This window comes from Delphinus delphis, chromosome 2, assembly GCF_949987515.2.
Source record: "Delphinus delphis chromosome 2, mDelDel1.2, whole genome shotgun sequence".
NCBI classification, from domain to species: Eukaryota; Metazoa; Chordata; class Mammalia; order Artiodactyla; family Delphinidae; genus Delphinus; species Delphinus delphis.
In genome coordinates, this window is record NC_082684.1 from 14,093,163 (window position 1) to 14,215,058 (window position 121,896).

At 42.6% G+C, this 121,896-nt stretch overlaps 3 protein-coding genes and 1 non-coding gene across 9 annotated transcripts in view; 2 read left to right on the plus strand and 2 right to left on the minus strand.

The window, feature by feature from the left end:
* The window catches only part of CALM1 (calmodulin 1), an 11,277-nt gene extending 10,776 nt beyond the window's left edge, over nucleotides 1-501 (minus strand). The window contains exon 1 of the mRNA XM_060004052.1: nucleotides 268-501. Within this exon, the coding sequence (XP_059860035.1) occupies nucleotides 268-270 (3 nt within the window). The 5' untranslated portion in view covers nucleotides 271-501. The remainder of the gene's footprint in view (nucleotides 1-267) is intronic.
* A 39,869-nt stretch (nucleotides 502-40,370) lies between these two features.
* Nucleotides 40,371-40,443, plus strand: TRNAV-CAC (transfer RNA valine (anticodon CAC)). Its single transcript has one exon. It is a non-coding gene; the product is annotated as a tRNA-Val (tRNA).
* A 19,526-nt stretch (nucleotides 40,444-59,969) lies between these two features.
* Nucleotides 59,970-107,621, plus strand: NRDE2 (NRDE-2, necessary for RNA interference, domain containing). Of its 6 annotated transcripts, none has more exons than XR_009518303.1 (15): nucleotides 59,970-60,086; nucleotides 74,426-74,534; nucleotides 75,542-75,775; nucleotides 79,114-79,263; nucleotides 85,216-85,666; nucleotides 86,435-86,840; nucleotides 88,199-88,332; nucleotides 91,115-91,235; nucleotides 95,604-95,779; nucleotides 98,059-98,445; nucleotides 99,212-100,140; nucleotides 101,642-101,780; nucleotides 104,982-105,053; nucleotides 105,572-105,773; nucleotides 107,454-107,621. XR_009518303.1 is itself a non-coding variant. In XM_060004053.1 (14 exons), the coding sequence occupies exons 1-14, from the start codon at nucleotides 60,023-60,025 to the stop codon at nucleotides 105,695-105,697; spliced, it is 3,498 nt and encodes a 1,165-aa protein (XP_059860036.1). In that variant the 5' UTR covers nucleotides 59,970-60,022; the 3' UTR covers nucleotides 105,698-107,621. The 6 variants fall into 6 exon arrangements, 3 of the variants coding, with proteins under 3 accessions (XP_059860036.1, XP_059860038.1, XP_059860039.1); XR_009518304.1 differs by having other exon boundaries at nucleotides 105,572-105,767; XR_009518305.1 differs by having other exon boundaries at nucleotides 105,572-105,756.
* PSMC1 (proteasome 26S subunit, ATPase 1) lies at nucleotides 107,618-120,706 on the minus strand. The gene is made up of 11 exons (XM_060004057.1): nucleotides 120,658-120,706; nucleotides 117,438-117,491; nucleotides 116,747-116,843; nucleotides 114,967-115,091; nucleotides 114,168-114,353; nucleotides 113,851-113,979; nucleotides 112,662-112,758; nucleotides 110,299-110,488; nucleotides 109,672-109,823; nucleotides 108,942-109,096; nucleotides 107,618-107,970 (listed from the first exon to the last, which is right to left on the minus strand). Exons 1-11 carry the CDS (start codon nucleotides 120,658-120,660, stop codon nucleotides 107,836-107,838), a joined length of 1,323 nt encoding a protein of 440 aa, XP_059860040.1. The 5' UTR covers nucleotides 120,661-120,706; the 3' UTR covers nucleotides 107,618-107,835.
* Between the last annotated feature and the right edge of the window lie 1,190 nt (nucleotides 120,707-121,896).

Below are 121,896 nucleotides of genomic sequence, written 5' to 3' on the forward strand. Positions count from 1 at the left end.
CTGGGGCCAGAGCCCCTGCCCGCGGACAGCCCACGGCCAATCCCAGCTCCAAGACGCACCAAAATTTAAATGAGGATCCCTGGCCGAGGAAACCGAGATGCAAATCCGGAATGCATCCTAAACCGCACCTGCTTCGTAACACCCAGAAAAGAAAAAAAACCCAACAAAGAAAAGAAAAAGAGGAGTAAAAAATAGTCTGAACTAAAAATTGGGGAAGAAATCATGGGCCGGCAGCTGCTACGCCGGCGTTTGCCACTCCCGACCTACCATGGTGCGAGCGAACGGAGGAAGAGCAGAGAGAACAAGGGTGGCTGCACCTGCGCCGGGGCTGTGACCGCAGGGGTGCCTCTGCTACTACTGCTGCTGCTGCTGCTGCTGCTAAGGCGCTGTGAGCGCTGAGCGCTATGCCACCGCCACCGCCGCCACCGCCACCGCCGCCGCCGCCGCCCAACTGCGAGTAACGGCTCCGCGTCCGCGAGACTCCCAGCACCACTGTCGAAGTGCGAGCCTGCGCTCCGCGATATATATACGGCGCTCGGTATCCCTCCGCCTCAGCCGCGGCCGCCTCGTTCTGAGCTGCGCTGCGAGGGCCGGGCCTTGGCCACTCGGCCCCGCCCCCAGGCGCGCCCGGCCTCCCGCCGGCCCCTGCGCGCAAGCCGCGGCGGGCCGGGGCTGGAGACCCATACGCGAAGGGTGAGGGGAGAGGCGCAGGGTCGCGGGACAGGTGCGGCGAAGAGTCCCCGGAGATGCTCACCGGGGCCGGGGCGAGGACGGAACGTCAGCATAGCCCCGACTTGGGGCGGCCCTGGGCTTCAGAAGCCCAAGGCCCCTCACCCCAGCCCCACCCCCACCTGTGGGCCCCCCTCCTACCCCCACCTCACATCTCCTACCGCTCCGCTGGGGCACCCGGGTGCCCCTGTTCCCTGGCCTCGTCGTCCCCAGCTGGCCGCCTCCGTTGGGAAGCTGCGGGCGGTCCTAGGGTAGGGGGCGGCCGCGGGGAGCTGGGGACAGGAATTGACCGCTCTCCTTCTGCTGCCGGGGAGAGGGGTCTGGAAGGGGAAGGGCAGTGTGCCTTGTGCAAGAAATTGGTCAGACGTTTGCTTTTGAAAATTTGAAGTAATATCAGAGACAAATTAATATATGCTCAGTTGCTAAATCTGTGTCGTGTTCATATGCTTAGCCAGTCTTATTTTAATGTTTTTACGTTTCCACTGAATTTTTTTTTTTTTTATGCCTGAATAATCTCCCTCTCCTACTGTTTGGTTCTCTTTTTCCTGTGGAAAATACTATTCATCCTGACCCCAGTCTTACTGAAATTAATGTATCTGTGCATCTTCTATAGACTTTAAAACACATGCTTTAATTTTTTTGTTTGTTTGGTTTTGGGTTTTTTGTTAATTACCTGGTCCTGAGAGAGATCAGATCTTTACTCATACGCCCGTACAAACAAAGAAGGAGAAAAATAGATACATAGAATCCCCTAGATTAGAGCTAGAACACACAGCTGACTGACTCTACTATGGAGCTAGACCATTCTTTAATGTACAATCTTAATTATATGCTTTTTCAAGTAGTATTTTAATCTTTAAATTTACTAATGTTTTCAATTTTCTGTATACTAGAGAAACGACAGTACCAGTTGTAAATTTGAAGCCCAGAACTTTGTAAAAATCTTGACAAAATGCTGCAGTTTCTTTTTTGGCCAAGGCAGAGCACAGAATTTGATCTTTTGTTTACAGGGCCTGAGCAACAGTTGCAAGTTATCATTTGCTTACTGTTTCAGAGAATGTGGCAAAGTGTGCGATTGACAAGCTCTGCTTGAAAGGGCTTTGCTTGGTTGTGTTTGTTTCTGGCTTTGACAAAGTCTGCAGAAAGATGTAAAACAATGGAAAATGTTCAGGCACATTGTAGATGCCCCAGGACTTCTGTGATAACCTCAGACAAGCATCTGTGGAACTGTTCTTACTGATATTCCTTCTGGAATGCTGCAGAAAGGGTGAACCTGCTGTACGATTTAAAGAGAAGCTGTAGCAGCAAGCCAGGGAATGGTACTGCCTTCCCTCTGCAGATGAGAAAGACATCATCCAGTTAACACATCTACCAATCACTGTCATTGTCATCGCCATCGTCATCATCATCATCTTGTGCTCACAGGGGTAACCTGAGTGGAAATAAAATATATGTATATATATTTTTTAAATGTATATATTAATAGGAGAGTTGGAAATAGGGGGAAGGGACTAATATAAAGTCAGTTAAAAGAATATTCAGTAATACAGTGAGTTACAGTCTAAATGGCTAAACACACTAAGGGAATTTGTATTCTTTTGCCAGGTTTTCATACAGTAGTTAGTTAAATACATTTTAAAACTTGGCATACGTTGTGTAGGTAGGGGGAAATAGTGGCCTAGAAATAAAATGTGTTTGTTAAGGGTTTATTACCTTCTAATAGTCTTCCACGCCTTATAATTAAGTTGCTACAATCTATGGTTTTGAAAACCAGGCATTTTCTAAAATAATATTTCTTCCTCTATCATTTAACCTATTTCACCCAAATAAAACACTGTGAACCTTTTTCATGATTTTACTTGCTAAAAACTGTATTTCAGAATCATTTTACTTATTATAGTAAAATTCATTATTGTGATTCTTCATATTTTACCAGCTAGAGTTCCCTTTTGGTAATTCTTTAATGTATCAAATCACATCTTAGCTTTCAAGTCTAATTGGATTTATAATGAGGTCATGCTTTACTCAGTTTTACGGCCAGTTTGACACATTGAAATATAAGAAGGTCAAGTGACTTGCCCAAGATCTTGCTCAGGGGCTCTAATATTAGATTATATATTAGTGAAATTAATACCTGAAATTTTTAAAGGTACCGTGTGAAGATTTACCTGTTTCCTGAAGCAGGTTCTTCCGACCACCTAGATGATCACTGGGTGTTCATTAAAGATTTCTTTAAGTGAATAAACTTCCTAATTTATGAAAAGATCAAGAATCAAGAAAATAAGTCACATTATTATGAACTCATAATTTACTGAGAACCAAAAAACTATGGAATATTTCATAATATTGATAGAAAATGGTTATTATTATTTATATAAAGTAATATTAAATTGAAGAAAAATAGAAAGAATGCAACCCCAAGTCAGGAATCTCAAGTTCGAATATCATTTCTGTCACTAACCTGATTACTCTACCTATCTGAGTCTAACAGAAAGAATAAAAATGTAATAATTTTACATACTCAGGGGTAAAACAAGAGGTTTGGATTTAATCTAAAAATTCCTTCCAGCTGTAAAACGGTGTGCCTGAGATTATAATATATGTTATTATAAAATATACATGTATAATATATATTATACATTATTTCATATATGCGTGTATACACACAATTATACATATACTGAAGATGAAGAGGGCAAATGGAGAAATGGGAATGGCTTAAAAATTAACATTTGCTGAGCATTGGCTATGGCCAGGCTCTGTGCTAACTGTATTATTTCATCTTCCTGCCCATCCTGTGAGGCCAGTGTCATTATTATCCTTATGTAGAAATCAAGGCACTGAGAGATTCAGTGATTTGCCTAATTTAAGTGGTGGAACCCAAAAATCTATTTCAGAGGACCAAACATGTAAGCATTACACTATATCTCTTGTAATTTAATAGAATTTTTAATAGAATTTATTTTTAATTTTTTGGAAGGAGCACAAAGAATAAGGTTCAAATTTGGTTGTTAAAGAGATACTTCTTACCCAAGGATTTAAAACTAAAATAAGATCATAGGAATGTAGTAATAGCTGTATCTCCCACACAAGGAGTAGAATGCATAAGAAAAAGAAAAACTTTTACTTTGTGTTGCTTCCTAGTTGGAGGACATTTCTCATTTTGCAGAGGAGACCTAAAGAGGTGAGGAGACTTGCTCACTGTCAAACATTTAGTTGACTATATGCTTTCATTGAAAGAGATAGCCAAGGACTCCCTAATCCCAGTCCTATTCCATGCTGTATCTTTGGGAGCTGGTATTTTATTTAATTTTATTTATTAAAATTTTTTTTTTGCGATATGCGGGCCTCTCGCTGTTGTGGCCTCTCCCGTTGCAGAGCACAGGCTCCGGATGCACAGGCTCAGCGGCCATGGCTCACGGGCCTAGGCGCTCCGCGGCATGTGGGATCTTCCCGGACCGTGGGGCAAGAACCCACGTCCCCTGCGTTGGCAGGCAGACTCTCAACCACTGCGCCACCAGGGAAGCCCTGGGATTTGGTATTTTAAATTAAACACAGAGAGAGATGGATGATTGGAATGATGGATAGATAGGTAGATAGGTAGATAGGTAGATAGATAGATAGATCTCCTAGCCTTCATGGAGCTTACAGTCTTTTGAGAAAATGACTATGTGTGTGTGTGTGTGTGTGTGTGTGTGTGTGTGTGAGAGAGAGAGAGAGAGAGAGAGAGAGAGAAAGAGAGGTGAATGGTTGGTTTGATGGTTTTTACAAAGTAACCAGTCTAAATTCATTCACTGAATATAACCATAGTCTGTTGTGTCTTCGTGGATGGATTATCTAGTTAGAGGATTTTCCTTAAGGAATTTGTAAGCTGTCTCACAGGAAAGAAATCTTGTCTTCTACCTCTCCACCATCCCCAGCTCCCTCCTTCTCTGCCCCATAGTCCAATATAATTTGATGATGATCCACCATTTGGGATTGTCTTCCTCATTAATCATCTCCAATAGCCAGAACAGGTTCCTGCTGTTTGTGTGTGGATTTACATTTCATTAAGTGTTATACAGGATTATTACACAAGCTTTACTATCCCTATCAATGACAAAATACCTCATTATTTTTCCATATAAAATTTTGCTATTATCTTTTTTTTTGCTATTATATTTTATGAATGACTCTTAGATAGGTAAAGAATACAGGGAAAATTCTAACATTACATTCAAATTTGAAATGTGTTACCATTGTAACAAAATAAGCAAGTGTTAGGCCATGACTTATTACCATGAGAAAAACATTATCAATTTTAGCATATGTCTATTTAGTGTCCCAGAATTTTAAGTGAATCATAACCAGACCACTACATGTCCTACTGTGTGTTCCAGCTTGCAGGGTTCATCAGTATATTTAGTTAATGATCTAAAGTGAAATATTTCCAAATAGCACCATTCACCTTGCATATGTGCCCAATTCTTGTTTGTTTTTTAAACACTTTCTTTTGTATAGTAGAGGACACATCTTGCCCTCCATTCACAGGGCTTGTGCTTCTTTTGCTAGTAGCTGTGGTCATGGATTTGCACTATTCCCTCTCTGGCTTGGTCCACCCTTGTGACCAAGGTCATGAATATGCAACACAGCAAGTGTGAGAACAGAGCAAAATAATTGACCATTAATGAGACTGGACCCATGACTTGGGCCTCGTTAGGTCTGTGCTTTAATGGACTGAATTTTAAGTCACAGGCAGCCAACAGTTATAGACTTAAGGACCAAGTATGTGAATTCAGATTCTAAAACGCCCAATGGGATAAGATCATAGTTTTTGTGCTTTAGGTGTTTACACTAAATTTAAACTTTTTTTTAAAACAATGCAGCTGACCTACTGAGCAATGTATTCTCTAAGCCATATTATTCTGGAAATTCCTGAGTCACCATTTTCCCCATTAATCCAAAAGTCAAGTGCAAAAGTAGCTTTAATCAACATCCAAACAGTAACCAGCAACTTCTCATTTCTACCACATGTGCTACAGTGGGGGTCATACCAGAGAGCAGGTCCAAGACGTCCATGCAACAATAGGCATTTAGCAGCTTATAGATGATTTAACAACTAGTCATCTGAGGGCTGTGTAGCCACAGTGGTAAGCTGGAATGGCAGGTTTTGGGGTGACTCAGTTTGCCTGAAGGGCAGAGCCAGTGATCCGCACAAACTGGTACTTTCACTGAGGTCTTGATATGCAGAAAACTGGGCCATAATGATAAATCAGAGAAACTGATGCTGAATGTGGATTATACCAAAGAATGGGCCTCACCAATTCCAACAGAATTAAGATTTATTTTGGTAACTGTGTGGTTTGGTTTTGAATCATAATGAATAGCCTTTATCCTGCCTTCTGGAGCCATGATGTTCAGTAGAGTAGCCACTAGCTGCGTGTGGCTATTTAACTCAAAATAATTAAAATTTTAAAATGTAGTTCCTTCGTTTCACTAGCCACAGTCAAGTACTCAGTAGGCCCCCATAGCTAGTGGTTACCGTGTTGGACAGCACAGAACATTTCCATCATCACAAAAGTTTTATTGAAAAAAAAAAAAAGTTTTATTGGACAGCACCATTCTAGAGATTTAAAAAAAGGAAGGAGCATCATGTTTGCCTGGATCAAGAATCCTGAGGGTTCCAAATTTTTAGTACCACATCCATTATTCTTTGTTCATCCCAATGAGTTTGTTCCCTTCTGATACATGCAGCACACAGTCAGTCACCCAAATTAGCTTCATCCTGTCACTTCTCTGCTCAGAAACTTTCAGAGGCTCCCCAATGCCTGCAGGAGATAAAATGCAAAGTCCTTGTGCCTAGCATTCAAAGCCCTTCAACAGTCTGTTGATCTACTTTTTCAGCATTACTTTTGTTATTCTACAAATATGAATTCTCTGCCTCAGACAAATTGGTTTACTCTCTGACCCCTGAATACTCATTCTGCCCTCCCAACTCACTGCCTTTTCCATGCCATTCTCAGTGTCCAGATCCTCGCCACCAATCTAAATCCTACCAGTCCTTCATGTCCTCTTTAAATCACACATCTTTCAAACTTTCCCAATTATCATAGCTCTGAATGATACTTCCTCTCTTCTGAATGCCTACACCTCTTACCCATTTCTACTTGGTATTATCTTTTCATGTATTTCATCTCCTCAACCAGGTAGTAGCAGAAGCTACCATCTTATACTCTGAGCTCAGCACAGTACCTGATAATAAATATCAATAGATTATTTAATTGATTAGTGGTGAGCTCAATTCACTACTGGGCTAGAGAGGATATGAGAAGTGAATTTTCCAAAGCAGAGACAAAAGGAAAAGGAAGTCTTTTGCTTTGATACTACCACTGGAACTACCACCAGAAATGAGTCTCCCTAGATTTGGTGGCGGATCATACTTCCTCAGGAATAGGCCAGACTGTTCCTGCTTTGATCCTGACCTGTACCCTTCTACAGCCCTGAGCACGTATGGACCTGGGCTGATCCTTCCTCCTTCTGCAATTCTTTCCCCACTTTCACATGACTGGATCCATTCCCTGCTTCCTATATGGAGAAAATACGGCCAAAGGCAAGTTGTAGTTGAACAGAAAAACTGGAACTATCTCTGTCTAAGTCCAGTGAAGATGCTTCTTGAGTCTTATTCATCCTAAGTAGAGACTCCGAGTCGTTGGCTAATAAACCAACTCTAGGCATCACAACAAGATGACTGGATCATTTGGTCCCTGAAAAGGTTTGCCTTCAGGAGAGTTTTTAAGCTGTACAACTGAGTAGTGGTGTGCCCCCTTTCTTCTCACACCCTCCTCTATAAACCAAAACGAAAGAAATTTTGTCTTATTTCAGCAAAAGGCTTGGTTATTTTTATTGTTTTGACAAAGAAAACAGTTATTTCCCAAGAAGAGGATAATATTGTGGCATATTATTTGCCAGGTTAAATGACTATTTCCTTGGCCAGTTAACCACACAGACTCAGCCATCTCATCTGTAAAATGGGTGTAATAACAAAACCTCAAGGGCTTGTGTGAGGGTTACATGCGTGAAAAGAATGTCGAATTAGTTTGTAAACAATAAATACCTAGCGAGACAAATACAAGTTGTGGTTGTTTGTAATATCTAAAACATCAATCAGCTGAACATGGCAAAGGTCAGATAGAAGGCAATTCAGAACAGTCAGGGAATCTGAAGCAGTCTAACAGTTCAGCAGTGGGAAGATCCAAGGTCTCCCATCTTTCCACGCCCCCAACAGGCTGGTGCCCAGGGCAACAAGCCCTCGCAGACTCATTCCCTCCACCATGCCAGTGGAATGCTGCTGAGTCATCACTGTCTTCTAGAGCAGCCGAAGAGATTTGTGACTCAGAGAACTGATTTATAGTTTCACGTTTCACTGCTCTAGCTCTTCTCTGCCACACAAAGTTTCCTAGTTGCACCTGTTTCACACAACGTTTGAAACCTAGGAAATGACCTCAAAACCGAATAGCAGCAAAATATAGAAGCCATGTTTTAAATGGCCTATTGACGTAGTGATTCTAATAGAGGTATTTCTGACTTTCAAATCCTAAAGAAAGGTTGAGAACGGAACAGAGCCGTTCAGGACTTTGTATACACCTGTGGGAACTTTGTATTTTGGGGTACTTTGAGACTAGAGCATGCATTTCAACCTGTGCTTTGTATGGTGATACCACAGGCTGCCACCAAGCCATTTTTACTTTCTAAACGCTGCTGCTTGTAACATTTGCTAGGTAGCCAGCTGGGTTGGGGGTTAGGTGCTGCAAAAGTCATGGAACAAGTTTTTCTTTCTGTGAAAGAGCACCATACTCTGAACAAGTCCATTCATACCTGTTTTAATCAGCTGAAGAAAAGAACCAAATTTTTAGGAACCAGCCTAAAAGTTGGACAGTGAGAAATGAAGATATATCCATGATTATTCTTTATTAGCATGTTGCAATACCCTAAAAAATACTTTGGAATGATATGAAAAAATTATAATTGTATAACTACTTACCCTTTCATTTGTTTGTTACTCATCTCAAAAAATTAGCTTCTTTGGGATTTCCCTGGTGGTCCAGCTGTTAAGATTCCACACTCCCAATGCAGGGGGCCCGGGTTCAATCCCTGGTCAGGGAACTAGATCCCGCACGCCGCAACTAAGAGCCTGCATGCTGCAAGTAAAAGATCCTGCATGCCACAATGAAGATCCTGCACGCGGCAGTGACCTGGCGCGGCCAAATACATAAATTTTTTTTTTAATTAGCTTCTTTGCACTACATTGTAAATAAACTACACTTCAGTTAAAAAAATTCGTTTTAAAAATTAGCTTCTCTGAGCTCTTTTGGGAATAAGAAAGGGAACCACTGCTAGCCTGAAGAAGACGTAAGTAAAGAAACTATGATAAGGCTTAACAACAGGAAAGTGTCAGCAATTTAAACGGAGGTCAAAGATTTTAAACAAGCTGTATAGATAAGGCCTAGCACAGGGAACAATTCAGGACAGCCAATCCCTAAATGGAATCACAAAGTCCAAAGCAAAGTCATCTAGAGATTTTCCACAGTCACTCGGAGGCCTTGTAAATGATAACATTCCTCTGATCCCCTTAATATGATTAATCTTTCATTAAAATGTTTTCAAAGGTCAAAGGAAAGATCAGTCTAGTAAGACCCTAAAGGCGGCTCTGTCCTGAACTTGTACTTCTTGGAACTTAGTTTTCTTATCTGAAAAATGGGAAAAGGGACCCAGATGGACTTTCTCTGGTGCCTCCCTGATTTAGAATTTTATGATTCTAAATATTTTGCTTGTGAAATTTGTGAGGAACTTGTGCAGAATTCCCTAGTAACTAGGAGACCCCTGGAGATGTGAATGTAAATAGAGCTAAGGTCATAGGGGACTTGACTCTAGAGTTACATCTTTTTATAAATGGTAAAAATTCAGATCATTATAGAGTTCCTACTTTGTTGAATGATACTCAGTTAAAATACTTAGAACAGACTAGGCCATGCCTACTCCCACTGACAGATCAATCCTGGACATTTATTTCCAAAAAGAGCCAAAAATGATCAAAAGCTGGGAAGAGGACATGATCTCTTTAAAAAGACCAGAAAAGCAACAATAAAAGGGGAAAGTGAGCAATTTTGAGTGTCAAATTTTTTAAAAAAACATTTTCTTCTAAATATTTATATTCTTCAAAGAACATGATAGAATACATATAAAGGAAAGCTTGGAGATAAGCCCTGCTATTTCAAAAGATTAATGTCCCATAATGACGATATTTCCTTAATTTAAAAATAAAAAGTGAAGACAATTCAAATGGACAAAAAAATTGTGGTGTTGAAAAAAGAAACTATACCTTCTACACGGTAGACTCTCCGTAAGTATTGGTTGATTGATTTTCTTGAAACTCAAAAGACCCCTTCACATCCAGGTTCTTCTTTCTACCTCCGTCCTAATTATTGTTCATTCATTCCTTCAATAAACTTTTATTGAGCTCATGGAAATGAAATTCACTAAACACTGTGAATATGAAGATAAATTTGATAGGCCCCGTCCTTGAGGAGCTCACAATTTAGTGAACTACTTTTCTGACCACCAAAAGTAGCAGGTTTGGTATGTACTAGGACTGAAGTAAACTCAGAGGAATATTTTGTGGCACACTGATTCACATTAAGATAAACCTGGGATACACTTTACAGTAAACCTAACTTCTTGGTAAATGGGGACTCTCCCTCCAGCATGAAAATAAATGTAAGAGTGACTTTAAAAGCTTAAAGCAGGGCTTCCCTGGTGGCGCAGTGGTTGAGAGTCCGCCTGCCGATGCAGGGCACGCGGGTTCGTGCCCCGGTCCGGGAAGATCCCACGTGCCGCGGAGCGGCTGGTCCGGTGAGCCATGGCCGCTGAGCCTGCGCGTCCGGAGCCTGTGCTCCGCAACGGGAGAGGCCACAACAGTGAGAGGCCTGCGTACCGCAAAAAAAAAAAAAAGCTTAAAGCACTACATGCAGAAGCAGGTAAGCCTAAATATAACGACAGAGCTATGTTATGGTCTAACTTCTTTGCAGCAGAATCAAATATTAGAGCTGAAAGGAAGTCTGGAAATCATCTAATTCAATCCTCTCATTCGACAGAATAGAAAACTGAGGTCCAGGGAACAGAGGGGCTTAGCCAAGAATTTCCAATTTGTTAGTGGCACAGCCAGAGCTCTTATCTCACATTATGATCTGACTTGACACCAAGAAGTCATGGTACATATTTCCTATACCATACACATTGCAAAAGAAATATGATGTACTGTTTCTTTGAGTAGGTATTTTTATAATGAGTTGCTCATTTGGAAGTTCAGATATTTGCTCATTTGGTAAACACCTTTAGAGATGACTACTAGCCGCCTACAGAAAGAAAACCACAGGGCTTCCCTGGTGGCGCAGTGGTTGAGAATCTGCCTGCTAATGCAGGGGACACGGGTTCGAGCCCTGGTCTGGGAGGATCCCACATGCCGTGGAGCAACTAGGCCCATGAGCCACAACTACTGAGCCTGCGTGTCTCCTGTGCTCCGCAACAAGAGAGGCCACGGTAGTGAGTGGCCCCCGCTTGCCACGACTAGAGAAAGCCCTCGCACAGAAACGAAGACCCAACACAGCAAAAATAAATTAATAAATTAATAAACTCCTACCCCCAACATCTTCAAAAAAAAAGAAAACCACAGCTTTTCTCCTTTTTGATCAAGGCTTTGAGTAAAAGCCTAAGAAGCAGCAATAAACAGCAGCTGGCAACTATAGCCTTAGATCAGAGAACAACTTTTACACGGGTACAGAGCAGACACACAAGTTGTAAAACCTCAGGAAAGACCATTAATAGCATAATCTTGGAAACAGGAATATACAGTAGTTCAATCACAAAAATCATTAGATCATCCAAGTCATATTGTGTCAAAATCAGAGAGGATAAAATCACATTTAAATGAAATGGCAGTTCTAAGAAATCCAGAGGATTTCATTTTCTTAGCTAGATTCTTACAGGAGTGAGAATAACCAAGTAACATTTCTTCTCTGCTAACTTTCTCTGTAGGACACTAATGGAAAACTATGTTCAGAGACAACTTAGTTCCCTTAATTCCTATACCTTCCTTCAATTATACAATAAAGCTCCCCAAATGCTTGAGCCATCTCACACTACAGCCATCAGCTCCAGAAGATGAGGTGTTACTATAGCAGAAAAACACGGGCTTGGGAGACAGACAACCTAGATTCTGTTCTGTGCTCTGCTCCTCAGTTGCTGTGTGACTGCAGGAGGGTCCATTGACCCTCCTGGATCTCAGACTGTTTGGCTGTACAGTGAGGGATTAGAGAAACCCAGACAGACTACACACTAGGCACACTATGGTACCAGATCTGGCACGTTTGACAGGTTATTTCACTAAGCCTTCTCCTCCATCTAGGAGAGTCTTTCCTCAGGACACAAGAAGCTCCCCGTCGGTCTACCCAGGAGCTAACCATTGGCTCTCAGCTCACTGCCTGTTAAGTTACCCTCGTCTGTCCCGTAGCCCCCAGGCCGGCTCCTGGCGCGTCCCCCTCAGGCCCCTCCTGCTCGGCCGCGGCGGAAAACCCGAGCCCGCGGGACCACAGGAGGGAAATGGAAAAGGGCCCTTCTGAAACAAAAGTGCCCACAAGGATGCTTGTCGGGCGGCTGGGCCTCCGCTCGTAAACAGGAAGGGTCGTCTCAGAGGCGGATCGAGTCAGGTTTTGGAGATAAGGGGAGGTTTTTCTTATTTCACCAGTGGCAACTGTTTCTCACAACGTGCCGGATGAACCGTAACGAGCGCGGCCTCAACAAGCCAGGAGGCAGGGCGAGAGTGGTTTGAGATCGCCCCCCGGAGTGCCACGTGCTACGGCAAAGGAACTCAGCATTGTTCTTAAAACAACTCCTAGCTTCCCGTCCCTCCGAGGGGAAGAGAATAGGCGAGCCTCAAGCCTAAGCTTTTCAAGCGCGCGCGGGCAGGCGGGGCGGGGCGCGGGCCGAGGGCACTATATCTCCCCGCGGAGGAGCACACAGCAGCTCTAGCTTTCCACGCCCCAAAACGCGCTACTCTGGGGCCGGTTGTTTAGTTGGCGCTGCCGAGGCTGCTTTGCTCGTTCAGTTTGACAAGGATGCTCTGATTGGCCAGCGCGACCCTGCAGTAGTTGGCCGGAAAGAGTCGAGGCGCCTGATTGGCCGCGCCGCACCTGCAATGCGTCAAGCCGCAGTGGGCGTGAATGCCCATGGCTGGAGGGGCAGCCGGCCGCCTTCGGGAGGGAGCGGCTCCGCCTATGGCCGCCATCTTTACTAGTGGCAGCCGGGACGTCCCAGACGCAAAGGGGTTTTTCACGGCGCTCTTGGGCCAGTAGAAAAACGCTTTGCGACAGAAGTTTTGTGGAGGGGGGTTCTTTTCCTTTTTTCCATTGCGGTGGGTTGTTTCGGTTTTGCTCAGGTGCCAGGGAGGTGGAGGGGGTAGAATTCGCGGGCTCCCGGCTCAGGGCCGAGTGGCCATCCAGGAAGGAGGGGGTCTGACAGGACGTTTAGCCGCCGCTTCCCGAAAACCGCTGGGTCTGCGTTCTCTCGGCGAGCGCGGGGAGTGTGATTTGATTCCTCTCCATTTCTAGAAGCAAAAGGGAGATTTGCTTCCTGGGCATCTTGCTCGGGCTGGAAAGCAGTTCTGGAAAGCTCTCCCGAATACGTCATGGTTCTTGCTCATGCTGTGCGCCTGCAGGGAATGCGTTTTTTGTGTTTTAGAGCTGTAAGTCCAGTAGCCGTCTTGGAAACTATTTACCGGCTGCAGGGACAGTGGCCTGCAGGAGCAAAACGGAACTTGCCTGACAGACATGCTACGAGATGTTGGCTGAAAATTATTTTGATCTTATCAGTTTAGTTGCCTTTTTAGGCAACTATTCTGTGTGTGTGTGTGTGTGTGTGTGTGTGTGTGTGCTCGCGCGCGCGCGCATCCGGCTTTCATTCGTCTCTGATATCCACACCCGCAAAAAAGAGAAAAACCCTCTTCTTATCTTTTACTGCAGCAGAAGTGGTCGTTGTCCAGGACTCTCTTCAGTGGATATGGGTGAAAAGAAAGACTATGTTCCCTGGGTGAATTAGAGCTGGAGAAACGAGAAAGGCCATGGTTGTCTTGGTTTAGCGGGAGGGATGTCTCTGTTGGTTTTATTTGAGCTGCGTAGGTGCAAATTCGGTGCAGTGTGGGTATCCAAAGGTGAATTCTGGAGCTGCCTTGGTGTGGGTGTTGCCATGGCTACAGGGAGAGGTAGTTGGTGAGTTACGGGGGCCAATAAACCCAGCAAGGCCAGGCCTCTCCCTTGAATGAAGCCTTAGTATTAACTATCCAAGTTTATGTATCCTAGCTTTCACCATTCCCATCCCGGTCCAAGGTTCCTGGACTGATCATTACAGGCACACGAGGGTCTTGTATTGATTCCTATATTGACTAATACAGGCGCAGTCACTGCCTTGTATGGGTTTTGTAATTAGAGGCTGCATACGGGAGCATAGTTTTGGAACCATTGGCCATACAATTTGATGTGTAAGTTACTGCTTCTCTTACCTCATCATACCGAGTTCGAACATTTAATCATTGGCTTTTTATGCCTTTTCCCATAGGCAAACCATCACTTTACCTTAGGGTGCTTTCTGCCTAAAACTTACACTCCATTTTACTGTGTATCAATATAATACCAGACCACTGAGTTCATGGACATTGCAAAAGAAAGACAGTTGCAGCTTTGCATAATCGCCATATAGCAACAACCACTCGTGCCTTTGTGGAACACGCAGTAATTCAGTGTTCTTTGTCAGCTGCAGTGCTGGGAGTCCGCCACTTGGCTTGCTGTGTGAGGTAGAGCAAAGGACTACATCTTCCAGAGTCTTGGTTTCTTCTGTAGTATGAAGAGAATCAAGTCTGTTTCCCAGTCCTTGTGACGATTGCATGAGATGGGAATGTGCCAGCACTATGTAAATTGTAGAACTATTGACATAATGATATTCAGTTACTAAAGCATTTATTGAGTGCCAATAACTGTCTGACACTGTGAGAGGAAGATTTTCCTTCAGTATTTTCTGCTTTGTGGGGTGAACAGATTGACAAACTCAGATCTAAAATAAACCTTAAATAGCATAGTTTTTTTCTTAATTGAAGGCATAGTATTATTGTAGCCTTATTTGCATGCAGGCCAGATTTGAGGGCCCTTAGGGTGACTAGCACATCAGTTTGCCTTGGTCTTTCCTGGTTTTAGCATCAAAGGCCCATGTCCTAGAAAGCGCCTCTGTCCCAGGCAAACCAGGACATTTGGTCACCCTTGGACTGTTTTCATTCCCACAAGATGGGAGGATGAACAGAATAGGAAATGAAGATTCCTACTATATAGAGGCGATTAGGTTTCCCTGCAGCTGGAGGCTACTGGGCTCAAGAAAAGGGATGTCCTTGTGTAAGGTAAGTGTGGGGTGACGCCTGAAACTCAGCATGTCCAAATTCAAACATAATTTTATCCATCTTTATTGTCCTTCCTTCTCTCAGTCCCCACACAGGGCCTGCCTGCGTGCCTTCCTTCCTTCCTTCCTCTCTTCCTCTGTTTTCTTTCTTTTCAATCTTTCTGTTTCGGAATTTTCTTATTCAGTTCTAATCTTTATCTGTGGTAAAGGCTCTCCTAAAGATTTCGTCACTTTGGAGCACAGAAATTCTTTTTTATGCCATGGACCCCTTTGTCAATCTGATGAAGCCTAATGCTGCTATGGTTCATTGCTGTATTCATAATTGAAGGCATGCTACATTTCACTTAGAGGTTAGTGAAAAGAGATGTTCTACTTTTCCATCCAAGTTTATGGACCTGAATTGTCTCCATGTAGGCCAGGTTCAGAACCCCACTCCTTCTCCATTGCTCCATTGTAGTTCTCTTTCCACCCTGTCCTCTTTTATTCTCTTTTACCTTTACATTCTTTTTTTTTTTAATAAATAAATTTATTTATTTTTGGTTTTGTTGGGTCTTTGTTGCTGCGTGCAGGCTTTCTCTAGTTGCGGCGAGCGGGGGCTACACTTCGTCGTGGTGTGCGGGCTTCTCATTGCAGTGGCTTCTCTTTGCTGCAGAGCACGGGCTCTAGGCACACGGGCTTCAGTAGCTGTGGTGTGTGGGCTCTATAGCGCAAGCTCAGTAGTTGTGGCACATGGGTTTAGTTGCTCCACGGCACATGGGATCTTCCTGGACCAGGGCTCGAACCTGTGTCCCCTGAAATGGCAGGCGGATTCTTAACCACTGCACCAGCAGGGAAGTCCCACCTTTACATTCTTGCCATTATATGTCACCACCATAGTTCAAGACACTGTGGCTGTTTTCCTAACTATTGCAAAAATTGTTCTCCCACCCCTAGTTCTATCTTACGCCCAGCTGATGGAGTAGTTTTTCTAAAGCACATGTATAACTATATAATTTCCCTCCTCAACCTCCCATGGCTTCCTATGGCCTCTAGCCTTAAGTGCAGTTTCCTCAGGAATTCCTTCAGGGCCCTCCATAATCTGATCTTTCAGTCCTAATAATCTACTACCCTTTGCAACTCCTAAATTTTGGCCGTACGAACTGTTCTTTAATCTTTGTGCTTTTTCCCCTCCATCTTACATTCACGTTGCTCTCTGGGCCTCGATTTCTGATTTCCATCATCTCTGCCTAGCAGAGTTCTAACATCCTTAAAGACTTCAAATGCAAAGTTAGCTAAGATAACCTCTTCCTCCGCTGGACTCCCTCAGTGCTTTATTTTACCCTCTTCTGTTCTTACTGTCTACTTTATGATGAGTATTTGATTACTCATTCCATAAATGTTTTTCAGGTATCTGTTGTGAGTGTGGCCCTGTACTAGGGGCCATGCGGATATAAAATAAAACTGATTCAAACCTTGGTTTTTAAAGGACTTGTATTTTGGGTTGGGAGGTAATGTGAACCTAAATAACATTTTTTTCAAGGTAAAAGAAAACAAGTATTTCAGGCATCCAGAGGGAGAACTCACTTTGCTAGAGGGATGAGAGAAAGCTTTGTGGAGAAGGTGGCATCCAAGCTAGCTTGGAGGATCAGCGACTTATATGGATGTACATGGGGAAGGCGTTCAACACAGAGGGAATACCAGGAACAAAGCTACCAAGCTGAAAAGAGAAGGGTATGTTAGGGAAGGGGAAGAAGTTTCATCTGTTATTAAGGGGCCTCTTGGGAGACAGGCTGGTGGCAGGTTGGTTCAGGCTAGATAGAGAATGGCCACACATTCCCGGCCAGAAGATAAGATGATGCCGTTGCATGGAATCCATTGAAGAGTTTTGACAAGAGACGGACAGAATCAGAGGTGAGTTCAGAATAATTATGTGGCAGCAAAGTGGGAGGTGAATTTTACAGTGATACTGTACACAGGGAGACTAATGAAAGCGATAAGAATAATGGCATATATTTATTGAGCCCTTACAAAATGCCGTGCAATATCCTTCCTTGCAATATCTCATTTATAGCTCACGAAAACCTTATTATTCACTCCTTTTCACAAATAAGGAAATTTAGGTTAGAGAGGAATAGCTAGCCTCTAAGTTACAAGAGGTTAGTTATAATAACTAAGTTATAAGAATAACTTATCCAACTTCACCCATGGTGACAGAGTTGGAAGTTGAACCCATTTACTGTATGCAGTAGTTGGTCCATGAATTACCCTTAATCTGAAAGTGTTAGCAGTGGAATTAGAGGAGAAGATCCAAGAAATGATATATATATTTTTAATTGTCTTTATTATGTTTTGGCTGCATCAGGTCTTAGCTGTGGCATGCGGGATCTTTTGTTGCGGTGTGGGTTTTCTCTCTCTAGTTGTGGCGTGCAGGCTCCAGGGCACGTGGGCTCTGTACTTTGCGGCACGCGGGCTCTCTTGTTGAGGTGTGCGAGCTCAGTAGTTGTGGTGTGCGGGCTTAGTTGCCCTGCAGCATGTGGGATCTTAGTTCCCCGACCAGGGATCGAACCCGTGTCCCCTGAACTGGAAGGTGGATTCTTCACCACTGGACCACCAGGGAAGTCCCCGATACTTCTTAAATTATAGTATTTTATGTACTTTAAGTTTGAAGTGAAGAATGAAAAAGCAACAAATACCACTGTGGTTGGGCTGAACTCCTGGACTGTCTTCTCCAACGTTGGTTTCGTCATGTATCTCCTACATATTTTTCTATATGAAGGAAATAAGACCAGTCAGCAAAATATGTTGCTACAGTTCTGCCTCACTTTACGAAAGCTCATGATATCAAAATGGGGAAAGGATATAGATGCTAGTTGGGCTTGGCCTTCTACTCGGACTCCTCAGAAACCTCATAGAGGAAAAGTGCCAACAGCAGCGGCCTGGAGGTGTACCAAGTTATGCTTCCAAATATTCCTGTTGATTGGGCATGTTTCTGAATGTGAACTAGAATTTTTCAGTGCATTTGCCTTCGGGTGGAAGACCTTGGGTAGTACCTGCTTAAAGATATTTAATGGTTTCAGAGCACTGGAGGAGTGATTTTCCTATGCTCTGGTCAAGTCAGCATCCCCATGGCCCCCCACCGTGCCCCTCCAAAAAATACACTAGCAATAAGGAGGAAGAGCGTCAAGAACAATTGCCCTTCAAGAACCACTGGATTATTTTGTGTTTCCCTTGGTACTGTCTTCCCAATCACCAAAGACCGTAAAAAGAGTATTTATTCCAACCCCTTCTATTCCACCTCTCGCTACCCTTTATACTTCTGGTCTTTTCCTGATTATAGATGGCAAAATTAAACGCTATATATGTCAAAGATCCTTCAAACCTAGGAAAGGCTTTTCATCGTCAGTAGTTCTAGTATACATTTTATAATACACTGACTACCTTTTTCCCTTTTGCTAATGTTCTTACATCATTTTGTGTGTTTTTATCATTCTAATTAGATCATAAGTTCCTTAAAAACAGAAATTACCTTAAAAAAAAATTCCCACCACCTGCACCGTTGTCCTGCATATAGTAATCACTCAGTCTTGATTTGTCATTTTTCTCCCCTTTTTTTCTGATTTTTCTAGTCAACACTTATCTCTGATGACAGCACTGAAAAGTTTAATGATACTCTAGAAAAAGGATATTCATTCAAGATTCATTCAACAATGTTTATTAAATTCATTCTGTATGTCAGATACCCTTGAATGTGAGTGCTTATTACCCTGTCCTGGGGTCATGGTTATTAGTGGTTTGGGGGTCATCAGCACCTTTGGGTGTCTAATAAAAGCCATAGAAACCTCCCAGAAAAACATACACAAAATAATTCTGCAACTCTTGTCATAGAGTCTAGACTTTCAGACTCAATCAAAACCAAGACATTTAAAATCTAAAAATCCTCTTCAGTGGGATGTGTTTAGGCCTTACCACTGTATGATCACATATGATCTATCTATGTAGATAACTACATATGTAGGCATTCATACGTAGTTTAGTTGATCAACTGTATACGTAGCACTAAGGGAACTATTTCAATACTCGAACTGATTGTTGTTTTTAATCATAAGACTTTAAAGCAAAAAAGGGCCATCTTTTTGCTACTGGAATTTGGGAGGCAAAATACATTATAGCATTGTTTTTTTCATTAAGATAAGAGTTGTAATTCGTCACTTATGCAAGCATTTTTCAAATTATAATATGCCATATTGGTAAATCTAGCCTTTGAAGTTTTTAAGTTCTGGTCTCTCATTTGTTTTAAAGTCTGTACAACCTGAAATATATACAATTAAAGAAATATATACAATTAAATATATACAATTACATACCTGGAGTACGTAAATAAGATTTTTCACAGAACATTCTCCTGTGAGATTTAGTACAATTGATGTTTTGATCAAAGTTTGTTTATTATCTTGAAAAAGTATTTTCATTGAAGAGAATGAGTGGTGATTGCCTGAGTTATTTTCAGAACAGTTTACCAGTGGGTTTTTTGGTATTACTTCCCTTGTGCTGCTCTTCCTAATTAACATCAGGTTTGCTAAATTTTATTGCAGAAAGACTGATAAAGAGAAACCCTGTCATCTGGAACCTGAGATTTATGAATTTGTGTAAAACTTGTATGTTTAAAAGGTGCAGAGAGGGAACACAAGCTGTCATTTGAGAGTTCTTCTCTGTGTGAATAATTAATGATGGTATAACTGGATACCAAACAAAATTTACAAGTGTCTACAACTCTTTACCTCTACCTGGAAACTTGTTGCGATGATTATTATTTCAGGAAGACAAGGTTGCTGAGATTTCCCAAAAGGATGTAATTCCAAGTAGCCTTTAGGAATCCAGTATGACAGATTTCTTTGTTGCTGGATGAAGTCTATTTTAAATGGTAAAATGATCTGATTACAACATAAAGAATCTTCTACCCATAAAAAAGATCTATAGGTGGTGCAAGCATCATCAATATCATCAGTGAACATTATTGAGGTTCTTACCTGGGCAAGGTACTCTGGGAGTACCGAGCTTGCAAAGAATTACACATAGCTCTGCCCTTTACATTCTCACAACTAAACTATAACCCACATGCAGGCAGGGACCATAGTTTTATTTAGTTAGTTATTTAGTTAGTTACACTTACGTTTGCTTATACCCTCAATACTTACAACCAAGTCTGGCATATAATAGTTGCTAACTAAGTGTATGTTGAACATCTGAATCAATAACTATTAAAATAGTTGGAGAGGAAGAAAGAGAGTTAAATGAAAGAAGAAAAGCTTCTATTTTGTAATGTAGCTTTTAAAAGGGAAAATACTACATATGTTCTTTTAAAACACCTTTATTATGTGATATTTGATACATATAAAATAATATATATAGTAAATGTAAATTATTAAGCATATTAAAATAAGCCCCAGTGAATTCACCACCTATTCAAATAATTAGAAAATTACCAATACTGTGGAAAATAACTTGTATACTTCCCAATGTCATCTTCCTGCCTCTCCCTCAGCCCAAACTGCATTCTCAATTCAGGGGTATTTTAACTTTGAGATGGATAAATCAGAAACAAGGATTTACAGAAGACAAATCTATGTGATTCTTTATTAAGAATTAATACAGGGCTTCCCTGGTGGCGCAGTGGTTGAGAGTCCGCCTGCTGATGCAGGGGACACGGGTTCGTGCCGCGGTCCGGGAAGATCCCACATGCCGCAGAGTGGCTAGGTCCGTGAGCCATGGCCGCTAAGCCTGCGCGTCCAGAGCCTGTGCTCCGCAACGGGAGAGGCCACAACAGTGAGAGGCCCGCGTACCGCAAAAAAAAAAAAAAAAAAAAAAAAAAAAAAGAATTAATACATTTAGTAAGTGATTGAAAAATACATTTGTTAATAATCATATGGAAGATAATTTATTACAGGCTCTTTGAATACCATAAAAAAGTAGTAAGGGTTACTTCTGTGTGCTAAATCCTGGGGACATCAGAACAGCTTACCTATGCACTCAGAGAGGGCATATATTAGAGCTCACTTTTTTGTTTTGTTTGTTTTGCCTTTCCTTCCCTCTTATGGTGTAAAGTAAATTTTGAAATATCATTTTTTGGGGGAAATTTACTTTAAATTGCTTTTCTATTTGTCATGTATGTTTTCTATTGCATAGTCTCAAAACTGTCTTTAATCACTTGGGGTATGTTTTTACATCGATTCTTAGCGAAACTCTTCCTGTGAGTTGTCTGTGAAGAGATTTTAAGTTGTAACACTGGTAAAGATTTACTAAAGCAGAACATAAAAGTAAAGAAGCAAGCCACAAACAGAATGGCATTAGAGAAACATTTATCTTATCAAATAAGAGTCCTTACACCAATGTTTACTAGGAGCATCCTTTTCTACAATACATAGTATAGTGTGTTATGTCTAGTATCATAAACTCAAACTCCAGAGAAATATAGTATTGTAGATGAATAGGATTTCTTTCCAGAACAATTTTCCTTTCTCATTAATCTTTCTACATCTGGTTTCCATTGTAGTTCTATATGCAGCCATCAAACAAGTTGTCTTTCTGATTTCTTTCTTTTAATTTTTTAAAATTAATTAATTAATTAATTAATTTTTGGCTGAGTTGGGTCTTCGTTGCTGTCTGCAGGCTTTCTCTATTTGCGGCGAGCGGGGGCTACTCTTTGTTACAGTGCGAGGGCTTCTCATTGCAGTGGCTTCTCTTGTGGAGCACAGGCTCTAGGCGCACAGGCTTCAGTAGTTGCAGCTCACAGGCTCAGTCGTTGTGGTGCACGGGCTTCGTTGCTCCGCGGCATGTGGGATCTTCCCGGACCAGGGCTTGAACCCGTGTTCCCTGCATTGCAGGCGGATTCTTAACCACTGTGCCACCAGGGAAGTCCCTCTTTTAATTTTTTACTTGACATAATTTCAGACTTACAGAAAAGTTCCAAGAATTGTACAAAGAATCCCCATGTACCCTTTATTTCCCAAATGGTAACATTTATCACATTGGCACATTCATACATGTTCTCTTGTGGCAGGCATGATAGCCCTTTGTCCCTAAACATTTCAGTGTATAATTCTAGAAATAAGGTCATTCTATTACATGTTACATAACTATAGTACAATTATCAAAATCAGGAAAAGGACATAATAACATTGTCCAATATTGTCCAATCTACAGTCTTCATTCAAAATGTGCAAATTGTCCCACTGCTGTTCTTTATAGAAAAGTAAAATCCCAGATCATGCATTGCGTTCAAGTGTCATGTCTCTAGTGTCACGTAATCTGGAATCCTTCCTCAGTCCGTCTGTGTTTTTCACAACATGGACTAGTTTACAGATTTCTAACCCATGAATATGCTGAGAATTTTTAAGGAAGTAAGTATATTTCAAGTAACTGAATTAATCACTGTCAGGATATATAGAAAAAAGGTTTAGGCACTGATTATTTTATGTTACATTCATTAAAAAATTATGCCAAAGAGATGGTAGAGCAAAAGATGAGAAAAAGCAATTTAAAATTCTAGACTTTTTCCCCCCTTCCTAATCCAATTCACTCTTTTTTACAGATGAGAAAATAGAAAGCAGACCAAGACAGATTAGGTAATTGGTCAGAAGTCCTCTAGCTCACCTTCTTGGATCTCCGTACTTTTCTCTATAGCATATAATGCTTAATGGAAAAAACTCAGTATAAAACTCTAAAAGTAGTACATTGGTTTATTTTTATTAATTCCGTCTACTGTGTTTGGTTTGCCCATAAGAATTCTGCCAACCAGTTGTCTCTGTTACATATGTATCCCATATGATAGTTGTATAATAGTTGATATTTGATTTCCATTATAATGTTTATAATATAATGTTTTGTCACATAGAAGTTAAATTTATCTTAGGACCATTTACACAGTATTTAGGCGGTAGTGTGATAGTTTGTCTAGGACACAAGTGTAACATGACCTTAGGTACTTCACAGAAGACAGGGTGGGCTCCAGGCTATGCTCTGAAGGAAAGGAACCTTTTAACCAGGTTCAGTCACCCTTGGTATGTGAGGGGGTTTGTTTCCAGGATCCCTGAGGATGCCGAAATCTGCAGATGCTCAAGTCCCTTATACAAAATGGCGTGATCTTTGCATATAACCTATGCATATCCTCCAATATACTTAAAATCATCTTTAGATTACTTATAGGACCTAATACAATGTAAATGCTGTGTAACTAGTTGCTAGTGCACAGCAAATTCAAGTTTTGCTTTTTCTGAACTTTCTGGAATTTTTTTTTCCCGAATATTTTCAATCTACAGTTGGTTGAATCCACCGATAACAGAACCTGAGGGCCGACTGTACAGCTGTAAGCTTTTCACCAGAGTATCCCTGACAGGATAGGGAACAGAAGAGATTTATTGCTGCCGGCCTGAGCTAGTCTACCCAATGCTACACATTTTTTTGAAACTTCATGTATTTCATGTTTAAAATTTATACATATTTTATTTCTTTCAATTAAGAAGATGTTGCACCTCCAAAAACCTGTCTAAGAGATAGGACTTAACTACTCCTGTAGCTTCAAATACCACTCCATATCACCACACCCCAGTTTGAGAAACACACGAACAAATTCATGAAGAGAGTTGTGGAATTCCATGCTTGGGGTCCAGGCAGAACAGAGTGCTAACTCATGAGAGACACTTTGACAAGTAAAAGGCAGTCTGTGGAGAAGTGCAGAAGTGGGGTTTGAGAGCAGTGAGATAGGGCAGAGCAGTTATGTGGCCTTTGATGCCACCATGAGGAGCTGAAGAAATACAGTGAACGTTAGGATTAATGCCAACTGGGGTGAAGAAAACCAGGATTCTGGGTCTCTCTCTGCTATTCCCTATGCCCTGTGACATTGGGCAATCTGGATTCTGGTTTCCTTATATGGAGAAAGGCAAGACTAAAATAGGTGATCGTGAGTTTTCTTCTGGCTGTAGTATTTTGTGATTCATTATGAGCTAATAGAATGCATTAGCTTGTTAATAGTTTCCATGCTTCATAATTTCCAAATTTAATCTGATAGATGCCCTTAATATTATTACTAGCCACACACTGCTGATAATATTCAATATTTATTTCAAGGCAACCAGTATACTTACACTTTTAAGAATATCACTGTGAAATCTAGGCCTGCCATCTTATGGATCGTAAATGGTACTACCAAAATACAGGGTAGTATATCTGTTAGTGTCAGATGATTTTTGAACAGATCAAGAGAACACCTACTTATTTATATGTAGCTTACTTCCAAAGGAGTTTATACAGTATTTTGAAATTTATTTTCTTTGATAATTCTTAATTTAACTTCCTAAGAAAGAATCCAAGTAAATCTAAGTATCCCCTACCTCCAATTTTAATTGTTTATGGATCCCAATAATTATTTTCTAGACAGCATTTCATTTTCTAAATGGCTATAGGTGGTTCCTTTGCTTTTGAAATTGTTTGGAACAAGAGAATGGTTCTTTGAATTGATTGTGGGGAAGTGCTTGCATGCGTATTGTATGAAAGCTGTGATCAGCTACTCCTCGTGGTTGTGAAGTGTAGCAGTCTCCCTTTTTTCTTTTTATATAGCTATAAATTATTAGAGTTGCTGGTTTCACATTGCAGCTAGGCTGAGTGTTTGTGGAATTTACTCCTTCCATCTCCTGCATTTATCTTCTGTCGTGTGAAGGATCCAAAACACAGAACTTTTATCCACAGAGAACATGGGAGAGTTAGTAGGAAACATTTTTCAGCTCTTTCAAAACTGTAACTTTAAAATATTGTAAATAAAAAAACCAAGGAAAAAGGACTCTGCTTCCTAAGTGAATTATGGAATTTGTCTCTAATTAAACTTTCTTTTGTCCCAAACAGATCCAAATAAAATTGTTATGCCTCTCTTCCCACTAACATATTTTGAGACACTGAAAATAGTCTAAGGATTGCTTTTGAAGTCCGTTCTGAAATTTTATCTGGGGCACAAGTCGTAATTCTTCTGTTTAAGTTGCTGATGAAGCTTTTTAAACCACACTCTATTTCCCACTGGTTTTCAATTTATTTTCAGTATGCTTCAGTATTTGTGGAGGTTTTCATCCCTTTCAAGTTGAAACGTGATTATTACAGTATAGAAGGCAGCATTTGAACATGGCTGACAGTACAAGCAATTGCTATAACTAATTTTCATCGGTATGAGTCCTTACAACTGAGTCAAACAGCAGCAGCCCCTATCAGTTATAGCGAACAGTAGGGGAGATCTAGCTAAGTCATTTCAGTTTCTCGGGGCTCTCTTTTTTGCTGAATAGAGATGTTGGCTGAGATTACCTTCTTCCTGCTGCCTCTTGGAAGGTAAATGCTTTTGCTAATCATCTCATGATTTAATTATCAGATCTCCTTTCTTTAGAATTTTCTCTCTTGTTTTGACTAAGTCCTATTAATGACTTTCAGGAAACAGTGTAGATTGTTATTTCCACATTGAGCCCAATCAGAAGCCTGTGACCTCTGTATTTTTCTGCTTATTTTGGTTATATATTTTGAGATTTTTATGAACATTTAAAATGTTTTAAAATTCTGCTCAAAGTTAAAAGTTTTCTTTTTAGTCTGACTCTAATGGTTTATTTAAAACATATTTGAGAAAGCTTTTGGTTTTTACTTCCAGTTGCTCAATTTATGTTTCAGAATTTCTAAATCATCTATATTTGCTTTTACTCTTAAAATATACTGTCATTATAAAATTAAATGACTATACCACGTGCCAACAATATATTTTATAGAAATGAAATTGTTCACAAAAATGAGTCACTGTAGGAAAGATACCTCACAAATGACTGTTTTGTGAAGTTCAAGTTTCACTAAAAAAGGTAAAGATTGAAAACACTCTAATGCTTAAAGCTGTTTTTGGGGAAGGACTGCAAATGTGTAATGTACATGTTGAAACTTGTGTTAGATTTCAAAATTTAGCTTAATTTTACACCTGCCACAGGAATATTCCAGAGGTCATAAGTGCAAAAATAAAATCATTGCCAATTTTGTGCCTTTCACTTAAATATTCAATTAAGTAATTTTTTAGGCAATTACTTTTGGAAGAATAAGGTACCAGCGTAAAATTTAAATGGAGCCAACTGGTTTTATAGAGTTCCATGTAATAAGATATATTAAAAAAAGCTTAAGTACCAATAAAGATGTTAAAAAAAAAAAAAAAGCTTAAGTAGAATTGCTTAGTAATGGAATAATTTGGCTAGAAAAGAAGTAAAATAGATCGTTGTTCCCATGAAAACTCAAGCATAAGTTGAGGTCACTGTTGGAAATTTTGTAGAATATATTTTTTCACTGGAGGGAGGTTGGATCAGATATACTCAAAGATCCCTTTTAACTCTAAAAGTCTAAGATTTCAGTAAACTTTAGACTAATCCTTTATAAACTAACGTTAACAATTTCAGAGAGTATGAATGGGAGGCATTTTGAGGGGTGTTTAATCATTATTCTGGAAATATATCCTGGGCAATGAAGAAAAATCTGTTTCCCTTTTTGCTGCCATTGAAGGCATGTTGACAGTAGAGAATTAAAAAAAAATGAACTCCTGTAGCTCTAAAAACGTTTTATAAAAGCAACTATCGGGGCTTCCCTGGTGGCGCAGTGGTTGAGAATCCACCTGCCGACGCAGGGGACGCGGGTTCAGTGCCCCGGTCCGCGAAGATCCCACATGCCGCGGAGCGGCTGGGTCCGTGAACCATGGTCGCTGAGCCTGTGCTCCGCAACGGGAGAGGCCACAACAGTGAGAGGCCCGCGTACCACAAAAAAAAACACAACAACTTTCTCTTCTATTTCTGCTGATCTTCAGCAAATCCTTTTTAATAAAATGTGAGGATCATTTCCTGTCATTATTGGGTTCTAAAGTTTGATCTCCCCGAAAAGCTGACTGTCCTTTGTGAACCGGCTGTGTGTGGTGGCCTGTACCTTGTGGGATCTGGATGTTGATCAATGGTGAAGATTTTTCCATTTTAATTCCAGCAGAAGAACCTTGTGATCAGAACTCAAGGGCATGGTGGGTTGGGTGGGTCCCGGATACCCGTCCTCTCACTGTCCCCCAGCATCATCTAGTTGAAGAGGAAGTGGTTCCCTGGCTGCCAAGTGTCAGTGAAGCGCTGTGTTAAAGTTCTCTGGGAAGGGGTCTCGTCGACGCTTGGTAAGTAGTAATCTGGCAGTTTGCTTCTGGCCAATGGTAAGCTGACCCTTAACAAAACTGTGACGTAAGAAAGGTTATTTTTTTACACCATTCACCCTGGTTCCCATCATCAAGTCACAGCCTCCATCTTCAGACATTCAGAGTCTTGATTTAGTGTTCTCCATGACACACCTTCTCCTCGAGCTTACTTTCTGGGAAGGATGTTATTAATATGCTAATGAAAATTTAGGTTAATGTCTTATCTCTCTCAGGGATATGTGCATTTCAAACCTTTCTTCTATGGAATGATAGCACCAGCTGACAGCAGAGGTATTTCGAGGCCCTTCTGGAAATTATTATCATGTTAAACTGTCTCCCAGCCTGTCTTCTTTTAAGGTCTTAGCCTCTAGTTCCATCTCCAGCATGCCCCTCTTATCTCTTTCTCTCATTCATTTATTCAACAAATATTTATAGAGCTTCAGTATGTGTGATGTACTAGGCTAGGCACAGGGAGTAGCACAATAAACTAAAGAAAGGCACAGTCCCTACTGCAGTGGACTTTATAGTCTAATGAGAGATTCTGTCAAATAATCATATAAATACATGTCAAGTTGTAACTGTGGTAAGTGCTATGAAGGGGAGAACAGAGTGCTGTGTATATCTAATAGGGGCCCTAGCCAGGAGGTCCAGGACATACTCCCTGAGAAAGTCTGATTGAACTGAATGGGAGTTAATGAGACAGAAGGATTGATAGGATGTATTGGCCTCCTAGGATTGCCATAATAAAGTACCAAAAATTGGGTTGCTTAAAGCATCGGAAATGTATTATTTCGTGGTCCTGGAGGCTAGAAGTCCGCAATCAAGGTGTCAGCAGGGCCGTGCTCTCTCTGATGGTTCTAGGAGAGACTCCTTCCTTGTCTTATCTAGCTTCTGGTGTGTGCTGGCAACTCCAGGTGTTCTTTGGCTTGTAGATGTACCTCCCAAGGCATATGACTGCCTTCTCCCTTTGTGTCTTTATATTTCCTTCCCTCTGTACATGTTGGTCTCTGTGCCCAGATGTCCCCTTTGTAGTAAGAACATCAGTCGTATTAGATTAGGACCCACCCTGATGACCTCATTTTGTTTAACTTGATTACTTCTGTAAAGACCCTGTCTTCAAATAAGATCACCTTCTGAGGTACTAGGGGTTGGAGCTTCAACATATCTTTTTGGGGGCCACAATTCAACCCATAACAGGACAAGAAGAAGAGGAGTAGAAGAGTGTTCTATGCAGGGGAAACAGTACATGACATGGTCCTTTGGCGGGAGGAAACATGGCCTCTGTGGAGTAGAAAGTGAGGGGTTGTGTGGTGTGAGAGGAAGCTGGAACGGAAGTAAAGATGCGTGGTTAGGCCTGCATTAGGGACTTTGGTCATAATGTAAGAGCAATGAAACTTTATTGGAAGATTTCAGCAGGAATAAGATGTGATCAGATTTGCACTTTGAAAAAAATCACATGGGTTGGTGACAGCAAGAATAGATGCAGGTATACCATTTAGGAAGCTACTGCAATAGAGCAGGTGAGAGAGGAAGGGGCATAAAGGGAATTGGTCACAGAAAGCAAAATAAGTGAGCCTTGATGATAAATTGGATGTAAGATGGAGGCGGGAATGGTCAAGAATGATTCATTCCTAGATTTCGGACTCATTTGTCTAAATGCATGAATGAACCATGTTATGGGCAAACTTGTGAGTTTACTTTGGACATGCTGGTCCTGGGGTGCTCCTCTTAGAATCGTCAGATCAGCATTTGTAGATCTGGGGCCTAGAGGGAAGGTCCCAGCTGAAGATGAAAATTAGAATCACTGGCATGTAAGTGATAATTGAAGGTGTGCACCCCGGCTGAGAGAGTGTCTACAGGGAGAAGAGAAGAGGGCCTAGGGCAATAGCAGAAAATAGGCCCACAAAAGAGATTAAGGCAGAGCAGCCAGAGACAGAAGAGGAAAACTAGGAGAGTGTGGCTTCATAGAAGCCAGGGGAAGAGGGAGTGGTCAAATACACCTGAGAGAGGCAAAAACTGTCCACTGGATGTAGCAATATGGAAGTGATTGGTAACTTAACAGAAAGATTCTTTGGGCTAGCGAAATGGAGGAAGCAAGACTGGAGGGGTGTGATGAGTGGGAGAAGGGCAATGAAGACAGGCTTTATAAACACTGACACTTTCCAGAAATTTGGCTGTGAAATGGTGGAAGAAGTAGTTCCTGGAAGCAGAGTGTAGGACCGTCTTAGCTCGGGCTGCTGTAACGAAGTGCCATAGACTGGGTGGCTTCAACAACAGACTTTTATTTTCTCACAGTTGTGAAGGCTGAAAGTCTAAGATCAAGGCGCCAGCATGGCTGCTTTCTGGAGAGAACTCTCTTCCTGGCTTGCAGTGGTTGCCTCGTTGCTGTGTCCTCACATGGTGGGAAGTGAAAGTGAGAGAGAATGAGAGAGAGCATGCAAGCTCTCTGGTTCCTCTGAGTATAAGGGCAGTAATCCCATCATGAGGGCCCCAACCTCATGACCTCATCTAAATGTAATCACTTCCCAAAGGCTCTGTCTCCAAATGCCATCACATTGGGGGCTTAGGGCTTCAACAAATGGATTTGGGGAGAACAAAATTTAGTCCATAACAAGAGAATGTGGTTATTTTTCTTTAAATGGGAAGGCCTTCCGCATGCTGAAAAGTTGCAGTTGAGGGGTAAAGATTAAATAATTGAGCAAGAGAAGGGTAATTGAAAGCACGCAGCAAGAGAGGACGGAATAGAAAAAGTGGCCTTAGATAAAAGAGACTGTCTCACTTAACAGTACTCTGGGATTTCGTCCTTTGGGGGATACCAGCAGGGGTGTGGAATTGCACAGAACCACTTAACCTGTGAGTGTTCTCAGCTGTCAGGATCTCTCTCCTTAGGTTCATCACTGCCCCACGCTGCTGCATGGAAGAGGAGCAGACTGTCAGTGTCTGCAGGTTTTAATACATTTCAAGTATCAAAGCAAATCATTTTTCCCCTCTTCTCACCCCTTCTCACCCCTGGGCAAGGGTAGGGTGGGAATTGGGAAATAAGGTGACATTTTCTGGGACCAGACCTATAAAAGAAGGTGGTGGTGGCAGTGGTGTTTTCCTCATAATCCACTACGTCTATGCTCCCCTCCCTTCTCCTGAGTACTTCCTTCATTAATAGAAATCAGCGTCTGAGGAGCAGGGTCCCTTGGAGTGCTCTCCTTAGGACACCTGACAGGTAGGGGAGCCCACCGTCTTCCCTCCCTGAGGCTTCCCCATGCCCCTGCTCTCTCAGATGGCCCTCGGACTGGGCTGATGCTGCAGGCTGGGGCAGGTGCTTTTTATTCCAGTTTAATGGAATCTAATCTGGCACCTGCTATAAACATAGGACGACCCAAAGGTCAAGCCTTTAGTAAATCAGTTTGGTAAGATACACCAGGTGGCAAAAGAGAGAATCATTTCCACTTTAAAAAATAAAACTTTGTGATTTTCGGTCACTTCAAGACACACCTTCTGTATTTTTCTTCTGAGACAGTAAAAAAAAAATTATTTCATTTTTTTCATCCCAGATTAAGCTTCGAGTCATGGGTAGGAATTTGTGGGCTGGCCTTCAGCTGCACCTGCTGATAAAGACTGAACCCCACTGTCGGGCAAGTCGGGAACATGCTGGTTCATGCTGGCATAAATGGGCTTAGGGTTTCCATGAAAGTCTTCCTTTCTTATATGTTTATTTTTGTCTTTTGAAAATATTGAATAAGCATTTCCTGCATTTCTCATTGTAAAAGATTTTTAAAAAATACAGAAGTACTTAGAGCAAAATGTAAAACAGCGTCTCTGCCATCTCTCTTTTCCAGCACTCCCCCTGTCAATTCCTTTTGTGATTTCTTTAGTGGAATTTGCATCTTTTCAAAACATTTTCTCGTTACATATACCTAAATACTCTAAATATATACTATATATTATATATGTATATATATGTTTATTTATTTTATATATTTTTATATATGTATAAATACATATTTTGTATATATTACATTTTATATATCATATATACATTATACACATTTATGAGGGTTCGTTTTACATTAACAAGATCAAATCATACATATTATTCTATGACTTGGTTTTTCATTTAATATGTTTTTGCAGTCGTTCTCTTTCCCTTCTCTCCCTCCCCCCCTTATTCTTTTTAATCACTGCAAAGTATTCCATAATACAGATTTATCATTATGTAACCAACTTCCTATTGATGTTTTTGCTGATAACTGATAATGCTGCAGTGGTCAGTGCTTCCTTTGCATTTTTGTCCATGTGTGAAAGTATTTCTTTAGGTTAGATTCAAAGAGGTGGTATCCTGGGCATATGCATTCAGACTTTTGGAAAATGTCTGTGACACCCTTTCTGCCTCCACTTGTTCCCTCAGCTGGTGCCGCCCTGGAACTCCCTGTTCTGGTTTGACTAGTCCTCCTGTCTTCCCAGAGAAGGAGACAATGTCGGGGCTGGGGTCTGAGTGGGCAACATGGCCACCGCTGCTGGTATATTCCCTTCAGTCAGAGAACCAAGAAAGTTTAGAACTGTGGCAAAAGCAGAGGATCTCAGGAAGTGCCGCCAACACAGGTGCAATCTTGGTTTGCTTAAGTGGAAATTAACTTCTTCTAAGGCTTTACCCAATGATATAAGTTGAGATAACTGGCTAACTTGTATTCAGGAAAAAAATAAAGTTTGATTTCTCCCCTACACCATACATCATATGAAATTTCAGATAAATCAAAAAATTTAGTAACTATCTGCTTTGGGAGGAATTATGACCGATTTTTGTTTTATTATTTTTGATTGTCTCTAGTTTCCAAATAGTTTACATATTTTTTTAACATCTTTATTGGGGTATAATGCTTTACAATGGTGTGTTAGTTTCTGCTTTATAACAAAGTGAATCAGTTATACATATACATATGTTCCCATATCTCTTCCCTCTTGCATCTTCCTCCGTCCCACCCTCCCTATCCCACCCCTCCAGGCAGTCACAAAGCAGCGAGCTGATATCCCTGTGCTATGCGGCTGCTTCCCACTAGCTATCTACCTTACGTTTGGTAGTGTATATATGTCCATGCCTCTCTCTCACTTTGTCACACACATATTATTAAAAATTATTTTAAAAGAATTTCTTGTTGGGACTTCCCTGGTGGCCCAGTAGTTAAGACTTCACCTTCCAAGGCAGGGGGTGCAGGTTCAATCCCTGCTCAGGGAGATAAGATCCCACATGCCTCATGGCCAAAAAAACAAAACATAAAACAGAAGCAATATTGTAACAGATTCAATAAAGACTTTAAAAATGGTCCACATCAAAAAAATTTTTTTAATTAAAATATAAAAAAAGAATTCATTATTTTCCAAGTACTATTTCTAATTCATTAATCTCTCTTTATCTCTTTATATCTACATATTAGAACATTACCCTCTTTTGTAGAGTCTCCTATTTGAGGGTCATTTTTTGGAAATCTTTAGTGAGTAGAGGTGCCAAGTCTTGCCTTAAAAATATGAAAGAGCAGACCTAGAGATAAGAAACCTTTTGTAACAAAATTGTATTATGATTTAAGACATGAGACCCATTGTATAGTATGTAAATGGCTCACAAACATGCTCCTAGAAATACATTCTGAGTATATTTCTGGCTCACTTTTTACTACGTGTGGATAAATACTGTTGTAGATGTTCAGGAATATAACAAATATTAACACTACTATTTTAACTCCCCCAAATATTTATGGATTCTATTGTGAATTAAGAAAAATGATATCACTTTCAGTTGTTAGCCCTCCTTGAACTGGGAATTAGTTCACTCATGCAATTTATTTTTAATTCACTTGGTTTTACTCAGAATTGTTTTGCTGCAATTTAAAATGCTGCTCTGCTTGCAAAACAATATTACTCAGACACCCTGAACATGCTGACTCGCTCCACCTCTTTTTCTCATCTTTGATCATAGCTGCAGGACAGGATAACTAAGCAGAGGAAGATGGTTGGATATCCTCTTCTCAACAAATTTTGTATAGCACCCACCGGGTGCCAGGCACCATGCAGCTCCCCACCCTCACTGGTCTCTCCCTTCATACCTACTATGTGCTGAGTGTGGTGTCAGACCATGAGGATCCCATCCTGAGAGAGGCAAACTTGCTGTCTGTCCTCAGGGTGCTTGCAGTGTAGCAGATACAGGTGAGTTCAAATTATAGCTGTGTGAGAGAAGTATGCTGGGGAACAGTGAAGGGGAAAAGAGTAAGCTCAGAGAAGGCTGAGGAGAGGAGTCTTGCTGGGAAGAAACGAGGAAATGCTTATCGTGAAGGGGAGTTCATCACCCTGGCAGCAATTTGGGAGAAAGAGGAGAGAGGAGCTGGACCAGGGCAGGTGATGATGGGACCCTGGACTAAGGGAACGGCAGTGGAGGAAGAGAGATGGGAACAGACGCACTATGCGGTGAAGAGACAGAAACACAGTCTTGATGCCTGGCTTTGAGGGGTTAAAAAAAGGGAAAAGCCAAGGAAGACTCCCAAGTCACGAAGCCTTGGAAGCTGCCCGAGAGGGTGGGTGTTGGTACTGTCCCAGGACACGACACAGGGACAGGTTTGGTAGAGATGAACAAACAGTTTGAGATTTGTGACACCCTGGCTGAGTATATATCAGTCTGAAGGCAGTGGAGAGTCTGGACCAGAAATAGATTTCAGAGGCATCTGTACCTAAGAGCTACACTTAACATAACAGCTAGAAAAGAGCCTAATGTTTTAGACTCTTAGATTCCCAGTTTAATTATTATGTTGACAGAGCCACTCTCTCATTTCCATTATTTCAAATTATTTATCCCAAAAAGGAACATTGCCAGCAGTAGATAATCACAGCCCTGTGATGGCTAACTTTGAATTGTATCATCTGGGGAGTTTGAAAATGTAGATTCCTAGATCCTAACCCCAGAGAATGATTCAGTGAGTGAGGCAGAGAGAGACATTTCAGATATCCACCCTCCTCACCATTTTTCTCAGCTCCTGGAAGTAAACGGGATCACGTGACAGGTTCTGGCCAACAGACTGTGAGTAGATGTGCCAGGAGTCACTTTGGTGGTCTTCTTCACCTGCCACGTCAACAGCAAGAGGCTTTATCTCCACAGTGGAGCCACCAGAGAGAAACAGCCTGCGTCCCCGAGCCCCTGCTGAAAATGAGATGCCCTGGAGGACGCTCAGAGCCACAGCGGACTTTGCGTGAGTGAGAAATAAACCTTTCAAGGTGAAATCGCCAAGCTTCTAGGGTGTGTCTCTTACTGCAGCATAGCCTGGCCAATCCTGACCAATGCAGCCTGCCTTCTAGGGGGCCCAGAAACCAGTTTTATAAACAGGCACTATTGGTGATTCTGGGGCAGTGGCCCACTGACCACACTTTGTGATAAGTGACCACACTGACCTTTTGTGATAGTATGGGTCTCATGGGTACCTTAGAATCTTCCTCAACACCCAGAATGTTAGATCTTCCGTAAAGGAGGTTTGGCTAGCAAAGGGTACGCCCTTTGAAATGTTATTGGTGTATGTCTTTTAAAGGAAGCATTATTCATCAGCATAATTAATGTATTGATCACTGTTTGTTGAGCATTTACTATGTGCCAGGCACAGCACTAAGTGCTTCACATACATTATCTCATCACCCCCATTGCAAGGCAGACAGGATTGTAGGAAGACACGGGTAGGAAGTGGTAGAGTGGGATTTTTGAGCCCAGTTCTGTCTGATTCCAAACTTTTGCTCTGACTCATATGCTCTCAATTTGCAGACTCTACCCTCCTGATGTTTTAGAGCTGGGGTCCTGCAGTTGAGGGTGACTTTAGTGCCCCCATCAGAATGACTTGCAAAGGTTGTGGTAATACTAAATGTTGTGTAGTACTAAACAGTAAACAGTTTCTTAAACCTACTTAATGATTTTCAGCTAAGCATTTTTCAGGCTTTTGAGGACAGCTATCTAGCATACTTTCAACTTTCCTAACAATGAATGAAGGTTTTTTGATTTCTAAGGGCTGCAAAGGAAGTTTGCTGTGGGGTTACAGTTCCTTCTCTGGGGATCCCAGACTCTAATGAATTTGCATATCAATAAAGCAGACTGATAACACCAATTGCTTGAAATAAATTCCCTTAACAGGTCTCTATGCATTGACCATATGTCAAAAAGTCTGAAAAATAGTCTCCACAGAGAAAGACAAATACTATATGATCTCACTTATATGTGGAATCTAGAAAACCCAAAGCCATGGAAATAGAGAGTAGATTGGTGGCTGCCAGGAACTGGGGTGTTGGGTGGTGATGAGATATTGGTCAAAGGGTAGAAACTTCTAGTCATAACATGAATGAGTTCTAGGGATCTGTTGTGCAGCATGGTGATTATAGTTTACAATACTGTATTGTATATTTGAAGGTTACTAAGCGGGTAAGTCTTAAATGTTCTCACCATACACAGTCTCCAGATCAATAGTCTATATAGTCCATCCTCTCTTGATTCTCAACAACTCAGTGTTCTCAATCTGCTTAAAAGCAGACCTGTCTCTTCTTATGATACTAGAGTTAAGGTAGGCCCAGTCTTCTCCCAAGTCATACAGTTTTGTGTTTGCTCCTTCCCCTGGACAGGTAACAGGACAAGCCAACTCATGGGCACAAAGAGAACAGTCATGGCCCAGCCCACTCAAAACCAGAGCTCAGCTAATTAGTGGATGGCAAAGCAGGAGGCGGGAATGTTTAGTACTCATAACAACAACAACAACAGCAAAAAATACCTCAAAGACTTCTCAGTAAAAGGAACTGTTGTCCCAACAGACCATGGATGTGCTTTTTAAAATCTGTTAAATGTCAAATCAGCTGATAGGGTCCAATGTTGACAAGCATTCAAAAGGGCTTTTTCTTATCAAATAGAGAATCTAGTTGCAAAATCATTATCTACAGTCTACAGTAGTTGGTAATCTTGTTAGGAACCTTGACTAAAAGGCCCTCTGGATTTATTTTTCCCTTAACTTCTCTTCAGAAATGGGTAGCATGGAGGGAGAAGTTACCATGGGATACCATGACTGGGAAAGTGATTTACCCTGCTATTGCTAGAAAGGTTGGTTAGTTGGTTGATACAATTTAATGCCAACTCCCAGAGTAATTAAAAATTAGAAGAGTGATTTGGTGCAAGCTCATGAAATATCTCCAAGCACGATTTGCTCAAGTCCCATTTTCAAACGAAGGGTCCTGGAAGAAAAATGCCCCTACAGTTCCAAAGTGCCCCATCGAAGAACCCACATCTTGCCTGCAGTGCGGAGCCACAGAGGCAGGGATTTGTCCTGGGTGGAAAGTTCACTGAACATGCTGTGCTGACTTGTTGAAAATTACTTGTTCCAAAAGCCGTTCAGAAACCAGTAATTCTATTAGCTTGACCTCTGGAACAGTTGCCTACCTGCAGCAAAAAGTAATTACAGCTGTCCGCCAGCAAATAATCGTTCCAGTGTCTAAACGAATGGCGAATCTTCTCTGGAAGGAATTACTGTTCTTCAATGAGTCAGCTCAGACCATTTCTCCGCTTTGGTTGTGACGGACTAGGCCAACTGCCTAAACCAGTGAGGGAAGGGGAAAGGGCTGAGCGTGCTTTACTTGGTGGAAACAGGCAGGACAGGGACTTCACAAAGCTTATCAGCTGCAAGTCTTTTCTGAGCCAGGCAAAGCCCTTCATGAATACACGGGCACCCGAGGCAGCTTTCAGGTCAAGGACTTGGCCACTGACTGTGAAACTGAGTCCCTCTAAAACCGAGTTCCCTTGCAGAGTTTATGATTAATCTCTCTATTCAAAACCTTGATCTCTTTCTTGTCTCCTCTGACCTCAATCCTGTGCTAACTGAACACGAATCAAACAGTCAGATGACAAAGATGGCTGTTCTCGGTAACATTGTTAATACAGTAAAATTGCTATTATGGAGGTCATCGTTAACGTAAAGACTCAGAGCAAGATGAGCTCACAGATCCCTGAGGCTTGGACCATCTGGCCAGAGAATCATAAACCAGAGGCATCCTGACTCGCGAAACGACAATTAAGAAATGTCACAGAAATGTCACAAAATGATTAATCCCAGTTTCTTTGTTCTTCCCGTTTAAAACAGCCCTAACTCAAAGACCAAGATGGAGTGGATCTGAGACTGGTCTCCCACTCCCTTGCTTGGCACCCTGCAAATAAACCCTTATTTTGCTGCAAACACCCGCTGTCAGAGTTTGGTTTTCTGCACTGTGGGTCTTGCTCTAGAACAGCTGCATCAAAAAACCTCTGATGCTCCGGCCTTTTCCTCCCATTCTTTGCCAGTGCTCACTACATTTACAAGGGAGCCTAGTAGACAGGAATCCCTGTGCCCACAGCCAGGTAACAATGGCAAGGGGTGTCCAGGTAGACCGTTTCCAGAGGAAAAGAAGGGGAACGGTTTAGCAAGGGCAGGAGGTCAATTTGTAAAAGAAAATTTTCCAGTAAATTGGAACAATGCTTTTCCAATAACACTCAAAGGTCCAGGCGCTCAGGATTCCTGAAGGACTGCAATATCACTTCTGAAAAGCCAGCTGTACTTCGGTTGGCATCCCCTATGTCATAACAGCTGGCAGAACTGGGATACAGCAGAACCTCCTCCGGACTGGAAGAAGACCAGTGTTCGGGCCCAGTTCTTAGATCTTCCAAGCCTCTGTTTCGTCACATGTGCAGAGGAGCAGTTATTGTTGAGGGCTCTGACTTGGAAATTCTCTAGATTTGGGGCACAGTTGGGCTGTGTGGTCTGAACACTGGTGGGATGCTATGGGCAGCCAGCTTTGGGGATGACGGCTTTTAAAGGGCTCCTGTGCGTGGAGGTCCAAAGGGCATTGTTAAGCCCTGGGGGGAATTTATAAACTGCTGTTGAGTTGGTAGAGAGTAGATGGTCTGGTAGAAGCCAGGCTCCATGGTAGCTCTGTGCCTAGAGGCTGGGTCTTGTGCAACTGACCAAACTCTCGCAGCCCTGATCCTATCCATTATCCTCTGCAAATGAAGATGAAGCACTGGGAGAATGTTATATTGGTGAGCGCATTATGAGGGACGGGCCCCGCCTGCTGAGCCACCAGCTTCCTGCTTGTTCTTCCATTTCAGTAACACCTAATTTGGCAACTCACAGTTGCCTGCAGTTGTAGCATGGCTCTGTGGCTGTGCACCAGCCCCTGTTTCTTGTTCTCTCTTCAGCTCTAGTTTAATATTAATATTGACTCATGATATTAAACACCTAACTTAACTGCGGACACAGTTTCTCCTTAGAGACCAACAATATTGGTTTAGAATGTGTCGCAAGGAAGACATGAATTCTTTCCTAAATAATTATGCTTGGGGTTAGTTGCATAGGTAACAGTAATTAAGCAAATCCCTGAGATAGTGATTTACAAATTATTAATGCAAAGTGTATTTTCTTTCTCTCCACTGTAGATTTACTTTCTCATCACATCCATGAAAAATGTTAATAGAAATATGTATATTTAATATGCACCTATTAAGGATGTCATTTGACTTTTCATTTGCCGCTTTAAACCACTTTCAACTCCAGTGCTTTTATAAATTACAATTTTTGAGGCAAAGACTAGGGAAATAATTCACCTAATTTTTGCAAAGTACTTTGTTCAAAATATTTTGCAGGCAAATTTTAACCTTATGAAACTCCCATTCCCCCATCAGATTATGTTTCGTTTTGAATGTAACATTCCACATTTGTTCGGTAAGTATTCAAGTGAGCTCTTTGTGGAGCCCTGGGCCGGGCACCTAAGTGCTGTAGAAATTGAGAATAAACATTTGACTGTTTTTGCTTTTAGTTACCTTGGAGAGCTCTTTCATTGTCAAGGTTGAAACCTTGGAGAGCTCGTCCTTTTTCAAGATTTTCAACTCCATGCAGACCTTTCCAGCTCTGTAAACCTCCAGGCCCACATCCCCTCTCAGGTATCCTGTCATCTGAAACCAAACTCCACCTCTAGGCTGGTCTTCGGCTGGGACGTGCCTTTGGCTGGGCCTTGAAGTGTGGAGGTTGAATGGGTGTGCGGAGAGAGGCAGGGGAGGTGTTCTAGGTAGCAAAGCAATTAATTAGGAATAAAAGAGGTGTGGTGGCACCGCTCTCAGGCTCCTGTGGACTTGGGGAATGGGAGAGAATTAAAGCAGGTAAACCTTGTGTTCCACTGATGATCAGTGAGGTGGTGTCAGTGCACAGAATGGACTGGAAGGACCCTGGAGGCGGGGGGACCAGCCAGGAGGCTGTTTTACTGTTGCAAGTATACCGTAGGACAGTATCGATGACAGTGAGAGACCATTTCCATCCTTTTGGATGAGACGGTCATGGGCCCTTTGAGAATATAATGAAAGCCGTGGGTGTGATCCCCAGAAAAATATGCACACATGGACCACATATCATGTGTGATTTTGGGGGTTGGTTCATGGGTCCAGTGTGATTTGGGATCCCCGAAGGACACGGGAATATTTGCACAGTCTAACTGGTGGGAGTAAATAGGGAGACTCTGGGAAAGAAGGGAACACGTTTAGTTTCGTACAACAGGACAGGTGAGCGGGGGTGTGCTCAGGACAACTGGACCCCTGTCTGGAGCTGTGAGGAAAGGCCAGGCAGCATGGCTGGAGCGGGAGAGCTGAGTCATTTGATTCAATTGCAAGAGTTTATATTTTGAGAATGAACGGGTTTCCTGAATTAACAATAAGCAGAAAGCAATCAAGTATTTCCCAGCATAAATGCTGGGGGCACTATTTATGTGGGTAATCTTCCTAGAAGTGTTTGAGATCACTGTGATGAAAGCCATACATAAAGGAATAGACTCTAGGTGAATTCCTAAGTAAATTAGTTCATTAATATTCATTATGATGCTTAAAAATTAAATGTAAGATGTAAGACTCAAGATCAGGATAAAAGATGACCATCTAAAATTATAGTTATTAGGGACTTCCCTGGTAGCCCAGTGGCTAAGACTCTGCGCTCACAATGCAGGGGGCCCAGGTTTGATCCCTGGTCAGGGAACTAGATCCCACGTCACGCAACTAAGAGTTAGCATGCTGCAACTAAAAGATCCCACATGATGCAACTAAAGATCCCTCATGCTGCAACAAAGATCCTGCATGTGGCAACGACGATCCTGTGTGCCGCAACTAAGACCCAGCGCAGCCAAATAAAATAAAATAAGTAAATAAATAAAAATTTTAAAGGGTATAAATGCTTTAAAAAATAAATAAAATTATAGTTATTAAAATAAGCTTAAGATGAACAGATACATCAAGATGTCTCAGATTTTCAAAATTGCTTTCGCAGTGTCTACAGGCTGCAAGGGAAGCAGTTGTAGGTCAGGATAGCATGCCCCCGCATCCCAGCTTCTCTGCCTACATCACCCCAGCTGGCAGCCAAAGCAGCAGCATCTTTTGACCCTGTAACCTGCACTCAAGGTGGGGCTTTTTGGAGACTGATCTCCTGGGAGCAGATGTGTAGAAGTAGGCTGACTCTCCCAGAAGAGATGAGGGAAGATGATACGGTTCGTTCCCAAAATATCCAGGGCTGCCATCCACTCTCTGCAAGAAATCACCACTCTGACATTTGGATTTGGGGAATTCACCAGTTCTAACTGGAGCCAACGAGTCACACCTATTTCAGAGACTAAGGGTGGGACACATCCCTGAATCTTCCCTCAGTCACGCTCCCATGCTGTCACCACCTTCCCAAAAGTTCTGGAGGTCATTGGGCAGGCCATGCAGGGTCCTGAGCGGGTCTCAGCTGGCACTGACCACAGTATAACCATGAGCCACTCTGGCCAAAACTGAGCACATGTCATGACTTGCTTGGAACCTACACCATCTGTTCACTACAACCTATGCTAGGTCTCTCCATACAGGGTCTTCAGATAACCTGAAAGCAGAGGCTTTAAAATGGATTTTGTGCACTGTTGGTGGGAATGTAAATTGATACAGCCACTATGGAGAACAGTATGGAGGTTCCTTAAAAAACTAAAAACAGAACTACCATACGACCCAGCAATCCCATTACTGGGCATATACCCTGAGAAAACCATAATTCAAAAAGAGTCATGTACCACAATGTTCATTGCAGCTCTATTTACAATAGCCAGGACATGGAAGCAACCTAAGTGTCCATCGACAGATGAATGGATAAAGAAGATGTGGCACATATATACAATGGAATATCACTCAGCCATAAAAAGAAACGAAATTGAGCTATTTGTAGTGAGGTGGGTGGACCTAGAGTCTGTCATACAGAGTGAAGTAAGTCAGAAAGAGAAAAATACTGTAGGCTAACACATACATATGGAATCTAAAAAAAAAAAAAAAAATACTGGTTCTAAGGAACCTAGGGGCAGGACAGGCATAAAGACACAGACGTAGAGAATGGACTTGAGGACACAGGGAGGGGAAAGGGGAAGCTGAGATGAAGTAAGAGAGTGGCATGGACTTATATATACTACCAAATGTAAAATAGATAGCTAGTGGGTAGCAGCAGGGAGATCAGCTCCATGCTTTGTGACAACCTAGAGGGGTGGGAGAGAGAGGGTGGGAGGGATATGCAAGAGGGTGGAGATATGGGGATATATGTATACGTATAGCTGATTCACTTTGTTATAAAGCAGAAACTAACACACCATTGTAAAGCAATTGTACTCCAATAAAGACGTTAAAAAAATGGATTTTGTGGATACTTCTGGGCAGAGTGATTTACTTGCCAAGATAATTGTGACACTTTCCAGGAGCTACGTAAATTTTGGGATCCATTTGGATGGTTATGGCGTAGGAAGTCTAAAAGCCCCCTGCTCCCCAGAACTTGCAACAACTGGAATGCTGTTGCTTATTTATTTTTACAGCACTTGTCTCTTATCAGAAAACATCAAATGACAAGAGAGGTGACTCAAGCCAAGGATTCCAGTGTCTGGTCCTATTAGTGGATGAACCATCTTACTGGATGAACTGTAGCTCTGTGCAACCTTCACTGATGTTTGGAATGAGGACCCTGAGATACATACCATGCTGCATCATTGAGAAAGGATCAGACAAGAAATCCACCAGTTTTTACGGGTGTTATTTACAATAAGTGTTGATGCAAAATAAGATTTTCTCCTTGACTTCCAAATGCAAAATTTCCAGAACTGTCTTGGTCTGCTCAGCTGGAGGAACCAGGGCTGGCTTGGTGGGGACCTGTCCTGGGTAAGGGGCTCCTGGAGGGGCTTAGACAGGCTTCATCAAAGAGCTGGGTTTAAATCAAGGAGAAAGCAGAAGACAGTGTTAAGAGCCAGAGAAGCCATCCTGAGCATCAGGTACAAGGGTCAGGAAAGACCATAAGCAGGGAACAGGGTGGGGGACAAGAAATGAGGGGTCAGGTCAGATGGATGCTTGTATGACAGACAGTGACTTGGGACCAGCCCTGTGCCGGAGGAGGCAATGGCCCTGGGGGGCGGGGCGTGGGGTGGAGGGGGACCTGTTCTAATGGGAGGTGACCAAAGGGATGTGGGCAGATTGACCAACTAAGAGATGCCAGAACAGAATGAGGAAAATTCCAGAAAACAGAGGTTATATTTTTCAGACAGGAATAAAATCCTAAAATTAGAGTTTGAAGTCTCCTTGTGTGATGGGTATTTTGCATATCTATGCACAGGACTAATAAATGCTTATTAGTTACATGGCTATCCCTTGTCTTAAGCACAGGCTTCCTTCCGGTGTTTTGTGTGGTCTGGTCTCAAATTGCCTGAGTAAGCAAGGGGCTGCCCAGGCTTCTGGGGTATTCGTGGTGCAGGGTCTTGTCATCAGGCCCATTTTTCTGAGGCGATAACAGGTCTTTCCTCCCTCCCTTTGTCCTTCCTTTTGAATAGTAAAATCCCTCATGCCAGGTGAAAAGCCTCCCTTTCTATTGGCGCATTTGAAGTTCCTGTAGGTTGAGGGTCATGAGCAGAGTAGGTCAAGCTGGCTGGAAGGAGCCTGGGCCCCATGTGGCTGTGGGTTTTTCACAGGCAGTGGCTTGCCGGTGCTGAGTCTGGATTCCCAGTGAGCCTGTTTGCTGCTTCTGTTACCTTGTCAACCGCTTCTCCTGGCTTCTCACTGTGCTTCTCGCTCTTCTGTGATTGTGGGAGCAGTTCAGTGAGGCCCCCTCTAGCCTTTCCTCACATTGGCCTCACCTTGAGTTTTCCAGCTGGGGCCATGTACTACATGGGATGCTCCTCCTGGGAATGACACAGGGTTTTCAAGAGATTAAAACAAACAAACAAACAAACAGAACAAACCCTGGGGGAATGTCATCCCTGTGTTATGTTCCCTCAGCCCTTAGAGCCCAGGGCAGGGATAGGAATCTTGTCAGTGTTGACTAAAAGAAATATGGAAAGAAGTCAGATGCATGGGACACATTTAGGTGTTGGTGCAAAGCATAACCATCACTTCTGGCAGTTCTAAAAATTGATAGGATGATACGACATGTCAGTACTTTCAAAATCTCAGCCTCTTGTTAATACGCTGGATCCTAGAGATTCTTGTTTTTTAGTTCTCTGGATGATAGTGGTTCGCCATGAACGTTTGCAGTTATTCAAGGGCGGGAGATCAGGTTTTCCTGAACATTCTGATTCTGAAAACTTCACTTCCGGAAGGTCATTCATAAGCGCACTAACACGGAGCCCAGTGTCGCTGGCTGGCATATTACAGACGCTAGTTTAGTTTTCCGTCTTTATTACGTGATCCCTTTTAAAAGAAAAACTCCCCCAGTACTATTCATCCAATTGCTCAGTCTCATGTCATGATGTATAAAGTTTTACTGTAATTGAAAAAGCAATGAATAATACCCCAGCCAGTATATAAATCACAAAGTTCATTAATTCAAAGCACTGAACATCAATTTGTAGAAGACTGTAGCACAGCGTAAAATAACATTACTTACAGTGTAAGAATGGGAAAGTGAGAATTAATTTTATTTTAATTTTTAATGCACTTTGCTCAAAAAAGATATTAAACATTAACATAATTTAATATATATGCTGGCATTTATTAAACCACTGATTCATGAACAAATTAAGCAACACATATTTTTTAAGTATTAAAGATTCAATAGTGATAATTAACTTGAATGTCAAAGAGGAAACCATTATCAGCACATTCTGCAGAATCCCTTAAAGATTATGCAACCCATATGCTGAAGGATTGTGAAAGGTTGCAATCAGCTACTTGATAATCCCAGGAGAGGTTGAAAGACATTATGCTTTCGCTTGTTCTGATGAATCAGTTAGCTAAACGTTTGAGGATGGCAAAAAATCAGGAGATGAATTTCTGTCCTTGATGCCAACTTTCCCTCTAACAGAGAAAGATCTATTTCTTCTATTTAGGCAAATCAAGCTGCATTATGGAGGTTCTGTCTACAACGTAACCATAACTAATGATGCAGAAGGGAGGGCTACACTGGGAATGTTGCTTAGTCTGAACGACCATCACCACTAGGTGATTTCACTGCTGAGGTCTTCAAATTTGAGGGAACTGCCTTGAATTTTGATTCTTTAAATACAAAAACTAACTCAAAAGAAGTAGCAAATTGAGATGATTTTTCACTAAAAGGAAAGAGTTGTCACTCGGGGGACTGAATTAGTGGATAAACCAATCAGGGACTAAACCAACATACACTGTTACGTTGTTTTTTTCCTTGTTGTGAAACTGCACTTTTTTTGTGAAATTCCACTTGGTTGGTGTTGAAATTGTGCATAGGATTCCAAGTTGCTAAAAAAAGGAATCTATTGTCTTTGAAATTTGTCAATGTATTTGTCTATTCTAACAGGGCCTTTTGGCTTAAATTATGTAGTTTGATAGGCTACAATAATCAAATTGAATGAGTGCCAGGGTCCACAAAACACACCCATAAATTCTGTTGGCTAATTAACACTTTTTTATGTTCATAATTTTTCTGCAAATGAATCTCTTCCACTCAAGCTTGTCATCTGCCTCGCATCAGTGGCCTCCGCTGGTGCACCCCGCGGAGTCACTTTGGCTCATAGTTTGTAATTATTTATGCAAAAAATTAGCAATCAGAATTTGAAATGTATTTAAATAATCCTGGAAGAAATAAATTTGGGACGGAACTGCCCTTTCGAAAATAACTTTTTTCTCCTTTATTATAAAGGTTAAAATATTCATTTTATATTATTCATAAAAATATAAAATTGAATATGTATCTTTCTCAGAGCTCCGCTATCCAGATGTCACTTTGTTTACATACATAACGTTTTTTTGCAAATATACATATATATTTTTCCAAAAGTGTGGTCATACTAAGCCTATTGTTTTAAAACCTGTTAAGAAACATGTCATAGGGAATTCCCTGGCGGGCCAGTGGTTATGACTCTGCGCTTTCACTGCCGAGGGCAGGGGTTCAATCTCTGGTCAGGGAACTAAGATCCCCTAACCTGTGGGGTGCGGCCAAAAAAAAAAATGTCATGTATTGTGACAGCTTTCCATGTTAACAAGTATAAATCGGCTTCATCGCTGTGAGGCTGCATAATATTTTACTTTCTGGACCTCTAGGTTGTTTCCACTTTTCACGATTTGTAATAGACTGAATTGTGTTCCCCCCAAATCCGTATGTTGAAGCCCTAACCGTGAAAGTGACTATATTTGGAAATAGGGCTTTTAGAGAGGTAATTAATGTTAAATAAGGGTAGAGCCTTAATCCAATATGACTGGTATTCTTATATGAAAAGGAAACAAAGCCAGAGCAAAGCCACGTGAGGATACAGCGAGAAGGTGGCCATCGGCAAGCCAAGGAGGTCTTAGGAGAAACCAACCCTGCTGTCACCTTGACCTAGAAGCTTATCTAAGATAAATTTTAAGACAAATTTCATGAAAAAGGCTAGTTCAAAAGTATTCCCTTCAGCATCTCTTCTTCCCCTCAACCTTCTTCCCCTCTATTTTCTCTTCTCCTTTAACTTTTTACACGTATTACCAAATTTCCATCTAGAAGATTTCTACCGAGGTATCTTGCCACCATCAGCATGTAATAATATCTGCTTTCTGCACAAACTGGTATTTTCAGACTTAAAATCTTCACCATCATTTATTGTGGTGAAATTTGCATTTCTTTGACTATTAATAAGAACGCTATCTTTCTACCTGCTTATTTGTAAATCTCTTGTGAATTGCATTTTTATTTCATTTTCCCCATTTTATCAGGGAGAGTCACATTTTCCTTATTCATTTATAAGAGCTCTTCATATGTCTTAAGGATATTAGTCCAGATGACCTAGTTTTTTTTTTGAAAAAAGATTGCTTCTCTTTTTACATTTGTTTGTGACAGTTTTCTGTAGTTCAGAAGTTTAAAAATTTAATCTAGCAAAAATTATTTTCTTTTTGGAATTTCTAAATTTGGTGTCATACTTAGAAATATCTCATTTGACTCAAGATTTTTAAAATACCTATATTTCCTTCTAGTTTTTCATGTGTTTTAAAAATATTTCATCTTTGATCCTCCTAGAATTTATTTGCTACTAAGAAGAGCTAGGGATATGATGTACTTTTTCCTCCAAACTAAAATTTATTTCAAGATCATTTATTGAATAATCCATACTTTCTTTACTGATATGAAATACCATATTTATGCTAGATCAAACTCTGTTTCTATACTCTCTATTCTATTATATCTACCTAGTTTTAAACCAGTGTCTTATCCATATAAATTACAGTGGATTATTATAGCAATATATTTTAAATCTGGTAGAGTAAGTTTGTTGGACTATTTTAATTTAAATGGCATTCTCAGCTCTTATTACAAGGTTATAAACAATAGTCTGCATGGGATGAAGAAGGGCATTGCTATTACCAATTGAGTCTTTAATTTCATCTCTGCTGCAGTTATACTGAAAAAATATCTCTTTCATTGTCCCACCACGTCATCTTACGAGCATTATCTGCTAATGTTTGTGTTTCCCTTTCTGGATTATGAGATCCTTGAAGGCATCTTGAGTGATATTTCCCTCACTTGGAGTGATAGTTTATCACCAGTATAAAGCATAGTACTTAGCATGCAGTTAAAAGATAGTTTTGCTTTTTATTTTTTAAAATAAAAAACAAGGAGCTTTTTTTTTTTTTTTTTTTTTTTTTGCTGTACGCGGGCCTACTCACTGTTGTGGCCTCTCCCTTTGCGGAGCACAGGCTCCAGACGCGCAGGCTCAGCGGCCATGGCTCACGGGCCCAGCCGCTCCGCGGCATGTGGGATCTTCCCGGACTGGGGCACGAACCCGTGTCCCCTGCATCGGCAGGTGGACTCTCAACCACTGCACCACCAGGGGAGCCCAGGAGCTATTTTTTGTTCTCCATCTTTTTGATAACTTTTTCATTTCTTTTAGTTGATTTTTTTTTTTGCATTGAAGCATCATTTCAGTATTACCCCCAAATTCTCATAAGCTGTTTGTAACACAAACATCTGTTTGTAAGTTTTTTGTAAGACAATGACTTGAATTAGATCATCCTTGCTTAATAAGCCTGCTTTTAGTGACCCTGTTCCGACAGATTTATTAAACACTTACTATATTCTGTAAAAGGGTCAACCATAGGATCCTGTAGGATGGACCGCTAGTAGCAGTGTCAAAGGAGACTGAATGAAGAAGAGTTTTTTGTTATGTTTTGGTCAAGGCTGAAGCATGTCTAGCACTGTGTCTCCTCTCCCGCTTTTAGGTGGGCAACCCAGCCTAGCTTGAGAAAGAGGGCAGCACAGATTAACAGTGGTAAGGGGATGGATCCGGGGGGGTGTGTGTGTGTGTGTGTGTGTGTGTGTGTGTGTGTGCGTGTGTAAAGGCAGCACCTTTACAATTGTACTTTTTTGGTGGCACAGTGTTGTCTGTGTGGGTACTTTCATTCCTGTAGGAGACACTGAGAATTAACTAAACATTTTCAAAGGGTTGAACCCTAAGAACTTAGCAGAAAAGAAATTGGAAAAATATAACTCCAAAAAAATCCTCTGTCCTTATACCTAATTCAAGTTAGTGGCTGCCTTTGGGGAGAGGGTGGTTGGGAAGTGGGTTTGGAAGGGTACACAGGGAGTTCAACTTTATAATATTTTATTTCTTTTATTTAAATCAGGATTTTTCAGCCTCAGCACTGACATTTTGGGCCAGATAATTCTTTGCGATGGGGATTGTCCTGTGCATTTTAGGATGTTTAGCAGCACCTCTGGGCTGTATTCACTAGATGCCAGTAGCATCCCCAATTGTGACAACCAAAAATACCTCTAGACACCATCCAATGTCCCCTGGGAGTCCCCCGCCCCCCTGCGGAAAGCCACTGATTTATAATAGAAAACAAATAAGCACAAATAGAACTAATTAATAGAAAAGAAGAGAATATTTACATGTGCTAATTGGGGGCAGGGGTAAGCACATAATCATTCGTTGTATTATTCTGTGTCTTTAAACTCTTCCTAAAGACTCAAAAGAAAAATGTATCTTTTTACTCTTTTTTAAAAGATCCAAATCTTTTAGCTTGTGATAATCGAAAGTGATGTTTCCAATAAACTTCTGTCTTCATTCCATGATAGGTTGGGCACATTCTTGCAGAGCCAACCCTGGGGGATTCTGCTCTTTGATCTGCTGCTTCACACAGTTATTTCAGAGATTTTTGGTAATTCATCTTCACTCCTGATTGCTGTATGTTGGCCTAGTTTATTGCTCCTGCCTGATTCCCAGCAATCCATAAAGCCCTCCCTTCATATTTTTCCCTGTCTAATCCACTCTTCATACTGCACAGAGTGATTTTCCTAAGACACAAATATGTGATGTCCCTTTACTTAAAATCCTTCAAAATCAGGTCCAAATTTCTTCCCAGGATGCAACCTTGTAGTGCGATTCCTATGCAGATCACCTGAAGTTTGCAGACTTACAGGTTGAGGGCACTGTCCCTGATAAGACTGCTCTCCTTCAGATTCCAGTCACAAGTTCAGGGGCCCCCAGCCTACCTGCACTTCTGACCAACTGGCTACAAATTCAGGGGTGCCCTCAACCACCTAGAGCAACTCATAAAACTCTCAAGAAAGTACTATACTCACAACTACAGTTTTATTATAAAGGATGCAAATCAGGACCAGCCAGATGTAGAGCTTCTGTGCACTTTCCTAGTAGACTCAGGATGCACCCTCCTCCTTGCACATTTGATGTATTTGTCGACCAGGAAGCTCACTGGAGTCTTGGGGTCTCGAGTTTTATTGGGATTTCATTACATAATATGATTGATTGAATTATCAGCCAGGTGATTGAACTCAGCCTCCAGCCTCCTTCCACTCCCTAGAGGTTGGCTGGCTCAAAGCCCCAACCCTCTAATCACATGGTTGATCTTTCCAGCATGACTGGTCTAAGTCATGACAGTCATGCTGGAAAGTCATCGCGTTAGCATAAACACAGGTGTGGTCGGGGGCCACCACGAACAGCAAAGGATCACTCAGTAAATGCCAAGGATTTAGTGTTTACCACTGAGAGACACAAGGACCAGACAAATTCTTTACTGTTCAACACAGGGCATCAGGGTTCTTCAGGACGTGACCCCAGCCTCTCTCACTTCACTGCAGCTACATAGCCCTGGTTGAGAGTCCTTGACCACACCTTGCTGTTTTAGAAACTGGACTTCTGCACATGCTATTTCCTCTGTCTACCTGTGTTTTCTCCTTTGTCTAGCCAGGGAACTCCTTCTTATTTGTCAAGACGTAGGTGAGCAGTTCCACCTCTGTGGAGCCCTCCCAGGCAGAGTTAATCCCCACCTCCCCAGCTGCTGGTACTCCTTGTTTGTTTATAGATTATCTTTGCACTTTGTTTGTTGAGATGTCTGTATGTCCTGTTGGCACGTAATGTAGTGACTGCCGAGTGAATGTTTCATGGAGTTTTGCCTACATTATTTGAAGTTATATTTGTCTTTTTAGAAAGTGTCCTCTTGCCCTTTTTTGCTGCCATGTTCGCCACGTCACCCTTCATGCTCCAGCACTGTGGCAGTTCCTCATTGCAAACATCCTTTCTTGGCTACTGGTGGATGAGCTACGACTTAAGATCTTGTTGCTGACCATCCTGCCCGGCCGTTCATGTTTTGGAAAACTCACGGGTAACACTGATGAGATGACACAAGAAGTAAGGTTTGCGAAATATCTAGAAGTAGAAAGTGGTTAAGTAGAAAATTTCATTGGATGAAATATTATGCATCTAATGCCTCTTTATGAGGTTTGTAGTAAAACCGAGAAATGCTTATATAGAATATTAGGAGGAAAAGTAATCACAGTTATGATGAAAAAATATACCCATAAACCAAGACCCCAAAAAGACATAAAAGAAAGAAAGAAAAGGCCTCTGTAGAAATACTCCAAAATAGTATTTGTCTTTGGGTAATGAAAATATGGGCAATTATTCCCCATCTTCTTTATACTTTCCAGTGTTTAAACCTTTTTTTTTTTTGTATCAAGCATGTATTGCATGCTTAAAATGGTAGGGGGGGATAATTCCTCTCTGTACTCCTAAATAGGTGGGCACAAGGTGAAACCAATTTAATTTAGATACTTTCATTTGCAACTGGAAATTTACAGGTGAAAAAAATGCACATTTTTGTTCTTTTTGGCAATGAGAGGAGGCAGTGAAAAGAGAGGCAAAGATGGGAATAAGAAGGGGAGGAGATAAACCGGCCACGCTTGCCCCATACTTAAAAGACATGCTGCCACAAGCCAGGAGAATCACCAGGGAGAGAAAAGTCAATAGGAAAAAGGAGTTTTTGAATGGAAACTGGGACCAACCAGTTCTTAAAAATGTCACTTTCCTAGTCAAAGAAAGGCAGCCTGACTAGTGGGGATTTAACTATTTGCTTGTTAAAAATTACTTAAAAAAATAAAAGGCTTATGTTTTTTCACTGATCCCTTTCATTATCAGTATAACTTATAAAACATATCACTTTCTGGAAGAGTCTAATCATAACAGAGACTGAAAGTTCAGGGCATTTTGGGAAGAAAGGCTAGTTTAAGAGTAAGCTACACAAGAAAATTCATTTAACCTTTTAAAGCTCTGGTTCTAATCCCTTTTATCCAAAGCTCTTAGGCAACGCCCTCAGCCTGACCACATAACCTTCCTTATAGAAGAGTAAACCTGAGTTTCCTCCTAGAGACTCTTCTAAATGCTAACATCATTACTAAGCGTTGTTGCTGACACTCTTCCGTAATTTCTGCACCACTTCTCAAAACTTTACATATTTCAGACAGATTCTTGAGTGTGTGAACTGCGATTAGGCATAAATAGGCCACTTTAGCCATGACTGAAGAACAATTGCTCGGGACTGTGTCCACGTATTAAGGCATTCCAACCTAAGACATGCCATCCTTCTTCCTCTTAAAAAAAAAAAAGGGAAAGCAGATCACAGCAATGAAATGGCTCAGGCTCTTTTATTTCCTTGTTGATATCTCTGGTTTCCAAAGGCACATTTTCTTTCTTTTACTTCATAGGGACCAGCAGAAAATTCCTTAAGATCGAATGAGTTGATAGACCGGTTTCTCCAGTTTGCCTGAGTTACTGGGTGAAGATTCCTTTCTTCTTAAGATGAAAAGAGTTTGCTTTTACATGTTCTTCATAGGCCAATGTTGACCATAAAAATAAAAGTCAGTTATTCAACCAGCAAATATGTTTATTCCAGGGTAGCGGAGGAATTACAATTCGGGACAAACAAGCTATAGCAAAAACCATAGGCAAGTCCAATAAACAAAGAAGAACATTATTTTATAGGGAAAAAGGAGGGCACTGGGAGGTTGTTTTTTAAAAAATAAATTTATTTATTCATTTATTTAATTTTTGGCTGCACTGGGTCTTTGCTGCTGCACGCAGGTTTTCTCTAGTTGCTGAGAGCGGGGGCTACTCGTTGTTGCGGTGCACGGGCTTCTCATTGTGGTGGCTTCTCTTGTTGCGGAGCACGGGCTCCGGGCGCGCCGGCTTCAGTAGTTGTGGCTCCCGGGCTCTAGAGCGCAGGCTCAGTAGTTGTGGCGCACGGGCCCAGCTGCTCCACAGCACGTGGGATCTTCCCCGACCAGGGGTCGAACCCGTGTCCCCTGCATTAGCAGGAGGACTCCTAACCACTGCGCCACCAGAGAAGCCCAGGGGCGTTGTTTTGAATGAAAGTCCATTAGAGAAAGTGAGAGTTTGGGGTAATGATGGTTTCTCATTGGCTGAATTGCTGAGGTATTAGATTTCATGTAGGAGATGCAATGTACATCTTTTTCTGTTGGGGCCTGGAATTGATGGTTCCTTCTTGTTGGTGATTCTTTTGTTGGGGTCTGTAATTGACAGTTTTTCCTGTAATTGAGACTGAGTGGTATGTGCATGAGAGCTCTCCTGCTTCTAGCCTCCCAAATCCATTTTAGTGAGGTTTCCCTTTATTAATATTTATACCAGTTTAAAAATCTCATCATCATTGAAACTAATTGGAGCACCTCTAGGCTCTGGGATTATGACCTTGAGTGTAGAGATGATGTCATTTATTCATTCATTCACTCATTCATTCTGTATCATATAGGACTTTTGGTTGTGAGTGACAGAAAGTCAACTGGAATCTGTTTAACTGAAATGAGGGATACATGAAAGGGATGTTGGGCTGTTTTCCAGAATCCAAGCATAGACCCGAGGCTCCAGGGACGATTAGAATTAGAGTTCCGTACCCCTCTTCTCCAACTCACATCTGCTTTCATCCTTCTCTCTCTACAAGCAGGTTTCCTCTACTTGTCCACCAGCTCCTGGGCTATTATATCTTGCAGTCCAGACACACAAAGAGGGACAAGCTTCTCTTTCTCAGTTCTAGCTCCAAAATTCCTGCAAAAGAACTTTGCTTGGCCCAGATTGGGTCAGAGCTGTGTTGAACACTGACCAACTATAGACGTGGCCAAGTTGGGTCACATCCTCACCCTGACCAATCAGATGGGGCCAGGACAGTAAGGCCACATTGTACTAACACGACCACCCTGTGGATTCAGAAAAGAGGGTGCTAGTTAAGCAAAACAAAAGATGTCTATTCTTTTTTCTATAATATCCTTCTCCAAAAGTAAATGGGAATTATGTAGGTGCTATTTTGGCAACAAACAAGTACTGAGTACCTACACCTACGTACTTGGTATCTAACTGCCTCCTGGCAATCCTTTTGTTCATGTTGTGTCTTCTATGACATCGTTTAAAGGCTGTTTTCTATGGTTTTCAGCCCCTACGTCATGCCCGCGTCTTTTTCATTCTTCATGGCCAGTCTGACTGCCCACTTTACTGAGATCAAGATTGCATAACCTCTCTCATCCAACTCTTCTGCAACTAAAATACAGCCCCTTTTCATATATCTCTCCTGCACAACCCCCCCTGCCCCACATCTTTTCCTCCCAGCTTTGGAGAAAAGATTCACCCTTGTTGGTGTCCAAGGGTGATCAAGGTCTGTGAGACAGGCTAAATGAGTGTACATTAGAAAGTGTGACAGATGCTAGAACAGCAACTTATGAATTTAGAGTGAGTAATCTCTACTACAAAGAATAGCAACATTTACAAGTAGCTGAGCAGTGCATTCTTTTCCTTTAGTCAAGCTCCACGCAAAACCAAATCATAATTTGAAAACGTTGGTTTATTCCAAGAAATACCCTGCCAAATGCACTGGAAATACCCAGATAATAATACTAATAGTTAAGTGAGTTCGTTTCATGCTCTCTGGGGTGGTTTTTCCTGTGCAGAAAAGACTATTCAAAAGTTTACTTTTATTTTTGTCTAATGGTAAAAAGTTTGTAAGGGTCCAGTGAACTATGGCCGTGGGTCAAATCGGCCCACGCTGATTTGCATGGCCCACGAGTTGAGAATGGTTTTTACATTTATAAATGTTGGAAAAAATAGAAAGGGGAATAATATTTTGTGACGTGAAAATTTTTGAAATTCAGATTTCAGTGTAGTTGCCACAGAGACCGTATGTCCTGCTATGTCTAAAATATTTACTATGTGACCCTTTTCAGAAAGTTTGCTGATCCTGGTTTAAAAGATTAGCATTCAGTTTATTGAAACAACAAATTCGAAACCTTAGTGTGTTCCTAAGCTTTTTAAAAAAACAGATGGTTCACATCTATGAAACCACCACCACCACAATCAAGATACAGAGCATTTTCATCACGCCCAAGAGATTCTCCTTACACCACACAGAATATCCCTCCTTCTACTCCCAGAGCCAGGAAGCCACTGATCCACTTTCTGTCACTATATATTAATTTGCATTTTCTAGAATTTTATATCAACAGAGTCATACAGTAAATACTCTTCTGTGTCTGGCTTTTCTTACCCAGCATAGATTTTGAGATTCATTCATGTCGCTATGTATATCAGTAGTTTGTTCCTTTTCACTGCTATGTTTTTAAAAAAATAAGCTTTTAAATTTCCAGTTTAGAAATTTTGTATTATGAAACATTTCAATATACTTAACAAAAAAGGCCCAAATAATGTATGAACCCCCATGTTCACATTACCCAACTTTAATAATTATAAACTCAGGGCCAATGTTGTTTCAACCATACCTTCACCAATTAATTCCCTCCCATATTTGAAGCAAATCCTAGGCATATACCATTTTACTTGTCAATAGTTCAGCATGTATTTCTAAAAGATATGGACTCTTTAAAAAAATATATAACCATAACACATTTATCATGTCTATAAAGTTTGAACAATAATTCCTTAATTTTATCAAATATCCAGCTAGTGTTCACATTTTCAGCTGTTTTGTAAATGTCATCATTTTACGTATACAGTATGTTTGAATCAGAATCCAAATAAGATCTGTGCATTACTATTGGTCAATATGCCTCTCAAGTCTCTTTTTTTTTTTTTTTAACTCAAGTCTCTTTTAATACATGTCTCCATTTGGGTACTTGCTTTATTTTTTTCCCTTGCACTTTATTTGTTAAAGAAAGCAGGGGGCTTCCCTGGTGGAGCAGTGGTTAAGAATCCACCTGCTAGGGCTTCCCCGGTGGCGCAGTGGTTGAGAGTCCGCCTGCCGATGCAGGGCACACGGGTTCGTGCCCCAGTCCGGGAAGATCCCACATGCCACGGAGCGGCTGGGCCCGTGAGACATGGCCGCTGAGCCTGCGCGTCCGGATACTGTGCTCCGCAACGGGAGAGGCCACAACAGTGAGAGGCCCGCGTACGGCAAAAAAACAAAAAACAACAACAACAAAAAATCCACCTGCCAACGCAGGGGACACGAGTTCGAGCCCTGGTCTGGGAAGATCCCACATGCTGCAGAGCAACTAAGCCCCTGCGCCTCAACTATTGAGCCTGCGCTCTAGAGCCCACGAGCCACAACTACTGAAGCCCGTGCGCCTAGAGCCCGTGCTCAGCAACAAGAGAAGCCACCGCAATGAGAAACCTGTGCATTGCAACACAGAATATTCCCCTCTCACGGCAAATAGAGAAAACCCGCTTACAGCAATGAAGACCCAACACAGCCAAGAGAGAAACAGAGAGAAAGAAAGCAAGCAGGTAGTTTGTTCCACACGTTTTCCCAAAATCAGGATTTTGCTGATTGTATCCCCTGGTGGTGTTTATGACGTTCCTTTGTCCTTTCATTTCCTGAAAACTGGTTGTTGGATATAAAGGAATAAATGATTTAATTGAAGAATAATGTTCTTAAATGTTCAAGTTCAGATTACATATTTCATTTGTTATTTTAGCAATAATTTTTAGGGATCTTGAATAATGTTTGCTTCAGTTTATAAAGGTAGCTAATGAAACACTTCCCAATGTAATACAGGCCTCTTTGGGATTGGCAAATGATGGCCTGTGGGCTCACCACTTGTTTTTGTAAATAAAGTTTTATTAGAACATAGCCATGTCCATTCATTTAACATTTATTATCTCTGGCTGCTTTCCCAATACAGTGGCAAAATTGAGTAGCTGTGGCACAGACCCTCTGGCCCACAAAACCTAAAATATTTACTATCTGGCCCTTTAAGAAAAAGTTTGCTGACCTTGGCTTAGCATTTATGCATCTTATATAAATTTATAAACGTAATACATTTTATTTCCTCTTTGGGTATTTCAGTTACCTGACAATACATCAATCTTCTTCAAGTATTAATTTTTACAAAGGTAATCAATTATACCTAAAAGTATGGTAAACTTTAAATTATTCGATGGTCTGAAACTTTGCCTAAACTTCATAAGATTTCGACTTAAAATCAGGAATCTAAAGCAGTTACTCAGTTACACACTTTTAAATTTTGCTTATAAGGCGTCTCTTAAGCCAAATTCTCTTCCCCATCTGTAGTACAGAAAATACCTAATATGCCCAGATTCCTTCTTGGACAAAAACGTTACTATTATGACCCTGATTCTCCTAACCCTTCCACATTAGTTGCTCTTCTGGAATGGAAGGATATGAAGCGGTGGGGAACGCAGCAGCCAGGGGAGTCTGCTAAGGGAGATGTCTGCTAATGGAGGCGGAAGCTGTCCCGATTAACTGAGGGACCTTAGAGCCAGAGATTTTGGTAGAACCTGAAAGTTGCAGACTTTTGCTGCTCATATCGTCATACTAAGTCTCTTTTTGTAAGCAATGTGTAGAGGCCTTCAAAGCTTGAAGGGTGGGCTTCCCTGGTGGCACAGTGGTTGAGAGTCTGCCTGCCCATGCAGGGGACACGGGTTCGTGCCCCGGTCTGGGAAGATGCCACATCCCGCGGGGCGGCTAGGCCCGTGAGCCATGGCTGCTGAGCCTGTGCATCTGGAGGCTGTGCTCCGCAACGGGAGAGGCCACAACAGTGAGAGGCCCGCGTACCGCAAAAGAACCCAAAAAAAACAAACAAAAAAAAACTTGAAGGGTGCTCATTTTGGACACACACAACCTAATTCTCACACAGGTCTGCAGCTTTCGCAAGAGTCCATCCATCCTTTGACTTGATTTGCATCTCCCACTCTTAATCTATTTCCTAACTAAAGATCTTTGAACTCCCTGGGACTCCACCACCCCCCCAATATATTTTCATTTATTTATTTTCACCTGCAAATACTTCACTATATATCTCTGATATATAAGAATTTTTAAAAAGTAACCTCAGTGCCATTAGTACATTAGTACATCTAACAGAATTAATAAGAATTACCTGATGTCATCTAATATTCTGTCGACTTCTAATTTCTCCATCTGTCTCAAAACAAGAATTTTTACAATTCTTCCAACCAGAATCATAATGAGGCCGTATATTGCATTTGGTTGATATATCTCTAAAATCTTTTAATCTATTTCAATCTCCCACCCCCTTAAAGATGTTGATTCGTTGAAGAAACTGGGATGTTTTCTATAATTTCCTACACTCCGAATTTGGCTGATTGCTTCTAGGTGGTATGAGCTCTTTAAATTGTTCCTTTACTCATATATTTCTGGTAGCAGTCTTCATTAGATTCAGATTCAATTTTTTTAAAGTCAAGAATACTTCATAAGTGGGTAAATATATTTTCTAACCAGCAAAGACCTTTGAACTTGAGAAGACCTTGAATTCTTTTGTATTTCTAAAATATTTAAAATGATAAATTGATTGAAGTTTGAATATCTCACAAGGCTTTGAGTCAGACTTGCAGTCACAACTCACATAAAAGCTAACTTGTATTAAGTGCTTTCCACGAGCCAGGCACAAGCCTAAGCACTTTACCTCTATGCTAATTTAACCTTCAAAACATTTTGCAGAAGAAACTGTCCACACAAAAAACTTAATCAATTGTCAATCTAAGAAAGAAATGGAAAGTTTTGTTTGCGCCAAACTGAGGATTATAATACAGGAGACAATCTCCCAGACAGCTCTGAGAACTGTTCTGAAGAGATACAGTATGAGGCCAGAATGTATGTGATTTTGGTGAAGGGTTACATGCAAACTCTCATCTTGATAGAAGGTTACTGCCATTTGGGAGGAAAAGATATCTTAGTTAATGGTTTTAGTGCTTTTCTAATTATTGGAAGGTGCAAGAAACTGGGTTCATAAAATTTTCACCTGAAAATATCTAACTATCTGAGGGCCAGTTCTATCAGTTCTCCCAGAGCACAAAAGTGCCTCATCCTGATGCTTGCCCTGAATTCCTTTCAGGGATTCCTTTCAGTGACTGCAGTGGCTAGTGACTTGATTCTTGTAGAACTGGATGGTGGGTGACATTCTTTATTTTACAATCCCCTCCCTTTTGGTCTTAATTTTGACCAAGGTTTGGGAGGCATTTCGTGACCACTTTGTCCCAAGGTGCTGGAAATGCTCATTCCCAGGTCAAGCAAAGATGTCATTGATAGGCCCCTCAAGGTACTGTTACTGGAGTAGGCCCCTTTAACAGTAACCAAGAGCCTCTGGACTGCCTGTCTTACTAGTCTTCTATGGTCCAGGAAATGGTTCCCTCTTGTTGCTTTTTCCCGTATCTAGAGTTACACTATTACAATCATTGATCTTATAGAACTATGTATTTGATCAATCACTTCAAGGCATCTATTCATCATTAATTTTATCTGAGACTCAGTCACACATTTGGTAATGCAGGAAACAATAATCTTATAGAATAGACAGAAAACAAGTAATATAGCTGGTAACATTAAGTTCATAAATATGTATTTAAGCCAAGAACTTCCATAAGGTGTGGCCCAGTACTCTCCGCAGGTCGTCTGACCAGTCCGTTCTGCACCAATCACTATCTTTAAGGGAAATGACATATTGGTATTGTACATAAAGTTCACCAAAGATGCCTACACATACAGGGTGAGTGGTGGGTCATAGATGACCCCTTACAGGATTGAGAAAGGAATGTTATCTTCTGAGGAATTACCCAGCTGGCACCAGAAAAAGAAAAATTGATCTTTACGGCTGAGCAGGTATTTCTGCCATTGCGGAGGTCTGGTTAATGCATAATGCAGATGCAGGATGCACACTAGATGGGAGGGAGGAGGTACAAACGGGCAGAGAAAAATTTTGTTTAAATTTTTATCTTGCCTTAAAATACAAATTTTTATTTCATCAAAACTGAAGCTTGGGGCTTCCCTGGTGGCGCAGTGGTTGCGAGTCCGCCTGCCGATGCAGGGGACACGGGTTCGTGCGCCGGTGCGGGAAGATCCCACATGCCGCGGAGCGGCTGGGCCCATGAGCCGTGGCCGCTGAGCCTGCGCGTCCGGAGCTTGTGCTCCGCAACGGGAGAGGCCACAACAGTGAGAAGCCCGCGCAAAAAAAAAACCCCAAAACCCAAAAAAAACCCTGAAGCTTAGGGAATTTGATTTGACTCAGGAAGCCATGGTGTGAACTCTGGGGTGTAATCAGAATCCCAACTTCCTTGAACTTTGTGCTCTGAACAGTTGCACCTCCAGTCTCAGCATTTTCTGGTTCTCACAGAAGCCTGACGGTACTAATTACTGGGAAGTGGTCCCTTCCGCCCCTCCCCCATCACGCCCCTTCCCCTTTCATTCCGCCCCGCCCCCGCGGTTTGGGTACAAGCCAAAGGACCGACGGGAAAACTACACTTCCCAGAGTGCACACCGACCGCAAGGGCCTTACTACCGGCCTCGGCTTCCCGCCGCCATTTTTGTGGAGTGAAAAGGCGGTGTGGCCTGTGAACATGGCGTTGTTCCCCGCCTTTGCGGGTGTTAGTGAGGAGCCCGAGAGCGGGAGCCCCAGGAAAGGTAAGCACACAAAAGGGATGAAGAAGGTACTTGGTGGGCTTAGGGCGGAGTTTCTCGGGCCCAGGTCTCGCCCTTGCCTTGGATTTGTTTATTCATTTGTATCCCAGAGTTCTCCGCGGTGTTGCAAAGCCTTGTGGGAGGAGCAGCGGCGCTCGTCCGGGTTTCTGGGGTAGAGTTGTAGAGTCCAAAAGGAGAAAGACAGACCGGGAGAGGCTTCGGAGCTGGGACTTACATGTAATCATATTGTTGAGCCCCGTTTTCTCCCCCCAGCCTCAGTTACTTCACCTGTAAGATGGAAACAATGGTACTCCACATCTCGGGGAGACTCCTGATGCAAATGTTGGGTGTTCTTATTACAGCTTTTTTTCCTTCTCTGTTCTCCTTATTTCTGAATTGTTTATTGGACTCATATCTTTTGGCAGACCAAGAGCTAGAGAATTAGGATCCAAAGGCTAATCAAACACAGTTTCTCTCCAGATGGGCACAGCTGCTGGGAATAAGAACTAACATTTATTTATTGAGGGTCGACTGTAGGTCAGGTAATGGCATTACATATTTTATTTAGGCCTTAAGCGTTCCCAGATCTGCATTGTTAAAAGCTGTGGCACATAGTGAATTGTAATTTAAAGTGATTAATCCTAAATCATGCCCTTATGTGGCAGAGTCCAGCTGTGTCTGACACCTTTATCGTATCCAGTCGTAATTCCTACATTTCTTTTTTTGGTATGCTTCTCATAATTGTGAGTAATTTCTTATATAACTAGTGTAATTTTGGTCATCCTTTACTAGACCGTAACATCCACGTAGTCAGAAACAGTGTTTGTCTATTCATTGCAGCATCGTTAACCCCTAGCACAGGCCCAAAGTGTAGTAGGTGTTCGATAAATATTAGCTGAATGTACAGACCAATAGTAAGTACTTAACAAAAAAGTAACAGTACTTACAAGGTGGGATGTTATAGATGACACAGGTGAACCAGCGGAATAATGACTTCTGTGGGGAAGTTCAAAGAAAGCATTATATAGGAGCTAACTTTGGAGATGGGTCTTCAAGAGGGTAGATTTGGACAAAGAGATAGTGGAAGGGCATTCCAGGGCCTTCAAAGGCACGCACGAAGGAAAACATGAGACCTCTGCAAAAAACTGCAGGTAGTTCAATTTGTCTGGAAATGTAGAGGTGTAAGGAGGCACCTTGGGAAATATGGTTGGAACTGGTGATGAGGGATGGTACTGACTTGAATAACAGGCCAAGGATTAATCCTTTTATTTTGGGAGGGTGAAGTGGCAGGTTTACAGGGGAGTGTTGCTCTTGTCATTTATCTTAACCAGTGTTTATTGGACATCTTCTGGGTACCCGCATCGGGGTAATGATTGCAAAAGAGCTTTTTATTCTTTTAAAATTTATTTATTTTCGTTTTTTTTTTAATTTTTATTTTATATTGCAGTGTAGTTGATTTAAAATGTGTTAATTCCAGGTGTACAACAAGATGATTAGTTATACATATATCTATTCTTTTTCAGATTCTTTTCCCGTATAGGTTATGACACAGTATTGAGTAGAGTTCCCTGTGCTATACAGTAGGTCCTTGTTGATTATCCATTTTATATATAGTAATGTATATATGTTAATCCCAACCTCCTAATTTATTCCTCACCCCCCACCTTTCTGCTTTGGTAACCATAAGTTTGTTTTCTAAGTCTATGAGTCTGTTTCTGGTTTGTAAATAAGTTCATCTGTATCATTTTTTAGATTCCACATATAAGTGATAGCATATGGTGTTTGTCTTTCTCTTTCTCTGACTTCACTTACTACGATAATCTCTAGGTCCATCCATGTTGTTGCAAATGGCATTATTTCACTCTTTTTTATGGCTGAGTAATATTCCATTGTATATATGCACCACATCTTCTTTATCCATTCATCTGTTGATGGACACTTAGGTTGCTTCCATGTCTTGGTTATTGTAAATAGTGCTGCAGTGAACACTGGGGTGCATGTATCTTTTCGAAATATGGTTTTCTCAGGGTATATGCCCAGTAGTGGAATTGCTGGGTCATATGGTAGTTCTATTTTTAGTTTTTTAAGGAACCTCCATACTGTTCTCCATAGTGGCTGTATCAATTTACATTCCCACCAGCAGTGTAGGAGGGTTCCCTTTTCTCCACACCCTCTCCAGCACTTATTGTTTATAGACTTTTTTTTTTTTGCGGTACGCGGGCCTCTCACTGTTGTGGCCTCTCCCGTTGCGGAGCACAGGCTCCGGACGCGTAGGCTCAGTGGCCATGGCTCATGGGCCTAGCCGCTCCGCGGCATGTGGGATCTTTCCGGACCGGGGCACGAACCCGTGTCCCCTGCATCGACAGGCGGACTCTCAACCACTGCGCCACCAGGCAAGCCCTGTTTATAGACTTTTTGATGATGACCATTCTGACTGGTGTGAGTTGATACCTCACTGTAGTTTTGATTTGCAATTCTCTAATAATTAGCGATGCTGAGCATCTTTTCATGTGCTTTTTGATCATCTGTATGTCTTCTTCGGAGAAATGTCTATTTAGATTTTGTGCCCATTTTTTCTTTTTTTTTGATTGGGTTGTTTACTTTTTTGATATTGAGCTGTATCAATATGAGCTATATGTATGAGCTGTTTGTATATTTTGGAGATGAATCCCTTGTCGGTCACATTGTTTGCAAATGTTTTCTCCTATTCTGTGGGTTGTCTTTTCGTTTTGTTTATGGTTCCCTTTGCTGTGCAAAAGCTTTTAAGTTTAATGAGGTCCCATTTGTTTATTTTTGTTTTTATTTTCATTACTCTAAGAGGTGGATCCAAAAAGATATTGCTGCAGTGTATATCAGAGAGTGTTCTGCCTGTGTTTTCCTCTAAGAGTTTTACAGCATCCGGTCTTACGTTTTAGGTCTTTAATCCACTTTGGGTTTATTTTTGTGTATGGTGTTAGACAATGTTAAGAGCTTTTTATAAAGTACTGTATTTTAAAAAATTTAAACACAACATTATTAGCCATAATGAAAGTAACTATAATTCTTTAATATCATCTAATTGTCAGTTAATGTTCAAATTTCCAGAGTTGTTTCAAAAATGGCCTTTTACAGTTGGTTTCTTCAAATCAGTATCCAAAGAAATCCAACACTGCATTTTGGATATGTCTCTTAGGTCTTTTTAAAAAATATAAAACAATTTCTCCCTCCCTTCTATTTTCCCTTGTGATTTGTTGAGGAAACTGCATCATTTGTCCTATAGACATTTCCCACCAAATCCTTGTGGTGTCATTTAACATGCTTCTCTACCCTAGCATTTCCTGTAAACTGGTAGTTAGATGTAGAGAGTTAATTAGATTCAGGTACAATTTTTTTACTTGAAAATACCTCATTGGGTGTGCTCTACACTTGCTGTTGAGCCAAATCAGGAAGATGAGCTGTCCAGTTTTCTCCCTTTTAGTGGTAAGATTGATCAGTGGATTCCTGGATGGCCTGATTCATCCATTATGAAGCTGCCCATCAGTCTTTCACCTAATGATTTTTGCAGCCATTTATGATTATTGCTTAGATCCACCATTTCATTGGGGTTACAAAATGGGTATTTTCCGTTTTTAGCATTCCTCCTATATTTATTAGTATCAGTTATCCTATAAAGAACTTTTTTTCAAAACTGTTGGGATACCCTGAAATACAGTTCAGGCAGGAAGGACAGGATGAATACTTGGTTTGTTCCTTTTGTTAGTTTACAGAATAACAAGTTTGGGTCTTGGCAACTTTTAGAGGTGACAAGTGAGGTGTTTCTCCCCCCACCCCCTTTAATTATGAACTCATGAATTTTTAACATACTTATATTTCAGTCCATTGCGAATACTATTTTCTAATGCTCAAATTGTCCCATTTTTGGCTGATGGGGCCTTGATCAAGTTGGGCCTGTGTCTTTTTAGCATAAACCCGTTGTCTTTAATCACTTCCTTGTTTTCTGCCCTAAATCCTGCTCAGAGCTCATCGCTTACATGTTTTATTATGGCCTGGAATTGACCATTTCTCAAAGGAACCCTGGTTTCTTTTAGTGGAAAATGGTATGGGTATGTTAAAACCACAAATTGGATATTGGGAGTACTCATGGCACTGGGTTGTCATTACTTCTAAACATTTTCAATGGCCAGAACCAGAAAGAGAAAAATACATCATGACTTCATACTGATATTTCTAATCCAAGTTTAAGATTATGAGATTTTTAATTGATTTCTTTGATTTACTATTTATATTCATTTCCTCTTATGCTGAAAATATTAGTTCTTAGTGTCATTAGTCCAATTATATATAGGTCCAAAATAACAATAGTAGTATGACTAATACTAAATAGTTCACTATTTCTTTATGGTTCTATTTGTCCTTACGCTGTATCCCACAACCCATGTGCTGTCAAATTACTGTGTTTTAAATTCATTTGAAATAATTCTCTGTGTGATTTCATTACCAGTTTGATATACAATTAGGTATATTTGTTTTTAACTTTGGGGGATTGTGTTTTTCTTCTTTTTGATTTGGTCCCATTTTGTAATGTTGTGAAACATTTACATGGTTCTAAAGTTGAAAATACGTGTAACCCAGTTATTTTCGGAGAATAAACCTCCATCTCAATTCTCCAACTTTCCCCTACAGTTTAGAATTTTTAGTAATCAATGATATCCTTCCATTTCTTTCCTCCTTAACATGAGCAACTACATTTCCGTTCTGTTTCTTTTTTTAAATATTTTGTTTTTTTATTAAAGTATAGTTAATTTACAGTGTTTCAGATATGCAGCAAATTGATTCAGTTATACATACATATATATATATATATATATACTTTTTCCGATTCTTTTCCATTGTAGGTTATTACATGATATTGAATATAGTGCCCTGTGCTATACAATAGGTCCTCATCGTTTCTCTGTTTTATATATAGTAATGTATATCTGTTAATTCCAAGTCCCAAATTTATCTCTCCTCCCCCCTCCACTTCGGTTTCTTTTTTTTTTCTTTTTTTTGCGGTACGCGGGCCTCTCACTGTTGTGGCCTCTCCCGTTGCGGAGCACAGGCTCCGGACGCACAGGCTCAGCGGCCATGGCTCACGGGCCCAGCCGCTCCGCGGCATGTGGGATCCTCCCAGACAGGGGCACGAACCCGTGTCCCCTGCATCGGCAGGCGGACTCTCAACCACTGCGCCACCAGGGAAGCCCACACTTCTGTTTCTTAAATGCATATTATTCTGCATTTTACCTAAAATCCCAGACATCACTCTACAGTGGAGTATAGAAGTCTTCCTCACTTCTTTTGACTGGTCCACAGAGCTCCATAGTGTGGATGTCACATACTTTATTCTGTCAGTCCCTATTAAGGACATTTTGACTGTTTCTGGTCTTTTGCTGTTAAAAATAGAAGCACTGTACTTTTGGCCTTACACTATAAAATGTGATAAAAATGTAAGATGGTGTTAGTACTGTGTGTGCAGAGTTTCAATTAAAAACAAAAACAAAAACAGAAACAAAAAACTCCTGGACAGGAAAGACGAGCAATACCAAAGCAAGTGAGAGAGGCTCTGTTCGCCGCTCTCTCGGTACTGTTAAGAGTTAGGCCAGGATTTAAGCAGGCATCACGCTCAGTAAGTGTTTTGGGGAGGCTAAATTCAGTAACATTCATTCTGTCAACAAACAGGTATCCAGCGCCTCCCTTGTGTTAGGAGCAGCAGAAAGACCTCAGTGTGTGATCCCTCCAATTCTCGAGCTTTTCTTTCTACACCATCAGATTTATTAGGCTTGTCTACTCTAAAACATTGTTGCTTGGGGGTTGAATATTCAGACAGAGTTGGGCTGGAAGATATGAGGCATATGAAGCAGGTTATTATTTATATTGGGGGAAGAAACTGCACACATTGTCTTTTTACCTGAAACCTGCTCTTCTTCCTGTGTCCACATGTCAGAAAATGGCACCGCCATTCTCCCAGGCCAAAACTTAGACACATACCTCAACTTCCTGTTCCCCCCATTGAGTTCTTCATCCAGTCCTTCCAAATAACTCTTAAATTCGTTAGTTTCCCTCTGTTCTCACTGCCACTGCATAATTTTCACCACAGTCATCCCCTGGATTATTACAACGGCCTTCTAAATAGTCACTCCCTGAACCACTCTCCACACCACAGCCAGAATTTTAAAACTACTTATTTAAAAACACTGTGTGTCTCTGAGATAAATCGTACCAGTGTTTTCTTAGGTCAGTCTCCCAAGACAATAGAAATAAAAACAAAACTAAACAAACGGGACCTAATCAAACTTACAAGCTTTTGAACAGCAAAGGAAACCATAAACAAAATGAAAAGACAACCCACAGAATGGGAGAAAATATTTGCAAATGATGCGACCAACAAGGGCTTAATTTCCAAAATACACCAACAGCTCATACAACTCAACAGCAAAAAACCAAACAACCCAATTGAAAACTGGGCAGAAGACCTAAATAGACATTTCTACAAAGAAGACATACAGATGGCTGATAGACACATGGAAAGATGCTCAACATTGCTAATCATTAGAGAAATGCAAATCAGAGCTACAATGAGGTACCACCTCACACTGGTCAGAATGGCCATCATTAAAAACTGTACAAATAACAAATGCTGGAGAGGGTGTGGAGAAAAGGGAACCCTCTTATACTGTTGGTGGGAATGTAAGTTGGTGAGAAGGTAAGTTGGTGTAGCCACTGTGGAAAACAGTATGGAGGTTCCTCAGAAAACTAAAAATAGAACTATCATATGACCCAGCAATGTCACTCCTGGGCATATATCTGGACAAAACTATAATTCAAAAAGATACATGCAACCCTGTGTTCATCGCAGCACTATTCACAGTAGCCAAGACATGGAAACAACCTAAATGTCCATCAACAGATGAATGGATAAAGAAGATGTGGCACATATATACAATGGAATATTACTCAGCCATAAAAAAGAATGAAATAATACCATTTGCAACAACATGGATGTACCTAGAGATCATTGTACTAAATGAAGTAAGTCAGAAAAAGGAAGAGAAATACCATATGCTATCACTTATATGTAGAATCTAAAATATGGCACAGATGAACCGACCTACAAAACAGAAAGACAGTCATAGAGAACAGACTTGTGGTTGCCAGGGGAGGGGGGTGGGGGAGGGACTGGGAGTTTGGGGTTAGTAGATACAAACTATTGTATATAAAATGGATAAACAACAAGGTCCTACTGTATAGCCCAGGGAACTATATTCAATATCCTGGGAAAAACCATAATGGAAAAGAATATGAAAAAGAATGTATGTGTATAACTGAGTCACTTTGCTGTACAGCAGAGATGGGCACAACATTGTAAATCAACTATACTTCAATAAAAAATAAATTAAAAAAGACCACTATGTGCCATTCACTGGTCTAAATGCTTTACAAATACATATTAAGTCACTGAATCCTCATAACAACCCTGTGAAGTCGGTATTATTGTCAGCATTTTTAGGGAGGAGGAAACAGGCACAGAAGCAGGATTTGAGCTCAAGCAATCTAGCTTCAAAACGTGTATGCTCTTTGCTGCTGATCTTTTGAACCCTAGGCCTGATTTTGTCACCCTTGCCACAAACTCAAGCATTTCCCCATTGCTCCTAGGGTAAACACAAACTCTGATAGGGTTTCTTAGGCCCCTGAACCTCTCTGGCTTCATTTTGCTCCCCCCCGCCCCACCCCCTCACTCCCAGTGGTCCAGCCATAGCAGCTCCCTCCTGTTGCCCAGAGAGTCATGCTTTCTCACTCTCAGGCCTTTGTATAAGCCATTTCCCCTGCCTAGATGCTTCCTAGGAGCATATTTGCCTACTTTTTTTCTCTTCCTTTAGGTCTTATTGAGCTGTTCTCCCAGGCAGCTTTCTCTGATCCATACCTAGTATGGACTACGGAACCCAGCTGTGTGCTCTCATTATACCCTGTAACTTTTCTTTATCTTGGCCTTGTCTAATTGCATGTAAATGACTGCCAGTGTGTCCGCTCCCTGAGGGCTGTCCTGGGTTTGTCCATGCCTGGCTCTCAGGGAAAAGGTGCTGGATGAAAGGAGAAAACTTGGAGAGATTAGGCTTTTTGTTCCGAGTTGCACAACTAATGAACTTTAAAGCCAGTGTTTGAACGCAGGTCCTTCTGACACCGGAAATTGTATTATAAACCACACTGTGATATTGTACTTTGGGGTTTGGTTGTTTAAACATTACCCTTGGGATCCCTGGGTCTCTTCAAATTGTAGCTTAACTCTGTGGAAAGGCTGACTTTGCTTAGATTCTCTGTACTCACTGTCTTAAATGCAGTTTAGTCATGTTTGCCAGTGCTGTTTGTACAAATGCTTGTGCTCTCAGATTCTGTCAGGAATCAAGTGTTTCCATCAAAACAAAGAGCTTGGCTCATTCTTTTTAAAGGAATAACCCCCTTCCCTAATATGTATGCTGTAGAGCCCTAGAAATGTCTTTTGAATTATCACTGAAGGGATGGTGCTTGCCTCTGAGTTTACGTAAACTCATAATCAGTGCTATTTTGTTATACAGGTTTCCCCCACTATCTGAAGGTAGAGCAGCGTTCTGATGAAACCTGTCCTAAGCTGAAATGATGTACAGTGAAGAAACAGTTACTTCAGGACACATCTTGCTAACGGATGCACAGAGTAAATCAGGATAAAGCACAGATACTCACAGACATAGTTCAAAGCTATGGCGGCTTGATGCTGAGCTCCCTCCTGGGGAGGGAGCTTCGTGAGGCCACTGTTGCTGCTTGGGGTGCTCACTGCCTCTCTGAAGGCTCGCTGCAACACAAACACTGAAGGCTACTTTTGCTTTTCGCCTTTTTTTTTTTTTTTTTTTTTTTTTGGTAAAAGCGAAAATCCTCTTCGGATTTTGGCTAGTGAAAATAGGTACTAGTTGAAGGTCTTTCATAAGAGGAAAGTGCCATACAGTGAACTTTGGAAAAGCAGGGGAAAGCCTAATACAATGGGGAATGGGTGTAGAACAAGGGTATTTTATCCACCTGTGGTTCAAAATTTGTTTTTATTTTTTTAACTTTTTAATTTTTAAAAAAAATTATTTATTTTTGGCTGTGTTGGGTCTTCGTTGCTGTGCGCGGGCTTTCTCTAGTTGTGGTGAGTGGGGGCTACTCTTCGTTGCGGTGCACGGGCTTCTCATTGCAGTGGCTTCTCTTGTTGCGGAGCATGAGCTCTAGGTGCACAGGCTTCAGTAGTTGTGGCACGCGGGCTCAGTAGTTGTGGCTCATGAGCTCTAGAGTGCAGGTTCAGCAGCTGTGGCGCAGACTTTGTTGCTCCGCGGCATGTGGGATCTTCCTGGACCAGGGATCAAACCCGTGTTCCCTGCATTGGCAGGTGGATTCTTAACCACTCTACCACCAGGGAAGTCCCCAAAATTTGTTTCTTTGTTTTTTTTTTTGCGGTACGCGGGCCTCTCACTGCTGTGGCCTCTCCCGTTGCAGAGCACAGGCTCCGGACGTGCAGGCTCAGCGGCCATGTCTCACGGGCCCAGCCGCTCCGCGGCATGCAGGATCCTCCCAGACCAGGGCATGAACCCATGTCCCCTGCATTGGCAGGTGGACTCCCAACCACTGCACCACCAGGGAAGCCCCCCAAAATTTGTTTTTAAAATTTAAATCTATTCATGACAATTCCTTCTTCCCTCCATCTATAGTGGAATTGAATTAAAGCATTTTCACTAGTGATGGAGAAATAGAATTATATAATAAACTTATATAATCGCAAAAAGCATTTCAGCTTGAAGTATTCAGTGATGATACATTATATTTTTTTCTGTAAAATTACACATGATGTGGTTTTTGTAGATGCCTGCCTGGTTTTGTTAGGCAGTAGTTCTAAAGTGGTTTTTCTGCCTGATACTTCCACTCTTCTTCCCTTCTTAGATGTGTGTATGTGTATAGCAGGGTGCTAATTTCCAGGTAAGTTTCAACCTGTGATTTACTTACTAACCTGCCGGGACAAAAGATTTGTTAGCTAGTCATCTTCTCTATCTTAAACCCTAGACATGTGGTATCCTGCTAGTCTTCTCTGTAACGTGTTACGTCCTGCTTGGTATTAGCACAGTTATCTAAATACATAATTGGTATTTGTAAATTATTTGAAGATGTAAGTAAATATAGAAAAGGACTTTGCAGTCTGATTAATAAAGCATCTTTTGATCTCAGATAACTTTCCAGGATTCTGTGTAATTAAAATTTAAGAATGCAAATGTATTACATGAACAGTTAATGTTATGATTAAGTATAAGCACCGCGTGAGCAGGGACTTGTTCACCACTGTGCCTCCAAAGCCTGGAACTGTGCCTGGACACATAGTAGATATTCCATTCTTTAATGATTAAATCTGAATTTACAATGAAGACTGGAAAAATTATAAAGTAGTACTTTATACCTAGATAATGGCACGCTTTTTTTTTTTTTTTTTTTTTTTTTGCGGTATGCAGGCCTCTCACTGTTGTGGCCTCTCCTGTTGTGGAGCACAGGCTCCGGATGCTTAGGCCCAGCAGCCATGGCTCACGGGCCCAGCCGCTCCGCGGCATGTGGGATCTTCCCGGACCAGGGCTCGAACCCGTGTCCCCTGCATCGGCAGGCAGACTCTCAACCACTGTGCCACCAGGGAAGCCCCAATGGCATGCTTTTAACAATCAGATTTTTTCAGTTCTGTAAATTAGGTGCTGGGGGTACAGGGATGCAGAGATATGATTCAGATCCTCATTCACTTTACTTATTCAACAAATATTTATTGACTCCAGTTACTTTGTACCAAGGCACTGTGCTAGGAGTTGGGAATACAGGAGTGAATTGTCATGGCTCCTGCCCTCATGTTTCTTTTGGTTTGGGAAGAAGGGAGTGGGAGTGGAGGCAAGCTGGAAACTTGGATGCACGAGTTGTAAACCAGTTGATATATTTGGCTGGAAGAATATTTTTGTCGTTTTCTTTTTTTCGGTTGTCACTCTCGATAGTGTCATAGTAATCATTACTCATCTGGTCCCTGTAAGGATTTGAGTTGTTGGCCTTTGGCTTAGAATATGATGGGAAGACTTGACATGCAGATAATGAGATTACAATGTGAAAATTGCTGTCGTAGTCCCCTGTACCGATTGCGGGGAGACTTAGGAAAAGCAACTCCTTAGCTGAGGCGGTGAAGAGTTAGCACCATGGCATGGTTAGAGAGGGCTGGATGGAGGATCCCAGATCCAGGTTCAGATGTGTGTGTGACTTAACTTCTTTGAGCCTCTGGCTATTGATCTGTAAATGAGGGAAGGGTATCCAGGCTGTGCTCCAGTGAGCCTTTGTGGACCTGCTCCCTCCCTGTGAGCCCCCAACAAGGGCATCCTGCTTTTTCTGTTCTGCATTTTGAACTTCTCTGAAAGATTGTGCTTGAACAGTGAGTTCCTTGGCTAAGAAAGTTTGAAAATCTGTGGACTAGGTGATCTCCCAAATTTTTCTAGGCCTAACACCCAATGATTATTACTTTAATATTCCACACATGGTTACTGCTAATATGATAGCCTCCCTCCTCCCACCCCCCAAAAAGCAGCAGCAACTTCTTATCAGGTAAAAATACCTTTTGTTCCTATAAAAGGTCATTTGATTGAGATGAAGGTCACTCAGAGGGTCAGTGATGATCTGAGTTCAAAACCCAAGAGTTTTAGTTCTTTATAAACTACTTTTTTTCTCTCCCCACAGTGGTCCCATATGGCAAAGCCTTAAATGCATCCTTTAAAAGCTTTTTTTGTACCTTCTGAAGGACTTTGGAGAGCTACACACTTTGTTGTTTTAACGTATCTATTTCTTTACATTTCCTCCAAGCTCTCCTCACTATCCAGATATTTATGTAAAAATATAATGGACTTCTTTGAGAGCATCTCTCCTTGCATATTGTTTGTTCCATTTTTTCCCACTTTTCCTTTGCTCATGATAGAATCCAATTATTGTGAAAATAATTGTGACCTCAGTGAGCAACAGGAACTATTTTCACATACCTCTTGCCAGGAATTAGGCCCAAGGGAAGGGAACCCCACAGAAGGAGAAAGGAGACAATAGAAGAAAGACTGCATGAAGAATTCTTTTAACTCTTATTAAGTATGACCTTAAAAATTACTTGATCCCTTTGAGCCTTAGTTTCCTCTTCTGTACAATGAAGATTGTAGTACCTCCTATAGAGGGTTGTTGTGAGGATTAAAAGATGTAAATTAAGTGCTTAACCTGTTGCTTGACCTACAGTAAAGCCCTTCATAAGCTACATTCTCTCTCTTCTTTCCCTTTTTCCTCTGCTTTTCAATGTACCTTTTCTCTTTAGGAACTTTCCTTCCTTCCTTCATCCCCTCTTTTCCACAAATATTTATTAAACTCCTACTGATGTATGCCAGGCATTGCTCTCAGTGCTAGGGATACAGCAGTGAATAAAATAAGGTACTCATGGAGCATACATTCCGATATCCCCTCTTCACTAAGATGCAGTTACCACCAGGGACTAGAATACAGAATATATAAAGAACTCTTACAACTCAATAATAAAAAGACAACCCAGTTAAAAAATGGGGAAAAGATTTGAATAACTATTTCTATTGAAATATGAAGGACCAACAAACAAACACATGAAAAGATTCTCAACATCGTTAGTCACCTGGGAAATGGAAATCATAACCACAGTGAGAAAATAGCATACCCAGTAGGATGACTGTAATCTAAAAGACAGAGAGTAACAAGCTGGCAGTGATGTGGAGAAATTGGAATCCTCATACCTTGTTAATGGGAGTATAAAATGGTGCAGCAGTTAGGAAAACAATCTGACAGTTCCTCAAAATGCTGAACATGAGTTACCATATGACCCAGCAATTCTGCTCCTAGATATCTGCCCAAGATAACTGAAAACATATGTCCATATATAATGTACCTGGATGTTCATAGCAACATTATTTATAATAGCCAAAAGTGGAAGCAACCCAAGTGTCCCTCAACTGTTAAAGGATAAAATGTGGTATAGCCATAAAATGGAATTATTATTCAGCAATAAAAACGAATGGAGTACTGATACATGATACAGCATGGATGAACCTTGAAAACATTATGCCAAGCAAAAGAAGCCAGTTACAAAAGACCATACCTTGTATGATCTTGTTTATAGTAAATGTCCAAAATAGGCAGATCTACGGAGAGAGAAAGTAGATTCGTGGTTGCCTAGGGCTGGTTGTGGGAGTCGGAGGGCAGGAGGTGGGTGATGGGGAGTTGCTGCTAATAGGTGTGGGGTTTCTTTTGGGGATGATGAAAATGTTCTAAAATTATCTTACAGTGGCAGTTGCACAATTCTAAATATACTAAAAACCACTGACTTGTCCACTTTAAATGGGTGAACCTTGTATATAATCTATATCCCAGTACAACTGTTAAAAAATGTAATTAACCCTTCTCTCTTCTAACTTCAACCATTTTGTGGGTCCTTTCTCCTGAGCATGTGATTATGCTGTGGCCTCCCATCCTAAAACAAAGCAGGACAAAATACACACACCACCGTGGGCCCCCTTGCTGCCACCATTCTTTTTCTTTCCTTCACAGCCAAGACTCCTAAAAGTTAGAAAATAAGTAATTTAGAAATAGTTCATCATAGAAGAGTTAGAAATTAATGGATAAGCAGAAAGAAGAAAAATTTTGGACATTTAACCTCACTGTCCAGAGATAATCATTATTAACATCTTATATAATTTTAGCATTAATTTAAAAAGTTGACACCTTCTGTTTTTATTTTCACACAGTACTGTTATAAGGAAAAGCTTATGTTAAGTTACTATACTAAGAACATTGGAATTTTTTTTTAAAGAAAAATATCTGAATCTTCTGGAATAATGTTAAGCCTGGTGGGTTTCTATGCATGATTTGATTTTTTTTTAACTTTTCAGAATTGTTTAAATCAAATTTGGGGTCATTAAAACCTAATGCTTTGGAAGCGTTCATGCTCATTAGAGTGTGGATGGAATACGTAAAGCCTTGTTGTATTTTAGGCCATGCTTATTACATGGCTTTTGCTTAAGCTACAGCCTGATATCACAAGAGGATTTCAGTTTTAAATATTTTAGAGTGTGTTAAAGCCCCATGCCCTATGAAATAACAATTTCATGGATTCCCTTCAGCTTCTGTGGACTGTTCAAAATGTCTGGCTGACGTTGGCTGTGAATTAAGATGTCAGCTGGTAAGATGGATTTCCTGCTTTAGAAATCCTGTTGAGCTAATTTCATTGATCTTTTCTCCTTTTTGCCCATGTGCAGAATTAGACTGGCTGAGCAACCCAAGCTTTTGTGTTGAAACCATAACATCTCTGAGCCAACAAACTGAAGAGGTCACAGCCTTTGTTTCTGAAGAGTCGCTACTGACCAGGTAGTTTTTTTGATAGGTGGATGTTTAGTCTTTGTCAGTGTACCATCTATAGCTTAGTTTGAATGATGCTCCATAGAAAACCCTGTGATAAAAGAGTTAAGTAAAACTCTTCCTTTTACCTGATGTAATGAGGTAATCTTTGACTATTTTCCCTTATCTCACTCTTAACAGATTATCCTTTTTTTTTCCCTTTCCATTGGAGTGGCAAGTACCTGACACAGTTACTGCCAGTAATTAGGCCACAAGGGAAATGGCATCATTGTGACTCTTAAGTAACTTTATTAACCTCATTAGTAACCTTTAGAATATTGTAATTCAGATATTTCTTTAGTTGCATAAAGATAGAAGTTGCATGCAAAAATAGAACGATAGGATAAAACCTCATGAAAACTTTGGGGAAAGCAAAATGGCACGCATCTGTACCCAGCTTTGAAAGAATTTTGTTATAGATCACTGGATTGAGAAATGAGCTCTCTCACAAATATAGGCCAAACGGTCTCATTAATATGATGTACTCTAAAAGTGTAGGAAGCTTTTAGAAATTGAGAATAATTAATGCATGAGAGGGAGTAATGAGGAAGATCTTGTTATAACTTTAAAAAACAAGGACCAGAGTTAAACCTTTTTTTTTTTTTTTGGCATTAAGGATATGCTGGCATAATATGTAAGACTGAAAATAAACCTTTTATAGCATTAAAAAAACTGTATTTGATAAAATAACTGGTAGATTAATTTAAAAATATATAGCTATGAAAATATAGGTTTACAAGCTTAGAAATCTTAGAAAGATTAGAATTTCTTTGGCTGATGTTATTTTAGGTCCAACTCTTAAATCTTTAAGGTGAGTTGCAATCCAGGAAGGTACTGTATAATGTATGGGCACATAGTAAGTCGGTGTGGGCATTTATAGAATTTCCTGTTGCATATTTGTTTATTTGCATACTTACTTACATATTATTTCCCTAATTCTCTTTTGAAAATAATTCTAATGTTGCTTTTCCCAACAGGAGTCCTCTGAATTCAGAGCCTTCAGATGAAAGTGACACTAACAAAAAGCCCAAACAAACAAGCAGAAAAAAGAAGAAAGAGAAAAAGAAGAAAAGGAAGCATCAGCACCACAAGAAAACCAAGAGAAAACGTGGGCAGTCAAGTAGCAGTGGATCTGAGTCATATACTGATTCTGAAAAAGACATATCTTCCAGAAGCATCAGAAGCAGTAAAAAGGAATCAGAGAAACCGAAGTAGGTTTTCTATTCTCAGATACCTATGATTTTTCAAATCTTGATTTTTTTCTCCCTTGATCGTTGCCACAAGTTAGACATCTGAATGACTGTTTAGCCACTCAAAATGGAGTCAATAAATACCTCAGTAAAGTGGGAAAAAACCAAAAAGAGCTCTATCATTAGGTCAACATAAGAAAAGAAAACTTTCATTTAAAAGAAAAATAGGACCATGATTTTATTTGAGAAATATTATTTAGACACAGTAATGATTGTGTCAAATCTGATTCAGACAAAAAGTCTACAGGATTTCTGAAAGGTGGCAGATGTGCCTTACAGTGGGCATGTGAACCAGGTCACTACTTAGCTTTACACGCTTTTGTAACGAGTAAGAAAAATGTCTTCGTTCTCTTTCTTGATATGTCTTCCTTTCAGTCACTCACATCAGAACCCCTGTGTGCATAACACACACACACACACACACACACACACACACACACGTTAAGGTTAATATAGCACTTAAAAATAATCATTGCTTTTGTCCTTATTTCACATTTGTTTAGAACCACTGTGTTAATGGTATAGAATGGCTCATGACCACAGCATTTCCTTTCCTTGGGGGCCTTTTTTCTCCCCGTGTTTCGCTCTGCTGTCTACGCTGAGCATAGTGTTCCAGGTGTTCTACAGGTTGACCCCAGAGCAGGTGCTTTTCCTCTCTGCTTAATCTAACTTCCTCTTACATAGGGAGGCACTTTTCCCATGCGTGAGACAGGTGGTTATGTGGTGAAACTACTTGAATTATTATTCCTCATTTAACTTTTTTTCTTTTCTTTGTTCATGTGGTCTAGAAGAGAGAAAATTTAAGTCCTGTCCAAGGCATACTTGAAAAAATTTAGTGCTGTTAAGACTTTTGTGACTCTTCAGGGATTATTTGCTCTTGTGGTGTGCTTAGAAGTCCCATTGATGTCCGTGAGAGCTCTGGTCAGAGTGAGTCTGGAATCCGGCCCGTAGTCTCCAGAGAGGCAGACACCGTAGTCTTCCGGGACCCTTTTGTCAGCAGATCAGTGTTGGAGAATGCCGCAGTCCTCTGTGGCTCAGAGGACCCAGATTTATTTAGCCTTCTCTGTGTCTCAGGTGCTATCCCTGTAACCCTAGAGGAGGAAGGAATAAAGGAGTCTAGCAGCAAGGTTTCGAACTTGGCTGAATTTCTGTGGGCGGGAACCACCCCACCTTGCTTGCCTTTGAGTCCCCCCAGCGGTTGGCACTGGGCCTGATGTGGAGTAAATGCTGAAGTACGTTTTTGTTACATGAATGAATGGATGAATATACCATTGATATTGTTGCTTTTTTGGTATGTCTTCAAAGCAAAATACATTAATTGCTGTGTGTTCTGAAGACTCATCTTTAACTGTCTTTTTTTTATGGCTGAGGAAAATGAGTTTTAAAGGATTTCCTGAAACTGTACAGGAACGACCATAAGAACTTGAAAGATAGTTATTTTCAGCCTGTGCTTAACCACATCAGAGGTGATCTTTACAGCCTCTTGATAGTTTTATGATCCAGACAGCATTTTTAAGTCTGTTGATATTTTGTAGAATATCCCCATTAAGATCAGAGTGGATTGTTCTTGTCTTTGTCTTTTACTTTCTCACTACTCACTTCTGCAGTCTGTTCCTGGGGCGGTGACCTGGAAGAATCGTTTGTTTCTGTACAGACAAGGAGTAAGATATTACTGAGTTGTGAGAGTCTTTCCGTGATGTCAGGAAAGTGGCCTGGAGGGAGGGGTGGGTTGCATACCATATGGGACTCTATTTCAGGGTGATCAAGGGACAGCTTCCCCAGAGGTCACAGCTTATAACTGACCTTTGTCTCCTAGGATGAGCTCTTCTTCACCTTCAGAGGGAGGCGCATCCTTCCTCTTACACAGCCTAGACCACAGCCTGCTTCCTGACCGCAGTACCCAGTAGGGGAGGAATGAGGGCTTGTTGTTCCCCAGGGGTGGTCGGCAGCCTGGCCCTTCCCGCCCCCTCTCCGCACTGGCTTTCCATTTCTTTCTGGAGTGTACCGATCTCTTTCTCTCCCTTTGCTGCCCCTTTCAGTTTTTGTCATCAGAAAACCCTCCACAGTTGTTCTGGAGGGGAATGTGTTAAAAATCACCATGTATTTTAACCCGAGATGCATCATTCAACAAATATTTATTGAGTAGCTACTTTGTGTCCCTGAAATACCATTCCCTTGTGTTGCCAGCCAAGAATGATTTAGAAGCCTTTAGAATCTTTATTTCTATCTGGGCAGAGCCAAAAAGCAAAGATGGAACAACACTTAATGGCTGTTTCGACTACTTTGGCACCTTCTTGTGTCAGCAGCATTATGAACTGATTTTCTTTAGAGGAAGAAAGATGTTAGATGCCAGAAAAAAACCTCCCTCTTCTTTGACTCCTAGGGAACTGGTTCCCTTTGTATCTGAAAGTCTGCCAAGTCACAAATTGGTTCAAAGGGATAAATAAGGGTCTTGTCTTATAGTGGACTCTCTGCCCTTTAGATAGAGGTCCGGACGTATAGGCAAAACACCCTACACAGAGCCCAGACTATAAAAACGAGACTTAGACCATACATAAGTAGCACGCAAGACTGAAGCATTCAGAACTGTGGCTTTGTTGCCGTTGTTGTTAAGTTTTTAATTGGAATAAATTATCTGAGCACTTTCAAGAAAGTTAGGCAAAGTTAGGGCAGCCTTATCTTTCTCTCTCTCTCTTTTTTTTTTTAGAAAAAACCTTGTTTATAAATATACTTGAAAATCAAGTTATAATCATTTAAATGAATTTTTTTTTAAAAAACACCTGTATCGGGCTTCCCTGGTGGCGCAGTGGTTGAGAGTCCGCCTGCCGATGCAGGGGACACGGGTTCGTGCCCCAGTCCGGGAAGATCCCACATGCGGCAGAGCGGCTGGGCCCGTGAGCCATGGCCGCTGAGCCTGCGCATCCGGAGCCTGTGCTCCGAAACAGGAGAGGCCACAACAGTGAGAGGCCTACGTACAGCAAAAAATAAAAAAATAAAAAAAAAAAAAAAAAAAAAAACACCTGTATCCTTCACTTGTATTTCTGGGATAAGTTGACTTCATTTCTTGGTAAAGGGTCACTTAGTGTTGACAGTTTTTGCTCTGTATTTTAAAACTTTCTCCAGAGTAGGAGTCCTCTTCCCATCTTTATGGCATGTGCACATTTTATGTACTTAGGTGTGCTTGATGCTCTATGGAGTTTGAAGTGTGTAACTTTCACATTTCTGAAACGTGAGATATGTAACTGGGAGATTTCTAAGTGCCTCTTCCCTTTTCTTGTTCACCTTCCTTTGTCCCACAGTCAAGAAAATAATGCCACTGCTGATATTGGACGTCACTTTGTTTGGCTTGAGGACATTCAGGCTCTGACGGGAGAAACCTTCAGAACAGATAAGAAGCCGGATCCTGCAAACTGGGAGTATAAGTCTCTTTACCGAGGAGATGTAGCAAGGTATCCATCGTGGTAGCGCTCCCTGGTTTTCCCTGCTGGGAGGGAACTTCCTTCTCCTCTGTGCTCTCTCAGCACTGTCTGTGTCTCTTTGCCTCCCCCCACCCCCCATCGACTCTGTTGACTTTTATCCACTGTTAAGTTGTGTAAGCATATACAATAGAAGGTGAGTAATCTCACATTCTAAAATAAAATTTTAAACCTTGAGATCAGGACCCAGGTCAGATTAATCTTATTTAGCCATGGTGCTTGGCATAGTGTGTTGGCATAGTAGGTGTTCAATGAATATTTGTAGAATGAATGAACCGAAAAATACCTTGAAATAATTGTGACTATCCGTGAACCATTTGGGCTAATCTATATGCCGTTCTTAAAAGTTACAAAAGCCTTTTATTTGTCCACCCCCTGCAACGCACACGTGCCGTTTTAATAAAATGACATTAAATGGTAATGACCTTTTCAAACTGCTTCCAGCATGCAGATGTCACCAGATAATCGTAAAAATAGGTGATGGTATTTGCTTCAGTAATGAGTTTAAACTTTTCTCCTCTAATCTGTCAGTCAAAACTATTGGAATCCTCAATAAACTCTTTAGACACTTACTACTTTGTAAGAACAATAATACACAGTCTCTATTCCCAAACAGCTTATAGGTAATGAAAACTGAAGGTAGAGATCATGGAATATACGGCCAAGAGGAGGCCTTGAAGATCATTATCATTCTTCATGGGCTAATTACTTTTTAAAGTAAATTTTAGTTCCCATTACTTTGCTGCACCTCCACATTTTAGTCATGTTGTCACTCATTGTTGACACTGTAACTCACCACATAAGCAACTCCAACTAAAATTTCCTCTATGATGAGTTTATATCAGTTATTTTTTGGTGCATATTTGTATCTCCATACTGTCTACTAAAACCTCATGGCAGGGAGTAAATGACTATCATATTTAAAGTGTATTTGTGTATTTTTAGAATGATTTTAATGCTCCCTAAAGTCCTGTGCGGTTTTTCATGCCGCAGATGTGGGGATACACAGCGAATGCTGGCCTGGCATGAAGTATGTAGCATGATCCCGTGTGTGTTCTCTCACTGATGCTAGCCTGTCTGACCCTCACAGCTGCTCCGTGAGGAGGGGGCACTCTGATTTTACCAACGAGGAAAGGAATCTCAGAGATGAAGTACCTTCTCAAGGTCATACAACCAGGAAGCAGGAGAGTTGGGGTTTAAACCTGTATTTCTCTGACTTCAGATGTTCTTCCACTGTCCACAAAAAGAGGAGACAGGTTGGGTGGTAGGGCATTTTCTAGGCTGGGAAACAGAAGACTCTGGTTCTCATTCTGACTTTGCTGTTGACTAGTAATGTAATCCCAGGCAAGTCTCTTAACCTTTCTGAGCCTCCATTTCTTCAGTTGTAAATTGGGAATTGTAATGCCTGCTGTGCCTTACACTCAAATATCAAAAATATTTGCTATGAAATTAGAAATTGGTGTGCAAATAGAAAGAGTTCTTATTTAGTAATAGATTGAAAAAAGGAAAAAATATGAACAGAGAGTGGCTCTTGAGCCTCTGCTAATGAATGGCCCAGAGCTCAGGAAGAGTAATTAAAGACAACTTTGTTAATCTAAACTGCAAAGAGACTACTACAAAGGGCTTAGGGCATTGGTATGATTTCCTAGTAAATTACTAAAACTTAAGTGAGGCAAGTCTTGCCCAGATTAATAGCGGTACAACTGTTAGTGTCCAGGTCTGAGGAGAGGTGTTGGTCCCATGGCACTCTGAGCTGCTCAGGGGATGGCGGGAATACTGTGTCAGGTACTGAATTTTCACACTTTTTAAGAGGGATATTGACAAACCAAGAGCATTGAGAGGAAGGTGAGCAGACACTTGGCTAAAGGCCATCGTGTGAGGATGAGGTGAGGGCTTGTGGGTATTTGGCCCCTGTCAGGGATATGGTCATCGTTTTGTAGGCTTTGTTGGACTGTGTTTTGGAAGGTGGGTTGGCAATGTCCTGTGTAACTTGGGAAGCAGAACCAGGACCAGTGAGTGGAAGTTTGGCTCAGCATGAAAGTAATCTAAGAGTGTGAGCATCCCAGCAGTGATGTGGTGTGTTTTGGAGCATTGTGGTAAGCAAGGGTCATCTTCTAAAGTGAGTGTATAACAAGTCAGAATTACCTTTGGAAAATTCCATAGGACTAGTATACTATCTGTCAGTGAAGTTCAGCTAGTTTTTTCTCCATTTTTGGAAGAGATTATCGTTTCTTTGGCTATATACCAAAGAAATAATTGGCTTAAGTTTAGGAGCCAAGTTGTATGAAATAATAATAATTTAAACTTATCTAGTCCTTACTGTATGGCTAAGGACTTTACATATATAATTTAATTTTTTTTCTGTTTAGTTATTTTTGGCTGCGTTGGGTCTTCAGTGCTGCATGTGGGCTTTCTCTAGTTGTGGCGAGCGGGGGCTACTCTTCGTTGCGGTGCACAGGCTTCTCATTGCGGTGGCTTCTCTTGTTGCAGAGCTCGGGCTCTAGGCGTGCGGGCTTCAGCAGCTGTGGTGCGTGGGCTCAGTAGTTGTAGCTCGCAGGCTCTAGAGCACAGGCTCAGTAGTTGTGGCACACAGGCTTAGTTGCTCCGCAGCATGTGGGATCTAATTCCCTGACCAGGGATTGAACCCATGTCCCCTGCATTGGCAGGCAGATTCTTAACCACTGCGCCACCAGGGAAGTCCCAGGACTTTACATATATAAACTTTTTTGATCATCCTAGCAATTCTCTGACATAAGATACTGTTATTATCCCTGTTTTACAGACAAGGAAACTGAGGCACAGTTTGTTTGTTTGTTTGTTTGTTTTTTAAAACTTGATCATGGTCACCCAGCTAGTAAATGGTGGAGTTGGAATTTGGACCTAGGCAGTCAGACACTCAGAAGGCATGTGTGAATTGAATTCGCCAAAGGAAAGGCAAATTCATGTTGTTCAGTCCAGCTTACTCTGGGGCTCAGACCCACTGAGTGGATTCAGGGCAGAACTGGGTGTTTGATTTAAACATATTCTCTTCCCAAACCCTTTCCCTCTTTCTTTTCTTTTCATTTCTTTCACTCTTTCTTTCTTTCTCTCTCTCTCTCTTTTTTTTGGGGAGGTGACTAAGTACCTATATCTGAATTTATTTAAATTAGATACATGTGATATCATTCACTGAACCTCCAAACAAAGTGAGGGTCCCTACCTCTGGAATTATTCAAGTGAAGACTAGCTGATTATTTGATAAGGATTTTATAGGGAAAGTGCCTTTATTTGGGGAACTATTGCATTAATCCTAGGTCCTGTCCAATTATTAAGGTTCTGTGATAAATTGTATAGAACCTAAATATCCAACAGTAGGGAAATGGTTAAATAAATTATGACACACTCTTCCAATGAACCAGTTTGAAGCCAATAAGAATTGTATTTTCTAAAACTAATGGTATGGGGAAATGCTTAAAAGTAGGGAGGAAAGCCTGAAGCTATAATATATCAGCTATTTTTTAAAAGGATGTGTGTATGTATATATATGAATATATGCATATGCACATTATCTGAAAGTTGATACTTAATAATGTAGGCCAGTAGCATTCTTTTTTCTCCTTTATCATTTTCATCAAATTTGTTATAAAAGGAAGCTATTAAAATCAGTTTTACAAAATGCAGTTTTAAAGTCAGAAGACATTTCTTAAGAGATTGAATATCTAAAATATTGTTCATTTTTAGTGAAAATAAAAGAAAATAGTAATTAAGGAAAACAAAACTAGTTTTTAACTTAAAATTTGTTTCTTAGGGGATGAAAGGCTTATATAGAGCTATTTTAGCCTATTTTATCTCATCATCCCTTTGCTAAAGTTGTTTGACTCATAAATGGAAAGGAGAGAGATTATCCAGAGGTAATCCAGGAGGAACTGGGAGAGAGGATAAAGAGAAAGGGTTTGAGAGAAAACTTGTGTGTGCGAGAGAAACTATTCCCCTAAAGTGGAATCCACCACAGTGGAGCGGTGAGGGAGGCACAGGCAAGCAGAGAGCTTCTCAGGTCTCTGCTGACAGTGAGGAAGGAAAGGAGGTGATGGAGCTGGACCAGGAGGAGGTGGAAGAGAAGCTCTCTGGGAGTTGACAGAAGATGGCAGCACCTCTCTCTTGTTTTTTTCTCTCCACAGCATTTTATTGTGAAAAAATTAAAATATACAGCCAAAGTCGAAAGAAGTTTACAGTGAGCACTCATATAACCATGCCCTACGTTCTACCATTAATGTTTCTGTGCTTGCCTTGTCACGTACGTGTCCATTTGGCTGTCTACCCACCCATCTTAATTTTTGGATGCGTTTCAAAGTAAATTGCAGAAATCAGTACACTGCCCCCTAAATACTTCAATGTGCATATCATTGGCTAGAGTTCAAGATTTGCTTATTTTTTTCTTTTGATTTAAAATTTACTTACAGTGTAATAATCCACATCTTTATTTGCTGAGTTTTGATAAATGCATATACCTGTGTAACCCAGACACCTATGAAAATAGAGGACATTACTATGACCCCAAGAAGTTTCCCCAGGCTCCTTTCCACTCAGTCCGCACCCCACCTCCCTAGAGAAGATTGCCATTCTAATTTTTTTCCACCATCAATTAGTATGGTCTCTTCTAGAATTTCATATAAATGGAATCATATAGTACGTGCTCCATTGTGTCTGGCTCCTTTCACTCGGCATAATGTTTTTGAGTTTCATCCATGCTGTGGCATTTATCGGTAGTTTGTTCCTCTTTCCTGGTGGGAGTACCATACCACAATTTGTTTATCCATTCTTCTATTGATGGACACCTGGACTTTTTCCAGTGTTTGGCTGTTACGAATAAAGCTGCTGAGAACATTTGTGCACAGCTCTTTGTGTAGACCTGTGGTTTCCTTTTTCTTGGGTAAATACCTAGGAATAGAATTGCTAGGTCATAGGGTAAGGTCTGCGTTTAGTTTTTTTAAGAAACTGCCAGACCTTTTCCCAAAGTGATTGTACCAGTTTACATTCCCACCAACAGCATATGAGAGTCCCGGTTACTCCACAGATCATTTGCTAGCATTTGGTATTGTCAGTCCTTTTAATTTTAGCTGTCTGGTGGGCCTGTGCTGTATCTCACTGTTTTAATTGCTTTTCCTTGATGACTAATGATGTTGACCACTTTTTGTGCTTATTGGTCATTCATATCTTTTGTGACATTTCTGTTCAGATCTTTTGCCCATTTTTTAATTGGGTTGTTTGTATAACATACATACAGAAAAGTGTGCACAGTTTTCCTTAGCTTTTGTGCACATATTCAGTAGTCTTGTGTTTAACTCTGGGGACGCCTACATGATCCATAAAAGCATTTCAGAACCCAGCCTCTTTTCCTGTAGAGGAGAAAATAGCCAAATGTAATTTTATTTGACATACTTTGTTTCAGGATTAAAAAAAGAATCTTAGACCTCTCTGTTATCTTAAGCAGGGACACAGGGCAGTACTGAGAAAAAGGGACTGGTCTAGGAGACAGATGACATAGTGTCACCTGAGGTCTCAGCGTCCTCATCTAGGAATGGTGTAAAAGAGGAGATGATTTCCGCCTTGCCTGTCACACATGATTGGGGTGTTCAAATGACACAATGTATGGGACAGTGCTGTACAAAGCTGCAGGAGAATGTAAGTTACTAAGATCTGGAAGACAGGCATGATCTTAAATTCATGAGACATAAACAAAGAGTCACGTTAGAGGAATAAGTCAAACAGGCAGAAAAAGTTAGCAGCTAATCCTTGTGCTTCTCTAAATAGAAGCAGTTTGAAGGGAAGGTGAATTTGAATATATGCAGTTAACTTGCAGAACAAGAGTGTGTCTGCTGGGCCTTCAGTCATTTGGATCCAGGGCATATGTTCTCTCAGTAACTTGTTTTCTTTTTCAAATATAAGATACAAGAGGAAAGGAGACTCCTGCCTTGGCATTAACCCTAGGAAGCAGTGTATATCTTGGGAGGGGACTTCCACAGAAAAGAAGCGGTCACACAAGCATGTCGAGCGCTACTTTACAAAGAAGAGCGTGGGATTAATGAACATTGATGGAATTGCCATTAGCAGTAAAACTGAACCTCCCTCATCAGAGTCGATCTCATTTATCCCAGTGAAGGGTGCAGAGGATGTGGTTTCCCCTGTTACAACCTGGTTGAACCCTCTGGGGATTTATGATGAAGCCACCACGCAGTGGTTACAAGGCCGGGGTCCTTCAGAGCAAGAATCCAAGCAGCCAGATTCACAGCCCAACAGAGAGAACGTGCTTCTCAAGGCCAAGGTGGAGGAGTTTAACAGGAGGATTTGGGAGAATCCTCGGGACATTCAGCTGTGGATGGCATTTGTTGCTTTTCAGGTAAGTATTGCTGTCCCAGTTCTCTTACCTTAGAATGACGGTCATAATTTGGGGCACTGATTTACTCTGCAGTGATTTTTGAGCTCCTAGGAGGAACCCTGGTGCCGGGCCTCTAAAGATAACTAGAATTCAGCCCTCGCCTTGAGTTTACTCAAAGCCCCGTGAGGGAGGATAAATGCAATCTGGGGTAATAAACGCTATAACATCTAATTTGGGGATGGAATGAGGGGGTGACTTGCCACTAGGGAGTAAGAAATGGCTTCCAAGGGATGGTGAAACTTGAACAGAATCGTGAAAGAACAGTAGATGCTAACCAGGCAGGGGGAGGCGTTCCTGAAATACAAACAGCACATGCGAAGTGCACAGAACTGCAAAGAGGGGCTGCCCGTGGAATGACGTAGTTAGAGCTGTGTGCTCCCCTTCTGGAACACATGGATTTGTCTTCGTCCCACTTATCTTTTTGAACCACTTATATAATTATCATATTTGTCCTACATTTGGCTGTGTTATTGGTAAAACTGGCTCTTCAGAAAAGGTTTTCAAGACATTGCATGCTAGTTATTGATACATAAATCTAAGTTTAAAATGACAGAGAGTGGATAGGTAAATTAGGTGAACTAAACTCGAGATCAAACATGTCTGAATAACAATTCATTTTGAGAGGTGAGAAACCGTTTGGGGCTTATAAGTCACTCTACAAGCAGCCTTGAAATCCTGAGGGTCCCCCACTTCCATTTGCATTTGTAAATCGGTGTTTTTGTTGTTGAGGACGAGGTCATGAGGAGTCCGGGCCTGTATGCCATCGAGGAAGGACAGCAGGAAAAGCGGAAGCGGTCCCTGAAGCTGGTTCTGGAGAAGAAGCTGGCCATTCTGGAACGGGCCGTGGAAAGCAACCCGAGCAGCGTGGATCTGAAACTTGCCAAGCTGCAGCTCTGCACCGAGTTCTGGGAGCCCTCCACTCTGGTCAAAGAGTGGCAGAAACTGATATTTTTACATCCCAACAATACAGCCCTTTGGCAGAAATACCTTTTATTTTGCCAGAGCCAGTTTAGCACCTTTTCCATATCAAAAATTCAGAGTCTTTATGGAAAATGCTTGAGTACTTTGTCTGCTGTTAAGGACGGCAGCATCTTGTCTCACCCTGAGCTGCCTGGCACTGAGGAGGCCATGTTTGGTAAGGAGATGATGACCAGATCCTCTTACGTGGGAGGAGCTGTACTTTCTTTTGGCTAACTTGAAAATGAAGATTTATTTTTGGTTTATTTTAGGAATGTCTAAATCGATAAAACTGATTTTTAAAAAAGGTATTATGACTCCTTTTGATAACAGGTTCTCCCCCTCCAGCTTCTTGGTGGTGGGGCATTAGAGCCAGTAGGGCTCGGAAAATATCACCAGACTAGAAGTTCCAACTTTTCTACTTGTTAATCAGGTAAATGTAGTCAAGTCTCTTAACTGCTTTGGCTGTTGGTGGCCTTATCTGTTGAGATGCCTGCACTGCTCATCTGACCCATTATATCATAGGGTCTGAGGCACTACTGTGTGCGGGTTGCCCTGACTGGCTGACATCACTGATAGGTATAGGTTTTTGGTATTATTATACTGTTACCATTTTTGGCAGGTCCTGAAGGAGACTAGAATATAAATTTTGTCCAGTAATGAGGCACGGGAGACTGCATGTTGTACAGGAGCTGGAGAGTGTCACTCTTGACTTGAATCCTGAGTTTGCCCTTCATGGGTTCTGGTGTGACCTTGGATAGGTTCCTTAACCTGTTTGAGCTCTAGTTTCTCCCTCAGCAGCAATAGTACAATACCTGCTTTACCTGATTGTTGCGCATGTCAGCTGAGATAATATATGGTGAGTCTAGCTCAGGGTCCGGCATGTAGCAGGCGTTTATTTGATCAAATCCCTGCTATCGAATAGTGCTACTAATTTCTAAAGATAGAAATATATTGCTCTAGAAATAATAAGCATTTACTCCACTGACTTAAAAGAGTCTCATGTTTGATATCCTTTGTGATGAGCTCAAATAGCTTAATGGTATTTAGTAGATGGAATTGTACCACAGTTTAAATGAACTGAAATTTTCAAACATGGAACCCTGATTTGTTTACAGCGGACTGAGTACACCATGAAAATTGCTGGTGAATAATGCCATCTAGTGATCAGTTGAGTACAGATCTTTGCTTTCTGATAAGAAATCTATGACGCCATCCTTTTCCTAGAATTTTTCTCGTATTAATGAGCTTTGAGTATTTGATAACCAATATTCAGACCATCCTCTTGCCTTATTTTATTGTTACTATTAGTACTCTGTGATAGTTTCACATAAAAATGAGAATGTACTTTCATTGCAGTACCATCTGAGTCCTTTAAAATCAGGACATGTATGTCTCACAGCTTTGAAAATATTAAGTCACTAAATTTCAGGGAAAAGATGTTCTGGGTGTTGACCTGCATGTCTGTAGGAGTTATGTTCTCTCCCTTTTTGGGTGTTAACCAGGGTTCTCCCCCTTTGCTCTCCCTGCCTGCAGCCCTCTTTCTTCAGCAGTGCCACTTTCTGCGGCAGGCTGGTCACTCCGAGAAGGCCGTCTCTCTGTTCCAGGCCATGGTTGACTTCACCTTCTTCAAACCCGACAGTGTGAAAGACCTGCCTACCAAAGGACAGGTGCGAGTCCTGCTTGAGTCCCCCCCACCCCGTCTCCATCTCTATCTCTCTCCCCCTCTCCCTCTTTCGTGGGGGTGTGTGGATAATGGGAGGTGGTGGTCGTATTTTTAGAATATTTATATCCTCCTTTACATCAGTCCTGTTGAGGACTGTTCCTCAGAAATATTCTGGCAATGCAAGGAAAATTCCATAATGAAAGTAGTGAAACATGGAGAGAGGAAAGACGATCCCTCCGCCTCCCCAAATATAAAGGTTCACTTATGTTCCTTTTTTTCCCTTACTTAACTGCCCGTGTTTAAGTGCTAGTTGCCCCCGCCCTCCAGGCAGGCAGTTGTCATGCCCTGTAAACTGTGGTCCTCTCTCCTGCTTGCGTGCACTCTAATCTGGGTCTCGCGTCTCTCCCCCGGTTAACCTTTCCACCACCTAAAATCTTGCTGGAGTTGCAAGTGGAGTTGCAAGCACATGTTGGTGCTTTGTCAACACCGATCCTAACTGGGGGTGGGTAGGGCTGGGGGGGTTAGTCATTTAGAAGATGAGTGAACATTGCCAATATTCGTGATGTGAAGCAATTAAAAAAACTAACTGTAGAACTATCCAAATAAGACAACCTTCTTTTCCCTTTTTCCACTCAAGAAAACTGAGTTTTCTACTCAGCAAAGAGGGTCTGATGAGAGATGGATTGGACATCTGAATTTATGGTGAACTTTCAAAGGTCTTTGGTGACAGGCTACGGTCTCCATCTTGTGGAGCTTTCATGAACTGCCTGTAAAGACTTTTTATCATCCTTATTTTTAACCTTTTTTTCCTAGACAAAATTGGGTTAAAGAATATTGGTTAGTATTGGTATAACTGATTATTAGTATAATAAGCCAGATAGCACAGTTACTTTAAGACACGTTTTGCTGTTTGAAGAACCTGCTGTGCCGCAGAAGTGGTTCTTAACCTCTCTGTGGAGCCTGGGGTGTGTGCTGGGGCTCAGGAACAGAATTTCCCTCACCCCCACCCCTCTGCTGACACCCTCTGGGGTGGGAGCAGTTGCTGATGGGCTTGGGGGGCGCTGCCCAGGACAGAAGCATCACCCAGGACTGGCCCACGCACTTGAGGCTTTAAATACTCTTGAGGGCATGACCACACCTCAGCTTAACACGTGTTCCCAGCACACGGTAGGGACCAGTGCTTGTTGGCACAGAGCTGACGGTGGTGGGCACCCAGTGAATAAGAGATCTGTGATTTCAAAGCATGTGTATGACAACTTTGAAGCTTTTGTTTAATGACATTCCATACCTTTGTAACTGAGAGACATTGTTACCATAAACAGAGTAGTACAACAGAAAACAGGCAGAGTCTGGGATTACTGGTCTGTCTGTGGAATAAATGAATTGGTTATAACCATTCATCACACTTAAAAAAAAAAAACAAACCTTCTTTTTCTTGACTGCGCTTCTGCCATCCCTTCTTATTATAAGAGCAAATCCTGTAAAGAGGGAGTGTAGTCCTCGCGGTTCCCCTGGCCGAGGTGGCTGCCTGCACTCGAGCGCAGGGCCTGGCCCTCCTGTGGCTCTCCTGGTTGCAGACTGGGGCTCAGGCTGCGTCATCCTGCCGCTCCTGCCCTTTGAAGCCTGCTCGTTCTTCTTCAAGAGGTTTCTTGCAAAAGCTTTCGTTGAACAGGTTACTGGCTCACTTTTTTTTTTTTTAAATATTTATTTATTTATTTGGTTGCACTGGGTCTCCATAGTTGCGGCTTGCCAGCTCCTTTAGCTGCAGCTCACGGACTCCTTAGTTGTGGCATGCCATCTCTTAGTTGCGGCATGTGGGATCTAGTTCCCTGACCGGGGATCGAACCCAGGCCCCTGCATTGGGAGCGTGGAGTCTTAACCACTGCACCACCAGGGAAGTCCCTACTGGCCAACTTTCAAAGTCCCGATTGTCAGGTGATGACATATTCAGTTTCCTGTTCATGGAAGTGTTCACGTTTGTTCCATAGGGAATTGCTGCTGCCAAACTGCCCCCACACGCTGCAGGCCTGGTGGCCAGATGACTGAGGGAGGGACCAGGCTTTACCCTGCAGGCCTGTTTGTTCGCTGGGTGCCAGCCATGTTCAGCTGTCTCCCAGCAAACATTTATTGAGTCCCTCCTGTGTGTTGGGCACAGTGCCAGGTGCTGGGAATTTACTGTAATTGAGATGTGGTCCTGACCTCAAGAGCTCACAGTCTGTCCTGTTAAAACTTTGGTAATATAATATTGTAAATCAACTGTAATTCTATTTAAAAAAAAGACTTTGATTCTCCTTCCCCTCCAAAGGTCTTGAAAGCAACATGACTTCAGGTATCAGTTAGGGGGCCCAGTGGCATTCAGGGAACTGGCAGTGCCACTGTCCCTGGTCAGACTGGCCTACCAGGGTCAGAACCGGCAAATCGTCCTTCTCCCACCCAGCTGCAGGTCCCTCTTTGTGGGCTTGGCCGGTCTTTCTGTAACTAACCTCAGAGGTGTCGTCCCATCACCTTGTGCCATGTTCTGTTTGTTAGAAGCCACTGGGCCCACCCCACACTCAAGGGTGTGAATACTTCAAGGCAGGGGAGGGCCACGGGGGCCTCTCTTGGTGGCTGCCTGTCACACGAATTGTTTTTTCTGTTTTGTGTATCGTATATCTACTCCCAGGACTGATGACAGGCAAGATTTCAAGAATCATAAGCCCCTCTTATGCCAGTCAGCACTGATTTTGCCCAGTGACTTAGCAGTTCTGTACAAGGTAGGCTAACCTCTGTGTCTTAAACCTGAACAGGTAGAATTCTTTGAGCCCTTTTGGGACAGTGGAGAGCCCAGGGCCGGGGAGAAGGGCGCCCGAGGCTGGAGAGCGTGGATGCAGCAGCAGGAGCGGGGCGGCTGGGTGGTCGTCAGCCCAGGTAAGGCGCCTCTCAGTTGAGATGCTCTGCCTTTTCCTTCCAGAATTTGTTTTCACGTCTTCACGGGTTATTTGTTTGTAGGTGTGAGCTATTTATCAGTAGCTTAAGAACACTGTGCAAACATCAAAGTGTCAAAAACTCATGAAGTAACTGACCTGGGAGAAAGACTGTTTCTTCCCCTTAGAGATTTTAAAGCAGTTGACTGCCATGCCCTCCTTTAGTCCATACACTCTTGAGGGTTGAATTTCTTTCCAGAGGAAGTAATTTTCATTTTGTAGGTTGCTTCTGATTAGTAATTTTGTTACTAATCCCCTGCTCTCCCTCCTCCCATTTTTGTGTGTGTTTAAGACTGTCTTTTCGTTTTCTTGGCAATGTACAGACCAACAGATTATTTGAAAAATACTTGCCTTTTTAGGAATACTATAATTATTAACTAGCATTTATACAGTAGTCATCCTAAGTGACTCCAAAGTATTTTCCAGATTTGTATTCTTCAAGACAGCATTGACCAACAGAAATATAATTCAAGTCACATATGTAACTTCACATTTTCTGGTAGTCACGTTAAAAAAGTGAAAAGAAAGAGGTGAAATTAATTTTGATAATGTTATTTTGTTTAACCTAGTACATCAGAACATGAACATTTCAACATGTAATCAATTTAAACAAATTAATGAGATATTTTGCCTTCTTTTTTTTCCATACAAAGACTTTGCCATCTCGTGTATATTTTATACTTACAGCACGTCTCAGTTCAGACCAGCCACTTTCAGGTGCTTGATAGCCTCATACTGTGGCTACTGAATTGGACAGCACAGCTCTCAGCTATTCAGGAATTGCTTCACTTTCTGGTTTTGTTGAAAGTGTGAGGGGGAGAGAGCCCAGACTCGGCCAGCCTCTTCTCACAGGTGTGACCTTTCTGGGCCTTGGTTTCTTCATCCGTGGCATGGAAGCTTTGGATTAGCTAAGGTCTGCGTGGCAGCGCAGAGCTCCAGGCCAGGTGGCATCCCTGCCTCCACTAAGGCAGGTTGGGTGGGGGGGACCGTCAGGTGTTTGGGGTGACTCTGCTCTGGGCAGCACTGTCTGGTGATGGTCATGCTTCACCTATGCTGTCAAAGGCTCAGCTGTTTTGACTTCTCTTGAGTGTCCTTTCCTAAAAGAACTGGAACTGTTCTTCAGGCTGACCTCAGTGGTTTCATATAAGAAAACAATAACATGCAGGGAAAAATGGAAGTAGGTGTTGCACTTTTAGCCACTGAGTCTGCAAGGCCACATGAAGAATTACGAACATAGGTCTTTGGGTAATAAATCTTCTTTCTCTGAGTGACCGACTCAGCATGGTTCTGTGTTTTCAGCTTGTTTTTGTTTCTGTGTTTTGTGAATGAGCAAGACTCTTAGACTGCATGGAATCTACGTTCTAAAGTTTACCGTATTCTGCAGTTCTATGAGGATAGAGTTCTCATAGCAGTGTCCAGAGACCAAGTTAACATTACTTCTCTGATAAATGTCCAAATGTCTAATCGTCACTCATAATCAGATGTAAAGTTAATTTTCTCAGAAAGGTAACCCCAGTGTTGAAACCTTGATTTTTAGTATCAAGTTAGGGACATATGTTGGTGCTAATATTCCTGCAAAGTTTCCATTATAGAGAAAATTCAATGAATTTCTTTCTAATGAATATAATGGGAGTACGCAAAACCCCAGCAGCATCAGGAGAAAGGTTGAAAGATTCTTGTTTTCAGAAAACTAGTGGATAATTATTTTTGGTTTTGTTTTATTTTTAAGTTTTTGGTTCATCAGGACAGGGCTGGCATTTAGAGAGTGGCTGGTGTTTCTCATTGATTCTGAAGTACTTCTTCATATGGTACAACTTATTTCTCCTTGCTTACCCTCGCTTCCTGTTAGGCTGTGATTGTTACGTATATACATCTGTCCACAACCATGTAACTTTTTGAATTACTGATGTAATAAATTCTGGTATCTAAGTCTGATATGTAGCTCACAAGGGTAATTTCTCTTATAGTAAGTTTCTCAGCGTGATTAAAGGATTACTTCAAATGTAGACCTTTAGAAGAAGGTGATAAATAGTTAAATTTGTTTTCTTCTTTGAGGAATTCAGAAGAGCATTGGGTAGAATATTGGGTTTTAAATGCTGGTACACGTATCATGCATTTCGATTTTTTGAGATTTTTGCTTGTTTGTTATTTATTTTGAAATACTTATAAACTCACAAGAAGTTGGGAAAAAAAATACACAGGGAGGTTTTGTGCACCCTTCACCCAGCTGCCCCCAGTGGTAGTGCTGCAGACAGTAGCACAGCCAGGAAATCGATGCTGGTACAATCCACAGAGTTTATTCAGATTTCACTGGTTTGACAGGCACTCGTCTTTGCCTGTGTTTGTTTTGTACTTTACGGTTTTACCACATGTGCAGCTTCACGTAACCACAATCAAGATACAGAACCACTGCATCGCCACAGGGCCCCCTATGCTGTACCTTTCTTGCCACACCTCCTCCCCGCTCCCCCCACTCCTACCACTGATCTGTTCTCCATGTCTATTATTATATTACTGTGTTATTTCACCTCTGTTTATATAAATGGGATCACATGGCATGTAACTCTTTTCAACATTTTTTATTGTAAAACACACACAAAATTTACCATCTTAACTATTTTTAAGTGTACAGTTCAGTGACATTAATTACATTCAGACACTTGTGCGACCATCATCACCTCTATCCATCTCCTCAACTTTTTCATTTTCTCCAGCTGCAACTCTATACCCATTAAGTATTAACTCTCTATTCCTCTCCTCTCTCCCTAGCCCCTGACAGCCACCACTCTATTTTCTGTCTCTATGAATCTGACTACTTTAAGAACGTCATATAAGTGGAATCATTCAATATTTGTTGTTTTGTGATTGCTTATTTCACTTAGTGTAATGTCTTCAGGGTTCATACAGTATGAAGCATGTGTCAATATGTCTTTGCTTTTTAAGGCTGGATAATTTTCCATTGTATGTATACACCACATTTTATTTCTCTCTCCATCTATGGATGGACACTTGGATTGCTTCACCTTTTGGCAGCTGTGAATAATACTGCTATGAACGTGGATACACAAATACCTGTTTGGGGTATATACCCAGAAGTGGAATTGACAGATCATATGGTAGTTCTGGGTGTAATTTTTGAGGATCCATCATACTGTCTTCCACATCAGCTGCACCATTTTACATCCCCACCACCAGTGCACGAGGGTTCCAGTTTCTTCACATCCTCACTAACAGTTGTTTTCTGTGTAACTTTTTAAGATTGCCTTTTACTCACTTAGCAGAATTCCCCTGAGATCCGTCCATACTGTTGCATGTGTCAGCAGTTTCTTCATATTTATTGCTTAGCAGTGCCCATGACATAGATGTACCACAGTTTGCTTCTCTGTTCACCCTCTGTAGGACGGTTGGATTGTTGCCAGTTTTTGGCTGTTATGAATAAAACTGCTGTGGGCATTAATGTATAGGTTTTTGTGTGAACATAGGTTTTCATTTTTCTGGGATCAGCACGAGGAATACAGTTTCTGGGTCTTACGTTAAGTGCAGTTTAGTTTTATAAGAAACCGCCCAGCTGTTTTCTGGGTGGCTGCACCATTGTACATACTCTGTTTGTTTATTTTTAAATATTGAACTTTACAGAAGACTCAGACTTTTTTCCTTTCCTATTCTGCATGTTCAGAGTTAGGAAACAAAGTGAAATAAAGTATAGGATATCTTGGCTTGCTTTTTTTTTAAAAAAAAAGTAAACATGTGTCATAATCATAGGGCCACTGGCTAAAAATTCTGATGGCTTAAGAAAATCTAAAGCAATGCTCTCATTAAATGTCATTTAGCATTCTAGAAGTGTGTTGTACAGTACAGTAGCCACTAGTGACACGTGGTTATTTTAATTAAAATTAGTTAAAATGAAATAAAATTTAAAATTCAGTTATTCTACCAGCTGCATTTCAAGTGCCCAGTAAGTCACTTGTAGCTGGTAGCTATCATATTACTCAGCGCAGAATTGGAACACTTTCGGCATCACAGAAAGTTCCACTGGGCAGTGCTGTCCTAAATATGTGTCATTCCCATTTTAATTGCTGTGATAGCATTAACAATCATCTGATTTCACCGGCTAACCTGCCGTTTTTTTCTGGGAACCTGAGTGATTATGGGAGAGTCTGTAAATGCCACTGAGTGTCGCAGAAGGCTGGGCCTGGGTCTTACCTTGGCCTTCCAGGTGCCCACCTCTGTAGCTGGAACCAGCAGGTAGATTTAAGTGTTGATGGTGGCTTTGTTTGCTGGTTAGGTGTCTAGAAGTTTGATTCTTGCCTAGATGATGACGATGATGAACCAGAAGACGACGACCAGGAAATTAAAGATAAGACTCTGCCCAGGTGGCAGATCTGGCTTGCTGCTGAGCGGTCCCGAGACCACAGACACTGGCGGCCGTGGCGCCCTGAGAAGACCAAGAAGCAGGCGGAGGAAGACTGTGAGGACCCAGAGAGGCAGGTGAGCGCTGCCTCCCGCGGGGTCTTTGCTCTGCCCCCGTTCCCCTTGGGGTTTGGCTCCCCGGAAGGAGTATGCTGGGCTCTCTGGGCACCTGCCTGGCTTGGGAGGTTCTAGCCTGCTCCTGCCTACGGAAACTCCCCTCTTTCCCGGAAACCGGGGAGACTTTCACTGGCTGCTAGTGATGGGGGAGCATCGAGGCACTCGACCTGATAGTTCTTGTCCCCAAGGAGGAGGGTCGGCTCTGGTGGTCCCCCTTCTGGAGATTGTCTTCCAGGTTATTCAGTTAGTTTTTCACACGGAAGCCTGGGGGCTCAGGGTTTAAAAGCATGGAGTCACTGTCCTAGATTCTTCAACTGTGTCCACTTTCCCCACCCTACTCTTGGATCCTTAAAGATGGGTGGGTGGGTGTGACTCCGGAAGACAAGAGGGACAGGAATGTAGAGGCCGTGTTGGGACGGTGGGTGTCCAGCTCATCTTGCTGGGGAGGAAGTAGCATCTGTTGGGCACCTGTGCTGCCAGGCACTCAGGTTACGTCCCTCACGGCTGTTGCGTGGCTTGGCGCCTGCTACTCTGTGCCCAGTGGCCAGCAGCTTTGGAAGTTTTACATTAAACGAAAGGAAGAGATTCTATTTTGATACCTGTAATTGAGCCACTTTGACAAGATACCTACTACAGTCGACCCTTAAACAACGAGGGGGTTAGGGGCACCGAGCAACTGAAAATCCGAGTATAACTTTGCAGTCAGCTCTCCGCATCCGTGGTTCCACAGCTGCGGATTCAACCAGCCACGGGTCATGGGGTCCTGTGGGACATGTTTAGTTAAAAAATGCATGTGTAAGTGGACCCGCCCAGTTCAAACCCGTGCTCTTCAAGCGTCTACTGTGTGCTGCTTGGCACGCGACAGGTCACAAGTACAGTCTGAGAGGTATTACAGCAGCAAGGCTCCTGAGCTTTGACCTGCTCGCTCCCTACAAATCACGTGCCGTCAGAGTGGAGACTTTTCCCGTTTCTGTCACTGCTGCATCACCAGTGCCTGGACGAGGCTTGCCCAGTGGTGAGCGCTCAGTTAGTAGTCCTGGATGTGGAGAGTGATGCCAGAGCTTCGCCTCCAGGCAGAGGGATCAGCAGGAGTGAAGGAACCAGAGGGCTGGGGATGTTCAAGGAGTGGCCAGAATGAGAAAACAGAATTGGGAGGAAGGACGGAGGTGGCCTCTGGGCAGGAGGGAAGGGCCAGCGCCCAGGGGAATGGCTGCTCATGCGGTGACCTTCGACCTTCTGAGGCGAGCCTGCCTGTGAGGTCCCTGCCCGCCGAGCTGAAGTTTTCAGGCAGGGTGGGTGGGCTCGGTCTTTGGTGTTTGATGGCTTTACAGAGTTCATGGTCACCCTTCAGAAGTTAGTTCTCAAGGCTCAGCACTTTGGCGGTTTCCCGGAACCTCATTTTTGGAGGAACCTACTGCCGCGAACAATTTCTCTAGAAATAGAGATTTTTTTCTCTAGTCAAAGCCTGGAGGAGAAAAAGCTTTCTGATTAGTTGATGGTTTTGATGAGCTGAGTCCCAGGTAGTCCACTTTTATTGTGCTCGTGTTTTGATTTCCTCTTTGCTGAGGGCCACAGAGACCAGTCAGATAAGCAGGACCTGAGACACAGTGTAGTCCCCGTGGCCTTACATTTTAAAGTTATTACGCGAAGTCAGCTACAAACAGTTACAGTCCGTATTAGGCTCTTACAATTGCTTTCAGCATGGTCCGTTGCTCCTGCAGTTTCCTTTTTACTGTGCTGCTGTTTGTGTATTTTTGAGCGTATTTTTCATTTCCTGAAGCAATTTTATACAAAGAAACCACAAAGTAGTAAAGCTCTTCTATCTTAAAATAAAAATTTTTCACAATTGTAACTTATCAGAGTAACTAGAAAAGCAATTTTGTGTGTTCTCAGAAATGCATGTAAAGAAAAAGAAGTGAATGTGATTTTAGATTTCCTGTGAATCCGTTAGGAGACTTTGAAAGTTTCCACTTTGGTGTCCCCTCCTGTGGAGGATTCCCAGGAAGTGTGAGATGCTGCCGGCGCTGCAGGACCCCTGGCACTCACCCTCCCGCCCTCAGCTTGCCTTGGGAGGCCTCTAGCTTTTTTGCGCCTTGCAGACAGCCTAGCTCCTGTCTGTTTAAAATTTAATTTGAATAATGTTGACTCGTAAGTATATTCCTCTAAAAAGAATTGTGGAAAAAAATGTGAAGGCTTTTTTGTTTGTTGCATTCGGTCACATGATTTTGTCTTTGTTGCAGGTGTTGTTTGATGATATTGGACAGTCTCTGATCCAGCTTTCCAGCCCGGATCTTCAGTTTCGGCTGATTGCAGCCTTTCTGCAGTTCTTGGGTGTGCCTTCCGGCTTCAGCCCTCCGGCCTCCTGCCTCTATCTGGCCATGGATGAGAACAGCATCTTTGACAATGGACTTTATGATGAAAAGCCCTTGACTTTTCTCAACCTTTCATTTTCTGGCGTCAGCTGTATCGGACGCACAGACCAGCTGGGTTGCCGGCACTGGACCAGGGGTCACAGTCGAGAGGGCGAGGAGTTCATCCGCAACATCTTCCACCTCGTGATGCCTTTGTTTTCAGGCAAGGAGAGGTCTCAGCTCTGCTTCTCCTGGTTACGGTACGAGATTGCAAAGGTAACTCCGGCCTCCTCCTCCCCTGTGTGAGGACCTCATTTCCCGTCGCTGTTTGTCAGTGGGATGGCCAGGCTCTTGGTGTTCTTCAGGGCTCTGGGCCACAGCACCTCCTCCTTCGGGGACCCAAAGGCACCGGGTGTGCGGCTGCCCCTTCTGAGGGGCCACGGGGAAGAGGAGGAAGGTGGGAGTGAGTCCAGCGCGCTATTTGTTGTGTTGACTCTTTATTACCGGATGTCTGTGATTATGTGAGCAGTTAGTGTTAAGGACCAAGCTTAAGCTTAAGCCAGGTTAGAGGATTTAGGGGCTTATTAAAATAGAGAAAATAAGCTACTTACTTATGCTGCTCTTCATTATCTGCTAGAAGTTCATCTAGGGTTGACTCCTCTGCCCTCTGCTGGCCACCAGTTAGTATTGAATTATAAAACCCAAAGTTCTGATGCTTTAATTGCAGGCTGCACACACCAGGCTGTATTATTAAAATAGTGCCTGGTAAAATTTGGTGGTCATCTATCTTTGGAGAAGAGCATGTGGAGTATATAAGCCTTCTTTGTAGGGATTTCAGATGGAAACCTAGATGTGTTCATTTTGGGGCTCCTGTGGCCCTGGTGGAATCCTGATTTGTTTCTCGGAGAGCCTAAGTGTTTAGCAGACACGTGATAAAGGAAGGCAGCGAAGAGCCTTGTGTGGCTTCCTGCAGCTGACAGTACGAAGGGATGTCTTTAATGTCACAGAGCACTTGGAGTCATTCTTTTCTTTTTACCTTTAGGTCCTTTGGTGTCTGCGCACTAAAAACAAGAAGAGATTAAAATCACAAGGAAAGAACTGCAAAAAACTAGCCAAGAATCTCCTCAAGGAGCCAGACAACCGCAACAATTTTTGCCTCTGGAAGCAGTATGCGCATCTGGAGTGGTTGCTCGGCAACACAGAGGATGCCAGAAGAGTTTTCGATACAGCGCTCGGCATGGCAGGGAGCAGAGAACTGAAGGACCATGAGCTGTGTGAGCTCGGTCTCCTCTACGCCGAGCTGGAGGTGGAGCTGTTGCCGGACGTGAGAGGGGCTGCCCCAGCCCGAGCCATTCACGTATTGACCAGACTGACTGAGAATGGGGCCTACGGGCCCTACACCGGGCAAGTCTTGGCCGTTCACATTTTGAAAGCTCGGAAGGCTTATGAACACGCGCTGCAGGACTGTTTGGGGGAGAGCTGTGTCTCTGATCCAGCTCCCGCCGATTCCTTTAGCCGCCTGATTAGCCTGGTTAAATGCTTTATGCTCTTCCAGTATTTGACCATAGGGATCGACGCTGCTGTGCGGATATATGAGCAGGTATTTGCGAAACACAAGGTCTCTGTTTCCGCAGAGGGCCCTGGTCTGGAGGGCAGTGCCAGCCCCCCGAGCCTGAGCAGTGTCCTTGAGGCCGTCACCCTGATGCACACGAGCCTGCTTAGATTCCACATGAAAGTCGCCGTCTACCCTCTGGCTCCTCTGCGAGAGGCTCTCTCGGAGGCTTTAAAGTTGTATCCGGACAACCAGGTTCTTTGGAGGTCGTATGTACAGATTCAGAATAAGTCCCACAGTGCCAGTAAGACCAGAAGATTCTTCGATGCGATCACCAGGTCTGCCAAACCCTTGGAGCCGTGGTTGTTCGCAATTGAAGCTGAGAAAATGAGGAAAAGACTAGTGGAAACTGTGCAGAGGTAATTACAGAGCATCTTGTCTGTGTGTCCAGAAACCTTCATGCAATGCTTGCCATGTTCCCACCACCCACTCGGCCTCCAGAATACAGAAGTGAATGCGGCCTGGGCCTGGAACGCCTGCTGGGGGGGTTTCTCCATGTTGTAGAAAAACATGGTGAAAAAGGAGTGAGAGACTTGCAAGTAGCAACACCTTTCGTCAGAGGCTCCTGTGGCTGTCTCCTTAGGCCGTGCTTTTTGGGATCCCTGAGCATTGCTTACGGTGCATGAGTGGTGACTGCCAGGTCTTCAGGTGTCTGAGAAGGTGTAGTAAAAGCATGGGGGTAAGAACACAGGCTCTGGAGTTGGAATCTGGAGTCAAATCCCAGCTCTTCCACTTAGCAGCTGTGTGATCTTGGACAAGTCAGTTCATGTCTCCAGTAGGTTCCCCCTTCTGTAAAATGGGAATAAAGACCTACCTCAGAGGGTTGCTGGGAAGGGTGAGTATCGAGCACAAAGAGAGTGCAGACTAATTACTAGCCTCTGTTATTATTACTGATGATAACAGTGTCATGTTTTAAATGTTTTGGTTTTTTTTTTGGATACAGTATTTTATATCTGAAGGTTAAACGACAGGCTTGGGAACATATTGGCTTAGGCATCATTGTTCCTTCCAGAAGCTTTGTTGTTACTTCACTCTGACCTTAGAAATCGAGTGTTCAGAATTGCCTCTGAATAGTATTTCTTTCTCTTTTTTTTTAATAATTTTTAACTTTTATTTCCTTCCTTTCTTTCTTTCCCTTCCTTCCTTCCTCCGTCCCTCCCTCCCTCCCTCCCTCCCTTCCTTCTTTCTCCGTTGGGTCTTCGTTGCTGCACGCGGGCTTTCTCTAGTTTCATTGCGGTGTGCGGCTTCTCACTGTGGTGGCTTCTCTTGTTGCGGAGCACAGGTTCTAGGTGCGTGGGCTTCAGTAGTTGTGGCTCGTGGGCTCTAGAGCGCAGGCTCAGTAGCTGCGGTGCAAGGGCTTAGTGGCTCCACGGCACGTGGGATCTTCCCGGACCAGGGATCGAACCCGTGTCCCCTGCGTGGGCAGGCAGATTATTAACCCCTGATGGGAGGTCCAGAATAGTATTTCAGTTTACTTGTTTTTTACTTCTTCCGTCAGGATTTTATTTACTCTACTTTCAACTGAAAGGTCTTTCTTTCCCATAGGGTAGAATTTGCACTCTGCTGATGAAAGGGTAGGTTTTCCTTAGAAAACAGAGAAGCAGGGAGTTTGTGTGCCTTCTAGGCAGACCCAGTGTGGCGGAGACACCACAGCACCCTCGACGCTGGCTTCCTGTGGCCCTGGAGGAGCCACATCATACTATATCCTGCACCCCCATGTCCCCAGACCTGGCCGCAGCACTGCCTCCGACGTGCTCAGATCCAGTTGTCGCTGACGTCAGCTGTCACTGACGTATCTCTTCCCACTGCAACGTAGGTGTGGGAAGTTGTCTTGGAGGTACATGAGCTTTTGTCTTGCAGGGTAGATGGTAGAGAGGTCTACGCCACCATTCCCGAGACCGGCCTGACACATCGGATCAGAGCCCTGTTTGAAAATGCGATGCGGAGTGACTACGGCAGCCAGTGCCCCTTACTGTGGAGGATGTATTTGAATTTTTTGGTAAGAAAAGATGCGGAGTTTTTGTGTTTATGCAGAGCTCTGCCTCCTCCTTCGTAAGTGAGCGGTGCGGGTGTCCAGCAGCCCGCACCCCTCTCAGCCTTGGCTCATCCTGTGGGCATCCTGGTGGGATGACGTCAGGTCCCTCAGGACGTGGGAGGGGTCACAAGTTGCCTTTTCTACTGGGGCCTTTGGTAGAATGATAGCGAGGAGTGATGCCCGGGCTGTTCGGTGCAGCAGAATGTCACGTGGCTTTCTCCTAGTTGATGCTGTTGAGTCAACAACTTGGAAATAGTCTAAGAGCTTTCATTTGAAAGAGACCTAAATTTGTTGCTGTTCTGCCTCTAAGAATTTCCAGGTCCTGATTCTGTTTTGTTACTAAAAGATAAGATTCAATCTGGAATGTGGTTTTTAAAATAGACCTTTCCAAAGCAACTTCGTTTTTACTTAAAAGTACCACAGTAATTGAATATGGCGAGATGCCATTTAGTTTTGTTAATGTGTTGTGCAGGCTGAAAGGTGGTTCCTGGGCTTCATTCCTGGAGTCTTGAATTGTCTTTGCCTTTGCTTAAAGGCTTGGCACTGGGCTGGGCCTCCTTTACTATAATACATCTACTGCTAAGGTGCATGCTTTTTTAGAAACAATCTTCTAGGCCACTTGAGTGTTGTTTAGCTCAAGGCTATTGAATCATATCACAGTGACCTCCATTGAATATTGTACCTTTCAGAAGTCAGGAGTGACCTTCCTGGAAAAGAAGATAAATATGTATCTCTCTGATTGTTTCCATAGGATAATTTCTCAGAAGTTGATCGAAGTATTTGAACATTTCCCATTGACATTTGACAGAGTCGGGTGTAAAGAGATACATAGAGTGTAAGTTAGGGGTTAGGAGAGGTTTGGGCCTCCCCCATCCTCTTAGAGTCCAGAATTCATCGGGGAGCACCTCCCCTGACCTCTGAAAGGCCTGAGTAGCAGGGAAGGACAGATCTCAGGACAGCACACCCAGGACAAACGGGCACAATTTTGTGGGCAGAAGTCGGCATCAAGATGAATTACCACCAAAGTTTCTGTGTTTTTAATGTTTATTCTTCAGACTCAAAAGCTCAGATTTTACGTCTTGACTCCCTTGTGTGAAATGGAAACCTTCAGAAGTCCAGACGCCAGCGTGGTGTCCGTGGGCACGCGCGGCCTGGACGCGGGCCCTGCCTGTTACCAGAGGAGGCCACTGGGGTGCAGCAGGAGGGCTGGGTTCCCACTGAGCTCCACCCCCGTGGTCAGGCCCTCACTGAAGGAGCGCGCCAGATGCTCCCTAATGGTTCCAGCGCTAACGCTCTGGGAGTCTAAGCCAGTGAAAGACTCTAAATTTAAAAAGAGGGAGAGCTTGCACACTTGCCAATTTAACTTCTCCGGTCTTTTTTAGGTAGAGACAAATAGGGTGAAGTGCAAACTTGTAGTACTTTCACTGAGGATCTGCCATGAGCCAAGTCTGGGTAGACTGTAGACAGAAAAATTCTTGTTGACTTAGAAAAACAGCCTGGGACCATTAAGGAATGTCTGTCTTTTTGGACAGATTAGCATCAGACCAAGAATTAATTAGAGCAGTGAAACTCCTAGCAGTTTCTGAGGCATCTGGGTGAGCTCCTAACGCTTTGATAAACTCAGTGAAAAAATCAAATTAGGGCCAAAATGTAAGGTGTAGGCTCTGAGTGCCAGGAGAGGGCAGGACGCCGTGGGGCCACTGTGGAAGGGTGTGGCTCTGGCTCCCTGGAGGAGAAACGTCACTACCACTACCACGCTTTCACCTGGCGTTTAACCCTTTCATACCTGATGCAGCAAAGGCGTTTTCCAGTGGCTGACTGATGAAGGAGATAGCAGAGGGCAGTTCTCATTTGAGGCTAGCCAACTTACGTACCTGGATTTGCTGGATTCCAGGGTTAACTGTGAGTCTCACAAATACAGTGGTTGAGAAAGTACAGGAGTACAGTTTTTCTTCTTTCAAGAACAAAGCCTTAAGTGTAGTTACTATTTTAGCAGAGGACATTGAAGTATTTTGGTGTGTGAAAAAAGGACAGCTCACACTGGCTTCTTGGGTATAAGTTCAGAGGTCCAGCCTCAGAGTGGCCGAGGCTCATACCAGGGAGGGAGGCAGGAGTCCCCCGGGCCACGCGGCTGACTCTGTGGGTGGCACTGGGAGGGAGTGAGGAAGGCCTGCGCCTTGCCGGCCTGAAGGTTATCACAGATGCTGGTTACAGCCCGGAGTTCCAGTCTTCCTGACTGTGGGAGTTAACCTGAAAGATCTGAAAAGGAGGCGAGGCTGTCCTTGGTAGATAGAGGTCCTGAGCTGTGGATAGGGGTCTCTTGATGCCATCCCCCGCGTTTCTGAGAGGTCGGTCAACAGCCCTCACCGGTCTTGTCTGGACATCATGCCCTGGCTGCCTGGTGGGCAGAGCCAGCGTCCACTAGAAAGCTCTGCTGTGGGAAGGGGAAGTCTGGCGGAGGTGGGTGGGCAGGAAGCCCAGGAACAGACTTCAGCTCCATGAGCTCGGCTTGTGCCCATTCACAGCTGCGGACGCCCGCCTGGGGAGCTGCCCGGTGGGTTGTGACTCCCTGGAGGAGGGACAGATCCCTCCCTGGGACTTGGGAGAGGCCCGGGGATATGGAGGGGAGGACACACGCTGCTCCAGCTTCCACAGCAGGTGTGGAAAAAGCGCCTGTCTGTGAGTTGATACAAGATACAAGGATTTTATATCAGTATAAGAATGTGCTTAGATGAAAAACGTGCTGAATATCTGCATGCTCTCAGACTGAAATTTTTGACCCGAAATTTGCTTTTGATAAGGTTACTGATTCAGTAATCCTGGTCACCTCATTTCTCTAAGATAGTTCTCAAAAAATGGCAAGTATTAAAGCAAATATTTTCTCTGTGTAAAGTTATCACCCTCACCTCGTGCACAGGCCTCGTTCTAGGCACTCTTAGTAATGCCAGGTGTGATGGCCCAGTGATGGAGGAGATGAAAACAAGTCAGAAGTGTTAAAGGTCAACTCCAGGCCCACTGAGACACAGCAGTGGCCCCTGAGGGCATCCCGTGGTACATGGACCCATACCACCCATCAGCCACTGTGGCAGTGCCCCGGGTGGATCAGTACCGGCATGGCCTTGGATTCTCTTTTGTCATTTTTGTATTTTTTTCCCCTTGCCTCAGGTTTCCTTAGGAAATAAAGAAAGAAGCAAAGGTGTGTTCTACAAAGCCCTTCAGAATTGTCCTTGGGCAAAGGTGAGTTCTAACGGCCATGGTCTCTTCAGATTCCCAAGGACCTCCCTGCCAAGCCTCATCCAGTCAGTGTCATGGGGACAGGGCACTTCCCAGGCCTTTCCATAGTCAGAGCATCCCCTTTGGAGACGGAGGGGCATTTGTGTCCTTTCCCTGCACTGGAGCTGGCGTTTCATGGGAGCGTTGCTGTAGGCGGCTGGTGCCCAACATTTGCCCAAAGCTCAGCCCAGATGCTGAGAGCGTTGGGATCCGCGTCCCAGCTCTGCCCTGTACAGCCCAAGTCAGGAGACGTTCAGAGACCAGACTGATGGTGACCGCAGTGTCTGCCCACAGCTGCCGGCCCCACTTTGGAAAGAGAGGGTCTCACTTTGAGTTTACTCACTTTCCCTCTGCTTTTGAGTTCAGCCCTTCCTGAAGCATGTCAAGGTGTTGCTGGGTTAGGACAGCAAGGGGAGCGTGGGCTATGGCGGGGCAGCTGGAGGGAGCGGCCGGCCGACGAGGATGTTGCTCTCCGGCCCCAGGTGCTGTACCTGGATGCCGTGGAGTACTTCCCCGATGAGATGCAGGAGATCCTGGACCTGATGACGGAGAAGGAGCTCCGGGTGCGCCTGCCGCTGGAGGAGCTGGAGCTTCTGCTTGAGGACTAGAGACCAGGAGGGGAGCCTCGGCGCCGGCCCCGTGGGAGCAGGAGATACCAGAAGAGACGGTGACACATGCGTGCGAGTGTGTTAAGACCTCTGCCTTTGGAGTTTCTTTCTTGATAGTTTGTGTCTGGGTTATTGGTCTCTCACCTCTTGCACATTGTGTGTGCAAATGACACAAAACCATCGTTTTGCATATTATATATGTGTGTGTATATATGTGCATAGACAGGAATCATGCTAAGTGATAAATGAACCTGTCATGGTTGATGTGCGAGTTCTCGTTTGGTCCACTCTTCCCCTGCCCAGCCAGCGCCAGCCCTGCTGGGGTGAATGTACCTTCTCGGTTGGCATCCTTGGTGGTCCTGCCAGGTCTCCTGGGTCTTGCAGTCAAAAAAAAAAAGGTCTGGTTACTCAATACTAGGACTTCCTCCCCTGGGCTGCTTAGCAGATTTTACCCTTATCTTCAGACCAGAGCAGTGGGGAGTCGTTTAAACTTTGGTATTCTCACCTGTATCAAATGTGTTAAGTTCTCATTACTCCCTGAACCCTATTCAGTGACGTCCTCGACTACGGCCTGAGCAGCCAGCGTCGCTTGGGAGCAATGTAGACCCTCAGGCCCCTCCCCAGCCCTGCTGTCAGAACCTGGGCTCTAACAGGACGCCCTGTTAGGGGACTTTGTGTGTACGTTACCGTGTAGAAAGCACTGCCTGAACAAATAAGGACCCCGCTGCCGGGGAGCTCACCAGCAGCCAGTCGTGGAAAATGGAGCGAGCTCCTTCCTACCAAACCCAGTGCTGCCTGTGACACGTGCCGAAGGTGGCTTTCAGCGGTGTTGGCCACGCTCTCGTTTTGATTTCCAGGAACTGAGTTACATTTGACTGAGAAGAAATTGCTTTATCTTCTCTGAGGTCCTGCTTTTTAGAAAGTGGACAGCTTCTCTCTGGCTTTTTTTTTTTTTAAATCATGCTCTCTAGAATTGCTGCAAGCATATTTCCTTGGCACCTCATCCAGAAAGGCCAGTGCTGTGGCATAGAATTTTGGCTAGAAATCGATGGACACTGGTTGGGAAAAAGCAGCAGAGGGCAGCACAGCTACAGCAGCGGTCCCCGACCTTTTTGGCACCAGGGACCGGTTTTGTGGAAGACAGTTTTCCCACAGAAGGTGGGGTGCGGGGAGGGAGATGGGGGATGGTTCAGGCCCCAATGCGAGCAGTGGGGAGCGGCAGATGAAGCTTCCTTCACCTGCTGCTCATCTCCTGCTGTTCGGCCCGGTGGTTCCTAGCAGGTGGAGGCCCAGGGACTGGGAACTCCTGAGCTAGAGCACTTTCTAAAGAGCATCTTGGAGCACCCAAGGAAGCTGGCCAACCAAGTGGAGGCTTTCCTTGATCTGCCCCACTTACAGGCTTTGAGATGGAACTGTTCTGAAATGAGAGAAGAGCAGGAAATAATAGACAAAGAAAAGGGAAGGGAAAGCTTGACACATTTCTGAACACTCTTGGGAGGGATCAGGTTCTGAACCCGAGAAGAAGGGATGGCAGGGCTGGTATGGGACTCTTCAGCCCTGCCCTTTTGAGGTCTCTTGTAGGAGCCTCAGTCTCTTAGCAACAGCGACACCTCCTTCCTGCCTCCAGAGCACTGAGAGCCCACATGCTCCACCGACCTTCCAAAAGGGAAGCCACGGCTGTAGGGACTCCTCAGCCCTTGTTGCTTAAGCAACAAAGATAGCCGCTATTTACGTATGCTCGTTGCTTTCCCATCAGCTGCTGTTGAACAACTGCCGCCAGCTCTGGGGGTGTGACGGGGCAGCAGGTATTGAAGTCTGCAGTCCTTTTGGCCAGCCAGCTTCCTTAGCACCCAGATCCATCGACTTGCTGCTACCGAGCGGCCGGTGTGGAGGGCCCAGAAGCAGGATTCAGTGTTTGTTTGAGAAAGAGCACGCTTTATTGGCAAGAGAGCGCTGCACGCGAGCAACATACGAAGAGGGCTGGACGGGCATCCTACACATCACATTCCAAAGGTACTCGGGGTGCTGTGCTAGTGAAGATCAACCACAACATGGACTCCTGGGCAACTTCCCCAACCTCTCACCTCTGAGGGGGTCGACACACTTCCAACCTTTTCCTGGAAGGCAACTGTGGTCCACTAGAGATAGAGCCCCTCAGGGGTGCCTTCTTGTTTTTTATAAAGGACATTTTCTTTAGACTTTTTGAAGTCTTCATTTGTTACTTTCATCCTACGTTCCCTCAAGGCCATCAGACCAGCTTCCGTACAGATTGCCTGTAAGAAGGAACAGTGTGTTCAGAAAGTGAAATACTTTTTATGCTAACAATTCAGAGAGTGCTATTTTGAAATCTGGTGTAGGCACCCAACCTAAACACGAAGTTCTCAAACCATTTGGGAACGATTAGATTTTTTAAATGTTTTAAACATTCTAATTATTTCCTCAAAGGACCTGAAGTGGCTTAAACTGGGAATATTTCACTAAGGAAGAGGACTGGCTCAGGTTCCAACTCCCGCCGTGTGGCCTGGCAGGTCAGTAAGTTCTCACAGCCCTGCTTTCATTAAAGGCAGTAATCCTCCTAAGAAATAGATAAAATTATTCCAGAAATTTAGAGCCCACATAGAGTGTACATCCATTTCATTTACCTATAGTCAGAAGAGAACTTGTATTTTCTGGTTAAATATTTACAAGTTTTAGTACAGTACTTATTCTAATAAGAACCCAAGCAACATGATATGGTAAAAACACAATCCTGGCACTGAAGGTTCTATCTGGTTATGGCCTTTAGGATATTTATTTCAGATGGTTCAGAAGAGAGAGTGTTTCTGCATACAGAGAGAAGAAACAGGTAAAAGGGTAACTTTTGGTAAATGGGGGTGATGAGTATGTGGGTGTTTTTGTTGCAACTTTTCTGAAGGCTTGAAATTTTTCTAAATAAAAAGTTGGTGCAGAATTTTAAGGTAATTTAAATTTTAAAAAGAGAGAGTTACTCCCCAACTGAGACACTAACCTAGTTCTGTAGATGCCAGGGATACGCAGTTCAGTGCAGGCACCAGCGTGAAACAGCCTGTGTGTGCCGCCCCTACCTAACCATGGCATCAACCCAGGTCCTCCCCCAGAAGGCAGGCTGTGGCCGTATGCAGTGCTGCCAGGCCTTGCTTTAAACTCCGGTCATCTGGGAAGACACGTCCAAACTCATACACACATATGATAAAACAAAGGGGTACAATCCAGCCCAGGTCCTCACCTTGATGTCGGCACCAGAGAGGTCATCTTTAGCCATGATCAAGTCATCCAGGGTTACGTCGTCTGCTAGTGTCATCCTGCTCGTGTGGATCTGAAAGATGCGCTTCTTCGTCTTTTCATCGGGCAAGGGGAACTCGATCTTCCTGTCGATGCGGCCTGTGGGTATAAAAGGTTTTCAGTCACACTCCTGGGGGCCCCGGGAGAGGCCTTAGTCTCCACACGAGTAGTCTCAGTCACATAGTGTCCTATGGAAGGAGGTCCAGCTCTTAAAAAGTGAACACTCATGTCTGTAGTTTGTAAATATCAACGTTTGAATTCATCTCATTTACAGAATCCTCTCTGCTCTGGTACTTTGGGAAACAAACGAAAGGAGAGATTCCTAAATGGCACAGTTAGTGGAAAAGGACAGATCAATCATGTTAAAAACATTACAAAAGACAGTAAAATTAGCTACTGCTTCTTTTGGTACTACCTGAATGTAAAAAATGGACCTGAGCTGTCATATTTCTTCAAAAAAAAAAAAAAAAAAAGGCGTCTCGAGGCTAAAAGGGCCAAGCTACACAGACTACATCACGATTATCTCAAGGGAACACAGTTTTGGTGAATTATTCTAAGTTTCCAGGCAGTATTTGCCTTACACGTATCATTTATATTCTCCCCAAAGTGCTCCTAAGAAATACAAATCCACATAGGACCTTCATTCTCCACAATGAAACCAAAGCAAATGTGACCTGGTCTGATAAGTGCTGGGTCCAAAGTCTCTATCCGGTTTGTGGCCATGATGACTTTCACGTCTCCCCTTGAATCAAACCCATCCAACTGGTTCAACAGTTCCAACATTGTTCGCTGAATTTCTCTCTCACCACCGGAATTTGAGTCATACCTTTGGAAAAGAAGTGAGGGAGAAGTGAAGACCCAACTGATCTCCTGTTAAAGGGGATTACAAAACACAGCTCTGTCTCAGCCTATATGTCACACCCTCCCAAAGCCCAAGATAAACAACACATTATTTTCTTCGTAGCAGTTTTCATGCCTGAAATTATGTGATTTATTCAGTCTCCACAATTGAGCTCCTCAAGGGCAGAGACTCATCCTCATGGCTGTGTCTCCAGAGTCAGGATGGTGCCATGCTCAGAGCGGGTGCTCAAGGCATGGCTACTGACCAGTCAACTGCCGGGTAGTTGTTACCTGGCACGTGGGAGAGCAGAGCCTAAAGAATCCATGGAAGCGACCCAGTACGGACTGTGGCAAACCAACATGCAGGCCACGTAGGGAGTGCCCAGCGGTCGGGCGTTCTCAGAGACGGACCATATGGTTTTTACCTCTAAATAACACAAAAGAGGTAAGAGAAAGTCTACCTTTTCGTCCCAATAGCATCAATTTCATCAATAAACACGATGGACGGTGCATGTTCTTCAGCAACTCGAAACAGTTCCCGAACAAGTTTGGGCCCATCACCTAGGTACTTCTGAATAAGTTCAGAGCCAACGACTCTCAAGAAAGTGGCCGAGGTTTGGTTTGCTACTGCTTTGGCTAGTAAGGTTTTACCTGTTTTAGATTGAAAGAGAAAAAAGGGGAAAAAAACTCAAGTGCTGTTTTAACTTTAAAACCCTCATTGTCACCTTAAAAAGACATAAAGAATGGGAGGATCCCTCTGTGAAAAGCATTCTGTTCTCCAAAGCAGACAAGAGGAAATTCAAAAAAACCTAAAAAACATATTTTGATTATTTTTAACCATCTTCCTAAATTCATCAGGATAATGTCAGAAAATACTTTTTACTGCAAAGTTGCATGTAATATTAACCTGACCTATGCAACCAGGGTTAGAGAACCAAACTCAACTCCTACAAAACTATCAGTGATGAAAAAAAGGCCCGGGAGCCCTAGGTTTGACCGAAGGACACATAGTGTCCCTGAGCAGGGCCTGCAGTGCCCTGGGGCTTCCTGAAGACGGTGCTGTGGGCTTGCCCCAAGGCTCAGTCAGCTGAGCCAAGACCAGCTCCTGATGAAGCCCACAGCTGTGAGCTGCTGAAAGCTCAAGAGACTTTTCTTTGTGGTGTGCCCTTATGGGACGTTCCTCACTGATCTCAGGGAAGACCTGACATTTCCAACCCTGCTTTGTTCCCTGATATTCCTCCTTCAGATCAAGAACAAGAGTAAGCAAAGCGTACCAACTTGAGAACTTTCGAGCTCAAGACCATGGCCCCTTTGATGGTGAGGGCTGGGCAGTCACCTCAGGACACAGAGGCAGTTAGAGGCAGAGCTGGCAGAGGACCACCCTCAGGCCTGTAAGGGGAGGGGAGGAGGCCGGCAGGCCAGTGAGTGAGTGACAAAAGATTTCGTGCAAGCGGGAAGGACAGGGAGTTAAGCTCAGCAACAAGACGGGGCAATGGCGTTCCCTCAGCCGGGCAGTCAGAGTGGCAGGTTCAAATGCCTATTAGAGGGCTGGACTGCTTCCTGAGAGCATCATTTAAGGATGGCTGACAGAAGACCAAAAGGACCTTCTAAGTGGATGGGATCTTACAGTCCAGAAGCAGCCAAGTTCAGCTGCCGGGATGTTCAATGGCCAGAGGGATCCCTGAACCAGTCTTCTCTTCTTCCCGATAGGGCTGACACCCGGTACTCCACTCCAGCCCTTGTCAGCACATGTGCCCCAAAGAAGGCTCACGGCTGCGGGTCAGAACGCCTGTGTTCCAGCTCCAGCCCTGGTACCAGCTCAATTCCCAGAGCTAATGGGGCCTTGGGCTAGTCGCTGGCCTCTCTGAAACTCACTTCCCTGGGCTATAAAATGACAGGCTACAGTAGCTCCCTGCCTCCGGGTACAGCTGGCTCCCTGTCCCTCCAGCGTGGGCAATCCTCAGTACAGACCCTCTTGGCAACATGGCTTCAGTTCACTCAATCAAATAACCTCTCTTCCTTCGGAATTTACATAGCAATGACTATACAACTTACTCAGGTCAGCTTACTGCATAATGAACCAGATACGTATATGCATTTTTATCTTTATCCATTTATTCATCCAATGGTAGACTCATTCAGTACCAGTGGACCAGGAGGATGAACCTAATCTGAACAGCACAGGATAGCTTTTAAAACAGTGGTCCTCCACCAAGGTGCTGATGCTTGGCCACACTCCAGATGAACAGATCAGAATCTTCAGGGATGGGAGCAGCCATCAGTATTTTTTAAAGCTCCCAAGGTGATTCCAACGTACAGCCAAAGTTGAGCACCCTGTTTATTTTTATTTTTTCTTACAAAATATTTTCAACAGACTCACATTACTCTTTAAAATATTTAAAGGCATTATGTTTTACAACATATAAATCTAGCACATTTGAGCATACAACAGGTGCGCTGGGGAACGGGAAATGGATTCACATCGAGCAGGCATTTTGGGGGGGCTGCCTACTGGTGTTTATCTTCTGTTGTAATTCCTACTATTGTTTTTAACACATTAACTCTGTTAAGTCTACAATTACAAGCCTAAGATAGTTCAGTTTCTTAGTACACCTATTATACAGAAATATATACTTTCATGCAATAGGTATGTTTCCAGAGGAACTGCTTATTCAGAAATGTCCAAAATGCTGCTTAGAGCACATTTTCAAACTAAGGAAGTGTGGCATCCTCACTCAACAGCTAAGTCATTATAACCAGCTAGTGCTGCTGCTCAAGAGACGAGCTCAGTGCCTGGAAAGTGACCAACACAGAGCACACATACCTGTGCCAGGTGGACCATACAGAATGACCCCCTTAGGGGGCTTTATACCCATCTCTTCATAATATTCAGGATGAGTGAGTGGAAGCTCCACAGATTCCTAAAGAAAACAGACACTTGGTAAAAATAAAAGGCTTTCTTACTGAAATTTATCAGATTCATTCACTGACATCATGGGTACATCTCACTTTCAACAAAAATAAGCTAAAATTTCAATTATTCTTGTTAGAGACAACGTTTGACTTCCACCAGCAGCAAGGACACATTGAAGAGGACCTCTGTCCTACCTGAGCTCCCAGCACTGATCCCCTCTTCCTAATAGCACCCGATTTCCCTTTCATTTCCCAGTAAAAGTCAACCTTGAGTAACATTTAAGCCCTTCCTGAGCAAAAGAAACTTAAAGCTAAAATTCACCCTTTTCAATGAAACTGCAGGCAGGAGCTGGCAAGATTTTCTGTTGTGACCACCAAGGGACATGATGGCTATTTCCCAGCTGTCTGAGAGTCACCAGTGGAGATCTGTGATCACTCTGAATGACCTCCCTGCAGATGAAAGAACCTGCAGAGGGCTGGCCCACCACATGCCCCTGACCCCAGGACCCTGGCAGGAGCTGGGGTTAATGTTCTAGACGCCAGCACTGTGCAAGTGTGTGCCACTCACCCTACCCCCAGACATCACTGGAGGTTTCTGGATAGCCACAGCTGAAGTCAGTACAATTGGAAACATGTTCACACAGATAATTATTAAACATTACATGTAAAAAGTATTACACTGCTGCTGCCGCAAGAACTATCATACAATTTATACTTACTTCTATCACCTAACTCAGTATTAACAACACAAAACACCACCACTAGTAAGGTCTGAGTCAGCTACTGGTCTGATCAATAAAGAAAAAATAAAACATGCAAAACAACTCCAAGCACTGTAAATGAGACAGCAGTAAGAAACCAAAGGTCTAAAATCCCAGAGCTCAGGACTTCTCTGGTGGTCCAGTGGTTAAGACTCCAAGCTCCCAATGCAGGGGGCCCAGGTTCAATCCCTGGTCAGGGAACTAGATCCCACATGCATGCTGCAACTAAAGAGCCCGCATGCCACAACTAAGACCTGGAGCAGCCAAGTAAATAAATAAATATTTTTAAATAAATAAATAAATACATAATAAAACCCCAGAGCTGGTTCCTTGACATACCTTAATTTCCTGGATTTGGTTGTCTAAGCCCCCAATATCAGCATATGTCTCCTGGGGGGCCTTTTCCACCTTCATCACTGTGACCAAGGGATCCGTGTCATCCATCAGCACCCCTATCACAGCATGCACCTAACAGGGAACATTAAGCTTTAACACAGGCATGTAAGGTTCACGCAATCCACTTACAATGAAATGGCAATCACAGAATTTTCTCTACCCTTTGGAGTGCTCTGGTGATCTACTTCCACGGGACAGGTGGATGGATCTGCAAGCAAGAAGCAAGCACTCCGATGGGCTTTCTTAGGCTATCAACTTACCTTGTGGTTGAGCAGGACCGAGCAGCCCGGTTCCAGCAGATCCTTGTCTACAAATGAAAGAATGCTGACATAGTGTTCTGAGCCCACAGACGTAGACACGATGGCATGATTGTCATCAATGATCTCTTCCAAGGTTCCTACCGACATTGGGGTCCCCCTCAGATCATCTACCTTTGATCTTTCCTCCTACATAAGAGTAGGCCAAGAAGGAAAAGCAGATTAGACCTAAAAAGTAGACGATGCTGACAGTTCACGAGATTCACAAAGCAGTTGGTACTTTTCAAAGGCAGCTAAGGATTTCCCTGGTAGCGCAGTGGTTAAGAATCCGCCTACCAATGCAGGGGCACGGGTTCGAGCCCTGGTCTGGGAAGATCCCACATGCTGTGGAGCAACTAAGCCCGTGTGCCACAACTACCGAGCCTGCACTCTAGAGCCCGAGAGCCACAACTACTGAGCCCGCGTGCCACAACTGCTGATGCCTGTGCGCCCGGAGCCCATGCTCTGCAACAAGAAAAGCCACCGCCATGAGAAGCCCGTGCACCGCAACAAAGATTAGCCCCTGCTCGCCGCAACTAGAGAAAGCCCGCGCACAGCAACGAAGACCCAATGGGGAGGACCCAACGCAGCCACCAATCAATCAATCGATGAATAAATTTAAAATAAAATTTTTTTTAAAAAGGCAGTTAAATAATAATTCATTAAAGGCAGAAAATGAATTTCATTTATTCATTAACAGTTTTAAGTTCTAAGTAGAATTCAATTGGTAAAAAAAACAAGTTACAGTAATTTCTCAATTTACCTCTTGCTTTTCTTCTAAAGGCTTCATTTGTTCCTGATTTCTAATGAATTCTTCCTCCATGAGAAGATAGTCTTTAATTCTCTCTAACTTCAATAATTTTAACCGGCACTGAGTGTGAGGTGTCACTGTAATTAAAAAAGAAAGTTTTATTATACTTGGAGCTTGAAGTTTGCAATTAATTCGGTTCATCCTTAAGAACAAAAAGAAGTTAACACTTAAACTTAGTTTAGTTGGACAGACACTGAAAAATTCAAAGTTTGGTGACCCGAAGTAACCAGGTGCCTAAATGCAAAGGGGAGAGGGATTTTATGTATTGGGTTGGCCAGAAAGTTCGTTCGGGTTTTTCTGTAACATCTTACAGAAAAACCGGAATGAACTTTTAGGCCAGCCCAATAATAATGGGGATGAGGCCTATGACCAAACAGATAATATAAATGACATGTGGTAACTGTCTACAAAGAAGAAAAAACTCATTGACCAAAAAGATAGTTTGCTTTGGTTTATTACTCCCCACAGGTGCTAATAAAGATAGCTGCAGGTGCTGTTCAGTCAGTATAGGTTGTTGCACCCTAGCTGTAACACATACATTCATTTATAGGAGGATTATGAAATACTGGGGATATTAACATACGTGCAAATATTTTTTTCCACACTCGTATGTTGTTTCTTTTGGCCTAAAGTCTCGTGCTACATAGGACTTTTAACATTTATATAGACAACTTTTCTTTTGTAGTTTCTGGGTTTCTTGGCTTCTTCAAAAGGTCTCTCCTCCCCTAAGGTTAAATGTATTCCTGAATTTTCATTTATTTACTTATTTACATATGTATATCTAACTCATCTGGCAAAGAGCAAGGGGTCTAATTTCATTTTCTCTCAATAACAAATAAAAGATGCCAGCCATTTATATTAAATAACCCATCCTCTTCCACAGAACAGAAATGTCACCTTTACCACATAATAGTTATCCATAACTTGACTCTGTTTTTGAATTTTATATGCTTTTCTGGGGATCTGATGATCTGTTCTTTATCAATACCATATTGATTCACTACGGTAGGTTAACGGCACATTTTTTTACTGTCTGACTCTATTATTAACCAAGCAATATTTTAAAAATGATTTTATTGCATCTAAGCAGGAATAGACTTGTTTAGATGATAGATGAGGATGGCAGAGGTATTTGAGCTGAAGCCTGAAGGGATGAGAAGCAGGCAGCCACGGGAAGGACTGGGGGAAGAACATTTTTAAGCAGAGGGAAGCAAAGGCCCTGATGCAGGAGATTCAAAGGACATGAGGCAGGGCAGTGTGAAGAACGACACACAAGGGGAGTGCAAGAGGCTGAGGATGGAGCAGTGGGCTGGGTGAGGTCACCTGATTGAGTTTTATTCCTTGCTTGGTAGGAAGACATTGAAAAATTTTATGTTCAGGCATCGCATGCTGTGAGTTCCAATACACTAAATTCCATTTCTTCATGAAATAAGTGTATCTTATCTCTAAGGTAACCAAGCTCAACCTGAGTTTTCTAATCTAACCCCGTGCTCTAATACACTAGAGGAGCTGGTTATTTAGAGGAAATTAATGGAATTTCTTAAAATGAATAACAGTCGTATCCTGTGTATACTGTTAAAACCAAAATACAGCTTTTATTCCAACCTAGAGAATGCCCCACAAAGTCACAGACCTAGAGCTTCAACCACACCCTATTTCCTGTCTCCACATTCAGACCTCTAAGCTACACACACAGAGATGGTCCCCCTAGGAATCGGAACCATGTCATTACCCAGGGGCAGTTTGCTGGCAGCATCTGGTCCCTTTGTTTTCTTCTTCTTTTTCCCCACTCTAGTTGGTACAGGAGGTTCATATTTCTTTTTCTTGTCCTTGAGTTTTTAGAATAGTAAGGAAACAAAATCACACAGAAATCATATTAAAACACAAACTTACTTATGCGGGACCATCATCTATTTTCAGGTAATACAATTTTCCTCATCTTTCAGGATGTTATTAAAGACTGTCCTAAAAAAACCCCAAAATCTGTTTTTACATTCTACAATGTTAATATGTGAATGTAACTGATCTTTATTATAATACACACTGACAGATCATTCAATAAGGAACAGAAGTCAGAATTCAGAATAATATGCCAGAAGTCTGAGGTGAAATGATTTGACACAAGTCTTCACACCTAAGGATATTAAACACTAAAATCATAGGCAATTTATTCTAACACTTCTGTAACGTTATTAATTTTACACCTTTAAAAATCATTAATTCATAAATACCTACGTGACGGTCAATAATCTTTTGTAAAACACGAAAAGGGTATTGTATCTGTAGGCTAGGCTGGTTAAATGAAGAGATAATTTATTTTGCATTTTAAAATTCGTGAATCCCCAAAGAACTTCTCAGCTGAGATCTGACATTTTCCGCAATTTACTCACATGACAGACATATCTGGCTTCTTATTTATTTACCTTGTCATCCTTCTTTCCACCTCCAGGACCATGACCACCACTCTGACTCTGACCCTAGAAAAAAGAAAAAAATTAAGACAGAGGTATAAATTCAGAATATGATCACTTCAAAAAACCCTTCTTATTCTCCTGCGATTCTAAGACACCAACACTTCCCCACATTTTAATATTTCTGAACTCAAGATATACCGTGCAGTCAACGTGTACATTTAATGTGGCAGAATTTCTTTTTCCTGGAAAGCTGTTAGATCAATGGTGCACCTTGCCACAGACTGCATCTTAAATCAAGGACAACTCTATTAAGAAACAGATATAACTAATGTGTCATTATGAGACTAAGATCTTAAGACCACCCTTTCTTGAGGGGAAGGTATAGAGCCTGACACTCTCTAATATAAACTACCTGGCTGAGGCCACCAAGAGCGTATTTCATGAAATTGGGCCATGAAAGCTAAATCATTTAACCTACTCAACAATCACTTGTCAGTCACTTACTCCTTACTAGCATCACGCCAAGATCCAGGAGACTTTCCTTTCAATGGCAGCTTAAATACCTCCCATCCCTAAAGCCTGGAGCGCTCGGGCAGGTCCTTCTTCCCAATCTAAAATGTTGAATCACCTTAAGCTATCAAGAACTTAGTGTATTAATAAGTTCAGTGGGATTTCTGACTTTAAAACAGACCCTTCAGTTACAGGACAATGTTTCACACAGAGCAGTGTCTCAGAAATGACGGCATTTGAAATGAGCAATAGTGAATTTACTTGACTAGAGGGGCCCTCTGTCCCCTCAAATCACTTCCTCTAAATTAACACAGCACCAGCTTCATTATCAGGACGAAACAACCCTCTCATCGTTACCTGAAAGAGTTAAAGTCAAATCTATTTCCCAACCTGCAGGATTCTTAAAACTTTGCACTTTATTCTGAAGAAGGTAATTCAAGGCTCTGAGAAGTTTTGGGAAATAGAATTTGTTTTACTGCATTAAGCGTCCAAATTGCAGGCCTTTCACCATCAATTACACCCCTAAGGAAGTGCGCTGTTGGCTGGGGCAGCTGTCTGAGATGTTTACGATGCGCCTAAGTCTGTACTAGACGTTCTCCTTCACTACCGCATTAATCCCGGACAATCCTTCAAGGTAGGGTTCATTACTACTACTTTCTAGATGAGGAACTGCAACAAGCCTAAGAACATGGGCTAAGGAAATAAATGTATCCAGGTTTGAATTCCGACTTCATTCCTAATAGGCTATGTGACCTCAGGTAAGTCAAGCCACCTCTCTGAGCCTTGGTTTCCTTAACTGGAAAGTGGGGATAGTATTAGTTCCTATTTGTTGCTGAAAATGAAGTAATGCACGTAAAACACTTCAAATTTGCATGACTCATAGTACCTACTCAATACAATATCATTGGTGAATAAGAAATGTCAGGGTCAGGATTTGGTCAGTCTGGTTATAAAGTCTGGGCTCTGAAACAAGTCCACTCTGGTTCAGTTCTTCACTCTCTCTTCTGTCCACACCCTGTCTCTGTTTTGTCCAGGCCATCATATCTTATTTGGGCTCTAGTCTCCCAACTGAGATTTCCAGGTCCAGTTTCTTCCCTCACCAATCCAATTATTACCACCTACAGCAAAGAGCCAATCCTTTAAATCTCCTCAAAAACCTTCAACTGCTCCCTAACATTTAGAGTGTAATGTCCAAACTCTTTAGCTTGGCATAACTGGCCCTTGCCAAACTGGCTGCAACCAACTTTCCCCAGGTTCATCTACCTTTCCCATGATCCTACAAGTCTGGCCCCACTGGACGACGTTTTCCTGAGTCGGTCCCGAACTTCATGTCTGGGCCATTTACATGATGTTTCTCAGCCTCAAATAATAACAAGTATATGCATTACACTCTGTGCCAAGCAGCGTGCTAAACATTCTCAAGGTATCATCTCGTTTTATTCTTAGACGCTATGAGGTTGGCACCATCAATACCCCTAGTTTACAGATAAGGAAATGAAGGCTTAGAGAGGTTAAGTGACTTGCCTGTTGTCGCAAAGCTGTCAGAGAGGTAGCCAGGAATCACACTCAGGTCCACGGGACACAACACCTGTGTTTCTCTACTGCCTGAGTAACTAGTACCTCATAGCAAAGACCCACAGGGTTCGTGTTCTAGCACAGCCGCTTACCCTGTCTCAGTTTCCTCCTTGGTAAACTGAGGATAATAATAATTACCTCAAGGGACTGTCGAGAAGAATAATGACCAAATGCTGGAAAAGTACCTGCCACGTGTTTATCATACCCAGAATACTGCTACCCCGAAGTCCTTCTAAGACCTGTAAGACTGTGGTCGGGACTTCCTGCTGTTCACGATACAGGCCAAACACATTCCCATCTCAGGCCCTTTGCACTTGCTGTTGCTTCTGCCTGGACCAGTTTCCTTCAGGTACCTGCATAGGCTACTCTCTCATTTCATTTAGATCTCTGCTCAAATCTCACCTCCTCATCGGGACTCGCTGACATGCTATGTAAAACAGCTACCCCTCCCCATCCTACCCCCTTCTGCAGAACAGCCCTAAGCGACGGCCACCCGCCCCGACGTCATATCACATATCCCTTCCTCTATTTTTTGTCTGTCTTCTTGAGAATGTAAGCTCCAAGAGGCAGAGACTAGGTCAGTCATGCTCACCCCCTGTATCCCCAGCGCCTAGAGCAGAGCCTGGGCCCTCCCTCCGCCAAAGTGCAGCATCAATCCGCGAACTAATGAATAAATGCTAGCTGCTTTTATTATTACTAGCGCACCACGGGACCTTTCCCTCCAAGGTCCACCTGTTAGAAAGGCATCTTAAGGCCTCCGTCAAATGCCTCCAACTCCGGGCGGTCTCCCACGACTCGCTCTTCCTCCTCAGCTGGAGCGAATCCCTCCCTCCGCTCAAGCCGCACATCCCTCCACTTGCGCGGCTCCGAAAGCCCTCGTCCCAGTTACTCGAGCAGGCTCCCGCCCAAACACCCCGCGCCGGTTGGCAGAGCCCTGGCCGGCGGAGGAGTGAGGCCGGGCCACCTGACCCGCTCCGCCGCCCCCGTGGCCCGCCTGGGGGACCCTCCGTGCCAAGCCCCGGCCCCGGGGCCCCAGGATAAGGCCCTCCCCAGGAGACCGGGCCGGCGGGTGGACCGAGTGCCTCCGGCAGCCGCCTCGACCCCGTCGCACCGCCACTACCAGCCGAAACCCTTAGTCACTCACCATCTTGCTTCGGCCGCTCGAGCCGCCGCTGCCGGAAGTGCACCGCCTCGGCGGCCCGTCAGAGGCGGAAGTTGACGAGGGACTCCATGGAGGCCGATAGGAACCAAATCCCGCACGCACCAATGAGCTCTCAAGGCTTGTGCGAGCGGGTGGGCAATGATGCGCTAATTTACAAGCGAGATTTGAGCCTTATAAATATTTAACTTGAAAAAAAATTTAAATCGCAGTTATTAGGTTATTGTCAACAACTTAAGACAATGACCTCGACTGTCACACTAAGACAATTGTGAAAATATAATTTTTTTTAATATGCAAAAATCAAGCTGGGAAGACCTTTACTTACTTCTCCAAGAACTGGACTGGCATTTGGAACTGAGAAGTTAACATATACTTTTGCACCAACATTTAAGCTCTGATTTGGTCTCTGGAATTAATCTGCTCATCTGTCTCATGAATCATCTAAATCTTTTTTTTTTTTTTTGATGACTTGTGATGATGCCAAATGTTGTCTTAAAAGTCCTCATCTTGCACCCAGTTTGTAAAGTTCGTCATTTATTACATCCAGCAGAACATCAGAAAGATGGCAAGCATCCTTTTGGCCACTGTAAACTTCCATAACAGGTGCTCAAAATGCTGCATCTCGCTGAACTGGAGAGATGGATTTATTTGTCTGATTTCCACCCCATCCCCATCCAGATTAATTTAGGCATTTTAATTTTGAAAGTCTAAAAATATTTCCCTAACACGCAACAGGAACTTACTATTTCCATTTCATCACTAAAATACTGTAATAGAAAGTCTTGACACTGTCAACCTCCACTAACAAATGTGGCATCTACATGATACATGAAATGATGTGATAGGTTAGGGACAAGAAAACTCTCCCTTCAGGAAGGCGGAAAGCAATTCCAGAGTTGTGCAGAATATCTAGGAAATCTGTGTGTTATCTGAAGAAGTACAGTGCCCCTGAGATTGCGTCACATTCAAAGAATATAGGCTAATAGCGAAAACTTAAGAATTTATTCTGGAGGATGTTCATTAAAAAAGACTTCTTAACGCAGAGCAAACATGGTCCTCTCTTTCCCCATCACGGACCCTCTCAATATTCTCCACCCAGCTGACAAGAAATCAGAATGTTTTCATGCTAAAAATGAAACTAAATCTTTTTATTTTAGATACTAAATACTAAATCTTTTATTTATAAAAGAAGAGCAATTAAACAGGCAATCAGCACAGGGA

Coding starts and splice junctions, on each gene's coding strand:
- NRDE2 (XM_060004053.1), top strand. CDS start 60,023: ATGGCGTTGTTCCCCGCCTTTGCGGGTGTTAGTGAGGAGCCCGAGAGC. Junction 60,087..74,425: donor GAGCGGGAGCCCCAGGAAAG/GTAAGCACACAA, acceptor GCCCATGTGCAG/AATTAGACTGGCTGAGCAAC. Junction 85,667..86,434: donor TGGCATTTGTTGCTTTTCAG/GTAAGTATTGCT, acceptor TTTGTTGTTGAG/GACGAGGTCATGAGGAGTCC.
- PSMC1 (XM_060004057.1), bottom strand. Junction 116,844..117,437: donor GTGGAAAGAAGGATGACAAG/GTAAATAAATAA, acceptor TAAAAACTCAAG/GACAAGAAAAAGAAATATGA. Junction 114,354..114,966: donor CTTTAGAAGAAAAGCAAGAG/GTAAATTGAGAA, acceptor ACTCTTATGTAG/GAGGAAAGATCAAAGGTAGA.